At 55.3% G+C, this 121,896-nt stretch overlaps 7 protein-coding genes across 27 annotated transcripts; 3 read left to right on the top strand and 4 right to left on the bottom strand.

The window, feature by feature from the left end:
• The first annotated feature begins 1,918 nt into the window (after positions 1-1,918).
• INO80B (INO80 complex subunit B) lies at positions 1,919-6,724 on the top strand. 2 transcript variants are annotated; one of them, XM_084855181.1, is made up of 5 exons: positions 1,919-2,189; positions 3,293-3,479; positions 3,948-4,066; positions 4,493-4,668; positions 5,559-6,724. In XM_084855181.1, exons 2-5 carry the CDS (start codon positions 3,391-3,393, stop codon positions 6,021-6,023), a joined length of 849 nt encoding a protein of 282 aa, XP_084711307.1. In that variant the 5' UTR covers positions 1,919-2,189; positions 3,293-3,390; the 3' UTR covers positions 6,024-6,724. The 2 variants fall into 2 exon arrangements, with proteins under 2 accessions (XP_084711307.1, XP_084711306.1); XM_084855180.1 differs by lacking the exon at positions 1,919-2,189 and adding an exon at positions 2,208-2,337.
• A 5,306-nt stretch (positions 6,725-12,030) lies between these two features.
• Positions 12,031-14,889, top strand: WBP1 (WW domain binding protein 1). 2 transcript variants are annotated; one of them, XM_084855182.1, is made up of 4 exons: positions 12,031-12,262; positions 12,353-12,455; positions 12,640-12,801; positions 13,497-14,889. In XM_084855182.1, exons 1-4 carry the CDS (start codon positions 12,191-12,193, stop codon positions 14,141-14,143), a joined length of 984 nt encoding a protein of 327 aa, XP_084711308.1. In that variant the 5' UTR covers positions 12,031-12,190; the 3' UTR covers positions 14,144-14,889. The 2 variants fall into 2 exon arrangements, with proteins under 2 accessions (XP_084711308.1, XP_084711310.1); XM_084855184.1 differs by having other exon boundaries at positions 12,042-12,455.
• A 2,395-nt stretch (positions 14,890-17,284) lies between these two features.
• Positions 17,285-22,519, bottom strand: MOGS (mannosyl-oligosaccharide glucosidase). The gene is made up of 5 exons (XM_084855168.1): positions 22,457-22,519; positions 21,813-22,191; positions 20,061-20,281; positions 19,406-19,596; positions 17,285-19,262 (listed from the first exon to the last, which is right to left on the bottom strand). The coding sequence occupies exons 2-5, from the start codon at positions 22,174-22,176 to the stop codon at positions 17,543-17,545; spliced, it is 2,496 nt and encodes an 831-aa protein (XP_084711294.1). The 5' UTR covers positions 22,177-22,191; positions 22,457-22,519; the 3' UTR covers positions 17,285-17,542.
• Positions 22,520-23,766: 1,247 nt separating this feature from the next.
• LOC146343489 (programmed cell death protein 4-like) lies at positions 23,767-36,731 on the bottom strand. Of its 5 annotated transcripts, none has more exons than XR_014791917.1 (11): positions 36,499-36,731; positions 34,494-34,770; positions 34,277-34,374; positions 33,253-33,366; positions 27,294-27,515; positions 27,115-27,212; positions 26,792-26,906; positions 25,919-26,026; positions 25,477-25,664; positions 25,202-25,341; positions 23,767-24,756 (listed from the first exon to the last, which is right to left on the bottom strand). XR_014791917.1 is itself a non-coding variant. In XM_084855169.1 (11 exons), exons 1-11 carry the CDS (start codon positions 36,577-36,579, stop codon positions 24,705-24,707), a joined length of 1,416 nt encoding a protein of 471 aa, XP_084711295.1. In that variant the 5' UTR covers positions 36,580-36,731; the 3' UTR covers positions 23,767-24,704. The 5 variants fall into 5 exon arrangements, 4 of the variants coding, with proteins under 4 accessions (XP_084711295.1, XP_084711298.1, XP_084711296.1 ...); XM_084855169.1 differs by having other exon boundaries at positions 25,554-25,664; XM_084855172.1 differs by lacking the exon at positions 36,499-36,731 and adding an exon at positions 35,359-36,134 and having other exon boundaries at positions 25,554-25,664.
• Positions 36,732-39,333: 2,602 nt separating this feature from the next.
• CCDC142 (coiled-coil domain containing 142) lies at positions 39,334-55,661 on the bottom strand. Of its 6 annotated transcripts, none has more exons than XM_084855164.1 (11): positions 55,562-55,661; positions 53,606-53,766; positions 51,423-52,862; positions 46,097-46,183; positions 45,673-45,837; positions 45,415-45,551; positions 44,891-45,031; positions 42,936-43,050; positions 42,310-42,487; positions 41,989-42,197; positions 39,334-40,622 (listed from the first exon to the last, which is right to left on the bottom strand). In XM_084855164.1, exons 2-11 carry the CDS (start codon positions 53,718-53,720, stop codon positions 40,360-40,362), a joined length of 2,850 nt encoding a protein of 949 aa, XP_084711290.1. In that variant the 5' UTR covers positions 53,721-53,766; positions 55,562-55,661; the 3' UTR covers positions 39,334-40,359. The 6 variants fall into 6 exon arrangements, 5 of the variants coding, with proteins under 5 accessions (XP_084711290.1, XP_084711288.1, XP_084711292.1 ...); XM_084855162.1 differs by having other exon boundaries at positions 45,415-45,572; positions 55,562-55,647; XR_014791916.1 differs by lacking the exon at positions 42,936-43,050 and having other exon boundaries at positions 45,415-45,572; positions 55,562-55,647.
• A 3,441-nt stretch (positions 55,662-59,102) lies between these two features.
• Positions 59,103-75,583, top strand: TTC31 (tetratricopeptide repeat domain 31). Of its 10 annotated transcripts, none has more exons than XR_014791902.1 (16): positions 59,103-59,507; positions 62,602-62,843; positions 63,229-63,312; positions 63,457-63,519; positions 64,439-64,591; positions 65,053-65,184; positions 66,653-66,707; positions 67,005-67,095; positions 70,165-70,306; positions 70,444-70,548; positions 71,061-71,130; positions 71,314-71,428; positions 72,555-72,625; positions 72,856-72,958; positions 74,215-74,321; positions 74,688-75,583. XR_014791902.1 is itself a non-coding variant. In XM_084855132.1 (16 exons), the coding sequence occupies exons 1-16, from the start codon at positions 59,393-59,395 to the stop codon at positions 74,755-74,757; spliced, it is 1,722 nt and encodes a 573-aa protein (XP_084711258.1). In that variant the 5' UTR covers positions 59,103-59,392; the 3' UTR covers positions 74,758-75,583. The 10 variants fall into 10 exon arrangements, 2 of the variants coding, with proteins under 2 accessions (XP_084711258.1, XP_084711257.1); XR_014791907.1 differs by having other exon boundaries at positions 72,551-72,665; XR_014791901.1 differs by having other exon boundaries at positions 66,575-66,707.
• Positions 75,584-105,526: 29,943 nt separating this feature from the next.
• Positions 105,527-110,328, bottom strand: LBX2 (ladybird homeobox 2). Its single transcript, XM_084856853.1, has 2 exons — positions 110,007-110,328; positions 105,527-105,966 (listed from the first exon to the last, which is right to left on the bottom strand). The coding sequence occupies exons 1-2, from the start codon at positions 110,326-110,328 to the stop codon at positions 105,527-105,529; spliced, it is 762 nt and encodes a 253-aa protein (XP_084712979.1).
• Between the last annotated feature and the right edge of the window lie 11,568 nt (positions 110,329-121,896).

Here is a 121,896-nt window from a genome sequence, read left to right as displayed (position 1 = left end):
TGAGTAAGCATTCCTAGGATTGTGCTGACAGGGAAGTGGTTCTTTACATGGTGCATAATTAGTTTGTGAAATTTGCTGCCTTAAGATGTGGTAATGGGAGAGTAGACAAATTCATGGAGGATACAGCTCCTAGCCGTGATGGCTGTATGGATCTCCCAGTATGGCTGGAAACAAGGAGAGAAACAAAAACACTCTTATGTAGCCTAGTCCATTGGCTGGAAGATAGCTGAATGTCAGTTGCTGAGCAACAACCACAGGAGAGGGCAATTGCCTCCAAGCCCTGCACGTGTGGGCTTCCCAGAGGTATCTGGTGGGCTCCTATGGGAGGATGGATGCTGGACCCCTGGGACATTTGTCTGATCCATCAGTGTTCTCCTTGCATTCTTATGTCCTTGGCCTGGTTGTGTCTGCCTCGCTGATTAACAACACTCCACTCAGAGAGACTTCCTTTGCTTTATGATGTTTGACCTCCACAGAGGCTTCCTTCAATTTTTGTTGTCTTCCTTTACAAACAGGCTCTGTGGGTCTCCCTTGTGCCATTTGGCTCCTGGCTTTGAGCCATATGCCAAAAATCTGTGGTGGACATGTCCTACATACAGGTCTTACTATGTCTTTTCTTTTGCCATTATGTATTTCTTTGGACTCTCATGCAACAAAAAATTATTTCATACATCAATTAAACATCTTAGCTGAGTGAGCTTTGACTTCTAAGGGTCATCACTCATCAGGGTCCAACTGATACTTGGGAGAAATCCACATTGAATTTGGTGATGATGATGCTGGTGGCAGTAGTGACCTCCCTCTGTAACATGCAGCTTGGCTCAATTCCTTAAATCCTCAGGTGTCATCTGTCTGCTTTGCTGGCAAGCTGTGTCTGCCCTTTTTCCAGCCAATGAGCTGGTTGGGGTGTTTCTACCTGTCTTCTTATTTCTAAGCCTATGTCCCATTGTTCAGTCAAAAGTAAAAAAAACTAGCCAAGTGACAGCACTGTCCTTTCCCTCACTCTAGTCCTTCCTATATTTTGAATACCTCTCACAGAAAGAGCTTCTACAAATTTTGATATGATGAAATATGTTTCAATTGTTTGTAAAGATGTAACCAATCTTTTATGGCCTTTGTAAATGTCTCATTATACGGCACATCTGCTACATGCTGCCTCCTCCCGAAATAACAGCCTAAACCTGTGCACAGTTGGACACCCCAAAGTCTGTTGAAATAAATGGGCTAAGAAGGCATACTCACCTCTGCATTGGATCAGGCTGTAAGGCAGCCACATTACGGGAGGGAGATTCCCCAGGAATAGGGATGACACAGAAGGATTAAACAAAATCACAGAGGGGTTGGAAGGGCCTGTCTGTCCATGGCTCATGATGGTTAAATCGAATCTCCACATGGGACAATCTACCTCTAGATCCTGGATGCTGGGGCTTCCCATAGACATCCGGCTGTGCGAATTTCACAGTGTGATGCTGGACGGACGTCATGATGATCTGCCAGGGCTTGCCTGACGTTTTGGGACTGGCTCTGTTAGGGAAGGGAAGGGAGCACAAGGGGGCGACATGCCCTTCCAGCCCTGCACCGCTGTGTACAGTTCTGTTCGCCACACCTCGAAAAGGACATTGTACCGTTGCAAAAGGTGCAGAAACGGGCAACTAAAATGATCCAGGGGCTGGGAAAGCTCCCCTGTGGGGAAAGGTTACAACAACGGGGGCAGTTTAGCGTAGTGAAAAGGCGCGTGAGCGGGAGTTCAGGGCGGATGACAGCCGCCCCCCCGCACAGCGCGGCGCGAACTACGGAATCCGCTACCGCAAGGTGCAGCGGCGGCCGCCAACTCGGGCGGCTCTGAAGGGGCCAGGCGCTTTCCTGGGGGAGGCTCGGCGGCCGCTAGTCCGGGAGGCGCTGTGCTGCCTCCGGCGCCGGGCCCGCGGGCGCCAGGTGCGGGGAAGGGGGCGGGAGGCGGTGGCGCTCGCGCCCTGGGGCGGGTTTCCCGCTGGGGCCCTGCGGGCCGGGCCGGGCCGGGCCGCTCCTCGCGCCCTTGCGGCGTCCCGGCTCTGCCTCCACGCCGCAGCCCCAGCAGCCAAGGGCGACGGTCAGCCGGAGGAACCTGCCCGCGTCGCCGGAAGTCAGTGGCCCCGTGTGAATCTACCGAATAAGTCCCTGACGGGTGCGACGCCAGCTCCGGAGCGGAAGTGCGTCAGCGCGCCTGTGTCCGTCGCAATTGGGGTCCCCCGGGGAGGTTGCCGTGCAGCTCTTTCGCCGGCGCCAGATTGATGAGCAAGGCGTGGCGGAGGGCAGAGGGCGGCGGCGGCGGCGGCAGGATGGAGGGGGCCGGGCGGGGTGAGCGCGGGCCGGGCGGGCAGCTGCTCCGGGCGCCGGCGGGGCGCTGCGCTGCGCTTCCCAGCCGCGGCTCCCAGATGAGGAGGATCCCCCGCTTCCCCGCGCGATGATGGCCCGAGGGGAGCCCAGTAGCCCTCCCGCCAAGCCTCCCCGCGGGCGGGAAGCTCCGCTCGCTGCCGCTTCCCTGGGTGCAGTCGCAAAAGCGGCCCTCGCCGGCCCGGAGTGCTTTCTCTGGGGTTGGCCCTGCGAGGACCTCGTTCGTGGGCATTTGGTGCCTGGAATCATAGAATAGTAGGGTTGGAAGGGGCCTACAAGGCCATGGAGTCCAAGCCCCTGCTCAATGCAGGAGCATGGCAACCGGGCCTCTTCTCCACCCCCTAGCAAGGCCCGGTTGCCATGTAGTCTCACCCGCGCGCGCGCGCGTGTGTGTGAGGCAGGGAGAGGCGCCGCGGCGGCGGGGCGGCCCATTGAATTTTACAGCTTCTTCATTTAAAGTCGGGTCTGCCCAGCGACCTTGCTGAAGAAGTGCAGCTCTGTGCGAATGCGGAGAAACAGCTGAGTTGCTGGTGCCAATAAGGGCTATTTAAAAGTAAAATTAAAATGGGGTGATAATTTCTGTCAGTGTTCTGGAGTGCTTGGAAGCAAATGAGTTTGCAGCTACTGACGCTGTGTCTAAGGAATTTCAAGGGGTGAGCTATAGGACAGCATGTTTATGTGAGCGGGCCATCAGCCACCAAGAGATTTGCCCCTGGTGCAGTCACTGCCTCAGCTGTTGACCTGAATCCATCCTTTGGTTGTTTCTACCTGAAATGTGACCAGCTATGACTGCCAGCGACTCCTTCCCCATTCTTGTGAAGCAATAGCCTCTTTCACACATGTGTAGCTTCAGCCAAGAGGGCTTGCTAGATGCTGAGCTCTGTCATGGTAGCCTTCTTGCTCTCTTTGCCCACCTTAGGTGATGAGGATGAATCCAACAATTACGGGTCCCACAAGAAGAAGCACAAGAAGCATAAGAAAAAGCACAAGAAAAGGCATCACCGCGAGGATGCTGGCATGGCAGCTGTGGAGATGGGGGCTGCTCTCCCCAAGCCTCAGCTGAAACTCAAAATCAAGCTAGGGGGACAGATCTTAGGCACTAAGAGGTACACAGAGGGATCTCTGTTACTGGACAGGCAGGAGGCAATGGTGGGGAAAGGGAGGTAGAGATGCCAGGTGGGAGGTGGTGATGGTGATGGTGAACTGTCTGTCTTGTACTTAATTCTTGGAGTTGTCCAGACTCCAAAGGCTTCTGGTGAATTTAACATGTATGTAAAATCTAAGCAGCTAAAATGAGACCAATGAATCCAACAAAGGTTAAAACTCCACACCAGCCAGCCAGCCTAAGTTGCTTGTGTTGCTTCTGGAAACTGTTCAGACCTTCCAAATCTCCATGAGAAATACATTTCGTAGCTCAGGAAGATCCTCCAAGCCTTGCCGCTCCTTCACCTCTCCATTTGGACATTCCTACCCACCACTCAGCTCTAGACTTGACTAACTTGTTAGCCCCCGCTGTTGCCTTTGCCATCGCAGTTTTCACCTGACAGCTTATTGGCTTTCTCTTGTCTTCCCAGTGTGCCGACTTTTACCGTCATCCCTGAGAGGCCACGGTCCCCCTCCCCACTCATGGTTGTAGATGATGAGGATGAGCCCATGGAGGGGGTTCCCATTGAACAATATCGAGCATGGTTGGGTGAGTGGATGATTTCTTCTGTGAAATCCCCTTGGGAGATTAAAGGCTGCCTGAGAGTGGAGATAAGAGAAGGAGATGGTGGATCCCTCTGCTAGGAAGAACTGTGGATCCTTCTTCTCCATCAGTCAGTCCAGCTACAGGGCTGTTCAGCTGCTGAGGTGGGGAGGATGTGTGTGTCATTTGGTTCCAAGAAGAGGAGGAGGATTAGCTGCCTGATTAGGCAAGGCAGGGTTGAACCATAAAAACAGAGTGACATTGTAAAGCACTTCAAACATGAAAAGCAACCTTGCAGTTAGCTGCTCACTTATCGTGAGTAACAGTTGCTATGGCTCCATTGTCCCACCATGTTTTGAATTTGCCTGTAAGGCTGCAGGAAACATGCTGTCCTTGTTAACAACAGTAAAGATAAACTCTTCTCATACCCAGACGAGGACAGCAATTTGGAGCCATCTCCTCTGCCGGAGCTCGATGCAGAAATGGGCTTTCCGGCTCGTGAGGAAGAGGAAGAACAGCGCTGGCTGGATGCCCTGGAGCGTGGGGAGCTGGACGACAACGGGGAGCTCAAGAAGGAGGTGGATGAGTCCCTGCTCACAGCCAGGCAGGTGAGTAGGGGAGGCTGCTGTCATGGGAACTCTGCCCAGGGGCACGGGCAGGACACTGCTTTGGGGAACCAGAGGGAGGTTTTAGCGTCCTGTCCTTGGAGTGTGCCATGTGGTTGCTGGGAGGCCCTGAAGAACCAGATGGCTGCTTAATCCTCAATCTGGAAAGAATGCTTACCCAATGGGGCCAAATTGGCATCTAGTCAATGGACAGATCTAGAACAGGGGTCTCCAACCTTTTTAGGCCCATGGGTACATTTGGCATTTTGAAAAAGTTCCCTGGGCACTACCAAAAATTAGCTACTGTAGGGGGGTGGAGGGCCAACATTTTGAGGGCACTCCTGTTATCTCTGCGCACGTGCGCATGAATGTGCACCCTGTATATGTGCTACTCACTCTGGCTTTCTCTCTCTCTCTGGCTCTTCTCCTTCCTTCCTTCCTTCCTTCCTTCCTTCCTTCCTCCCTCTCTCTCTCCAGTCATTTGCATGGGGCAAGATTAAGCCCCCTTCCCAAAAATTGGCTAAAGAAGGGGCATAGGTCACCCCCCTTCAAGGTCGTGAGTCTGTCTACCCATTATGGGCAATTGTTGCTAGCCCTAAGAGAGAAAGGGTACCAAAATCTGTTTTGCACCCACAAAGCTGGGGATGCGGGATAGAGAGGCAAGTTGGGTAACTCCATTATCTCTATGTGTCCCTGTCTTTCTTCTCAAGACTACTTTGTCATCCACTAATACAACTTGATGAGTGTTCCTTTTCTTGCCTCCATATGACTTCACTGATCCCAACAAGCTCTTGCTGGCACCATTAAATCCTCACCCTCCTTCCTTCCCTGCCTCTGTGCCTGTGTGGATCCTATCAGACCCATCCATTCTTTCTCTCTCACTGTGCATGCAGAAAGCGCTCTTGCACAAGCAGCAGAGCCAGCCCCTGCTGGAGCTGCCAATGGGCTACAAGGCCAAGGAGCTGACAGAGGAGATGCTGGTGAAGCGGGAGGAGCGGGCTCGCAAGCGGCGCCTCCAGGCTGCCAAGAAGGCCGAGGAGAACAAGAACCAAACCATTGAGCGCCTCACCAAGACCAGCAAGGCCAAAGTGAAGACACTGCGGGAGCGCAAGGCCAAAGGGGCGGTGGTCCCTACAGTCTCTTACCGCAGTGCTGCCAATGGCATCACCGTGTCCTTCCCGCCGGGAGCCGCCCTACCCCTGCTGCCCTCCCTCCCGCCTTCTGCACCTCCTCCCACTCCTTGTGGAGTCAGTGGCTGCCCCAACCTCAAGCGGTACTCCTGTTCCCGCACTGGGGTGCCCCTCTGCAGCCTGGCCTGCTATAAGAAGAACTTGCTGCTCCAACAGGTGGCAGCCTAGCACCCCCACCCTCTGCACCCCTGAGGCCTTTGGCCAGATGAGGCTGCTCAGAAGACTCATGATGCCTGAAGCTCTGATCCTCGGAGGATGTGGTAGAGGGTGGCTGCGGCCTTCTCCCGCAGGTGGAGATGGGCTTGGGCAGGCCACTGTTCCAATCCGTGTGATGGCAAGGAACACATGTGTCCATCTGCAGTGATGCCAGGCAGGGCCATCATGAGCCTTGCTGATTGGATGGGTAATGGCCTCTCAAACTGGCTGTGTGCGAGACCTGGAGATAGCAGTGGACTTCATAAGGCAACTGGCACCAGGGTGCTAAGAGATGCATTCATCTCTTGGATCGGGCCAGATGGAACTTGCGCTCCTTGCAGCTCCCCTTTACATAGAAGCACGTGGTCCACGTCTGCGTAGCGGATGCAGCGGCTTTGTGGCAGCACTGGAGTTGATGGGGGCAGTAGCCATTGAGCCGTGCTATGATGGCATTGAAAACACAGGAGATGACTTCAGCAATCTTGCCAGGCCTCTTCCCAGTCGTAAGCAAGAGCCTTGCCTGTTCTTTTTCCAGCTGCAGGCTGTTGCGTGAGGGCAGGAAAGGATGGACGGTACTCTTGGGTTCCTTGCCCAATCAACTAGGCCCCGCAGAAAAACATAGCTTCATTGCTGATTTATTTATTTATTGTGACATTAAAGACACAGTGAAAGTATCCTGGAGAGCCTGAGTGGTCTGATGGCTAGTGCTTCCTGGCTATTCTAATCACTCCTTTTACCAACGGTGAGGTCCAGGGGACATGGTTCTTTTGTGGGGGTGGCACAGGCCAAGCTGGGGAGCTCCCAGAGATGTGGCTTCCACAAACAGTGTCACAAAGGTCTGCTGCCAGGTTACCATCTGCCCACTGCCCTGTTCCTCAGATTTTAGGTACAGTCACTGCCCAGTCTCTGTAGAGTGAGGCTTGTGGGATCAAGCGGAGAATCTGTGAGGAAGCAATTGCCTTATGGAAGGATGCCATGCTTTTCTCACCTTGCCCTCCTTAGGATGGTCCACATCTTCACTTGCCATGTGGATGTACCCTTGCCCTCTGGCAAGAGCGACAGGCCCCAGCCTTTGAACTGCAGTAGGGGTGGGAATTGTCCTCACGAGGTTGGCAGGGAGCCTGGGGTGGTGCTGTGTTGCTGAGCACCAAGCTGACATGCCTCTGTGGTCCTTTTGGAGCTCAGGAGATTGTCTCAGAGAGGCAGGCTTCTGGTGCCTGCAGTTGTGGAGTCAGAGTTGCCCTCGAGCCCAGGCCCCTGCTCAGTGCAGGAATCCAGTTCAAAGCACCCCTGGCACAGGGCTACCCAGTCTTTCCTTGGATGCCTCTTGCAATGGAGAGCTTATTACCACCTTATTAATGAGGCCAAAGTTTGGCTTGATTAGTAAGGCCAGCCAAGAACTCCAAAGACTCCTGCCCCCTTATTTTGTCTGATGTCTGAAAGGAAGATCTGATTAGTTTGGATGGACTGGGTCTGTGAAGTTGTTTCTGTCCATGTGCCCTGGGGTGTTGGGCCCTGGAGGTGAAGGTGGACCATTTGTGGAAAAGTGAAGATGCTTCAGCTGGTATTGCTGCTGCTGCTGCTGCTGCTAGCATGTGGACAGTGATCCAAGAACTTCCTTTGCTCTATGGATCTTTCCTATTATATCAATATGTGCTTAGTTGCATGCGACTCAGCAGGGCTGGTGTGTCTAGCCAGGTCAGGAGTAATTTGTCATTATGGTTACTGGCCCTCTGTGGTGAACATGAGGGAGGCCCTTGGTTTGGAAGGAGCTGTATCCCATATGCCTGGGTCTGCTCAGCTAGAGGCTTTTGTGCCTAGTCTTTTAAAACTCCACCCGACACTCTTTTTGGGCATCCTTAATTGGCCTTGCAAAGGTTGCCTGTTTTACTACGTGTTCTGCTGGATTTGCCAGCAACCCTGTCTAACAGCTAATATTTATTTATGACATTTCTATCCTGCCTTTTCTCCTCTTCAAGGAACCTAAGGCGGTGTACATAATCCGCCTCCTCCTCCTCCATTTTATCCTCACAGTAACCCTGTGAGGTAGGTTGGGCTGAGTCTGTGACTGGGCCAAAGTCACCCAGTGAGCTTCCATGGCCGTGTGGGGACTGGAACTGGATCTCCCGACTCCCGGCCCAACACTCTTGCCACTACACCACACCGGCTTTAATAGAGACTAATGTCTCCTAAGAAGGTGCGTGTTCTGATGAGTGCATTATCTTAGTGTTCTTTCAGAACCGTTTTATTCATATGCAAACGTGTAATTGAGTTTTAACGGATCCATTGACTAAGATTTCTTTAACCAGGGCAGCCTTATTTAGAATGTATGCAGTAGCTAGTGATTCCAGCCAGCCTGCTTTTTAACTATTATTTACCTCTTCCAAGTTTAGATGGCTGGTCCTCCTCTTTCCCCATCTGTTTTGTTTTCTGCTCCATGGATCTTTTTCCTCAGACAGGATGGTTCATCCCTTCCTATAGAATCATAGAATAGTAGGGTTGGAAGGGGCCTACAAGGCCATCGAGTCCAACCCCTTGCTCAATGCAAGAATCCAAGTCAGAGCATCCCTGACAGATGGCTGTCCAACCTCATCTTGAATGCCTCCAGTGTGGGAGAGCCCACCCCCTCCCTAGGGAATTGGTTCCATTGTCCTATTGCTCTAAGTCAGGAAGTTTTTCCTGATGTTCAGCCGGACTCTGGCTTCCTGTCACTTGAGCCCATGATTCCATGTCCTGCATTCTGGGATGATTGAGAAGAAATCCTGGCCTTCCTCTCTGTGACAACCTTTCAAGTACTTGAAGAGCGCTATCCTATCTCCCCTCAGCCTTCTCTTCTCAAGGCTAAACATGCCCAGTTCTTTCAGTCTCTCTTCATAGGGCTTTGTTTCCAGTCCCCTGATCATCTTTGTTGCCCTCCTCTGAACCCTCTCCAGCTTGTCTGTGTTGTTCTTAAAGTGTGGTGCCCAGAACTGGACACAGTACTCCAGATGAGGCCTAACCTGTGCTGAGTAGAGGGGAACTAGTACTTCCTGGGATTTGGAAGCGATGCTTCTATTAATGCAGCCCCAAATAGCATTTGTCTTTTTTGCAGCCACATCACCTTGTTGGCTTATATTCAGCTTGTGATCTACCACAATTCCAAGATCCTTCTCGCTTGTAGTGTTGTTGAGTCACGTACCCCCCCCCCCCATCTTCTAAGCGTGCATTTGGTTTCTTTTTCCTAGGTGCATAACTTGGCATTTATCCCTAGTAAATTTCATTCTGTTATTCTCTATAGATGAGGTTGTGAGAACATCCAACTGTCGTGGAATGTGAAGTAGCCACAAATGTTCATTCTGACATTTAATCATGCTGTCCCTCATCATAGCACATCCACTGTTTTCAAACATTATAAGGTTGTCAATATGTGTAGAAAGGTCTGCTTGGTGCTATGGTCTGTGGGGTCACAAAGAGTCGGACACGACTGAACAACAACAACTTTGCATTTAGGTGTAGTCCAACTTCATGTCATTATTTAAGCTGCTTTTCTCAGCTGTACATGCTGTTGTACCAAATGCCCTCATTAACACACATGTATGCCTGAATGTGCACTTTCAGATGTACAACCCTGACACTTAGATCTTTCAAAACCTAGAGTATTGAGTGTCCCAAAGCTTGGCACCTGAAAGGTTAAGGGGATTTGGAGATTAAAGACACAGTTGCTTAACCATGGAATCATTTATTGAAAGGAATTAAAACATTCAAAAAGTCTGAGTTTATGTATTCATACAGATGAATTCTTCTATTAAGGCAGACACATTAACAGCAATGGTATGATGTAAGTGAGCTGGTCGCAGCAGAGACGTCAAGGAAGAAGGGGCCAAGGTGAGCAAGTGAGGAAAAAGAGGCTGCAAGCAGCTGTACCTTGCTGGAGCTACACAGAAGTCTGGCAAAAAATAGGAGTGGGGAAAAGCTGGTTGGGCTCCCCAGAAAAGTAAGGTGCAAGAAAAGTAGGAAATGAGATGGTATCTGATGAGCAGATGGCCTTAACAGGGAGAGGTTAGTAAGGAGAGGAATGGTACTGCCTGTCTTGCTTTGTGCAGTCTTAACTGTGGTAAAGGTGGAGGTAGTGGGGTGCCTCTTTATTAACCCGAAGGGAGGGAGGTGTGTGTGGGTGAAATTCCACAAGGTTCTTCAGGGTTCTTTGGGTCAAAGGCATCCTAGGTATTTTGCTGACTGGATGCTACTTACATGTCCCAAACCCGAGTCTGATCATTAAGTTTCAAACAATGGCAGAAATCCCGTCTCTGGTTGCTCATCAGAACTAGGCTGAAAAGGTGAAGTGGTGCTCTGACCACTTCCGCTGAGGACTTAAGGGAGGCTGCTTCTGACAGGCTGCTGAGAGTGTTTGCTTGGTGACCCAAGTGTCGGGCTGGCGCCTGGATCATAAAGTCCTTTCTGCAAGCTAAATCCAAAGCGGGGAAGCGGCCATGGGGGGGGGATTACACCCCCCCCCCCAGCAATCCCGCTCAGCATCGATGTTTCTCCGTTGCTACGAGAGCGGAGGGAGCTTCGGCCTTCGGGCTCTGTGCTTCCCGGGGTTAGGTTGTCTTCTGTGGGGATTTCATGGCGGATCAAGGCTACAAAGGGCCCAGGGCCGCCACAGCCAATTCTTGCAGGCAGGCATAGATGCCTGTATCTCGGCTCTCCATCGCCCTTTGAGGGCGGCACTTCTAGGGCTCTCAGCATGGAGAACGGCCTTTCGCCGCCAAGCGCTGGAGCTCGTTCCGCACGACGCCGCGGGCCCGCCGGAGAGAAGCCCCGCGGCTTCCTCCCCGCCACCGGGTCGCCGCGAAGCCCACGCTGAGCGCCGCGCCGCCCAGGCCCATCTCGCGCCGCCCCCCCCTCTGGTGCACCCGCGCCGAGCCCCGTGATTCTTCGCCTCGGCCAGGGAGCGGCCTGGAGGGAGGCCGGCCACCGGAAGGGCGGGCGCCGCTTCAGGGCCCCGGGGCCTTTCCGGCACCGGCGGGCGGGAGTGGCGGTTGCCGCAGAAACCGGGGCGGGGAGTGGGGCGGGCGCTCAGGCCGGAGGCGGATCCCGAATTGACCCGCCGGGGCGCCGCCAGGGAGGCGAGCCGGGGCGTTCTCCCGGCCGGCGGTCGCTCTGCAGCCGCGCGGAGGCGCGCCTTCTGGCCTGGGGCGGCGGGCGTGGGGCCGTCCGGGCCCCGCTGCGCCGGGAGGAGGAGCAGGCCGGCCGGCGCGGGCGGCCTCTACCCTCCCTGCGGGGGGGCGACGCGGGTGCCTCGCGCGCGCAGTTCTCCATGTGGCCGCCGCCTTCAGGGGGCGCGGTGCCAGAGAGCGCGCTCGGCTCGGCCCGGCAGCGGCTCCGCGGGGCGGCGCTGCGGCCTGAAGAGCATAGTGCGGGGCAGGGGCCGGGGCAGGGGAGGGACTCCGCAGCGGCCTCAGCGCCACCGACCATATAGACCACGGACGATACTGCAGGGCTGTTGTTCCTTGACTTCGCTCGTAGCTCCCTCCCTCTCTGGGAAGCGCGCCCGTCACTCACTTCAGAGTCCTGTGATTCACTGTTTCCCATTGGTCCGTTTTTAAGGTGCCTGCCCTCTGAGCTCTCACGCACGTCTCATTGGCTGAAAGGCTCTTAGGGGAGAGTTTGACGCATGGAAACTCGTACGTCAAGTGATCAAAGTCCGCTACCGTTGGTTAGCCAGTCCGTCAATCAGTTTTGCATCGACCTCTCACACTGCCTTTGGCCAAGGTCACTGTCAGTCATTTATGCTGACGAAGGTGATGGATACTTATTGGCCGAAGGCTGCGCCCGTCCTCCTGAAGGGCGGGACCATACTTCTTTGTCTGCTGTTGTTATGGGAGAAGTCGACTGTCGATTGGTTCCCGCGGAGTGAAGATTCATGCGCTGATTGGCGCTGAACCTTGCAGAATAATCCGATTGGTGGGCTTGGCGCGCCGGGGCGGGAGCTGCGCCTGGAGTGATGGCGGCGGCGGGGCCGGGCCGGGCCGGGCCGGGCCGGCGGGCATGAGGGCAGCGGCCGAGGCCCGGGCGGGCCGGCGGCGCGCCGGGCCGGGCTCAGCGCCGGCGGCGGAGGCTGCGGTGGCGCTGCGCCCGCGTGGGCTGTAGGCGGCGCCATGGAGCGGCGGCCTCCGGCGGGCAGGGAGGCACGGGCCGGGTGGGCCGCCTTGCTCGGCCGGGAGCGGCAGGTACGCCTGGGCGGGCCCGGCCCCCACCCCGCGGCGGCCGCGACGCCCCCGCCCCGCCCGCGGCCAACGCGGCTCTCCCTCTCCCGCCAGGCTCGCGAGTACTGCCCCGGGGTGAGCAACCAGCCGTACGTGTGCGAGACGGGCCACTGCTGCGGGGAGACGGGCTGCTGCATCTACTACTACGAGCTCTGGTGTGAGTAGCCTGGCGGGGCTCCGGGCCCGCGGGGAGGGGGCGCGCCCGCCCGCCCCCCTCGGGCCGGGCCGGGCCGGCTCGGCTGTGCCCCGCTGGCGCCTGCCCCTCCGGCCGGGGCCCAGGCGCGCGGCCGGGCGGGACGCCCCTTTCAGGCCCGCCTCCCCACCCGTCCTCCTCTCTGCAGGGTTCTGGCTTCTCTGGACGGTCCTGATCTTGTTCAGCTGCTGCTGCGCCTACAGGCACCGCCGCGCCAAACTGCGCCTGCAGCAGCAACAGCGGCAGCGGGAGATCAACCTCATTGCCTACCACGGTGCCTGCAACTACCCTCCGTCCATGATGGATCTCAGTGAGTGGCTTCGGCAGCAGCAAGGCTCGGTTAGCGTGGGTCTCAGCCAGGTGCCTGGGTCGGCAAGGTGGGCCCCAGTGATAGTGGGGGCTATGCGGGGGGCGCGGCAGGCCCAGGCTAGGCCAAATCCAGAGTAGCCCAGTGTGGGTCTGGCGGCCAAAGCTTGGTGCTTGAGCAGAGGACGCTCCCTGCTGCAGGGATCGGCTGCCTGGTGCCCCTTAGATATTTCGGGCTACAACTCACGTCACCCCTGACCATCAGCCATGCTGGCCAGGGCTGATATGAGTTGCAGCATCCACGGGTGATGAATGAAAAGCTGCAAAGTCAGAGCCGCAGCCCGGTGGGATGCTGGCAGTGGCTGGGCTCCACAAGACAGAACTTGGCAAGCGTGACCGCAGATGTTTTGCCAAGATGTGCAGCAACATTTTCTGGCGATGGGTGGTGTGGGGGAAGACAAAAGCCAGAAGACCCAGGTAGGAGGAGGAGGAGGGATTTCAAAGCAGCTTTTGCTCTTCTTTGCTCTGAGCCCCAAGATTTCCTGCAGCCTCGGCTACTGCGGGTGTTCTGCTGCTCCCCAAGGCTCCAAGCGCCCAAGGGAACTGCTTGAGCGGGCAGCAACACGTGCGCCTTCAGCCTTCCCTGGGACCACCTTGCCTCATGCCCCTCTGATTGGCCTCCTCCTTCTCCTGCTGCAGGGATGCTGGCTTCCTTCAAGCTGCCTGCCTACGAGGAGGTGGCACACCGCCCAACCACCCCACCTCCCCCATACAGTGCCATCCTTGGCAGCTCCGTCAGCCGCGTGGGCTCCAGCACCTTGACGCTGACAGGCAGCTCTGAGAACTGTACCAGCTGCTCCTGCGAGTCCAGTTGCCTGACATCGCCCAGCAGCACGTCGCTCTCGGCTACTGAGGCCAGCACTCCCAGCGAGGGGGAGGCGGAAGCTGATGGTGGGGCGGGGGGCTGCAGTAGCAGCACAGGGGGCAGCTGGGAGCCCCGCCCCAACCCCAAGCACGCGCTTTTCTCCTCCAGCGTGGAGCTCTTTGACGGGGACCCACGGCGGCTCTCTGACAGCGATGAAGGGCCCGATGCCGGGGATGAAGGCGACCACTTCCGGCACCGCCGCCTCACGGGTGACTCTGGCATTGAGGTGGGGCATGGTCAGGAGGAGGAGGAGGCAGCGGCAGCAGCTGGTGATGATGACAGCAAGGAGGAGGCTGCCCACTTGCTTGGCAAGGGGCTCCCCTGCTCTCCCCTGAGCACTGAGCCCCGGAGCCTGTGTGGGGGACAGGCTGAAGGGAACACTGAAGAAATGGTTGCCTCCTCACCTACGTTGCCTGTCTGAAGGGGACCCATCCCGCTTGGCTGATGTCCCCTGTCCTGCTTTATGGGGACTGCCCTTCATGCCACCTCCAAGACTCAGTTGCAGCTGCCCTTGTGCTAGGCAGCAAAGTGTGGTGAAGTGAGCAAAGGCTTCCACCCCTGCAGTTCACTGTGGAGAATTGCCGCCTTAGCACCAACACTGCCCTCTGCCAGATCTCCTGCTCTGTCTCTCTTTCCTCTGCCCAGACAGTGTGTAGTGCTGCCCCCCCCCAGCTTTCTTCACCCCTCCAGCTTTGTGGCCAAAGGTTGCTTATCCCTCTCCCCTTGGGTGCTGGCTTGGGAGCCTGCTGTGGACTTGGGATCCCTGTGCCTCGTATGTCTGGGAAGGGGAGGGGCACCTGCTGGACTGCAGCTCTGGTCACAGCTGTGTGTCTGTGTGTCTCCTGCTGTGCTCCGTAACCTTTGGAAGAAGGTGTGGATCTTCCGGGGGTGGGGGGGCAGCTGACTCCCTGCTCCCTTTCCTCTTAACATTTGCACTGGGTTTGGGGTTTGCTGGCTGCATGAATGAGACGGTTCTTGCTGACACCTGCTCCCTGATCCAACCAGACTGGGCTGGGAGTGGGGAGCTGGCCTTCTCCAGGCTGCTAGAAGCAGCTTGTTTGGTCCATTCCATCCCAGTGCCTGGTAGCCTTTGGAGGGGAGGTGCTCTCCACGTGTGCTGTTGGGGGCAGCAGCGCAGGCTTATTATTAAAGAGATGTGGAAATTCCTGGCTCAGAGGCTCTTGAATTGCGTTGCAGCGAGCGGGGTGTCGCTTTCTTTTTGGCTGAGTGGAACACCTGCAGGGATGGGTGCAGTGTTGGAATTTGGGCTCCTCCTCTGGGGGTGAACTGAATATGTGGGCTGGGAGGAGGGACAGAATAATGGGGACTTGGAAAGACCCAGGGTGTGGGCCATTTTATCCTATCCTCCTACCAAGAGCAAAGTAACCTTAACCCAAGAGCCCCCATGTCACAGGAAAGTGACTACAGGCAGGCTGTACTTACAGGCACAAGTTCTTCAACCGTTCTCTCCAGTATTTAATATTAATTGCTGTTCTTGATCAGTACTGCAATAGTGCTCCCCCGTTTTACTTCTGCTCTCCTTAATTAGGTGGAAATGGTCAGCACAGCCACCAGTGTCTGCTCCCTGTTTTGGGGAGCAGAGTCTAGACTGAACATGCCCAGTTCATTAAGGTTTTTCTCCTTACAGTTTTGGCATCATTGCAGCAGCCCTCTGAACTTTGACTTGTCCACCTCCCACTGTAAGCAATAGTGCCCAGAACTAAACCTAGCAGTTGGGTGTGATCTTGTCCTTTTGAGTTGTTCCAGCATGCTGCTGCTCCTGTACATCCACCTTAGTGCTCCTCCATGGTACTAGTATCCTCTTCTTAAAAGTGCTGCTGTTTAGCCACGTACCTCAGTAACAATTGCTTTAGTATGTATAAAAGATGAGATTGTTCCCATAACCACCTTATAAGGGAAGTAAGCAGTATTATCTCAATATTGCAGACAGCACCCTTGGAGAGATTGGCTTGCTGAGGGTTGTCTAGCATGTAAATGCCCTGAGGTGGGACTTGATCTGGGGTCTTCCTGATTCATAAGTCAAGTGTTTTAGCCACTTGGCTATCCAAGATCATTAAATTATGCACCTACCTGTAGTGCTTCATATGTGTGCCATTCTCAAAAGCTGTGCTGCTACTGCTGCCCAGCTCTTCAGTCTCATTTTGAATTTCTAGCTTCCGTGTGTATTTTGTATAGCTTGGCCTCAACGTTTTGAACTAAGGAATTGGTGGAGATTGTGACAATGGTGCTGTAGGGAGCCCAGAGACACTGCAGCTTATTGCTGCAGCAAACCTCTTTTCAAGCTAAAGTAGATACCGTGTGTGTGAGAGAGAGACAGAGAGAGAGAGATCTTAAAGCTTAAGAGAAACTTCCAAGTTGCTAAGACAAGATTGTGCCCATTGCAGCAGCAGTGAATGGTTGAGGTATGTAGGGATAGGGGTTTGCTGCTGGACACATGGGAGGCACAAGAATCTTGGAACCATTAAAAAAACAAACTCACCGCCCTATGAAATGGTGGAAGACAGGTTTTAGCTGCATGATGGTATAAATAGGTGGTCTCAGGAAGGGATGGAAATCACAGGCAGGATATGTAGCATAGTAAGTAAGCCATACAATGTCCACCTTAGGTAGTCAAGTGAGCCATTCCACATCACAGAAAACTATGGAACACACAACAAATTTGGAAGAGCATTATTTGGTTGAGTGCATGTGCTGCTAATCACAGGGTCCAAAGCCCAGCCCCACCTAAAATGCTTTTAAGTAGTCTGGGCAGAGGAGAGATGGGACAAAACCCTTCTTAATAGCACTTGCTCCTCAGACAGATGTCTACAAAGGCGTAACTATGCAGTGTGTTCCTTTGGAGCTGCACAGGAAACTTCACATATGGTTTGTGAACCGCCCAGAGAGCTTCGGCTATTGGGTGGTAGAGAAATGAATAAAATATACATGGAGTACTAGAGATGAACTTCACGGGCAAGGCTGAGGAGGCTGCACAGAAATAGGCAAGGATGTGGATTAGCTGTTCTACTGACCTTTCAGGAACAGGATGGAATAAGAACCCAACGATCCTGCACAGGAAGCTGCCTTCTAGCAGCTTAAGGTGATTTACATGCACACCTTCAGATAAGCCAGCTGTGGACACTTTGCATCCATCTGTAGAAGCAGACTGTGGTTCACCATAGCGTATACTAGAGTAAATGTAAGGTGCTCCCTAAGGCACTCTTTGTTTTTTTCCTGCTCTGGAAGTTATTGTTACGTGTAGTTATTACATTCCTATTTTGGTAGTGGCAGGCATGCCCTATATGCCTTAAGCAGCAGAACCCAATTGTCGCCATCTTACTTTCCCTGTGCTCCATAAAATTCAAATTTGCACCAGCCTGGAGGCTCAGTCTGACTGTCCCCACCATTCTTGCCTTTCTGATGGTGCGCAGTAAATACGCAATCCCTGCCCCCGCCCTCCAGGAGCAGCCCAGTCAATTCAGAGGCAGGAGCGACTGGCAGTGGCTGAGCACCTCGGGTCCTTCCCGCTGCTAAGCTTCCACATGGAAGAAAGTACGCAGAGTTCCCGCTCCACAGCTTTATTTCACTAAAAAATTAAAAAGACAAATCCCAGAGTTCGTGGGAGAGAGAGAAGGCAGAGCCAAGGCCCATTCGTTGGGATTCTGAATCCAGATTGCTCCAGCCTAGATTCTGGAGGGGCGTGGGGCCCACCAAGAGCAGGCAGGGGCAGCTTGCCACTCTCAAAGCACCCTTGGCACAGAGCCCTGGCAAATGGGAGTGGGCCAGGAAGAGTGCAAGCTGCACCAGCCACCCCTGGCCACTAATATTCCTCAGCCATCATGAGCACCACCAGGGCTGACCAGCCTGTGAAGGGGTAGCAGCCTTGGCCCCTGCCCGTGCCATCGTGGTACTGCTCCCAGATGTAGCCACTCTCCAGGTACTGCCGGAAGACGTTGCCAATGACGTTTGCCCGCAGCTCCTGGTACAGGGCAGCAGCCTGCTCGCGGTAGGGCCCCTCCAGCTGGCTGTAGTGGTGCAGCGCCCGCACAGCCAGGTAGTTGATGTTGATCCAGATGGGCCCCCTCCAGTAGGGGGGGTCATGCTCAGTGTTGTGTTTGAGGTAGAACGGGCTGGTGCGGGAGAGGGAGCGCAAGCCAAAGGGCGTCCACAGCTGTTTCTCGTTGCGCATGTCCACCAGCAGGCTGCCCAGGCGCTGCGAGTCAGGGTGCAGGAGCTGCAGCAGCAGCGGGAAAAGGCTCACATAGCCAAGGGCCCCCCCCACAAACTGCAGCTTTGGCGGCTGGTGCACCACCCGCAGCAGGCGGGGGGTGGGGAGGGGCTGGCCGGGGGGAGGGGGCCGAGGCCTCTCACGCTCCAGGGCCACAGCCTGGGTGTGGTTCCCATAGTCTGCAAAGGTGCCCAAGGCCTCAGCCCAGTGGTGCTGATCCAGCAGCTGGTTGTCAGCCAGCACCTCAGCCATGTGCTGGTACTCTCCTGCTGGCTCTCCCACCTGCTTGGCCACCTCTACCATGGCAGCGGAGGCCACAGCCATCCAGCAGCGCAGGTCCAGGTGGCGCTCATCTGGTGAGGGGTGGGAGGCCCGTGGGTAGTCGTCCAGCCCGGAGGTCAGGGTCTTCGGGTTGAGGAACAGCTGGGTGTCCTGGTCTCGGCCGCGCCAGCGGAAAGTGTAGGGCAGTGGCCCAGCTTGCGTGTGGTTGTACCAACTGTACCAGCTCTGTAAGCGAGGGTAGAGGCGCCGCAGGTAGCCCACCTCCAGCACGCCCTGGGCCAGCAGCTGCCGTAGTGCCAAGAAGAGGGTCGGAGGGTTCCCTGCGCTGCTGTGCTGCACAACAAACTCTGCCGGGACCTTGGCGCGGGCCTCATCGCCCAGTATCTGCTCCCGCGGGATCCATCCCTCAGCATTCATGAGGTCAAGCCAATGGGCCAGTGCCTCGCGGCTGAGGGCGGGGTCCCAGCGGCCCAGCAACAGCTGGTGAAAGCCTTCATCCCACAGGAAGCCCCGGGGAAAGAAGGAGCGGGAGGGCACCGCCGTGAAGAGCGGGCCCTTGGGGTAGAGCTGCGGCAGCTCGGCCTGTGGAGACTGCACCAGCGAGTGCCCATGGAAGTAGCCCATCCCGCCCAGCAGGTTGCTGAGGGCGGCCCGGGCAAAGTACTGTTCCTGCAGAGAGTGGCCCTTGCCAGCGAGCCCAAAGGTCTCCTCAAAGCGGCGCTCAAAGGCAGCCACGTGCCTGCTCAGCTCTTGCGTCAGGGCCTCTCCCGCAAGCCGCTCTGGGCGCTCTGCCACGCTGCCTGACTCAAAGAGCACCTCCAGGCGGCAGGGCAAGGCTACCGTCACCTGGTGAACCAGGAGCTGGGTGCTGGCCTCGCTCTCCCCTGGCGGGCCGCGGTGGGTCTCCACTCCGAAGTAGCGGCGCTTGGGGGCCCCTGGTGGGGCATAGGAAAAGCGAGGGGTCAGACTGGCTTTCACCACATCGCTCAGGCGGTGCAGCCCTTCGGCCTTCGCGTGCAGGTAGTTGTAACTGGGGGGGGCGGTGGGGGAGGGAGGCAGGGGGGAGAGAGAGAGAGAGAGAGAGAATATCAGTCACTGTGGGAGATCCAGCCGGCCTTGCTTCCTTGTGCACTTGCAGTGGCTGAAGCGAAGGGCGCTCCTGCCCCGGAGTACCTGGCATATAGAGGTGTCGTGCCAGCCTCAGTGGTGGGCTGCTGGAAGGTGATGGTGAAGTGTCCCAGCTCCTCTGCCGTGCCAGTCAAAGACACCATCCGGCTCTTCTCCACCTGAGGCTGCAGGGCCCCTTGCCCATCAGTGGCCATGTAGAAGAGCAGGGAGATGAAGGGGGGCTGGGGCCCAGTCCTCTGAACACAAGAAAGAGATGACAAGAGTTCATCCCACCTGGCAGAACAAAGTCAAAACATCCCTCTCCCCACCCCCACCCCGCTCCAAGTCTGTGGGTCAGAAATCTAAGAGGCAGAATGAAATCCCGCCAGTGCTCTGGAGTCGGAAAGACAGGACAACTCTCCTCATGTCCTATGGGGCTGCGATGATTTGGAACTGGGAACTAAGAGAAGGGCATCCCTTAAACTCAATGACACGCTGACGCCCTTCCCGCTCTGGATGACTTGCAAATAGGCCCCTGGGCTACAGTCCAAAGGCCCACCTTGCAGCTTACTGAAGTCTGCAGCTGGGTAGGAGACCCCCTGGGAACAGCCCCCCACCCTCAAGTTCCATGGCAGGTAAGAAGGGGACAGGAGAAAAATACTTCAGAGCGGCCGGTCTCTCCTCTGCGTAAGTGAACTGGGGCCCTTCCCTCACCACTCACCTCGGGCCGAGCAGTGACCCTCCAGCTCCAGTCTCCACCGTGCCGCCCCCCAGGGCGCTTCACAAACTCTGTCTGCAGGCTGAGGCCCACGTCCTGAATCTCCTGCACCCCAAAATGGATGCCGTCATGAAGCAGCCAGCCATAGCGGGGGAGGCCATCGCTTTGCTCACAGGTGTGGCGCAGCTGAACACCCCCCTCCAACTGGTGCATCCACATCAAGCCTGTGGAGGGAGACAGAGCAGAAATGGGGGAGCAGCACTGGGAGGTCGCGCCAGTTGTTTATGCAGAGTGACACACTCAGGCTGCACCGCACCAACCAGGGAGCAAAGCAGCAGCTGAACAGGGGCAGGTAGGGAAGTCGCAAAAGGCAGAGGCCCATAGTCCCAAAGATCCCCATATCCACAAGTCTGCCCCTGCCTTTTGTTTCTTGGCTGCGCTGAAGAAAGACCAAGAGACAGGAAAGCAATGGCTCTTGGCCGTGTGCAGAGTGGGTCCACTCCCCCTGCAATGAAAGGCAGGTTGGAGGATAATCACAAGGGAAGAGGACCCTTTGCATACCCCTGACCACCCTGCAGCTGGGGAGGGGGCAATGGCAGGCTCAAGGGAGGTGGTGGGGGAAGCAGAGGAAAAACCCTTCCACCCCACTCTGGACTTTCTGTCCCATGGTAGTATATAAAAGCCCAAAGTGACCTTTGGTTGAGTTTGGTTATAGAAGACTCAGGATCAAGTCCCTGCAAGTCCAAGCTCCTTGTCTAACTTTTGTACAGGAGGACAGAACCTTCTCAGCTAACTGCCTTGCTCTCCTCCGTTCTTTTCTGCTGGGCTTTTTATAATGCCCAAGTATTTTTCATAGAATCATAGAATAGTAGGGTTGGAAGGGGCCTATGAGACCATCGAGTCCAACCCCCTGCTCAATGCAGGAATCCAAGTCAGAGCATCCTTGACAGGTGGCTGTCCAGACTCTTCTTGAATGCCTCCAGTGTGGGAGAGCCCACCACCTCCCCAATTTTCTCTCCCCTTAATTTCTGTTGCTTGTGATGGCTGCTTAAACCTACAGATTATTTTGTGGCTCTTTTCTAGTTTTTTATTTTAAAAAATCTGGATTCAGGACAGAATTGGATAAGTGTTATGAAGGGTCTCTTGAGATGCTTTAATTCATCATTTGTGTTGGCATCAGGAAGAGCCCATTTAATTTTGTAGTCTCGACTCCCCACCCGTTTCCTGCGGCATTAGGGTCTAATTATGAAAAGGCCTGGGGTGAGATCCTCCCCCTGCGCTACAGAGGTCTGTAGTGGGGATTTGATTACATAGCTACAGTTACAGCTAGGATCAGTTTTGCCCAAGCCCAAGCTAGCCAGCCACCCTGGGCTCTGCTCTCTTCCACATGTGGCAGGGCCTGGCTTGAGGTTGCTCTGTGAGCAACCTGCTCTTGCGTGCTGGACTGGGACATGTGGGTGGGGGGAAGAACCGGTCCAGCCTTTGAGCAAGGAGTCAGGCTGAGGGATGTTTGGCCCCTTCCCACACTATCACTCCTCAACAGCTATGTAGGGGGGGGAAGTACTCCCCTTCTCAGCACCTTGCCTATGGAGTGGCTTCTTGTCCCCCACAGGGTGGGGCGGGCTACTATGTTGTGGACACGGTTGCTCCCAAGGGCAACCTGGCTCCTGCTCCCGCTCGCACCGCGATGGCCGTTAGCAGGCCAAGCCAAAGACCCTGCAGAGGCCAGGGGCGAGAGCTCTGTGCTGCCATCACCTGTGACCGGCGACTGGGGGCTGCGGGTCTTCATGCCAAAGTAGACTTGGGGTCGATAGGAGCCCCAGAAGAGGTGGGGCGAGACGGCAGGGCTGCTGCTGTTGGGGTCCAGGGTGCGGGGTGCCGGGTGCAGCGTGATGACCCGGGTCGTCAGCCGCCACCCGGCGTAGAGGCTGTAGGCGAAGGCCGCGCAGGCCAGCGTGCCCGAGGCCAGGGCCAGCAGCGTGCAGAGGTGGCCCAGCCCCGGCCTCGCCCGCCTGCGGCTGCTGCTGGCGCCCTGGCGCTCCTTCCGCGCGGGAGCCCGGGGGCCCCTCTCCTGGGGCCGGCCCCCCTCGGGAGCCTTCCGCCTGCGCTCCCGGCCCATTCCGCCTGTCCACACCTGCGGGAGTACAAGCAGCAAGGGGTGAGGCCCCGCTCCGCTCCGCTCCAGCTGCTCGCCGAAGGGCCGCACGAGGCCGGCAGCCGCAGACAGCCGGGCGGGCGCCCCCGCCCCCCAGCCAGAGGGGGCGGGAGGCCTGGCTGCCCGCCCGAGCCGGGGACGCCCCCCTGCCGCCGGGGGGGCGCGGCGCGGCGGGGGCGGCCGGCGCGAGCAGCCGAGGGAGGCCTTCCCAGCTGGGGCTGCCGTGGCAACCGCCCCTCCTCACCCCGCCCGGACGTGTCCCTCCAGCGGCGGGCTCCACGCTGCTCAGAGGCCCCGCCCGAACCACATCTCCCGGCATGCCCCGCGCGCGCCGCTCAGCCGTCGCGGTTGCGTCGCGACGCACGCAGGGAGCCGCAGCCCTGCCCGCGCGCGAGGCCCGGAGCGCGGCTCGCGCGCCGACAGCGCCGTGGGGCGGAAGGCGCCCTCGCGCAGCCCGGGGAAGGCTGCGTTTGCCCGGGTCGCGCGGCTGGCGCGAGCGGGTCTCCAGAGCAGCGCCGGGAGCCCCGCCGGCCGCCGGCCAGGAGCAGCCCAGAGCAGCGGTCGCGAGCGGAGGCCTCGCCCCGGCGCGCCGCGCTGGCACGCGGCTCCCGCCGCCCCGCCTGCACCGTGCCACGGCGCGCCCGCGGCCCCCCTCGCGGGCACGTGTCGCTCTGCGTGCCGCAGGCCCCGGCTCGATCCCGGCGACGTCTCCGGGTAGGGCCGGAGAAACCTGCCGGAACCGCGGAGAGCTGCCGCTACGGGCCAGCGTCGCCAGGAGCGGCCCGGGCGCCTGGCTCGGGCGGGCAGCTTCCGAGGCCTCCGGTCGCCCGAGGCTGCCGAGACCGCCCTCTTCCGCCCGGGCGGAGCAGGCTTGGCCCGTGAGGATGCGCCCTCGGGACAGGAGCTTGCTGTCCGCATGCACCAAATCAGAGGCTTGGCTGGGAAGACCGGGGCCAGCCGAGCCTCCGCGGGGAGAGGCACATTCCGGGGGGCACGCCGCAGAGGCGGCCGGGCCCCGCCGCACGGCCTCCGATCGGGGTCTCCGGGCTTGGCACGTGTGCCGAGACGGCTGCCCTAGAAGCAGGCCAGCCCTGTTTCTTTGGGGGCTTTAAAAGGTTATCGGCACATTTGAGTTGGGCCCAGAAACAGTCTGGCAGCCAGCACAGCCTTCTCCAGGCGGCCGAGATGCCCTCCACGCTCCCGGTCAACTCGTGTGGCGGCCGAGCCCGGCACGCCCCTCCATCCACAGGCCTCTGGTCAAGGGCACTTTTCGGGGCGGGGGGGGCTCTATACGAAGCCAACGCTCCAGCCGGCAGGAACGCTGGCAGCCTCTTCCCTCCGAGCATCTCTTCTGCCCTCTGGCTGCTCTGAGGCAGATGCTACAGCTCAGTTCATAACGTATTGTTGGATGTGGGATGGCAAAGCAGCACATACATTGCGTAATCCAGGAAGTACAATCTCTATGCATCAACACATCCGTCACCACAATTCTGTGCTCTAAGCCTTTTGCACAGTTTATTTACAATGACGTTCTGGGAAGAGACGAGACCGGTGTCCTTTGGGTACAGCTTACTTTATTTTTTTCATCTCTCACCACCTTCGCGTTCAAGGACATAACATAGCTTGGCTGAATCTCTTCCCTCCCTCATCTCCCAGCCTTGCTTACAAGCTCCTGCTTTCCATTCCCCCTCCCTCCACCCGCCCCCCTCTGCCAGCCCTCGCTAATGGCTATTAGATTTGTCCAGAGAAATTATTTCCCAATACCCTGAGACACTCCCAGTCTCCCCCTAAAGGAGGAGGCACCTCCCTCTGCCCAGCAAGGCACCCCACCCCAGCGACTGCTTTCTGCTCAGCAAAGCTCCAGGGTTGCCCCAGCCAATGTCCTGCCACAGCCGGCTCTCAACAAGATGTGCTCTAAGCACCTGTGGCTCCCAAAGGCATGATTGTGGGAACGGCAGGTCTGGATACAGCAGAACCTATTCAAGCTGCCCCCCGCCCGCCCTTAGAACTATCAGCACATCAAATTAAGCACCTCAAATTCTGCTGGATACACTTTAGGGCTGAGACCAGAGAAAGGGGCGGGGGTGGGGGCAGGAGAGATGCAGGAAGGGGTTGGACATGTTGGGAAGAAGCCAGTGGCCATGGGAGCCCTGCAGGGCCAGGAGCAACTCCCAGCTGGAGCCCCTCACTGCTCCTATCCCAGCTGGTCCAGGACACAAGACTCTGCTCCCTGCTTGCTTCCTGAGATACATGTGGTGATTGATGCTGGTGAGGCTGGAGAAGGAGGGCAGGGCCCGGCCAGACCCCCCCCCCCCCACGTTCCATCTCCCTTTCCCAGTTCTGATGCAAGTGTGATTAACCCAGCAAGGACAGACCAGCACCACTTGCTAGGTGTGCTGGTTTAGGGACTCCTGGCCTCTCCATTGAGGTCGACAGGGCCGAATGGGCTGGAGGCATCACTGGTGGGGGAGGGGGGGGGTTGAAGCATCCAGTTACTGCTTAATTTGGCCGCCATCTCCCTCGCTGACAAAGCGCTTCCGGCCCCTGAGAAGAGAGGGGGGGTCAGGGTGTGACACAGTGTGGCAATACTCCCTCCTCTTGACACAGTCTTTGAATCTTCCCCAGTCCTGAGCTCCCCGCAACCCGAAACATTTCCCCCACACACACTCCAGGCATTCTCACCCTCACAAGTACGCTGAACAGCTAAGCAGTAACTCTCTAAATAAGGGAACAGAGAGACCAAATAAGTGATCTAAAAAGGGAGCTCCATCTTGAATTAAAATGTCTACAGAAAAATGCTATTCAAAATTGTTCTGGTAAACGTGTTAACCGTGGCTTCCTGGAGCGAATGCTACCAGTCCTAGGAGCAAGGGAGCATGCATACCCTTTGGCGGAATCCAGCGTCCCATCACCCCTTCTAAGGCTAACGACAGTGCCATTTGGTCTCCCTTTTAACTGCAGAGGCAAGAAAGGAGGCGCCTGGCTATACCTGGCAGGGCAAGTGTCACGCAGTTGCTTGGTGATAACTCCCTCCTCAAAGCAGAGGTCCACTAGGCGCTCCAGCGAGCTGTGGGCGAGTGGCACGTCCAGGCTGATGTCTCCGAGCTCATTGTAGACCCGCTGGAAGCCCTGGGTGAGGGGAAGGGGGGGCACAGGTCAACACAGGCTTTGGGGAGGGCCTGGCTGGGATTAGTCCCCCCAGGGATTGCAGGAGGGATACCGCAGAGCAGCACAGATGCCTCCCCTGGGGCTCTGCGGACATGCCTCGTGCTGCTATCTTTTGGTTGCAAGTATCCATGCCGTGTGCCTGGTCTCGCTGCGAGGAACAGCCAAGCCCTCACCCGGTTCATCTGGTCCAGGGTCACCAGCCCCGTCTCCCACAGCACCTTCAGCAGTTTCACCATCATGGTGACTGCCGTGTCCCCCGAGGACTCCAGCACCATCACCACGGCCTGGCACGAGGTGGGAGAGAAAAAGCACACCTTGAGTGTGCCACGAAAGCTGGGCAGCCTATTGGCTAAGAAGCCTTCAAGGCCCTGCCAGAGGGCACAAAGAGGGGAGCAGAACGAGAGGCTGGGAGGCCCCCAGTGAGGCACCAATCCGTGGGGGGTCATCCCTGGATCTCCAGTCAGTGCTGCCTTTCCACAGGCGAGAGCACAGCCCCCCACTCCACCGCCCCGGAGACCTGGCTGAGGCATCTCTCTACCTCATAGATGAGCTCGTGGTGGAAGTGGGGCACCTCGAGTTGGCGCAGGCAGCGCTCTGCCTCGGACACCTCACCTGAGAGCAGGTATTCCCGGAGCAAGAGGTTCATCTGCAGAGAGGGCAGCAGGAGAGAGACAGGTAGGATGCCCAGGTAGCGCCAGGCACACCGAGAGCGTCCTGCCCGTCTTCTCAAAGCCAAAGACGATCCTGAGGCATCGCTCAGAAAGCTCAATGCAATCAGGTCACCTTAAGGGCACTGCACCGCTTAGGCCTCATCCTTTCGAGATGGCCATGAATGCATTGGCCTGGGCACTGCATTTCACCTGGAGCATTCAAGGTAGTTCAGGCATCTCAACACCCACCCACTCCCAACCTTGCTGCTTAGACTGGTTTCTTCTTATGCATTGTTTCACACTGGTCCAGCGGAAGACAATCATCGAGACCTGCTCCGTGACTGCCACCAAGTGGGAGACCTTCAGCCAGACAGAACAGGAGTCAAGCCCCAGCCCCAGAGAGGGGAGAACTCCGGGCCCCTCCAGCTAGCACGCTGTTTAAGGGCCGAGCTCTTCTGGGACTTGTATTCCGTTGGGATGTCCATGGTGGCTCTTTGGGGCTCCCATGAAGTCCCCATGCCCACCGTGTAACAGAGTGGGGCTCAGCACATGCTCAGATGCACTCTTCTCGTTATTTTCCTTGGAAGGGCCCTGGCACTGAAAGCAGGTTTCAGAGTTAACCATTGATGGAACCTGGCTCAAATCAGGCTCTGAATGGCAGTGCTGTGTCACACCAACCCAACCCACCCACTTGTGACCAATGGCACAGAAGCACCCCCAGGACAGGCAGGAGGACAGCGCACGCCAGCCCCGCACTTCACCTCCTTGATCAGATGCTTGACAGGCCTCTGGCCGCCGCCCACTCCCCACACATTGTCCAGTCGGTTGACGTCTCGCTTGATACGCAGCAGGACAGCGGCACGATCCAGGGCAGCCCTGCAGGGATGGGCTGAGAGTCAGAGAGGCTTAGCAGAGGGCCGGGCCAGGCAGGGGAGCCAGGGCAACAGCATCGCACACAGAGACACTTCCCTCCTGCCCGGGGATGCCACCACCCCCCCCGGCAAGGCCTGGGCCGCCCTGGCAACGCAGCAAATCCATGGGACAGGCGGGAGTGAGTGCCGCTTGGGCGGAGATTGGCTCTCACCGCGCATGCTCACAGTCGACGCGCCCCTTGTAGCGCTCGAGGAAGTCAAGGGGCAGCGCATGGTCAGCCACAGCCCGGGCGATGAACTGGCCCAGCATCTGCACAGACAGACGGGATGGGTCAGGCTCCACAGGGCACACACCGCTCAATGCCCCCACCCCCAACTGGGCCTGCCCAACCTGCGGCGCCTCTGGTGTGTCCAGGATGAGATCTGGGAGGTCGCGCAGCATCCCATCGAAGGCTGAGGCGATGTCTTCGGAGCTCAGCACCTTCCCCACGAGGTCTGAGAGCAGGCGTGACGTCAGCTCCCGATGGCTGGCCTTGCCCTCCAGAGACAGGGCCACCGCCAAAGATGACACTGCAGCTTTGTGGCTGCCCAGGTTCAGATCGCGAAGCAGCTCCTGCCAGAGAGAAAGAGAGAGACCACCCGGGCTCAGAGGGGGCTGCTTCTGGTCCCAAGCAGGGACTCTCTTCTCTACTGACGCTCACTCCAGCATTCCCACCCACTTGTTCCTTGATGGGAGGCCCAGAGGGAGGCCTTCCTAGACATCATTGGGTCTGTGGGGCTGGACAGAAGGGTGTGTCAGATGTGCCTGCATGCCCCTGGGGCAGGTCTCCCTGTTTGCTGCCCTATTTTCTCCTAAGCAGTATAGACAGGAACTTGCTAAGGTGTTTTATCTAACTCCGAAATGTCCCAGTTCCTTTGTATTTCACTTGTGCCTCAGCTTCAGGATAATGCTGAAAAAAGAATTACGAACTGCTCACTAACAAACAATCTCTAATTACTAAAACAAACTTGTGGTGTGTTGACCTTTGACATCATCACTATATTATTATTATTATTCCTCCTGTTGGCCAATACAGCATCATCCACAGACATGATGCTTTACAGAGACCCATGAGCCAAAAAAGACCACGGGGCCTAGTCCCATGGAACTAATCATTGCAATTTCTACAATGGAGACAGGAAGGGAAGGGCCATCTGAGTGAGAAAAAAGGTGGGTGAGAAAGAAGGGAAATGAATTTACGGAGAGAGACATGTTTTTTCCTTGTATCTCTGAATGGCCCACAGAGGCATCACACCAAAGATCCGCAAACGAGTGCCCATTTGATTCTGGTGAAAGGCTACAAGGAATTACTAAAAAACTGTACTTAAAAAAATCAGCTCCAATGGGGCTAACCCCCCAAAACAATAAAAAAAATTTTGTGATGCTTTGGCTTTAGTTTCCTGAAATAAAGAATCATAGAATAGTAGGGTTGGAAGGGGCCTACAAGGCCATCGAGTCCAACCCCCTGCTCAGTGCAGGAATCCAAGTCAGAGCATCCCCGACAGATGGCTGTCCAGCCTCGCCTTGAAGGCCTCCAGTGTGGGAGAGCCCACCACCTCCCCAGGTCATTGGTTCCATTGTCGTATTGCTCTAACAGGAAGTTTTTCCTGATGTTCAGCCGGAATCTGGCTTCCTGTCACTTCATTCCATGTCCTGCACTCTGGGATGTTCAAGAAGAGATCCTGGCCTTCTTCCCTGTGACAACCTTTCAAGGACTTGAAGAGTGCTATCATATCTCCCCTCAGTCTCCTCTTCTCAAGGCTAAACATGCCCAGTTCTTTCAGTCTCTCTTCATAGGGCTTTGTTTCCAGTCCCCTGATCATCTTTGTTGCCCTCCTCTGAACCCTCTCCAGTTTGTCTGCATCCTTCTTAAAGTGTGGTGCCCAGAACTGGACACAGTACTCCAGATGAGGCCTAACCAGTGCTGAGTAGAGGGGAACTAGTACTTCCCGGGATTTGGGAGATATGCTTCTATGAATGCAGCCCAAAAGAGCATTTGCCTTTTTTGCAGCCACATCATATTGTTGGCTCATATTCAGCTTGTGATCGACAATTCCAAGATCCTTCTCGCTTGTAGTGTGGTTGAGCCACGTATCCCCCATCTTGTAACTGTGCATTTGGTTTCTTTTTCCTAGGTGCAGAACTTGGCATTTATCCCTATTCAATGTCATTCTGTTGTTTTCTGCCCAGCACTCCAGTCTATCCAGATTACTTTGAATTTTGTTTCTGTCTTCCAAAGTATTAGCTATCCCGCCCAATTTGGTGTCATCTGCAAATCTGATCAGCATTCCCTGCACCTCCTCCTCCAAGTCATTAATACAAATGTTGAAGAGCACTGGGCCCAGGACCGAGCCCTGCGGTACCCCACTCGTTACCTCTCCCCAGTTTGAGAAGGTCCCATTGATAAGCACTCTTTGAGTCCAATTCTGTAGCCAACTGTGGATCCACCGGATCCTTCTTTCATCTAGCCCACTTCGAGCTAGTTTGCTCATCAGGAGATCATGGGGCACTTGTCGAAAGCTTTGCTGAAGTCGAGGTATATGATGTCTAGAGCATTCCCACGGTCTACAAGGGAGGTTACTTGATCAAAAAATGAGATCAGATGTGTCTGGCAGGACTTGTTTTTGACAAATCCATGTTGGCTTTGAGTAATCACGGCATTGTTGTCAAGGTGCTTCCAGATGGATTCCTTTATCATCACTCCAGAATTTTCCCAGGGATTGATGTCAGACTGACTGGTCTATAGTTCCCAGGTTCCTCCTTTTTACCCTTTTTGAAGATAGGGACAACGTTAGCCCTCCTCCAGTCATCTGGCACTTCCCCCGTCCTCCATGATTTCTCAAAGAGAATAGACAGCGGTTCTGAGAGTTCTTCTGCCAGTTCCTTTCTTACTTCAGGATGCAGTTCATCTGGCCCTGGAGATTTTAACTCATTCAAAGTCATTAGGTGTTCCTTGACCATATGCCTGTCGATCTCAAGCTGCACTCCTGCCCCTTCAGCCTGTACTTCACCTTTGCCAAGGGGGTCATAGACCCTCTTTTGGGAGAAGACTGAGCCAAAGTAGGAATTGAGCACCTCTGCCTTTTCTTTGTCATCTGTTATCATTTTGCCATCCTTATTTAATAGCTGAACCACCACTTCTTTCCTCTGCCTTTTACTATGCACGTAGCTGAAGAAAGCCTTTTTGTTGTTTTTAACACCCCTTGCTAACCTCAGCTCATTCTCAGCTTTAGCCTTCCTGACGCCATCCCTGCAATTCTGTGCTACCTGCCTGTACTCTTCCTTTGTTACTTGGCCTTCTTTCCACTTCCTATATGTGTCCTTTTTTGTTTTCAGGTCATCCCTAAGCTTTTTGTGAAGCCACATTGGCTTCTTCTGTTGTCTTCCACCTTTTCTTCTTGTTGGAATTGCTTGTGATTGTGCCTTGAGAATTTCCTTTTTTAAAAGCTCCCACCCATCTTGGACTCCTTTTCTCGCTAGCATCGCTTGCCATGGGACCTTGCTGATCATTGTTCTGAGTTTATGAAAATCAGCTTTCCTAAAATCCAGGGTACGCGTTTGAGCACCTCTGGTAACTAGACTGAGTTCTAGTTACACCCACTTGAAGCAAAGCTCGAGAGCTGTACGGTAAGGAGTCCATAGAGCAGGAGCTAGGGGCAAACGGCATGCCACATTAAGCCTATGCTTAAAAAGTGCAAGATCCTGCTTCTTACAGAACTACAGGGCTGAATCACCCCTCCCACTGTTTCCCTGCTGCAGAAATGCACACTGCCTGAGGGTCGGCGAGCCCAGGACAGTGCAAGCAGGTACCAGTCTGGGTCACATTTCCCTGGCCGTGGGTCATGTCCTCGAGCAGGGGCCCCTCTTGCTTCCCTTGCAAGCAAGCCCAAGACTCCTAGGGAGGGCAAGGCATAGGCAGGGGTGGGGTGGGAGAAACACCAGGAGGCAGCAGCAGTTGGGAGACAACCTTGAAGGAGCCCCTGCCCACGCTGCTGCCCAGCCAGAGCCCCTGAAAAGAACTGCTGGCTCCAGCATTTGATTTCTCCCCAGAAGGAAGCTATCTGAACAAAGGTACCAAGTCCCTGGAGCCATTCACCTCTTAACCCCCACACCTGTACTGCATCAGCCTGCTTGCCTGAGGTTATTTACTCGCAAGACAAAAGAACCCCAGTGTTTGAGTGGCACTCAGAAACTTTCCATGGGCGTCAGCAGGAATTTTTCCGGGGGGGGGGGGGGGGAGGCACAGCAATCTGTGAGTGTAATTCGCACACATACCATGCGCCACTACAACACACCTGTGCACTTTCTTCTGTGTGCACTTTGTTGCTTAGTGTCACGTTCCATGACATTTAAAAGCCCACACAGAGTAGAAGAAGAACCTATAAATCGAACAGCACCAATGCAGAACAGTGTTATATTCAGGAAGCATCATGATCTCCAATAAAACTTTATTTGGAGTGAACGATTAAAAACGCACCTACGAATAAGAGGAAAACACCCAAATGCACAAACACAGTACAGCTGTCTTACGAATATCCTATCAGATATTTTATGGCATCGCTGTTCTTATCATCACATTGATAATTTCACATGACTTGCTTGGAATAATTTCCTTCATCTTGGAAACACTGGTGAACACTCTCTAGAGCAGCCTTCCCCACCCTGGTGCCCTCCAGGTGTTTTGAACTACAACTCCCAGTATCCCTGACCACTGGCCATGCTGGCTGGGGCTGATGGAAATTGAAGTCCAAGACATCTGGAGGGCACCAGTTTGGGGAAGGCAGCTCTATAGAGTCTGTGGGGAGTGTCTTTAGCAGCGGGAGGCGAAATGGGTGTGCTCGATCAGGGTTTAGGGTTCTAAGGCAGCCTTGACTCTCGCTCTACTTGTCACACTGTTATCAGCACTTTCTATACCAGCTAACAATACAACTTTTGAATTTTGAACTCCAGCAATGTTCTTTTGGAATTGCATTTTTCCCTGGAACTGCACAAGTTGAGTATGGTTGCACATTTTTAAAAAGCCCTGATAGCATTAGAGAACAGGGCTCCCATTTCTGGTAGATCTGGTGACTGAGCAGCGATAAGGCCTGGGCACCATGTCTACGAAGACAGGGAGACCTGGCCTCTGAGAAATAGGTATACCAGGTCTACCTCTCTGTTGTTTCTCAACCAGTAGACCTGGTGTCTGAACAACCTTTTTCCACCCACAGATGAAACCCTCAATTCTTTTCCTGACTCCTTTCAAAGGTGTGGTTAATACTGTGCAGCTTGCAGTCCACTCCTACACTCTGCTTTAAGGCAATGCTCAATAGATTCAGGTACCTTTGCAACAAGGTTATGTATTACTACAATACATGAGAAACACTAACTTCTGAGGAGTTGCATGGCACGTTGTCTCAGCTCCAAGGCCTGCACTAAAACAGATGTGGGGAGAAGCTCCACCCGGGCCTCCTGCAAGAGCTAAACGTAGTAGGTTCTCTTAAAGCTATAAACATCACAACCACCCCTCTGGCCCTTAAAAAAATTGCACTGCTGCTACAATCAACTTCACAGCCCCATCTGCATTTCCCTAAAACACCAACACACCAGAAGACTGGATAACAACACTGGATTACACTGCAGAGTTGTCTTACGCTACTCTAACAACTCCATCCCCACCCCACGGGAAAAATACTAGGCTACTTTGCAGGGTTGGTGTAATCCACACTTTCTCAGTCACAGCCCTACCTTCTGAAATATGGGTGTAATAACGATTACCTTTATCTGCACATATTGTCAAGGTATTTTTTATGTTTATAAACTCAGAAAAAATATATTAACAAGATGAATTAGAAAGAACATGAACTCCTGTCTCGCTGTTAGTTTTTATTTTTGGGTAGACACAGCACAAACTCAGCTGCACTAAACTCCCGATTTCAAAGTTGTTTTTCTGAGATTGCCACTACTTCCTAACAGGGAAGACCCCCAAAAGGCTTAACACACCCAGATAGTGGGTGTGTTGATCATTGCTCCAACTTCATTCATTGGCTAAAAACACTGAAAGGCAGGAGCAGGCTAGTTTCTCACAAGACAGACAGGCAGAAAAGTGACTGCACATTTTGCTTCCCATCCGGGCTCTACAAGGAGTGGAGACTTGCTTTTTGTCAAAAACGGAAAACTGGGAATCTGGAGATTAAGGCAGGGGGGCCGCACCCCCTTGCTCCTTCCTGCAGACCCCCTTGGGGCCCTCCTTTGCAGAGACTGGCAAAACCTGCTCCCGGGCTCCTCCCTTCCTTTGCCCCCCCCACGAGCCCCCTCCCCATGCACTCACCACAACCTCCAGGGTGTCTCCGTGCTCAAAGTACTCCAGCACCATGGGCTGCACAGTCTTCTCCAGCTCCGCTTCCTCCAGCTCGGGCACCACCGTGGCATAGACCGTGTCGCCCTAGAGAGAGTCCAGGGAGCTGGAGCAGAGGCGCACCAAGCCCCGCCAAGCCCCTCCCTCCCGTGCCCTGGCCGTGCCCGCCCTTCTTTCCCCAGAAACAGGCTCCGCCACCCAGGAGACCCTCCAGGGCCAACTGGGACCATAGCGCCCGCAAGGAGAAGGGCAGTGAGAAGCAGGGAGCGCGACTGGGCCAGGTCCTCCACCCTGGGCCAAACCCACACATGTTCCAAAGAATCATTTGCAAGAGCAGGGGTGGAGGGCTTGACAGGAAGCCCAGGGTTTGGGGCTCGGGGCCAGGGCTAGAGCAGGAGGGCAGCAGCCAGCTCTCTCTGGCACCCACTTGTTTCGTCCTTGCCAAGCTCAGCTTCAGGGTGCCCAACTCCACTCTGGGGGAACCCTCCATCTCCTGGCTGCCTCTAGCTCTGAAATGCTGCCTACCTACCAGGGCCCACTTCCTCCCCAGATGCCCCATGGCTGCCGTGCCTTGGGAGCCAAGGGAAGCTGGAGACATGGCGGGGGGGCAGTCCTCGGCTATCCCCTCCAGCAGGTGGGGACACCTGCCCCTTCCCATGGCGAGGGAGCAAGAACCCCCTGCCACGTTGCCTCTGCTGGCCTGGCTGTCCCCCGCTCAGTGCCGGAGCGGTAGCGGGAGGCCCACGAGGCCTTCCGCCGCAGCCCCAGCAGCCTCCCCAACGAAGCGACACCAAACGGCTCTGAAGGGCTTTGGCCCGCAGTTTTGCCTGCACGCCAACAAGGAGCACCGAACTCCACCTTTGGAGGTCCCCCCACTCTGCTTTGGCTAAAAGGGACTGCAGGAGAGCCACCACGGGGAGGGAGCAGTGAAATACGGGCGGGCGCCAGGGAACTGCTTGGGAGGGGCCAGCTCCAGCTCCCGCAGCCCCCAGGGTACCTGAGCGGCCTCGTCGTAGTTGGGATCCCGGGAGTCAGGCTCCTGGTAGCTATAGACGACACCGGGCGCTCCCCACACGCCTTTGCCCCCCGCACCACCTGCGGGGAGAGAGCACGTCAGCAGCCCGCCATCCCCACAGCATTGCTCTGGGCTGGGGGGGCAGTCCAGGTGGCAGGGGTGGAGGCTGGGGCTGGTGCAGCTGCCGCGGCAGAGGTACCTTTCTTGGGCAGGCCACGGCCCTTGCCCATGCGGGATCTGCGGTCGTGGCTCTTGCCCTTGGGGCTGCTGGGATCGGGGCTCAGCTCCCCCCCTTCTGAGAAGGACTCCCGGCTGGAGTCACGGGACGACGTGCGCCGCAGCCTCCGCTTGGCCTTGGCCTTCAGCCGTGCCTCATGCAGCGCCTTCTCCTGCGGCGTCCAGGCCCGGGGCCCGTCCCCTCCGTCCATCGGCTCCTCTGCCAGCTCTTCATCCTCGTAGCCTGCCTGGCCCACCGCCTGTGTGGCCGCGGGGGAGAAGATGCCAGGACAGGTGCGCGTCAGCGCCTACCAGGAAAGCTGCCTAGACGCCCCCCCTTTCCGCATGATCCCAGGTGCCACCGGCGTCAGCGCCTACCAGGAAAGCTGCCTAGACGCCCCCCCCCTCCCCATGATCCCAGGTGCCACCACGAGAATGTTCTGTGCTTCAAATCGGCTTAAAAATAATTTCAAATGAACACATTAATTAAAACGTGTGCAGGACCTACCAACAGCAGCCTCTTTGGCATAATGGGAAGGCCCTCTGCACATGTTTAAAGGCACCTCTACTTATTATCATTCAGCATGCATGAGGGGTGCTCCCTGGCACTAAACACAGGTTCTAAGACTGAGCCTGATTCCAGTGCATCCAGGGCAGAACTCAGGCCAGAAAGGCCCAGTTGTGGCCATCCATCACACAGAAGGCAGCCTGGGGCAGCATCTTGGCCTGCGAGCTCCTGAGCAGGAGACCACCTTGCCTTGTCCAGATCCTGCACCCGCCCTCTGAAGCTAGGAGTTGGCAACTGAAGAGGAGCCTGTTCACGGGATGCCCTCCCCAGGGAGGCCCACCTGGCACTGACTCCAGGGAGCTCTCGGCACCAGGCAGAGGCGTTTGTATTTGCCCAGGCTTGAAACCTCTCGTGTTGGCTGCAGCGGCACATTCTGAAGCACAGCGCTCATCATGGCGGTTTCTACAGCCCCCAGAGAGAGTCCAAAAAGGCAGGCAGCTGCACTGATCGTGTGCCTGAGCGTATCACATATATCTTTCGTACAGCTAGTGGGTCTTAATTACCCATCCAAGGCCCTGCCACCCCACATCCTTTGCACCACAACAGGGACAGCTCACCGCAACACACTGTTGCTAGGAAAGCTCCCCCCCTCCCGCAGCTAAGCCCAGAGGGAGGAAGGGCGCGGGTGGGAGATGGCATCAACATCCAGGCCGAATCAAGAGGTCGTGGCGCCTGGGCCCCGGGGGGGGCCGCATCTGCTGGGCCCCGGGGGGAACGCGCGAGAGCTGCTTCTGCTTTGCTGAGCTTCTGCGTTGTCGCCCAGCCCTCGTCCTGCGCTGCTGCTTGCCTGCGAGGCCCTTCACGCGGGTGCTTCACCGCGGGGCTGCATGCTGCCCAGCCCGCTCCGCTGAGGGGCGGCCCACGCCTCCTCTAAGCCCGCCCGCCCCCCGATGCCCAGGCGCAGCCCCTCCTCATCTCCCAAGGCCGGGCAGGTTGGCGCCCGAGGGCGCCCCGAGAGGCGAGCCCGAGGCGCTCGTGCGGGCCCGCCTCTTGCCTGGAGCGAGAGCTACGCCCCCGGGCGCGAGCAGGGAACCCTCGGGGCGGCGGGCCGCCTCCCGCCCTGCTCGCTCGGCCCGGGGGGCGGCGCAGCAGCCCCGCTCGGAGCTGGCCGCCGCGAGGCGCAAGGGCCGCCCCGCCGCGGGCCCGGCCCGCCCCCTCGGGGCAACGGCGCGGAGGCTCCTGCCAGGGCTTCGGACGCAGCCTGCAAGGGGAGGCCGGGCCGGCCGCGCCGCCAGGGGCTGTCGAGGCGCGGGGAGCCGCCGGGACGGGGGTCCCGGAAATCTGCGGGTCCCGCGCACGGAAGAGGCGCCCCGCGGCCACGGCACATCCTGCGCCCCGCTCCCCGGCGGAGCACGTGGCGCCCCGGGCACCAGGCCCGCCTCTGCGGAGGGAGCTGAGCTGGCGGGCGCGGGGTACTTGCCAGCTGGAAGGGGGCGCGGTCGCGGTCGCGGTCGCCCCGTAGCGGCTCGCCAGAGCATGCTGGGGCGGCCGAGGCGGACATGAGGCCGAGCGAGTGGCGCGCCGCCGGCCCTGACTCTGCCTTGCCTGCCCGCCCGCCGGCCGAGCCTCGCCGAAGCCAGGCCGGCCGAGCAGACCGAGCGCGCGGCGCGGGGCGGCGCTTGCTTCGCTGCTGCTGCTGGCGGCGCGGCGGAGGAAGTGAGCGCGGCGGCCAGGAGGGGCCCGCGAGAGCCCCGCCCAGACGCGGCCCGGCCTGACGGGGCGCTGCAGGGCGGGGCGGCGGCGCAGTCGCGGCGCTCCTCCGCCCCGCGTCGCGGGCCGAGTCGTCTCTGCCGGGCCCGAGCGAGGCGGCCAGGAGGCTGTCGCCTGCCTCGGTCGCCGCGCCCTTGCAAGAGGCGATGGCCGGCGGGCGGCTGACCGCGGGACGGCGCGGGTCGCCCGAGCCGCGAAGGGCGACCGAACTCGCCGGGGCCTTCCCACCAGGAGGGGCTGCTAACCCCTTGGGGCTTTTCCGCCGGGAAAAAAAGCCGACGGCAGGGGCCGAGGCTGCGTAGAGGGCAGCCCGTGCGCCATCGGCCCTGCCACCGGGGCACCCGCGCTGCGGGGACCGCCAGAAGCCACTCTTGGGGGCGGGAAGGGGGAGCCCCCGGCCAGGGAGAGGGGACGTGGGCAGGCCGAGCCCTGGCGCAGGAGCGCGTGAAGGCCGGTTCCTCGACCGAGCTTCGTTTCTCGCTGTCATCCAGCTGCGGAAGGGGGAACCGATGACCAACTTCAGCCTTGCGGAAACCTCCGCCTCGAGGGGGACGCGCCTCCGAGTAGCCGTGGGAGGAGGGGCTGCTGCGCTCGTGTCGAGCCTCGGCCTTCTGGAGGGATCCGGCTGGCCGCAGAAGGCTCGGGAGGCTGCGGTGACGGGGCCCCTTCGGCCTCGGCCAGCTCCAGCCTTCCGTTCTTGGCGCTTTTAAAATTGTATTTAAGTTGCCTTGAGAGCAGCTGTCGTAGACTAGTCAGCAGAAGAAACAATTTGAAATTCCACGGGTTCTCAGGGTTTCTGCAGGTTGCCGGTACGTTAAAACAGTAAGGGATTTTGTGGGTGCGCAAGATACTAGCAAATACATTATCGCAGTGACTGACCAAGAAAGATTTGGGGGCTGTGGTGGCCAGCTCAGTGAAGATGTCAACCCAGCGTGTGGCTACTGTGAAAAAGGCCAACTCCATGGTAGGCATAATTAGGAAAGGTATGGAGAATAAAACTGCCAATATAATTCTGCCCTTACATACATCTATGGTGCGACCGCAGTTGGAATACCATGTGCAGTTCTGGTCACCTCACCTAAAAGTGGACATTGTAGAGCTGGGAAAAGTATAGAAAAGGGCAACCAAAATGATCAAGGGGCTGGCACATCTCCCCTATGAGAAAAGATTACAATGGCTGGGATTGTTTAGCTTGGGGGAAAAAAGATGGCAAGGGGAAACATGATAGAGGTGTACAAAATGATTCATGGCATGGAGAATGTGGATAGGGAAATACTGTTCTCTCTCATAATACTAGAACCCAATGAGTCATTCCATTAAGCTGATTGGTAGGAGATTCAGGACAAACCAAAGGAAGGACTTCACGTGCTGCACAGTTAAAACTATGGAATTTGCTACCACATGACAGATAGGCACCAATTTGGATGGCTTTAAAAGGGGGTTAGACAAAGTTCTGGTGAAGGCTATCCATGGCTATGAGTCCTGATGTCTATATGCTACCTCCAATATCAGAGGCAGTCTGCCTATGTACACCAATTACTAGGGAACATGGGCAAGAGGGTGCTGTTGCAGTCACGTCCTGCTTGTGGTTTTCCCATGGATAGCTGGTGGGCCACTGTGAAGAGAATGCTGGACTAGATTGACCAGCATGACTCTTACGCTTTTATGGCCAGGAGCTTTCATGGACTACAGCTCACTTCATCAGATGCATGGGATGTCATCCCAAGTTGTCAGATACACGTACACATTAGTGTAAAAGAAAAAGGAGTGAGGTCTAAGGGGAATGAAATTCAAGAAATATATCCAAGACCTGTGTGTATAGAGCTACAAATGACATTTCATGCACCTGATGGAGTGGATTGTGGTCCACAAAAGCCTACACCTTGATTAATTCATTAGTCTTTAAGGTGGCACAAAGCTATTTGTTGTTTTTCCTGCAACCAACAAATACAGCTGGAAATTAAAATGCTGATTGTGGGGAAAGGAGGCAGCTGCACATGCACATCAGGCATGTTTCAAAGGCGGCCTTTTTCCCTTGGCCTATTCTCAGCATCACATTCTTCAGATTCTCTGCTTCTCAGCAGATGGTTGTCAAGCCCATACAGCTGTTCCCACACAATTCTCTACCTCAGTGGCTAGTACTGTTGACACCGACTGGCCGCAGCAGCCCTTCCAGGGTTTCAGGCAGGATTCTTTCCCAGCCTTACCTGGGGATGCCAGAGGCTGAACCTGGGACCTTCTGCACTCCAACCAGGGGCTCCACCACTGAGCCAAGGCCCCTCCTTCATGGTACCCGTCCATGCAATACTGCACCTACGTTATTGGCAGCTTAAGGGAACCTGGCAGCAGGGGCCAGTAGGTGGCCTCCACCACGAGCACAAGAAACGGGGGTAGAGCACCCCAACTTACACTGAGCAACTGGCCCAATTCTTTTTATGTCTTGGCTGTTTGCCTCTTGGCTCAGTGGGCAGGACAGGGGTTGTCACGGCATGCCTCCAACATGACACTTCAAGATTTGCTGCTATAATGTAGACCGAGAGAACATGGGGTTTGTACTTTGTTTTAATAAATGTTTTTTATACATGTTCAGAGAAATGTTTTCCCATTTATTATAATGTCTTTCAATCTTTCTTTATAAATTGCTTAAGAGATTTGTTTACATATCATAAGCATTATATACATTTATTAAATACATAAAACCAGAGAACTGGTTTCTGGGCTACTATTGACTTCACAGCCAGCTCGCTGCTTCCAAATTTCTCTCTTTGGCTTGTAAAGCACCTTAAGATTTTGCAAGGGTAGAGATTCAGAGGCCTTGTTTTATAAAAGGGCAGATACTGAATTATGACCTTGAAGGCAGTGAAAAGTAGATTATGTAAATTTTACTGTTTTAATCCTAAATCAAAATGAAGGGTCGCTGGCTGCAATGTTAGGAGAGTGTTTTGTTTTTTTAGTGCAGAACAGTAGAAGGTCATTGGCTAACCCCAAACCGAGTGGGGGGCTCTGCTCATAGACTGCGCCTTGAGCTCGACCACAACCTATCTGCCCCAGGGCATCAGGATACATCTTATTTCTTCAGCCATTGACTGCTACACAACAACCTGACGTCTGATTCATCCAGCAACAACTTCCCTCCTTACCCCTGGGATACTCCCACTGGATTCATTGTTGCTTCTGAAGGCTTCGCCGCTCCACGTGAAATGTCATCTCCTTAAGGACTTGGCAGAGAGGCACAGACAAGACAGAGCCATGCTTCTCCTTTAGCACAGTAGAAAGTGGCCACAAGGCTCCAATGCGGAAGTCAATGGGGCCCGTCAGGAGGAGCAAGATGCCCAGTGCTGCTCGCAGCCTTGAAGCACGGCGTCTCCCCTCCCCACCCCAAGGGCAGCTTCCACTGTGGGGCCAGGCTCGCCAAGCCACAGCTGTGGGGCCCACAGCGCACAAGGCATATGCCGGCAGAGGCACTGGGGAGGGGGAAGAACGGGAAGCCTCCCATGCCTGCTGGGGGCGGGGGGGTGCCAGCGCTCCGCTGGCAGAGGTGGAGCCACGGGGCCAGGGCGGGGGGCCACAGTCAGGGCTCGGAGGCCCTGTTCAGGCAGGGCAGAGCAGGCATGTTCCAGCGGCGGCCCCCGTGCAGCCGCAGTGCCAGCCACTCCTGCTGCCTCGGGCTGAGGTAGGTGTCAGGGCTGCAGCCACCTGCCTGCAGGCGGCTCAGCAAGTCACTGGCCTGGCTCTCCAGAGCAGCCGTTGCCTGGGCTGGCAGCCCTTCCAGGCTCTCCAGGCTGTTTAGGCTGCCTGGGCTGCCATCCTGTGTACGGATCCTGTCGTGAGAGCCTGCAGAGGAGGGGGGAGAATGGCTCTGCTCAGAGCATGCTGGGTGGCAGCACCGGCACACGAGGCCAGCTGGGGAGGGAGCTGGGGAGGGAGCTTGGGCTGGGTCCAGCACCCCTTGGCAGGAGGGCAGCTTTGGCCACAGGGCCCCCAGGACTGCTGGTCCCAGCTCAGACGCAGCATGGCTGGACATTTCCGGGGTGGGGCGGGAGGCTGGCCTCGAGCCTCCGTGGACGTCACCCCCTCCACTTCATCATCAGGCCGCTGGTCCGTCCAGCTCAGCATTGTCCCTACACTGACAGGCAGGGGCTGTCTTGGGGTCCAGGCAGGCATCTTTCTCAGCACTACCTGGCGGTGACAGGGGCTGAGCCTGGAGCCTCTTGCGTGCAAAGTAGGCTCTGCCCCTGAGCTCCGGCCCTTCCCTGTGGGAACACCCTGATCACACATGCCCAAATCCCAATCCAGTGGCAAGGAAAGAGCCCCCTTTGCGTGATCAGAGGCAGTCTTTCCTTACTACTTCCTCACATGTTCCAGGACTGAGTATTGGCCCTGGAAAACAGTCCCAGGGATGAGCTCTGCAGCCATTCTGGACACAAGAGGTAGAGGGCCGCTCCCCTTCTCCATCCTGAACTCCCATGCCAGGCAGGCTGAAGTGTCCCTGGAAGAGGGGACCTGACTGGAGACCTGCTATTCTACAAAGGCCAGGGCAGGGAACTGCCTGAGTGGACACTGAACCATCCTGATACTTGTGCAGAGGCCAGCTCGTCAGGCATCCAGATTCCAAGCCGAAGACTGGCTGGGGGGCAGGGCGGAAAGGCAGCCGGCAGCCCCCACCTTCGCTTTTCAACCTACACTTGTAGTACATTCGAAGCGCTTCACATACATGATCTAAGCAATCCCTATGAACAACCATATAAAGTCCATCGCTCTTATTGCCCTACACTGGAAAGTGGGGTGGGGTTGGGGGGCTGTGACTGAGTGGGAGTGACCCAGAGAGAATGGGCTACGGTGAGACTGGAAGCTGAGACATCCTGGTTTGCACACAGGTGCTGCACTTGCATCCACTCTTGAGGATTGCTCCCAGCACCTGATGTTTAGAGCTGGACTGTCTCTGAACAGGGAGGCTTCTTCCTGAGCTTTCATGGTCAGCCACTGCTGGTCGGCCTCTGTTCCACCCCTTGGCCTCTGTCTGCAGAAGGCCCCACTCCAGCGATGCTGTGCAGGCCTCTTGGGCAAGAGAGGGATGTGCCTTCCCTCTAGAGCCTCCCTTCCCACACCTGCCTAGTACCCACTGCTCACCCTTCCCTCCAGGAGGGGAAGGGGTGGGACAGCTATTCCCTCCCTGCAGAGAGCTCCCCGTGGCACTCACAGCACTTGTGGAAGGTGTCCCAGGTGTGCGAGGGCAAGGAGGACTTGCTGGGCTGCTGCAAGAGGCAGGCGATGGCGTTGTCCGTCTGCTGGAAGACGCGGAGTGAGAGCACCAGCTGCTGGATCTCCGGGGAGAGCCCAGAGTCCTCTGACTGCAACAGCTCCCGGACCAGGTCAAAGTCCTGCTTCAGCTGAAGGGCGCCCTGGAGGCTGAATGGGGCAGGAGGCAAAAAAGGCTGCCTGTCAGGCAGGGAAGCATCATCAGCCCCTCTCCTGCTTTGGCAGAAGGGCCTTCGTCCCACCTGCCCAGCTGATGGTTCACCTGAACTTGATTTTCTGGGCAAGGATGTGGTCCATCCAGGCTTCCAAGAAGGCAGTGGTGACCTGGCTGAGGACCAGCCCCTGGGCATCTTGGGGCAGCAGCTGGATGCCTTGCAGTACCTGGCCAAGGACAGACTGGGCAGCAGCAGCAGCATACTCGCTGGGCGAGGTGGGCAGCTCTGCAAGGCAAGGGCAACATCAGAAGAGCTCTGACACCAGAGCAGAGCAAAGGGGCCCATCTCGCCCAGCACCCTCTTTCCAGGTGCCCCAAAGGGAAGCCCATGGGCAGGCCATGAGGGCAATCCCTGCCCCCACCACTGGCATTCAGAGGCGTGATGCTTCCTCTGATCTCACAGGTACCAGTATGCAGTGACCTGTCACAACCAGCAAAATGCATCCTGCCTCCCCCATCCTCCCCAGGCAGCTTTTGGGGCAGGACTTCAGGGCCCATGCGCTCCTTGGTTTGGTCCACAGATGCAACAGGGAACGTTCTGGTGGCAAGTGGAAGCTGCTTTGCTGGCCTGCACCAGCCACAGGTGCCCTGCTATGGAAAACACAGCAGCTCACGGCCACATGCAAGGGCCTTTCCTTGGTCCATGGGCACTCCCACCCATTTTGCAGGGATACCTGTTCGGCGGGCGAGGCGCCAGTGTTTGCCAAGTGGCATGGTCTGGCCAAAGATCTCTGCCGACATGCGCTTGCAGTCCAAGGAGAAGAGCTTCAACACGTCCTCTGCAAACAGCTGCGGAGCAGAGGGGTGGGTATACGGAGGGGGTTGGCTCTGGGGTCCCCCCAACCATAAGCTTCCCCACGGCTGACCCAAGACATTTATAGTGTCTGAGGCAGGACCCACCAGTAAGTTCTGTGAAAGCCCCACTGAAATGAAGAGGAGATTGCAGGGAAGAACTTCCATGGACTCCAATCCACCAAGCTCAGAGAGTTTGCATGAAGCAGTCACCCACAGGGCTTCTGTCTTGACAGGATTCAGCTCCAGTTTAGTGGCCCTTATCCAGCCTAACACTGAGTCTAGGCCCTGATTCAGGACTTGCACAGCCTCTCATGATTCGGACGTCACAGGGAGACAAAGCTGTGTGTCATCAGCATAATGATGGCACTTGGCTCCAAAGCCCCCAATGACTGCTTCTGGTGGCTTCATTCATTAATTCATGCATTTCATTTCTATACCGCCCAATAGCCAAAGCTCTCTGGGCGGTTCACAAAAATTAAAACCAAAGAGCACACAATAAAACAATAAAAATTATATAAAACATTAAAACCACAGTAAGCAATATAGATGTTAAACAAGGTTGGTACCCTGTGGAACACCCTAGTTCAATTGCCAAGGGGCCGAGGAATGGTCACCCAATGTTAGTGTCTGAAATCAACCCCACAGGCAAGACTGGAACAACTAAAACACAGTGCCTCTGATGCCCAGCCCACAGAGTTGATCCAGGAGGATACCATGGTCGATGGCATCAAAAGCAAATGAGAGATCAAGCAAATTTAACAGGGTCACACTCCCCGTCCCTCTCCCAATAAAGGTCATCCATTAGAGTGACCAAGGATGATTACAGACTGGAGTGGGTCTAGATAATCAGTATCCTCCAAGAGCGCCTGAAGTCGCTCCACCACGACCCTTTCCAGTACCTTCCCTAGGAAAGGAGTATTTGCAACTGGGCAGTAATTATCAAATACCGCTGGGTCCAGAGTGGGCTTCTCCAGGAGCGGCCGCACTACTGCCTCTGTAAGGACAGCATGGACCACCCCTTCACGCAGAGATGCATTTAACACTCCCTGCACCCACCCAGTCATACTTCCTTGGCTAGTTCTTATTAACCACGAAGGGCATGGATCGAGAGGGCACATGGTCAGCCACACTGCTACATGTGCCTTGTCCACATGATCAGGCTGCAGCAACTGAAACTGATCCCACAGAATCAGGTAGACGGTGGAATCAGACCTCAACTGGAGAATCAGACCTCGACTCGACTCCACCTCGACTGGAGCTGCACTAACAGCAGCATCAGGTTGTAGGCCAAAACATCTGGAATGCCACTAGATGCTCACGCCTGCTGTAAAAAGCGGCCGTGAGAAGGGCCTCTCCACCGCCCAGGAAGACCGGGGAAGGCACAGCCCACTATGTTCCAGTCAGGGCCAGCTCTCTTGTGAGGCTGGGGCTCTGTGCATCGGCTGCAGCAGCTGCCCTTCGCCCACCCTCCCTTCCCATATTGCCTCAGGACCATCCACTGCTTCCACATTTGCCCACCTGCCCTGTCTGCCCATCACTTGGCTCTCCAGAGTGCCTACCCTGCCACACGCCTGACTGTGAGGAAGAGCTCCTTCCTCAGAGCAAGACATGGATGGGCGAGGTGGCCTGCACTGCCACTGCTAATGCAACAGCATGAGGCTTTGCTCTGGCCAGAACTGAGGACAAGGCGGGGAACCTTTGGCTCTCCAGATGTTGTTGGGCTGAAACCACCATCAGCCCCATTTGCATGGCCAGTGATACTGGCAGTTTAGTTCAACCACACCTGGAGGGCCACAGGCTCCCCACCCCTGCTCCCAAAGGCTTCAGCACTTACTTGGATGCTGGTAGCTGTGGAGTGGATTTGCAGGCTCAGCTCCTGCTCTTGATGAGAGACGAGGGTGCTCTGCTTTTTCCTGTCCTTGGAAAAGGCCGCGGTCACCAGAGCAGACATCTTGCTTGTCTCAGCTTTCAGCAGCTGTAGAAAGAAGCTTCTGTCCTTAAGGATTAGGCAACACAGCAGTGGGAACTCACCCTGGGGCAGCCCTCTCTTCTTGCCTAGCAGGACATCTCCTACCTTCCTTCTTTCTTTGGGACATCAGGAATGGCCACTGTTAGACTGGGGGGCCCATGAGCTGATGTCCCACACAGCAGTCTTTTGGGATGGCTCCTGAGCAGATTACTTTAGCCCCCACTCCGGGCCTGACTGAACTCAGAAGGAATACCATGCCCGCCTGCCTGCCCGCTGATCAGATTGGCTGTGACACGATGGGGGTGGTGGGGAAGTTGCCGCCTTCTCTGATCTGCACTGGGGCAGGGGACTGCAGCCAACGGCCAGTACTCCATGGTTCTATGACTTGCCTGCAAGTCTCCCTGGGTCACAAGCAGGAACTGGCTGAGTGACCAGGAAGCCAAGTATTGGTAGGCCCTGCTCATGACCCAGTAGCAGGAGGCATGACTGGTGGCCGCCAAGAGTGACAGCAGCTTCAGGTGGAGGCCTGTGGGGGTGAGATTGTCAGCTGCAAGAAAAAGAAGCTTATCAGTAGAGGGACCCCTCCCCCCATGTCAACAGCAGGCCACGCTCCTCTCTGAAGCCAGCATGTCCTGTCCCACACTCACCTGTACTCCCAGTAGGCTGGCTGTCCAGGCACCTCAGGCTGAAGGCCAAGGGCAGGTGGAGGCCCTGCAAGAGCTGAGCTGTCTGGCTGCAGGCAGCATCTGTGGTCTGGGAGGGTTTGGCCAAGCACTTGTCATTGAGGCTGCAGCCCAGCGCATGGCAGAAACCTGGTCCAGGAGGGAAGCAAGACCTCTTGGGGCAGAGGGTAGGGGGTGCCCCCAAATGCCTTCCCGCATCAGGAACACTGCTGGCACTAAGCAACTATTCAACAGGGGCAGGATTTAAGGCCTGCTTCCCCCCACCCCCGCAACGCCCCTTGGCCATCACAGCACCGTCCACTGCTGATCACACTGCTGCATCTTCCCTCATGACTCTCAGAACACCCACAACACTGCCCAAATTCCCCCACTGCTCCCGCCATGGTACCTTGGTCCCAGTGCCGGAGGACATCTCGCATGAGCAGGTGCAGTGCCAGACAGCTCAGCTCCTCTGTGCTCTCACGAGGCATGCAGGCTGAAAGCAGACAGGGACCTGCATGACCACCCAGCCTGGGCAGAGAGATTGCTCCCACCCAGGCAGGAAGGATGCCCCAGGGATGCACAGCCCAGGGCCCATCCTGGGACAGGACTGGAGTCACCCAGAGGCCACCCACAGCCTGAGCTGGACGATCTGAGGAGCCCCACCCCCTCCATGCCCCAGCCACGAACATGGAGCTCAACCTGCCAGAAGCTCTCATGAACACAGAAACAAGCTGGTGCTGCAAGGGGGCCTTCCCAGGGGCTGCATGGAACCACTTCCCACTCCGTCACTTGAGATGGCTGTAGGCACAGGCCAAGATCATCAGCATCACAGGGAGAGCGTGGCAGAAGCAGAGGTGGGGAAACGCTGCCTCCCCCCACCCCAATCTAAAAGACAACCCACACTGTGTGACAGGGAAGATTATGTGAACGAGTCGCATCACACACGGTAATACTCAGGCCAAGATGGACAACATTTTCTGCTTAGGGCCATTTGGAACATGATTCTACTGCTCTCTGAGAAAAAGGAAAATCCCATCGGCATGATGGCTACATAACATATTTCATTCACAAAAGCTGCTGCCCAGAAAACACAATTGAGTTTTGCAAATGCCTAATTATGCGCCAAGTTCCTCAGATTGTCTTTGGTGTTCTGAACTTCAGTCCTACGAACATAAGAAGAGCCCTGCTGGATCAGAACAAGCGTCCATCTAGTCCAGCATTCTGTTCACAGTGGCCCACCAGCTGCCCACGGGAAACCCACAAGCAACAGCACCCCCCAACCATGTTCCCCAGCAACTGGTGTACATAGGCATACTGTGTCTGGTGCTGGAGGTAGCACATAGTCATCAGGACTAGTAGCCACTGAGAGCTTTGTCCTCCACCAATTTGTCCAACCCCCTTTTAAAGCCATCCAAGTTGGTGGCCATCACTATGTCCTGTGGTAGCAAATTCCATAGTTAAACTCTGCACTGTGTGAAGAAGTCCTTTTATCTCTTCTGAATCTCCCACCAATCAGCTTCATGGGATGACCCCAGGTTCTAGTATTTTGGAAGAGGGAGAAAAATATCTCCCTATCCACAATTTCCATACCATGTGTAATTTTGTACATTTCTCTCATGTCTCCCCTTGCCCTCCTTCTCCCCAAGCTAAACAATCCCAGCTGTTGTAACCTTCCCTCATAGGGGAGATGCTCCACCCCCTTGATAATTTTAGTTGCCATTTTCTGCACTTTCTCCAGCTCTACAGTATCCTTTTTTTAAGTGCGTTGACCAGAACTGTACACAGTATTCCAAGTGTGGCTGCACAATAGATTTGTATAAAGGCCGTATGATATTGGAGATTGCAGAGATATTGGAGACTGCAGTTTTATTCTCAATTTGTTTTCTAATTATGCGTAACATGGAGTTTGCCTTTTTTTACAGCGGTTGCACTGCGGTTGACATTTTTATCAAGCTATCCACCACAACCCCAAGATCTCTTTCTTGGTCAGTCACCGCTAGCTCAGATCCCATCAGGTTATACTTGAAGTTGGGATTTTTTACCCCAGTGTGCATCACATTACATTTGCTTACAGTGAACCGCATTTACCATTTAGATGCCCATTCTCCCAGTTTGGAGAGATCTTGCTGGAGCTCCTCACAATCCCTTTTCGCTTTAACCACCCTAAATAATTTGGTGTCATCCACAAACTTGGCCACTTCACTTGTTGTTGTTGTTCAGTTGTTAAGTCGTGTCCGACTCTTCATGACCCCATGGACCATAGCATGCCAGGCCTTCCCGTCCTCCACTCTCTTCCGGAGTGTGCTCAAGTTCATATTAATTGCATCGGTGATGCTATCTAGCCATCTCATCCTCTGCCATCCCCTTCTCCTTTTGCCTTCAATCTTTCCCAGCATCAGGGTCTTTTCCAGGGAGTTTTCTCTTCGCATTAGGTGGCCAAAATATTTGAGCTTCAGCTTCAGTATCTGTCCTTCCAATGAGCAGTCAGGGTTGATTTCCTTTAGGATTGATGGCCACTTCACTGCTCACTCCTAATTCTAGATCATTTGTGAACCAGTTGAAAAGCACTGGTCCCAATACAGATCCCTGTGGGGACCACACTATTTACTTCCCTCCATTGGGAGAATGTACCATTTATTCCTTCTCTCTGCTTTCTGTTCTTTAACCAGTTACTGATCCATAACAGGACCTCTCCTCTTATTCCATGACTGCTAAATTTGCTCAGGAGTCTTTGGTGAGGGACTTTGTCAAAAGGCTTGTGGCTGCAAAAAAGGCAAATGCTATTTTGGGCTGCATTAATAGAAGCATCGCTTCCAAATCCCGGGAAGTACTAGTTCCCCTCTACTCAGCACTGGTTAGGCCTCATCTGGAGTACTGTGTCCAGTTCTGGGCACCACACTTTAAGAAGGATGCAGACAAGCTGGAGAGGGTTCAAAGGAGGGCAACAAAGATGATCAGGGGACTGGAAACAAAGCCCTATGAAGAGAGACTGAAAGAACTGGGCATGTTTAGCCTTGAGAAGAGAAGACTGAGGGGAGATATGATAGCACTCTTCAAGTACTTGAAAGGTTGTCACAGAGAAGAAGGCCAGGATCTCTTCTTGATCATCCCAGAGTGCAGGACACGGAATAATGGGCTCAAGTTACAGGAAGCCAGATTCCGGCTGAACATCAGGAAAAACTTCCTGAGTGTCAGAGCAATACGGCAATGGAACCAATTACCTGGGGAGGTGGTGGGCTCTCCCACACTGGAGGCCTTTAAGACGAGGCTGGACAGCCATTTGTCAGGGATGCTCTGACTTGGATTCCTGCATTGAGCAGGGGGTTGGACTCGATGGCCTTGTAGGCCCCTTCCAACCCTACTATTCTATGATTCTACGTCCAAGTGAACAATGTCTACCACATCACCCCTGTCCACATGTTTACTGACACTCTCGAAGAACTCTAAAAAGTTAGTGAGACAGGATGTACCTTTGCAGAAACCATGTTGATTCTTTTTCATCAGGGCTTGTCCTTCTACATGCTTACTAATTTTACCTTTAATAATGCCCTCAACCAATTTACCCAGAACTGATGTTAAGCTGACTGGCCTGTAATTTCCTAGATCTGCCCCCCCGCGCCCGAATTCCTTTTTGAAAACTGGTGTTACATTGGCCATCTTCCAGTCCTCTGGTGCAGAGGCTGATCTTAGGGAGCTGTTGCATATTTTGTTTAGAAGATCAGCAATTTCATATTTGAGTTCTTTGAGAACTCTAGGATGGATACCATCTGAGCCCGGTGATTTATTTGCTTTCAGTTTGTCAATAAGGTTGAGAACTTCATCTTTTGTCATCACTATTTTCCTCAGTTCCTTGGGCTCCCTTCCTGAAAACATCAGTTCAGGCACTGGTATCTGTCCTATGTCTCCTGCAGTGAAGACTGATGAGAAGAATTCACTCAGCTTCTCTGCAATCTCCTTGTCCTCCTTCAGTCCTCCTTTAATTCCACTGTCATCCAATGGTCCAACTGCCTCCCTAGCTGGTTTTCTGCTTCTGATATATTTTAAACATTCTTTATTGTTGGCCTTGATATTGTTAGCGATATGCTCTTCAAAATGCTTTTTTGCATCTCTTATTGTCTGCTTCCATTGCCTTTGTGCAAGCCTGTGCTCCCTTTTGTTTTCCTCACTTGGGCAAGACTTCCATTTTCTGAAGGAAGCCCTGTTTTCTCTAATAGCATCCTTGACACTGCTTGTTAACCATGCTGGTGACCTCTTGACCTTGGTGCTACCTTTCCTAACCTGTGGTATACATTTTAGCTGAGCTTCTGTTATAGTGGTTTTGAGTAACCTCCAAGCATTCTGAAGGGATATAACCCTCCTGATTCCCACTTTCAACTTCCTTTTCACCAGTTCCCTCCTTTTAGAGAATTTTCCTCTTTTGAAGTCAAATGTGACTGTGCTGGATTTCCTGGGCAATTATCCACTTAAATATATATTAAATCGGATAGCTGTTTCCAACTGGAAACAACAACATTTATATCTCGTACCAGGTCCTGGACTACACCACTTAGGATTAAATCCAGAGTCCAACTGTTCTAGGGCATGGTCATTTAGGGCATCAAGAAATTGGAACATGCATTTACCCAGTCAATATGGGGGTAACGGAAGTCACCCATTATTACAACATGTCCTCGTTTGGAGGCCTCCCTGATTTCATTTTCTATCTCAAGGTCACCCTAAGCCTTCTAGTCTGGGGGACGATAGCACGTTCCTAAATTAGTTCTCAAGCCTGGTATTGTCACCCACAGTACTTCTATAGAAGAGTCTACCCCCTTCAGGTGTTCCAGTCATGATTCTAACTAGCGAGGAGAGGTGCTGTGCTTGCAAGGAAAGCCTGGGTGATTGAGGGGCCATGGGTGGTACATGGGGAGAGCCCCCAAAGAAGAGACAGCAAGCCCGGCAGGGTGCAGGAGCTCCATCCCCTTTGGACACTAAATTTCCTCAGATCCACCACCAAAACCAAGAGGGCTGGAAACTTAAGAAGAGCCATGCTGGATCAGACCAAGGGTCCATCTACTCCAGCATTCTGTTCACACAGCAGCCAACCAGCTGTGGACCAGGAACGCACAAGCAGGACATGAGTGCAACAGCACTCTCCCACCCATGTACTCCAGCAACTGGTGTACACAGGCATACTGCCTCTGAGACTGGAGATAGCACATAGTCATCAGGGCTAGTAGCACTGAGAGCCTTCTCCTCCAGCAATTTGTCCAACCCCTTTTAAATCCACCCAAGTTGGTGGCCATCACTACATATTTTAACGAGTTCCATAGTTTAACTATGTGCTGTGTCAACAAGTACTTCCTTTTATCTGTCCTGCACCTCCCACCAATCAGCTTCATAGGATGACCCCCGGGTTCTAGCGTTATGAGGGAGAAAAATGTCCCCCTGTCCACATTCTCCACACCATCCATCATTTTGTACACCTCTATCATGTCTCCCCTTGCCCTCCTTTTCTCCAAGCTAAACAATCCCAGCCGTTGTAACCGCCCCTCATAGGGGAGATGCTCCAGCCCCTTGATCATTTTAGTTGCCCTTTTCTGCACTTGATGCTCTTTAGAAAGGAACGCCAATGTCCTAGAAGTTCCACACCTGCTGCTGGGTGCCGACATGCGCGCAGGAGGCCGAACCGCTAGCTGTGCCTAGAAGAGAAAGAGGCCCCCAGACCCCCCCCCCCGATTACCCTCACTTACGCTGTGCCAGGGCGCTGCTCAGCTGCTGGCCCAGAGCAGTGCCCATCCCCTCATGAAACAGTGCCAAAGATGAATGGAGCTCCAGCAGGTGAGCCAAGGAGGTGGCGGTGGCTCTCCAGAGCAGCGGGCGGTACTGCACATACAGCGCTCCAGCAGCCTCAGAGAAGGATGCGTCCAGCCAGTGCACAGACTTCCAGCTGAGCAGTGGTGCTGAGTCAGGCTCCCCGGGCAGCTCCGGGCGTTCTAGGGGCTTCTCCTGCTTGGGCCGGTGGAGGATGTGGTGCCACAGGCTGCTGGTGGAGGCCACCAGTTCCCGCAAGAGGAGGAGCATGACCTCTTCCTCCTCTTGGCAGAGGGACTGCAGTTCCGCAGAGAGGCTGGGGGGCCCCTTGCCTGCCTGAGGCATCTGGGGAGCCCCAGCTGGGAGCCAGGGCTCAGCAATGCTCCCACAAACTGCTGGGACCAGAACATCAGCCCCGACCCGCTGCTGTGGGAGGAGGAGCAGGAAAAGCCTTTGGGCAGCCAGCCAGCCTCTCTCTGCGGCCAGGATGCCCAACACCCGCTCCACGGAGAAGGCATGGGAGCTCCCCAGTGCTCTCTGTAGACCAGCCTTGGTCCCTGGAGGCACCTGGAGCTCTGCAAAGGCCTGCTGCAGGGCTGGGCTGTTCAGCACCTGGTTGTAGGTCTCCAGGCCCTGGCAGAAGTCGGAGAGCCGGGCAGGGTGTGTGGGAGGGGCCTGGGCCAAGCTGCGCAGCACGGCCTCCACACAGCGCTCCAGCAGGCAAGCTGCATGCAGGGCCAGCAAGGACAGAGACTGCTTCATGTGCTGCACCACTTCATGCCACCGCTGCCTCAGCATGGGCTGCAGCCAGGGGTCACTGCGGATGTGCTGCTGCAGCCCATCCCAATGGCAGGCATGGGTGCGCATCTCCTCACACAGTCCCTGCAGGACGCGGCCCCAGGTGGCGTCGTTCCTGCCCACGGGCAGCAGCAGGCAGCGCTCGGCAGTCACCAGGTGGTGCACGAAGTCCGAAGCGGCCTTGAGGCGGCAGCTGTAATGGCGGGAGAGGCGCAAGTGGTGGCGGCGCTGCAGCAGGGCGTGCAGCCTGGCACACTGACGGGCTGCGCTGCTGCGAGCAGCATGGTAGGAGAAGGCGCTCTGGGCGGAGTCAGGGGTGGCTGGGCGCACATGGCCCCAAAAGGTCTCCGCGCGTGGGTTTTCCTGCACACACAGGCGGCGGCTCAGCCCCAAGAAGCTGCGCTCCACCAAGGCCAGGCGGGTCAGGCCCCTGGGGGAGTCCTCCTCCTCCTCCTCCCTGTCATAGGCGCTTTCGCTGGTGCGGGGAGGAAGCTGGCACCACAGGCTGGGGTTGTTACCATGGCACAAGAGCGCTTCTGCTTTCTGGAAGGGCCTGGCCAGTGTCATCAGAGAGCTCGAGCCTGCAGAAGACAGACAGGCGGTTGCTGCCCACTGGCAAGAAAGCGGCAAAGGGCTGCTAGAAGACCAGTCACCTCTGCTGCTCCTGCTGGAACCTTGGCCACTCACAACCTGCTGCTAATGCCAGGAATTAGGTTGCCCTGCTGAGATGCAAATGCAATTAAGGGATCTCTAGGCTGCTCACAGAAGTGTCACACCAGCCCAGAAGGGGGAAGATGCCAGCCCAGCAGGAAGGCCACTGGTCCCTCATCTTTTCCTGAAGCGCCTACACGATAGAGATGCTCCATGGCAGAGCCGCCTGTCTGTTCCTTGCAGACAAGGGAGCAGAGCAGCATCCCGCTGGGATGAGAAACATGACTGAGAGGCTCCTGGCCCTGAGCATAAGAACCCTGAAGCTGGATCAGACCCCAGGCCTCTCCAATCCAGCATACTGCTACCAGATGCTTACGGGAAGCCCACACACAGGACATGAGTGCAAGCTCACCCTCCCGCTCGTGTTGCCCAGCAACGGGTCCTGCCTCAGACATTACTGGAGATCACAGACAGCTGTCAGGACTAGCAGCTGCTGAGAGCTGCGCCCTCCACGAATCACTGATCCTCTCTGCTCCGTCTCTGACACTGTTTGCGTGTTCGGGGTGGGGAAGCAGCAAGATGACACTGGAAGTTTCCACCAGGAGGATGCATAGCCCTCCTGCACAGCTTGTCCCTCCAGCACTTTTTGGCCCAAGTCCCCACCCTCGCCCACCTGTGTCAGCGGCCTCCATGTGTTCCCTTCCATCAACTGGTGACACCTTCCTGGGCCCCACCAGGGAACTGAGCGGTGGCAAGATGGCCCCCGAGACCTGGGATATGCAGGACATGAGGAGGATGAAGATGGCATTCGAGCTGATGGCCTCTCTCAATCACCTGCAAGACAGAAGGGTCAGAGACCAAACTCCCCCCACCCCCAACAGTCTACTCTGAGAGTAGAAGTCTCACTGGGCCAATCTGCCTGATGGATCTAAAAACCAGATATGCTTCCAGGGACCGTAATCCAAGGACAGCCACGTATGGTGCATCAGACCAGTAGTGACTAGAACCAGATATGCGGGGTCATTTTGGCAACTGAGGGACTTCACTGTCATTTCCTCTCCAGCTTTGGCTGTGAAAGGCATCAAACAGACCCTGAGGTCTGTACAAACCATTTTGCAACTTGATTTTGCATGCATGCAGAGTCCCCACAGAGCCAGAAAAGCAGCATGGGCTAGTGGCCTTGGATGTGGCAAACCCAAGTTCAAATTCCCACTTTGCCCTGAAGCTCACTGGTGTCCCTCTTCTAGTCCAGCCAGCCCACCTCCTGGGGTTGTTGTGTTTGGCTAAACTGTTGCTCTGGGGTTCAGGGAGGGAGGGAGATAAAGGAAACCAACAGCAGGCACAGCCTCCCCTCCTCCTCCAGCTCCTGGACCTCAGCTCTCCGCCCCTCTCCTCCTTTCTCCTTCTGGTGCACCTCACCAGGCTGAGCTGCTTAACTGAGAACAATGTTGTTGGCCCAACAGGAATGCCCTGTGTGGGGGGTCCCACTCCCAGTGCTGCAGCCAGTTTAAAAAGCTTCTGCCTGCCACTGCCAATGGCCTGGTCTGCACATGCAGCAGGACATTCTGTAGTGACCATAAGAACGATGCCACCCTTCCCCAGCTGGTGCCTTCCACAAGTGTTGTACTACAAATCCCAAGGAAGAGAAATGGGTTCTCAGGATGCAAGATAGAGTTTATTATAAGAAGCGCAATGCGTTTCAGCCTTTTCCTTTATTTTAGGCCTTCCTTGAAGGTAAAGAAAAAAGTCTGCAGAATTTTTTCAGCTAACGGTTGTCTTCTTTGTCAATCTACAGGCGACTCTGGGTGGAGTCCAGTCGCCAGTAGATTGACACAGAAGACAATCTTTTGCTGAAAAATTGTGCAGACTTTCTTTACCCCCTGAGGAAGGCTTAAAATAAAGGAAAAGGCTGCAACACATTGCGCTTCTTATAATAAACACTATCTTGCATCCTGAGAACCCATTTCTCTTCTTTGTGATCAACTTTGGATGCTCACGCCCTTCTGTTTTCTTGGACTACAAGTCCCAGCATTCCTGCCCATTGGCCATGCTGGCTGGGGCTGATGGGAGCTGAAGTCCAAAACATCAGGAGGGCACCATGCGGGGGCAGCGTGACTGATACGAAGCCAGACTGCAGCTGGGGTGGGCGTAACGCGTTTTAATCTTCCGCATGTGAAAATCGCCCTGCCAAGCAGAAAACCAGCACCATGGGAAGCAGGCTGGGCTGGATTCTGTTCCCTGAGGGGCTGGTGTTTTACTTGCAGGGAGCATCGTACGCCTTCCGAGTGCCACGCGCGGAGGAGTCCTGCGAAATACAGCACATCCCTCCCCCGACGCGCCGGAAAGACTCGCCCATCTGGTCCCGTTTCCCATCGCCGCGCGGGCGGCGAGGAGGCGCTGCCTTTCGGAGCGCCCCCCGCAAGACGGCACAGCCGCGAGGCGCCTCGCAACGGTGGAGGCCGGACCGAGCCTGGCACCTAGTGGGGCTGGCACGCGGGGCTGGCAGCGTTCACACGGGCGCGGTAGGGGCGGGGCCTGCCGCTTGCCGTCGCCCTGGTCGCCGGGCTGGCCGTCGCCATGGTAACGAGGCCGTGACGGCTACTACCGCCCTCCCGCCCACCGTTCGTACCGAGCAGCAGACCCGGCTGGCCTCCCGCTGCCCCCGGGCGCGGCCGGCGATATTCGGCGCGTCGAGCGCAGCAACGGAAGCCTGGAAGCCTAGGAGACTCAGCGGGCCAATGGGAGCACGGGCACAGGTCACGTGATCAGGTTTCAGGGATGCCCGCAAAGGGACAGAGCTCGAGCGGGAGCCCCGGTCTACTCACGCAGCGGGGAGAGGCGAGGCGGGCGGCGCAGCGGCACTCAAAAAGACTAAACGACGACAGACATCGCTTTCGTGTCCTGCACTCTGAGATGAGCGAGAAGAGACCCTGGCCTTCCTCCCTGTGACAAGCTTTCAAGTCCTTGAACAGCGCTATCCTATCTCCCCTCAGTCTTCTCTTCTCAAGGCTAAACTGGCCGAGTTCTTTCAGTCTCTCCTCGTAGGGCTTTGTTTCCAGTCCCCTGATCATCTTCATTGCCCTCCTCTGAACCCTCTCCAGGTCTGCATCCTTCTTAAAATGTGGTGCCCAGAACTGGACACAGTACCCAAGATGAGGGCTAACCAGTACTGAGTAGAGGGGAACTAGTACTTCCCAGGATTTGGAAGCTATGCTTCTATGAATGCAGCCCAAAAGAGCATTTGCCTTTTTTGCAGCCACATCACATTGTTGGCTCATATTCAGCTTGTGATAGACAATTCCAAGATCCTTCTCGCTTGTAGTGTGGTTGAGCCACGTATCCCCCATCTTGTAACTGTGCATTCGGTTTCTTTTTCCTAGGTGCAGAATTTGGCCTTTATCCCTATTCAATGTCATTCTGTTGTTTTCTGCCCAGCGCTCCAATCTATCAAGATCACTTTGAATTTTCTTTCTGTCTTCTAAGGTATTAGCTATCCTGCTCAATTTTGTGTCATCTGCAAATTTGGTGAGCATTCCCTGCATCTCCTCCTCCAAGTCATTAATATAAATATTGAAGAGCACTGGGCCCAGGACTGAGCCCTGCAGTACCCCGCTCGTTACCTCTCCCCAGTTGGAGAAGATTCCATTGATAAACATTCTTTGAGTCCAATTCTGTAGCCAACTGTGAATCCACCAGATCGTTGTTTCATCTAGCCCACTTTGAGCTAGTTTGCTCATCAGGATATCATGGGGCACTTGGTCGAAAGCTTTGCTAAAGTCAAGGTATATGATGTCCATAGCATTCCCACAGTCCACAAGGGAGGTTACTTGATCAAAGAATGAGATCAGATTCGTAAGGCAGGATTTGTTCTTGACAAATCCATGTTGGCTTCAAGTAATTACTGCATTGTTTTCAAGGTGCTTACATACTGATCACTTTATATGCTCCAGAATTTCCCCAGGGATTGATGTCAGAGTAACTGGTCTGTAGTTCCCAGGTTCCTCCTTTTTGAAGACAGGGACATTAGCCCTCCTCCAATCATCTGGCACTTCACCCGTCCTCCATGATTTCTCAAAAGTAATAGACAGTGGTTCTGAGAGTTCTTTGTTGTCAAGGTGCTTCCAGATGGATTCCTTTATCATCTGCTCCAGAATTTTCCCAGGGATTGATGTCAGACTGACTGGTCTGTAGTTCCCAGGTTCCTCCTTTTTACCCTTTTTGAAGATAGGGACAACATTAGCCCTCCTCCAGTCATCTGGCACTTCCCCCGTCCTCCATGATTTCTCAAAGAGAATAGACAGCGGTTCTGAGAGTTCTTCTGCCAGTTCCTTTCTTACTTCAGGATGCAGTTCATCTGGCCCTGGAGATTTGAACTCATTCAAAGTCATTAGGTGTTGCTTGACCATATGCCTATCGATCTCAAGCTGCACTCCTGCCCCTTCAGCCTGTACTTCGCCTTTGCCAGCGGGGTCATAGACCCACTTTGGGGAGAAGACTGAGCCAAAGTAGGAATTGAGCACCTCTGCCTTTTCTTTGTCATCTGTTATCGTTTTGCCATCCTTACTACTTGCCCTTTAGATCCTTGCCCATCCTGGTTTGTGAAATCTGCCAGAGCTGGGCTGGATATCTGGACCTCTGAGGTGGTGAATGCCTCCTTGAGGGGCAGCAAGGTCCTTACAGCTTTGAAAGAAGCTGTGGTGAGGCCCTTGCTGGAGAAACCAAATTTAGTTCCCATGGCAGTTTGGTGGGCCCCTTGGCTCCCTAAGCATGGGTGGCATGGAGGTGGGTGTCACCACAGCCCTTGCTTGGTGGTGTTTCCGTGGGTGCTGGGGATGGGTCTGCCATTTTTTCGCTGTTTGTGTATCTTTCTTCTCTAATCCTGAGCTGGGACAAGATATGGTGCCTTTGCAGTGTCATCATGGCAGCATCAGCCCCCCGCCCCCATAACTGGCAGATAGGTTTGCACAGGTCATGGGGGTCTGCTAAATTCCTCCTGGCTCCATCCTCCTTAAGACAGTTATTTGGGGCTCAGGTGCCACACCTAGCTTCCTATCCCCCCCCCCCTTTGGAGTATGTGTGGGTTAACAGCCACCCAACAGAAGAGTTCTGGAGAACTCGAAAGCTTGCTCACTATTTTGTGCTATTTGAGTTGGCCCTGGCCACAGCATATAACATTTAAAAAGATTTTATTGTAACAAAGACAACACAGTCATAACATTAGGCCTGCAGTTACACAGCTCTTGGTTCAATATACAAGCTAAGCACTGTTACAAAGATGTTATAGAGGTTGGGTCTTTTTCATTTATTTGAGTAGGCTTACTCAATGCCCACTTTGCTCATCTGAATTCATTGCAGGCAAAGATGATTGTGACATAGGATGCATCAGTCCACACCGTGATGGACTGCATAAGAGGGTGGGCCTCCACGTGCTCGATGGATTTATATATGCAATAAGCTGGAACCAATCCTCCTCAAGTGTACCTTTGTTTCTTTGCCTTCTGCAGGAGCTGACCTTCCCGGTCAATTTTTCTGCGGGGCAATTTTCCACACCCACTGATACCAATGGTTAATTGTTGGATTTTCTGGTTTCTTTCACTTTGGGGCAAGTACAAGCCTTGCAGCTACCAAACAATGAATAATTAGGACCCCGTTTCTCGCCAGAAAACGCGGCCTCCAGACGTTCCCACCACACGCGTCGGCCTGTGCCGACTGCTGCACATCCTCTCCAGCGTGGCAGGGAATGCGTGAGCCCCATGTGAAGCAACGGGGGGGGGGGGGGGCTGGGGGAGAAACGCAGTCGTGGCCCACGGGCGGGGCGGGGCGGGGCAGGCTGGCTCCGAGCGCGGAGGGGGCAGCACGACGCCCTCGGCCAAGACTCGGGTTTACCCGGGAGCAAGCCCCACCGTGCTCAAGGGGCCTCCTTCCAGGGCTGCAGCCTCAGAGAAGCGAGACGGCGGTCGCGGGAAAGCCGCTCGCCGAACCCAGGGAGGCTCGCCCGAAGCCAACATGGCGCACCGGGCGACTCCGTTGCCCGAGACCAAAATGGCGCCCGCGAAGGCGGGAGTGATGCTCCCTCCCCTTCCCCTCGGTCTTTCCGGGAAAAGGCCGCGGGTTCCGGTTCCGGTTCCGGGGAGGGCGGCGGCGGCCGGGCCCCGCCCTCCGCGCCTCTCACGCAGCGAAGGCGGCGGGGGCGCGCTGCGTGGCGGAGCCGGGAGAAACGGGGCGCTGAGTCCAAGGCCCGTCGGGGGAGGCCGAGGCAGCAGTAGGCCTCCCTCCCCCCCTCCCTCTGGGCCGAGGCTCGCGCTCCCTCCGCCTCTGCCCGGCCGGGCCTTCCCGCCCCTCCCGGGGCTCGCGGCGGCGAGTGCGCGCGCTGCCTCGGGCCCGGCTGGGTCAGCGCGGGCCGCCGGGCCTCGGCTCTCGCCGCCTCGCTCTCTGCGTCTTCTCGCCTCGGGACCTCGGCATGATCATGGAGCAGCTTGTGCCTGCGGAGGACGACGAGGAGGAGGAGGAGGAGGAGGAGGAGGCGCTCTACGCCCGCCATGAAGCCTGCGTGGAGATGGGACGGAAATGCCCGGGTGAGGGGCGGGTTGCGGAGAGCGCCTCGCGGTGGCTCGGCTTCGCTTGGAGGGCGCGGAGGGCTTTTCGCTTCCGCTCCTCGGCTCCAGGCTGGGCGAACCGGCCCACCCCCCATGGAGCGGCCCACGGGGCGACGGCGATGCTGAGGAGTGTGCCTGTCTGTCTGTCTGTCTTTCTCACGCGTTGGAGCTGTGAAGGTCTGCAACTCCCAGCATTCCCTAAATGCTGGGAGTTGTAGGCCTTTTCTCTGCCTAAGCATGCATAGGATTGCGCCCTGGGATACCTTTTCTTGCTGTAACCCTGTTAAGGGTTGTCCTTTGCTGAGGGTTTTCAAACTATAGTTCCACTGTTTAGGGAGCCTTTGGCTGCCACCTAACTACCCATCGCGGATGAAGACACTCCAAACAAAGCACACACCAAAAATGGTTCTAGGTGGATTCAATTTTGGTTTTGTACTAACAAGAATTAGTAAAAGGAAAGATCTTTTATTCCACTTCTTAAATTTTATTAGAAATATAGTTGTAACTTTACATCAAACATTACATGCATGACATTAAAACATTTTTGTTATACAGGGCTTTGCTAAAGATTCTTAGATCTTAATGGCTAAACAGGAAATAGAATTTCCTAAACACTTCTTGTTCTTAGACTTTTAGTCCTAATACCTTTAAAAAGGAGAGATCTCATTCTAAATCCCAAGTTCCCCATTCAATACTGAATTGGGTATTCAGCTGACTGGTACGCAGGCCTGGTGAGCTTCTAATAAGAAGCTCTTGCATTCTAAAATTAGCGCATATTTAAACCTTTTTGTATAGATATTATTTCATAGGTAATATCTATTGTCCTATAAATTAGGGCTCACAGTCTTAGGGCGCAATTGTATTGATTGTGCCCTCGATGATAGGAAGCCCCCAAACTTGGAAGCTTCCGATCATCCAATCCAGGGTGGGAGGAGTGGCAGAGGCGATCTTCGCCTCCCCATTGTCCTGCCCTGCATTTTTTGCTGGACAGGCTTTTTTACCTGTCTAGCAACAGTGCTTCCGAAGAGGAGGGAAGGAGGCTGGGAAAGGCTAGGGACAGCTTTTATTCTGGTCTCATCCGCTCCCCACCCACTGAAACCCCCCCTTTTCTCCTCTCCAGGTTCGATTTTCTGACCATGGAGGCCAGCTGACATGTTTTTTTCCACCTCAGTTGCAAGGGGTCAGGAGAGGTTGGAGCACTGTCTCCGATCTCAGAGGAGGGAATCCCTACTATTCTATGACCCCTCAGACAATATCTAGGAGCCATAGGATTGCTCCCTCAATTACCGTATTTTTAAACATTCCTGAAAAATTGGAACATACCAAAAAAAGCTTATACATACACCTTTCAGACTAGATAAGATCACTTTTGAATTATTTCTTTGAGAAGATAAAAACTTACTCAAAATTTGCCCAATTAAACCTATGTCTGTAAATTTCTTCAGGTATCAGTGTACTAAGCTTTTTGATGTATATTCCTTACACAATATTTTTGCTCATTAATTGATAAGAAAAAACTTAAATACACTTTTGACCTGGAATAATGTAGTCTTACATTTGTTCATTCCTCAGATAACTCTTTGGTCCAAGTGATAGGGCTTTAACTGAGCATTTTCCCTTTTGATAGCATCCAGATCATCTTGACAATTTTTTTTTATGCCAGTTACCCAGAATTCACTGTAAACATGCTTGTGTCTTTCTGTTATCTTCCCTTTAACACAGTTACTACTTTTTACTTATTTACATTTTTTATTCTTAATTAGCATTTAACTTTTGGTGTTTGCATTTTTTTAGTAAGACATCTTATATTATTTTTAAAAGAGGTGGATTAGCATTTTCTCAATAGTTATAGAATAGTAGGGGTGGAAGGGGCCTACAAGGCCATCAAGTCCAACCCCTTGCTCAATGCAGGAATCCAAGTCAGAGCATCCCTGACAGATGGCTGTCCAGCCTTGTCTTGAACGCCTCCAGTGTGGGAGAGCCCACCACCTCCCTAGGGAATTGGTTCCACTGTCGTATTGCTCTAACAGTCAGGAAGTTTTTCCTGATGTTCAGCTGGAATCTGGCTTCCTGTAACTTGAGCCCATTATTCCTTGTCCTGCGCTCTGGGATGATCGAGAAGAGATCCTGGCCTTCCTCTCTGTGACAACCTTTCAAGTACTTGAAGAGCGCTATCATATCTCCCCTCAGTCTTCTCTTCTCAAGGCTAAACATGCCCAGTTCCTTCAGTCTCTCTTCATAGGGCTTTGTTTCCAGTCCCCTGATCATCTTTGTTGCCCTCCTCTGAACCCTCTCCAGTTTGTCTGCATCCTTCTTAAAATGTGGCCAGAACTGTACACAGTACTCCAGATGAGTCTTCCAGCAAGTTCAATATAGCAAAATCAGCTATTTCCTAAAAATCCAGGACAATCCTCCCTGACCGACCTCACTCTCCCCATTCTGTTGCAGAGGGGGTGGGGGGCTGGCTTTGGGCCACTGGTGAGTTTATGGTAGAGGTGACATCCAGTCCTGCAGGGACTATCGGCTCCATCTTTTAGCCACAACAGCCAGCTCTCCAAGGTCTGAGGATATCCTGGGGCTGAGGAGAAAACGTCCATTTGTGAGCCTGAAGCCAATCAACAACCTTCTCTCAGTGTCTCCCTTTGTTTTTTCTTTAAAAGTTTGTAACCAGCTTTGAGAACCCTCTGCTCATAAGGCATTTTGTCGGTGCCCGGAGTCAGGCTGATGGGGCCTGCTGAGAGATGTGTGCAGCGGCTGCTCCACAGCTGTGGTGCACTTTGGTCTAGAAGCTCACCAGAGGCCAAGCCCAAGCACCTTCCCAAAGTTCTGGTTTCAGACCTTGCCATGAAACCTCAAGAATGTGAGGACAGCTGGAGCCTCCCTCAAAGGTTTGGCAGGGCACAAGCATACAAAGGCATCTCTCTGTGAGTCTGTCTGTGTCTGCCTTGCTTGTCTCCTACATAGGTCTGCCTTGCTGGGCCCTTTCCCCAGGCTAAGGTCAGGGTGGGTCAGCTGCCTTTCCAGCCTCCTGCTCCCCCCAGGAGCTCATGCTTCCCATGTGATCCCTTTTCAGACATAGATGGAGAGCCGTGCTGGTACTGTGAGGATGACTGCTATGGCTATGAGGACTGGGAGGGCTATAATGGGGAGCTGGAGGAGGAGAAGAGGGCCCACGATGCCAGCCCAGCCACGTTCTGTGGCTTTAAGAAGTCCTTTCTTTGCAAACCTTCTGCATCTGCCCCACCAACAAGCAACAATCAAGACTGTCCACTGCTGGGCATTGCTTTGCCCCAGAAGCAGCAGCTCACAGCTGAGGTGAGGCAAGGAGAGATGTGCAGCCCATCCCGATGCGAGCATCCCTTTGCCCTTCCCAGCTTTCTGGCAGCACAACCCCCTGTGCCTGTGGTTCTCTTGGCTCATTCTCTGTGTTCATTCCCCCCCCCCCCACTGCCTTCGTTTTCTGACCAGATACCTGGGGGTGTGGGGGAGCCGTCTCTGCCAGCCCGTGTGCATGAAACTCCTGGACCAGATGTACCATGCTTCCTGAAACTCTGGTTTCAACCCACGGTTGGCTCTTGCCTTCCCCATCTGCTTTTTTCTCAGCCCTCGCTGGGTGCTGGGATAGGCAGGGTGTGAGGGTAATGGGTGAATCTGTGCCTGCTTGGCATGAGGAGGGGCTCACAGGTGTGCACTCTCTCAGGAAGCGGAGAAGAATGCAGAAGAGTTGGTTGCAGAAGAGGAGCGCATCAAGAAGAAGGCTGAGAAGAAGAGGATGAAGAAGAGGGTAATGCTCTCTGTACAATGGGTTTGTGTGTGGTGTGGCAGAATCTCCTGGGAAAGGCTATAAAGAATTTTAAATTAATGAAATAAAAAGGCTGTTGTTGTGACTCAGTGGCTCTGGTGAGCTTGATGCTTTCTTATTCTCCAGAGGCAGAAGGACCGGAAGAGGCAGGAGAAACGTGACCAGGAGTTAAAGGCAAAGAGCGAGGCAGTGAGTGACCATGTGCACAGGTGGGGGTGGTCTGCCTTGGGTCATGGGTAGAGCCTCTTGCCAGGCTCTTCATGCCATTTCCAGACTGGCAAAATCTTCCATTGTCAGTGGAGTCTTTTTACGATAGTAACTTGTGTTGGGCAGGGTGCTCCAAAAGTTGGCCCTGGATGGCCAGAGGCATAGCATAGAATCATAGAATAGTAGGGTTGGAAGGGGCCTATAAGACTATCGAGTCCAACCCCCTACTCAATGCAGGAATCCAAGTCAAAGCATCCCTGACAGATGGCTGTCCAGCCTCGTCTTGAATGCCTCCAGTGTGGGAGAGCCCACCACCTCCCTAGGCAATTGGTTCCATTGTCGTATTGCTCTGACAGGAAGTTTTTCCTGATGTTCAGCTGGAATCTGGCTTCCTGTAACTTGAGCCCATTATTCCTTGTCCTGCACTCTGGGATGAGCGAGAAGAGATCCTGGCCTTCCGCTCTGTGACAACCTTTCAAGGACTTGAAGAGCGCTATCCTATCTCCCCTCAGTCTTCTCTTCTCAAGGCTAAACATGCCCAGTTCTTTCAGTCTCTCTTCATAGGGCTTTGTTCCCAGCCCCGATCATCTTTGCTGCCCTCCTCTGAACCCTCTCCAGCTTGTCTGCATTCTTCTTAAAGTACTGACACAGTACTCCAGATGAGGCGTAACCAGTGCTGAGTAGAGGGGAACTAGTACTTCCTGGGATTTGGAAGCTGTACTTCTGTTAATGCAGCCCAAAAGAGCATTGGCCTTTTTTGCAGCCACATCACATTGTTGGCACAGAGGAAGGTTGTGCTGTATTCCCAGTTTGGCCATGGACTGAGATCGTCCTCAGTTTTTCCCAAGAGGCAGCTGGCTTTGTGATCCCCTCGCAGGTCATGTCTCTCCTTACTTTGTAGGATAAATGTTCATACATCAGAGACGTGCAAGATCAGTACTCTTTGGCTGCCATTCCTAGTGCATTGGAGCCTGGCCCCACTGACTCGGAGGGGAGCTCCACCGAGGCCTCCCCAGGCAGGAGCCCCAGCAGGAATATGGAAGAGAAGACGGAGGTGAGCATGAGCTGTGCAGTGTGCAGGGCTCTGCCAAGTGTGGGCTGGGCCAAGCAGGCAGGAGGAAGTGGCCTAGGGAGGCTCAGCCAAGCAATATAAATGTGGGGGGGGGGGAGCCTGAGGACAGCTCAAGTTTCATGCAGACAGCTTGGTTCCATTCTTGCTGTTCCCTTCAACAAAACGTTGACTTGTCCATACCGGTTTGTTGTTTTTATCAGTGTTGAGGTTGAAGTAAATTATGATGGTGAATTTATTGAATGTATGAGTCACTTCCCACCACAAAAAGCTTTCTCAAAGTGTCTTATGAAACCTATTTTTCAGCCTGGTTTATGTTTGGTTCTCATGCAATGTTGCTAGCAGGCCTTTGTGCAATTGTTCTTTTGGTGCGAAAGCTTCCTAGGAAGGTGGCAAAGATGATCAGGTGCAGTGCAGAGTTGTTCTTTCACATCTCTTATCCACAGGAGGAGCTTGATCTGACCAGTACCTTTGTATCAAAAGCTCGCCTGAAGGTGGGCACGAAGCCGCTGCTAACAAAGAAGGAGAAAACGGCCAGGCCTGATGGGAAGGAGGCGGAAGTGAAAGTGAAGCAAGAGGTGGGGCTGCTGTGCTGTGGGTCATGTAGGGTGCACTCAGTCTTGCCTCATCTGTCCCTGTTGTACATAAGAGCATCAGAAGAGCCCTGCAGCTGGATCAGAGCAAAGAGGATCCACCTAGTTGAGCATCCTGTTTCCCACAGTGGCCAACCAGATATCCCAGTGGGAAGCCCACGAGCAGGACTGGGGTGCACCCTCCCGGTTAGGTTCCCCAGGGACTGGTATTTAGAGACATACTGCCTCTCATCCTGCAGAAAAAATATAACTACAGTGACTAGTAGCCATTGACAGCCTTCTCCATGAATTTGTCCAAACTCCTTTTAAAACCATCTAAATTAGTGCCTCTCACTGCATCTTGTAGTGAATTCTATAGTCAAACCATGTGTTATAAATCACCCCCCTGCCCCAGTTCAGTTTCATTTGGTGACCCTAGGTTCTAGCATTATGAGAGAGAAATTCACACTGGGGCAATGACACCCAGTTTCGCATATATACTGATGGAATCTGAGTAGTGGTGACTGCCCAAGAAAGAGATCTTGGGGCTATGTGGACAGCTCCATGAAAATGCTGACCCAGTGTGCAGCTGATGTGAAAAGAGCAAATTCCATGTTAGGCATAATTAGGAAAGGAATTGAAAACAAAACTGCCAATATCATACTGCCCTTATACAAATCTATGATAGAACCACATTTGGAATACTGTATACAGTTCTGGTCACTGCACCTAAAAAAGGACATTGTAGAGTTGGAAAAAGTGCAGCAAAGGGCAACTAAAATGATCAAGGGGCTGAAGCAACTCCCCCATGAGGAAAGGTTACGGCGTCTGGGACTGTTTAGCTTAGGAAAAAGGCAAGTGAGGGGAAACATTATGGAGGTATACAAAGTTCTGCATGGTGTGGAGAAAGTGGATAGGGAGACATTTTTCTCCCTGTCTCCATACTAGAACCCAAAGGAGTCATCCCATGAAGCTGTTTGCTGGCAGATTCAGGACAGATAAAAGGACTTTTTCACACAGCGCAGAGTTAAACTATGGAATTTCCTACCAAAAGATGTAGTGATAGCCACCAATTTAGATTTCTTTAAAAGGGGATTGGGCAGATTCAAGAAGGATAAGGCTCTCGGTGGCTACTAGTCCTGATGACTACATGCTGGATCAGTATCATAGGAGCATGCCTATGTTCACCAGTTGCTGGGGAACATGAGCAGGAGGGTGTTCTTGCACTCATGTCTTACTTGTGGACTTCCCACAGGCATCTGCATGGCCATGGTGTCAACAGAATGCTGGATTAGATGGGCCTTTGGTCTGATCCTGTATGACTGTACTTATGTTCTCAGCTTCTCTCTATCCACTTTTTCCACACCATGCTGGTGGTCTTGTTTGGTGGCCACAGACTGAGGCAATCCTTCCCAGGGTCCACCCTAGTAAAATTCTAGGAGCTCCTGATTCCATGCCCTGCTTCCTGTTCCAGGTACTGAGGCCTGGGCTCCAGATGACTCCTGTGGAGCAGAGTATGGTGCTGGCAGGTGGGCATGTGAGATGGGAGAGTGGTGACGCTCCCCACCCGTTCTCTTGGTTTGGGTTCCTCCCTTTCCACCAGACTAACTGCTCTCCTGGATCCTGTTTGCGGGAGGGATGAAGGGAGACTCATGTCCTGCAGTGTTGAACTGGGGATGTTGTAGGTCCCTCCCTCCCTGGAAGGTTTTGGAGGCAGAACTGCTTTGCCTTAAGAGTGCAAAGCATTGATCCAGGTTCTCAGAAAGTTTCATTCCATGCCTGTGATATGATTTTCTTTTTGTATAATCCTCTGCACGCCCCTCAAGATTGTGGAAATGAAACTGCAAAGCAGGGCCGGTATCAAGAGGCTGTGCTGCTGTTCACAGAGGCTATCAAGTTGAATCCCCGGGAATACAGGTCAGACTTGGCGAGGAGTGGGTGGTAGGGCCTGACCTCATCCTTTCTCCCTCCTGTCCTCTGCAGCATCCTTGGCTTTGAATGCCAGTGGCCCTGTATTCCTTACTTGGTGGCTGTGGCGTTCCTTCCTATTCCCAGTGAGAATTTCTTTTCACTAAGGCCTCCCCCCCACTCCCCCCGCCCCCAGTAATGCTGCCACTAGCACCTTAAGGCTTAGGTCCAACCCTTTGCTCAGTCCTTGAGCTGTGAGGACGCACTGGCTTTATTCTGTAACCTTTATTATTCCCTTTATTACTTTACCCTTACATAGCCAAGAGCAGAAGGCGTAGGATTTTATAAAATAAAGAAATCTTTATTAATTAAAGCATTAAGATGTTCAACAGTAAATCATTAACCTTTAAAGTTTCTGTCTGTGTATATCCTCTCAATCCTAGTCACTTTCTGTCTTCAGACTCCCTTCACAATTTATCTCTTCACAGACCCCACACAAATCCCATCTCTCACCAACCCTCTCTCTCTCTCTCTGATCTATTCCCTAACAAGCCCTATCTGACTCACACAAGCACAGCACACAGCTTATATATCGCACAGACTTCACCCCGCCTTCACTCACTCAGCCAGTCATCTCCAGTATGCAAATCCACCATTCCTCTTGCCACTCATCCCACTCTCACTCTAGGTATACTCACCATAAAATACAGAGAGATAACAGGAATACACATCTGTAACCCCAAACTCATAATGTATGTACACATAATGTCACAGTAGCCAGCTAAGCTGGAAATATCCCCCCCCCCCCCCATATGTGTACAGGGGTTACAACTGTTAATTTATTCTACTTGGTTAAATTTAATAGCATGGTGTCAGACCTCAGCAAGAACTGGGCACCTATTAGAATAGCTTGCTCCTACAAGTATACGGATCAGGGTGGTTTCCTGATGTCCCTTGCAGATTTTCTTACAGATATCTCTAGAGACTAATGCAGAGATGTTCCAGGTATTGATAAGATTGCTGTTAGACATCATCTCTTATCCCATAGAGTCAGGCCATCTCTATCGTTTTGGAGGAGATGGAGGCAATGAAATGAATAGGATGATGGCTGGAGTGCACATGGCAAAAGATTTGGGCTGAATTTGACTGGGCCTCAAGAAAAAACTCCTTTTGGAGTTTACTCTGTGGTGGCCAACACCCAAGAGTGTCATCCAGTAGAGCTGTTCAGAGTGGTGAGAGGCTACGTCTCCATTTGTGTGACCTGAGGATGTGGACAAGATGCTTGAAGAGATTAGGTGTGCCATGGTCCATCCTGGCTGATTGGAATGGCAGGTTAGGGCTTAACTCATTGGGCCATGGGGGTGGTAAATGCCTCCCTTGGAGAACAGGTGGTTCCAGTGGCTCTTAAGGAAACTGTTGTGAGTCCCTTCCTAAAAAGAAACCATTGCCTGATTCAGCTGATTAACTATTTCAGATTTACTGTATCTCAGCAAAGTGTTTTGAATGCATGGCTTTCTTGGGAGAATCTGATTATTTAGATACAACCTGATCTGGCTTCTAGTCCAGCTTTGAGACTGAAACTGCAGTGGTTGTTTTGATGGATGACCTACCCTGGGAGGAGGACATGGGGAGTGCAACCCTTTGGATTTTCCTGGATCCCTCAGTGGCCTTTGATGTCATCTGTCATGGTTTCCTTCTGGGTTGCCTGGCTGGAATTGGACTGTGTGAGGAACTGTGTTGGATGGTGGAATTGGTTCCAGGTGGTGGTGCTAGACTGCTCTTTGGCCTAGAGGGTGCCGCGAAGTCCCATGTGGCCTTCCATGCTATTTAAGGTCTGTGTGAAGCCACTGGGGGTGGGGGTGGTCTTCTGGAGATCGGGGCTAGGTTTCCATCAGTATGTGGATACCTGGCTCTGTCTGTTGTTTCCATCTTCGGATTCCAAGGAGGCAGTGAAAGTCTTAAGTCAGTATCTGGCAGTGGTTTTGGAATCATAGAATAGTAGGGTTGGAAGGGGCCTTCAAGACTATCAAGTCCAGCCCCCTGCTCAATGCAGGAATCCAAGTCAGAGCATCCCCAACAGATGGCTGTCCACCCTCATCTTGAATGCCTCCAGTGTGGGAGAGCCCACTACTGGATGAAGGTGAACAAACCAAAGCTTAATGTAGATAGGAGGTACTTCTGGTCCCATCCCTGCCCCTGCTCTCTCACCATGGCATTCAAGTGTCCAGCAGTCTACCCCAGGATCAGCTTTTTTGTCATTTTCTGGGCCCAGAGTCAGGTGCTGGTGCGGAGCCTTCTTGCGCTGTACTAACCCTGTTCTCCCTTTGATGAGGGTTTGGTTTACTGTCCAACCCTCCTTTCGCAGAGTAGCCTTTCAGTCTTGCAACAGTCTTGTGGGGTATGTTAGTTGGAGGGTGACTTGCCTAGGGATGCAGTGAATCTACCCCAGGTCTTCCACATCTGTGCCTCACGTCTCCCATCACGCTCGTGCTCTCTGAGGCTACAGGGTGGGACTTGTTCAGGGGTGGTCCAACACCTAAGCATCCCTCTGAGGAGCCCTCTTCTGAGCCTGCTCGTTCTGGCAAGCCTTGTCAAGCCATTCTCTTCATGTAGTCTTGCATTATTTGATGATCTCATGTTCTTGAAAGTTGGCTTTGTTGCTGTGTTGCTGTATTGTTGCCAGCAGGCTTGATTTTAAATGAAGCAGGGGAGAATAAAACAGGCGTTCTCTCACTAGAGCTTTTCTCCATTAGAAAGGCACCTATTTTCTGCTCACTTGGAGGTCATCTCCCATTTGTGTAGGCACAGCAGCTGTTGCCAAGGGTCTTTGCCCTTCTGTGCAGGGAGGGACTGCCCATGAGTAGCGCAGTAAGAGGCACATCCAGGTACAGAGTCTGGAGAGCCATTTTTCTTACCTGCACTACTAAACTGATCCTATAGAAAAGCTGCTTCTGCATCTTGACCCTGCTGTGGCTGCCCATTGCTTAGCTTCTGGTAAGGCCTGCTGCCGTAAGTGAACCTTAAAAGCAGGGCCTTGAAGAGGAGTGTTGATTCCTGGCCTCTCTTCTCCCCTCCCAGGTTCTTTGGGAATCGCTCCTTCTGCTATGAGAGGCTGCAGTGTTGCACGGAGGCCCTGTGTGATGCTCAGCTTGCCCTCAGCCTGCAACCTGGCTGGCCCAAAGGCCTCTTCCGCCAAGGCAAGGCCCTGATGGGCCTCAAGGTATGGGAAGGATGTGTGACGTGTAGGGGCTCCTCCCTCTTGAGCAGGAGGAGCCCGTGGATCAGTGGTGGTGGTGTTCCATATCCATGGAGGGGCAGAGCAGTGAGTGATGTCTTCGCCTCCTCCCCAACCCCCAGCGGTACGTGGAGGCTGCAAGAACCTTTGAGGAGCTCCTGCAACTAGATGATTTTCGTGGCGATGCTGCCGTCCAGCTGAAGAAGTGCCAAGTCCAGTGTCTGCTGGTGAGCAGGACAGAAGCTGGGCAGCTGTACCTTGAGAGGAGGTTGTCTGTTCTCTGGGTTGTGGCTCCTCAACAATCCTGGGTGGCATGGGGCAGGCACCTGGGCCCTGAGAGTGTGAGGCTGTTGGGCTCAGTGTAGGGAGAATGCCCGATCAGCTGAGAGAAATCACGTGAGGAAAGGAGGAAGCAGGGGAGAGGCAGATAGGCTGCCCCTCTCCTAACTGTCTCTGAGAATCGGAACCCCACTGGGAGTCCTGCTGTGGGCATGCTGGGGCTGTCGTGTCCTGCTGGGGTGTGGCTGCACCAAGCCCCCATTGCTCTGAGCACCAGCTCCATTTCGGCTGTGCCCACTTGCCCTGAGCTTGGGCGTGGCTCTGAAGATGCAGAGCCACTCTGTCCCCGGCCCACGTAGCTCCAGGTCCACCGACGCTTGTTCTGCAGCCCTTTCTGCTGGATCTCTGCCCCAAGGCAGTGCGTGGGCCCCTGATGGCAACTCTTCCCTTCGTGTGACAGGAGAATACCTTCAGCCGCTATCCTCCAGAGTGGAATGTCCTGACCAGAGAAGCCCAGCTACCTCTGCCTGGTAAGAGGGCTCTCTCCCTGTGGGAAGGGACAGTTCCTGGTTTGGTCTGCGCTTGCTGGGGCTGTGCTGGGGAGCCTGCAGCATGTCACTGAGCAGACAAGGGACTGGAGAGCAGAGACGTGAGTGGTGGGGCCAAAGGTCCCTTGCCCCTAATGCGCTGGTCTCTTCTTCCTTGCCGGCAAGGTGGGCGGCCTTTCACAAGCCGCAGTGCCCCAGAAGGAGGGCATCTAGCATCAGTTGCTGTCACCAGCTCGCAGGGCAAGGCGCTGGTGCCTTCTGCTGCACATGCCCCAGGCAGGTGAGTGGTGGGGAAGCGTGTGGGTCCGGGGAGCAGCTGAGTTCATAGGGGCACCCAGATCTCAGGCTGGCAGATGAGCAGTCTGGAAAGGCTGGGCTTGCAGCAAACACTTGAGGGCCACTTTCTCTAGAATATGAACCAGTACTTAAGTAGCATCTTCTTAAAAATACATGAGAGAAGCCCCAAACTACACTTCCTGGCCCCAAGCAGTGTCCACGACTCCCCTGTATCAGTCCACTAGTTCCTTCTCTACTTACTGTTGCCTTCTCTCTTCACCCCCCTCTCCATTCCTTTCTCTCCCCCATTAGCACAACTGGCATTAGCTCGAGCAGCCAGTGCCTTTGTTTAGACCTGGGATGGGCTGGATGCAGCCTGCCCGGTCTTTCCCTAACCCCCGAACCCCCGCCTCTCCCTCCACATCCCCCACTTTCCCCGCTTCTCAGTTGTTCGCCTAGGTCAGCTGAGGAGCAGGGGAGATGTGGTGAGGGAGATTAGGTTCCACCCTTGCCTACTCAGCTAATCCAAGGAAACTGCTAAAAAGTGGGGGAAGCAAGGCTATGGAGGGCTTGGGGTGATCACATCCTGCTTGCTGCATCCCCTGCTTGCCGCAGTGCCTCTTTGCTGGGTATGGGGCTCCTTTCACAGTGCACAGAGTGGGAACACAGCATGAGAAGCAGAGAGTGGACATATTGCTCTGGCTGGCTCGTTTTGGATTTTGGCCCCAGCCACTTCTGGCAATGTGGCCCCTGGAGGGTTCCCCCCAGGGAAATGTGGCCCTCAGGCTGAAAACTGTCCCCCACTGCTGGGTTGGGCCATGGCCCAGTTGCCCAAGCAGTCTTGCCCACACTGCTTTCTGTTGTGGGCTGCACTCTGTAGACTGCTGTGGGCTCCATCACAGCAGCTGAATGGCATAGCTCCGTCACCGTGGCTGCTGAATCACTTGCCCTGCAGGGACACATAGGCCGATTGGAAGGAGCCCTGGCAGTGTGAAGCAAGTCGTGCCTGGAAAATGTGGGCAGGGCAGAAGGAGGGTCACAAGGATGTGGGCCTGCAAAGGGCGATGCCTGGGTCCCTCTGGCTTCGCCCTTATTTCCTGTGGGTGACCAGTGTGCTCCACTGCAGGGAGCGTTTTGCTGTGTGGGTGGGGAACCTCACACCAAAGATCACCGAGGAGGTTCTGCTCCGGTACTTCCAGGCGTAAGTGTTCCCTGTTTCTGCTCTGGTGATGTGAAGAGTGGTAAGCCCCCTCTCCTCCCTTCCTCTCTCTGTTTTGCTCAGCTATCCAGATGCTCTCCAGGTACCAAAAATGGGAGGTGGGTGGGTCATCACAAGGGAGGGACCCGTTTCTCACGTGCCAAAAAGAGCTCTGGAGCTTGAGGTGTGGCAGATTTCATGGTCCTGTGATGCTGACTCTTCTCGGGGTACAGGTTTGGGCCCATCGATTCCATCCGCCGACTCCCTCGGAAGTTCTGTGCCTTTGTCAACTACTCACGCAAGGAAGCAGCTGAGGCAGCCTATGCAGCGTTGCAGGTGAGAAGCCCTTCCATCCATCTGCCCTTCTGTGCCGAGTCCGGTGTTGATGCTGGGAGACGCAGCAGGCTTCAAGCATAATGCAGATCAACCTCAATTAAGGGTCCTTGCCTGGATCCTATGTGATTGGGCTTCAGCTCATTTACAGGCTGCAGAGATGTAACATCATCCATATTTTGTGAGTGGTTCCGCATCCTCCTGTTACTTGACTAGAGTGCTGGACCCAAGGCTGCTGCTGTCAGATGAAATCTGTCTCCTGGTTATAAACAAGATGCTTGCAGAGGGGAAGCATGTGGACCTCCGTTATGATCTCCAGAGGCTTTGTACTTGGATTACCCCTAATACTTTACCTCAAGCAATGTTCAGAATAAATGCGGGGGCTTCCTCCTTGGGTGAGAAGCCTGACATGTTGAGTGAGGACATGTCTCTCTCAGTCTAGGAAAGACTTCTGAGAGGGGATGGCTGGGGCGTTGCTCCTTTTCCTAATTTGAACTACTACAGCTTCAGCATCTCCCTTACTGGAGAGTTTTAGAAAGTGTTAAGAGTGTTACAGGGACTGTGTGAAGGTCCTTTCCAGATGCAGAGTCCAAAGCGCTGGTTCTGGAATGGCTGGTTAGCCCAGAGTCCTGGACAGCTCTGCATCAGTTCCGTGAGCAGCAGCCTGAGAGGACTCTGAACTCCTCGGTGGGCTGAGGCGGCCATGCAATGGCCACATTTGCAGAGGACACCAGATGATAGCTTTCATTCAGACTGTATTCTGTTTGGGTTTTACTGTATGTTAGAGTTCCATGCCCTTGCGGGGGGTGTCTTGTTTTGTACAGTGCCCTGATGTCTTTCAATTATAATTACTGACATTATTTAAGGTTGTGCGCTTTGGCAAATCTCTCTGTGTGTTCTTGTGTGTGTGTCTATATAGAGTGATGCAGATTGGGGCTGGTGATGACTAACCAGGAAGAAGTTCTTGTCCAGGGCTACCAATAATGGTGGTTGTATGGCACCTCCGTGTTCAGGGGTCACTTTGACCTGCCTGAGCATGTGATACTCGAGACTGAGGCAAGGGCAGGGGCTGTTGCCTTCAAGCCAAGCCTGTGGGCTTCCCAGAGGGTCTCGTTGGCCACTGTGGCAAGTGGGAAGCTGGACTGGAGGGTCCCTGGAGCTTACGTTATTGGTTACACTCTGTTGGTGGTGGGAGATGAAGATGGCTGGGCCGTTGCCTTGTCGTGTACATAAGGGGTCTGTTTTGTGTTTCCTTCCAGGGTGTTGAAGTGGAAGGAAGCAAACTCCTGCTGCAGCTGAAGCACCCTGTGCACGCCACTCCGCCCCCCACCAAGGCCCCCCCTAGCACCCAGCCATCTCCAAAGTGGTAGGTGGGCAGGGGTACGCGTGTGCACGCGCGCTCATTGCAGAGCGTGAAGAATTCAAGGCTGTTTGGGGGTGGGAGAATTGAGGAGAGCGGATATTGTCTCTTCTCCAGTGGCTCTGACCTACATGGGCCTGGAATGGGTGATGGGCACCACCAGTGGCAGGACATCCTGCCATGACCACCACCTCCAGTCAGTGTGCTGTGGTGTAGGGGAGAGGGCTGTATTTTTCTAAAGGCAGGAGGGGCAGAACTGAGGAGGCTCATGAGGCTGGAGAGGGTTCATGGAGGAGGCTGAGCAGAAACTTGTCAGTGAGTCCCAGAAAGCCATGTTCTGTGTGTTTTTTCCTCCTCCTCCTCCTCTTCCAGGGAGCCCGTCCATGCACCCTCCACTTTCCTGGGTGGTTCCTGGCTCCACAGTCTTGGACAGCTCCCCTAATGGTGAACATCCTTGGATGAGAAGCAAGATGCAAGATTCAAGCTGAACTTTCTGTGGAGGGAGATGCTGGACTTCATGGGCAGGGCTGTCCAGTGTGTCCTGCGTGGGGGAGGGGGGGCTGCTGGGGGAGAGATGGGGCCCTTTGCAGGCTTGGGGGGCCATGGGAGCCACCAAGGCGGACCTCAACGCATGCTGGATTGTGGGAGTTGGGGCCATGGCCTCCATGGCTTTGCCAGCCACCCTCCAAGAGCTGTGTGAGGAGCGCTCTTGCCTTGGAGCAGGACTAGGCCGCGCAGCAGCTCTGCTGCTCTTCCGCTTACGTGCAGGCGCACAGCGAGATGTGGGTCTGGGACAGGAAATCAGAGAAACAAATGCCTCTGCTTGGCTGCCAGGCTCCTCCCCAGCAGGCAGAGGTCTCCCCCCACCCCCTCCCATGGGTGAAGCGATGCCCTTGCAGCATTTTACAGCAGAGCAGGCTGCTGTGCTGTAGGACAGGCTGCTCCTCCCCACTGCCTCTGGGGGCTCAGCAGGCCTCCCACCCCATTAAAAGGGGAGCTCCTGGCCGTTGCTTTGGAGCCGTGACCTCCACAAAGGCCCCCCGAGTTGGTCTTGTCCAGAACGGGGAAGGGGCGTGCGTGCGTGTGGTGTTGTGGCTGTGATCTTCGCTTGAGCGTTTCGAGGAAGTGCTTCTGACCTCTGGATGGCTGACTCGGAGCGTTCCTTGTACATAGGGCTGAGTAGGCAGTGGGGGGCCTGCTCAGTCAGTTCAGGGATTGGGGCTGTCGCCTCATTTTTCCACTGTTCACAATAAACTTTTGGAAAAGGCTGCTCTACTCATCTTCTCTCCCCCCCCCCCCCCAATCCCAGCCATCTGGAGATTCACCTCTGGGGCTGAGCGGTGCTAATCCTGCCATGACCAGAACGGAGCAAGCCTGAGGCAGGGTGTCAAGGTCTGTCGGCATTCCTCCAGCTCCAACAAGGCCTCCCTCCTTTGGTGACTCTTTGCCAGCGTTCCCCAGCTCATCTGAGGCCCCCTGGATGCGTTGGGCCACAACGCCAAGCATGGCCCAAGTTGGGGAAGGCTGCTTTTCATAGAATGACAGAGTTGGAGGGTGCCTCAGAGATTATCTAGTCCCACCCCTGCTCAGTGTGATGTCTTCCTCCCTTGCCTTGGGAGCCCATAACCCTGGAGGTGGTTTTACCTCCTTTGTGCCCACATTTTAGACATGCTCTGAATCTTTCACTTCTTCCTTTTTGACATCTCCCAAGTTCTGCTTTCTCTTTTCTGCACCTTCTGCTGAGCTCCTTCCCTGTGCTCTGATAATCTCGTCACTTCTTTTGCTATGATCACATCAGTCATCTGCCATCAGCTACAGGATTTCTGTCCTCATGTGTATGGCTCTTCATTATATTTTCTTCTTTGTGTCCTAAATTTGAATTTCCCTGCTTGGCTGCTCGCCACCTTCTGCTCCTGCTATGAAAGAGGCCTCTGTCTCTCTGACTAAGCTCTTTCTGTCTAGCAAAGTTGCCCCTGAGTCAGCTATTCTTATTCTCCACAGCCAACTCCGTCTCCTGACACTTAGCCTCTCTTTGCCTTGTGTCTATGGTAAGTTTTTCTGTACAGCACCTCGCACACCATTGGGCCTAAAAATACATTGCTGAGGGTAGTGCTGGTGCTTCCTCAGTGACCATCTTTCACAGCAAACACAGTGGGAACATTTGCTCAGGGCAAGTGCCCAAGCACAGCCATGGTGGCTGGAGGGGCTTAGGAATCTCTTCCCCCTGCCCCAGCACGCATACATTGCATGGGGTCCAACTGGCTCCTGGCTATACTTCCCCTGGCAGATGCCTGGGACATCCATAAACCCACACGTTGCCAGAGGTTTACTGACAGAGCAACGCACGCAACTGCCCTTCTAGGGAGTCATTTATACCCCAGCTGGGCTGTGAAGTAGAAATCCCACAGTTGTGAGTTCTCAGTCTGATGCTCCTGGCTGTGGGAGAGGGTGGGAAGCTGCCTGACCTGGCAGCTGCCGCTGCCGCCTCTACTGCATGTGTCCTGCTTTTCCCACCGCCAATTTCATGGGGCTCTGTTTCAGGTATCTATCGATTTCCGTTCCCAGGGCAAGAATTCCAGGCAGCTGGGGAAATGCAAACATCCCAGGGGCCTCTGAAGTTGCCAGGGCCCGTGTTTCCCCTGGGGGCAGAATTGCTTGCATTCCTTGGGGAGGCTGCCACAGCTGGTGGGGCAGGCCAGCAGCCCGGGTACCACAGGGCAGTGGAGCAGCAGCCTGGTTTCCAGGGCTTGCCCACAGTGGTGGCAGTGTGGGGACCTTTTTCTCCTGGGGGTGGGAGAAGGGTGCCGGTATATTTGGGTGTCCTTCCTGCTGCAGAGCAGGTCCTACAACTGTCACAGGCTGAGGAGCGGAGTCTTCCTCCTCTGGAAGCAGCCAGATTGAAAGGGCAGGAGCCCTGCACTGTTCGTGCTCAGGGACAATTGTGCCGGGGCGTCTCCCTAATATCTGGGCTTTCTGGCAGGGTGTTCGTGTGTGTGTTTGTGCGTGGCCAGTGTATTTTAGGACAGAGCCAACACTAGCTTCTAAACAGCTTGGAACCAGGCTCTGCAGCTACATCACCATAAGAACGTCAGAAGAGCCCTGATGCTGGATCAGACCAAGGGTCCATCTAGACTAGGAACCCATAAGTAGGACACAAGCGCAGCACCACCCTCCCACCCACATTCCCCAACAACTGGTGTACATAGGCTCACTGGCTCTGGTACTGAAGGTAGCACAGAGCCATCAGGACTAGTAGCCATTGGGAGCATTTTCCTCCAGGAATTTGTCCAACCCCCTTTTAAAGCCATCCAAACTGGTGGCCATCACTATGTCCTGTGGTAGCAAATTCCATAGTTAAACTCTGCACTGTATGAAGAACTTTTAATCTCTCCTGAATCCCCCACCAATCAGCTTCATGGGATGACCCCAGGTTGTAGTATTTTGGAAGAGGGAGAAAAATATCTCCCTATCCACAATTTCCATACTATGTGTAATTTTGTACATTTCTCTCATGTCTCCCCTTGCCCTCCTTTTCCCCAAGCTAAACAATCCCAGCTGTTGTAACCTCTCATGGGGAGATGCTCCAGCTCCTTGATCATTTTAGTTGCCCTTTTCTGCACCTTTTCCAGCTCTACAATATCCTTTTTTCAGTGTGGTGACCAGAACTGGACACAGTATTCCAGGTGTGGTCACGCTATAGATTTGTATAAAGGCAGTATGATATAGGCAGTTTTATTCTCAATTCATTTTCTAATTATGCCTAACACAGTTTGCCTTTTATGCCATAGCCACATGCTGGGTTGACATTTTCATCAAGCTGTCCACCACAACCACAGGATCTCTTTTTTGGTTGGTCACCACTAACTCGGATCCCATCAGGTTTTACTTGAAGTTGGGATTTTTTGCCCCAACGTGCCTAAAGCCTGTCTCCTACAACCAGCTGTCTGTCTGTTTTACTGAACCAGATTGCTTCCTGGAGAGAGTGACCAAATCAAACCCTCTTTATGCTATTCAGTGTTAACACTGCAGCCTTGTTTAACCAGGCCAGTAAGCCAAAACTTCAGGACCTTCAAGCAAAGACTCTTTAAGATGTTGCTGGGCTTCCTTTTACTTAAGGGTCTTAGGAATTATTTCCTCTTCCTTTATTTCTAACTAGAGCCCTTCCCTTGGAGAAAGCAGGTGGTTGCTTTTGGAAGTGGCAAATACAAGGAACGGCTGTACCTCCAAGAGGATACAGCAGAGCTTAATTTCTCTTTGAGATGCATGGGATGGTTGCTCATCTCATGACATTTAAAATATGAATAAATCAATTGAGGCCTAATCTCTTGGGCTTTAAAAAAACTGGGATTGTTTGCCTCCTGTACCATCAGCTTTTCACTAACCGTCTCTTTCCTGAAAGCCATTTTCTTCTTGAGCATGTGCCCTCCACAAGCCCCATTCCCAGCATCCTTCATGACACGTCTGTTGTTCTTTTGGTACTTCATCTGTTGGAGTGCATTCTTTGCTGATAGGACAAATATAAGAAACACCCTGAAGCTGGGTCAGACCATAGGCCTTTCTAGTCCAGCATTCTGTTCACACAGTGGCCAACCAGACTACCCAATGGGAAGCCCACAACCAGGACAGGAGCACAACAGCCCACTCCCACTTGTCCCCCCCAGAGATTGATGTACCAAGGCATCCTGCCTTCAGCACAGGAGGTACTATACTGCCCTCGTGACTAGTCTCTCCATTATTTTGTCTTATCCTCTTCTAAAGCCATCCAAATAGGTGGCCATCGCTACCTCTTGTGGTAGCAAGTTCCACAGCTTGACTTTGCACTGTGTAAAGAAGGACTTCCTTTTCTCTGTCCTAAATCGCTCACTGTATCACCCTGGGGACCAGTATTGTGAGAGTGGGAAACAATCTATCCATTTTCTTCACAGATTCAGAAAAGGGGTGAGGTGAGACTGCAAGATAAGCTAGATCAGGGATTGTGCAATTTGGTGAGGGACTTTTCCCAAAAGCCTTTTATACACAATGTCTATAGGATAAACCCACTCCATATGCTTGTTGACATTCAAATAACTCTAATAAAATGTTAGTGAGACAGGACTTATCTTTGCAGAAGCCATGTTAAGCCTCCTTCAGCAGGACATGTTTTTCTATATGCTTGATCATTAATAATGCTTTCCATCAGTTTACCCAGGATTGATGTTAAGCTAACTGGCCTGTAATTTCCTGGATCCTTTTTTCAAAATTGACATTACATTGGCTACTTTCCAGTCCTCATGGTACAGAGGCCAATTTTAGGGGCACGTCGCATAGTTTTGTTAGAAGATCAGCAATTTCACTTTTGAGTTGTGTAAGAACTCTCAGATGGATACCATCTGGACCCAGTGATTTTTTTTCATTTTATTAATAAATTCTAAAAATAGTGGTGAATCCTCTCTCACCACTATTTGCCTCACTTCCTTGGACTCCGAAAATATCAGTTCAGGCACAAGTTTCTATCCTATGTCTTCTGCAGTGAAGACAGACACAAAGAATGCATTCACCTTCTCTGCAGTCTCCTTATCTGCCTTTAGCGCTTTAACTCCCCATCATCCAATGCTCCGACCACCTCCCTAGCTGTTTTTGTGCTTCTACATAATTATTGTTGGTCTCCATGTTCTTAATGATATGCTCCTCAAAATACTTTTTTTTGTCCTTTGCTGGGGAACCTGGGTGGGAGGGTGCTGTCGCACTCGTGCCCTACTTGTAGGTCTCCCTGTCGACAGCTGGCTGGCCACTGTGTAAGCAGAATGCTGGACTGGATGGCCCCTGGGTCTGACCCAGCAGGGCTCTCGCGTTCTTAATGTCTGCTTGTATTTCCTTTGCGCAAGTTCGTGTTCATTTTTGTTCTCCTCGCCTGGGCAAGATGTCCAGTTTCTGAAGGATGCCTTCTTTTCTGTTAATAGCTTCCTTCACTTGTGGTATATGTTCTAGCTGAGCTTCTATTATTGTAGTTTTGAGTAACTCTCAATCATTCTGGAGATACTTTATTTTCTTGACTTGTCCTTTCAGCTTCCTTTTTACCAGTCCCTGCATTTTGGCAGAAAAATAATCCTCTTTTGAAGTCAAATGGACTGTGCCAGATAATTTATTTCTGCCAGAATTCACATTGCTGTGATTACTAGTCCAATTATTTCTGGTTGCTGAAGATGCCATTTTGTGCTACACATGTGGGGCTATTTGCTTTGGGTTTATTTACCTGACATTTTGGCCATTGTGTTCCACTTAATCTCTATTTAAGCTGGGTCCAGGAGTTGTGCAGTCCCTGTAGCAATTAGTGTTTAGGAGTTTGAGTCCTGATATGTCTTGCTGTCCTGTCTTAGAATCATAGAACCATAGAACAGTTGGGTCCGAAGGGGCCTACAGGACCATCGAGCCCAGCCCCCTGCTCAGTGCAGGAATCCCAAGTCAGAGCATCTCTGACAGGTGGCTGTCCAGCCTTGTCTTGAACGCCTTGAATGTCTTACAGAGCTTTCACTATTTTCACAGGGGAGGGGGAGCAACTGCAGACACAAGCTGAGGGCAGGGAGGGGAGTGGGCCGAGGCAGTGGTACAGTGTGGCCCGGGGGGGCGGGGAGGAACAGGGCCTTCAATCCATCAGGAGAAGATCCTGCACTTCGGAGCTCGTCATGAACAGCAGGATGAGGCCCTGCACCAAGGAGTTCCATCCTCGGGCTGCAGGGGGCGAGCTCACCTCGCAGAAGGCCTCGTCGTCTGCTCCCACTGCGGCTGCGATGCCCCAGCAGGCGGCCCGCGAATGCAGAGGCTGCATCAGGTGTCTTCTTCCTAACGGAAATGCACTCTACATGTGCTCAGAGGCCAATGGTTTGTTTAAAGGGGGGGCTTGCCTCCTGCTCGTGTGCCCCCGCCCCCCGGTCTTGGCAGCAGCTCCAGGCGTGATGGGAAACACGGGTGCGTGGAGCCTGCGCGCGGGCAGCCCCGGGCGGGCAGCAGGGGGCGAGCGAGAGCGACTCTGCAGCCGGGAGGCGGGCGCCGGAGGGCCTTGCGCGGCGCCGAAGGACTGCGCTCCCCAGCATGCTTTGCAGCCGACTCTCCGCCAAGCGCCCCGGGGCCCGTACTGCTGGCGGCAGGGGCCCGCTTGGGAGCGCCGGGCGCCCGCAGGCCTCAGCCGGGGAGGCAGACGGGGCGCGGCGCCGGCGGCAGCGAAAGCGGGGCGGGGCGGGGCCTGCCGCGGGCGGGGGAGCCTTTGGGCTGCTTGGCGCCTGCGACGGGCGGGCCCCTGCTGCCCCCGCGCCCGGCTCGAGGGGCCGCCGGAGGACGCCGCCCGCCGCGCGGCCCGCCAGGCGCTCGCCCGGCGAGGGCGGCAGCGGCCGGCCCCCTTTGGGGCGGGGCCCCGGCAGCGGCGACTCGCTCTCGGGCGCTCCGTCTCCCCGCCTGCTCGTGCTGCTCCGCCGCCTCTCACGGGCGTGCTCGCCCTGGCCCGGGCCCCCTCGGCCCCCGCCGCCTCGCGTCTGCGGCGCGCCTCGCTCGGGGCCTCGGCGGGCCTGCGGGCCGGGCGCCTCCTGCTCGAGGGCGTGAAGGCGGGCGGGACGCGCGCCGTCCCTCCCCGCCCCGGGGCGGCGGCGCTGGCGGCGACCGCCTCTGGCGCCGGCGGAGGGCGGCCCGGCCCGGCCCGGATCCCGGGGCGGGGCGCCCGGCTCGCGGGCGCCGACGGAGGGCCGCGGAGGCTGCCTCCCCGCCCGCCTCTTTCTGCCGCAGTTCCCCCAGGTGAGGGGCCGGGGCTGCCCGCCGCCCCTTGTCGTCTGTCAGGCCATCAAGCAGAATTTGATTAATATGCAAATAACTGGTGGTGGGAGGGGAGGAGACGGGGCGCAGGAGAGAAAGAGTAATTAATCACCACTTAAAGGAAATTAATGCCAACAGCGGAGAGTGTCAGGAAACAGCAACGGGGCTAATCAAGCGGAAAATTGGACGGGGGGGCAGCAGAGCCTTTTCCCCCGGGAGAGGAGTGACAAGAGGCAGGCGGCGGCTGCTTGGGGCGGGCCTGCGAAGCGGCTTCGTCCAGCTGGGGCAGATAAAGCCCGGCGCTTCTCCGCCTGCAGTCCCGAAAGCCGCGTCCAGTCAGAGACGACTTTGAGCTGGAGGGACCAGGGGGGTCTGACCGGCATAAGGCCGCTTCCCTGGGCGCAGCAGCGCAGTCTAGCCCAGCCCGGCCGGGCCACTGGCGGGGATGCTCATCTTCCCTGGGGAAGAGCTCTGCAGAACCCGGAATCTTTCGCGTCGCGCGGCTGCAGGGCGCTCTTGCGCTACTGGGGTAGCAGCATTTCTCTTTGGGCCATCTCACGGTGCCCTCCGCGTTTTTAACGGGAGCTCCTGGCTGCGAGGGCTGAACCCAGACGGTGCTGGCTCTCTGCACACGCTCAGGAGCACTGTCTTCTCTACTGGGACCCTCGTGGTTCTTGGTGGTTGAGTTCTAGGCCCGTGGCTGGCTGAAACGAGTCCCCTGGTTGATCAACTCCCGCCCACAATGAGCTCCTCTCCCTTGAGCGACTCCGGAGAGAGGAGTGCGAAGCCTCCCCCCGCCTCGCTGTCCTGTGCGCCTTGGGGGGGGGGGGGTGGAGGCGAGAAGAATGGTAGAGCCTCGACGAAATAAACCCCCTCCCACTCCGCCACTAGTCCCCGCCAAAGCGTAGCAGCAGCAGGCCCCTCCTCCGTCCAGAAAGCAGGAAGGGCGAGAGATGCGCGTTTTAGGAGCGAAACGGGACCGAGGCAACAGCAGGTTCCAAAGGGGGCAGGCGGTCCTCCTCGCTTGCCCCCCCACTCCAGGGCCAGCCAGATTCTAGGAAAAGAGGACTAGAATCATAGAAGAGTTGGAAGAGGCGTACAAGACCATCCAGCCCCCTGACAGCCTTTCCCCGCGTGGCTTGCTAACTAAACTTGCCTGGCCTAGGCCCTTGTAAGACCTTGCGACAAGAGGAATGGAGTTGAGGGCCGTTGTTGTTGTTGTTCTTGCTGTTGTTATTATTTTACTACTACTACGTTTATATCCCACTTTTTTCCTCTTGCAAGGAACACATGGCCCCCTCCCCTCTATTTTATCCGAACAAGAACCCTGTAAGGTAGGTTAGGTTGAAAGTCAGTGACTGGCCCAAAGTTACCCAGTGAGTTTCATGGCCGAGGGGACTCTGGAACACGTGTCTCGCGAGTCCCAGCCCAGCAGTCTAACCACTACACCCCCTTGGCTCTCCAGTAGCGCTGGGCGGGGCATTCATTCCCTTACGCTGCTCCTCGGCCGAGGCTTACTGGCCTCCACCCCAACCCGGGGTCGGCCCAGGTGCTGCGCCCAAGTAGCCCCCTCTTCCTGCGCCATCGGCTTCCTTCGGTCTTGTCTGCTCTCGAGACTTCGGAGCAGGCTCTCCACATCCCCTCGACGGCGGCTCCCCGGTCCGCCAAAGTCCGGGAGCGGTGGGCCGCTCTTGGGCTTGTGAGTTACTGGCTTCCGTTGTTCGGTCGGGTGTTGTGCACTAGCCGTGCTTAGCCTTTCTCTCCGTGTTTCATGTGTTCCCTGCCGAACTGCGAACGTTGCCATCGCCGCTGGGCCTCCGCGATCGGGCGGGACAGAGATGCTTTCCATAAGCCCGTGGAAGGCGGTGTGGAACGACGAGAGACTCGAGTGGCGGCGTCCGGCGGGCTGTGGCTTCCAGCCGAGGCCCAGCTGGAGGCGAGGCGAGGCGAGAGAAGAGAAGCCGAGGGGCCACGCGGGAGGGCGCGATGTCAGGCCATACGCGGCAGTCCTTGCGCCGAGCAGCGGCCCCCGCCCCGCGAGACGGCTTGTGTGGCTGCCTGGGGCCGTGGCCTTGGCGCGTAAGGCGGGGCGGGGAGCTCGGGGAACGGGGGGTGAATTGGCGGTGGCCCGCGGCGGGGAGGGGCTGCAATCTCACACGCGCAGCTGCCCCGCCCCTCGCCGCGAGGCGCCCGCCGGGCCTGGCACTGGGTCTGAGAATGTGCCGCGCGGGGAGCCCCTGCCCGTCAGCTGGAGGCTGCGCAGGCTCGTGCCCGCTTCCGACGGCCGGTTAGTGGCTCCCTGGGGCACCGGGAGGCAGGACCGCAGGAAAACGGGGGCGAGCTACATCAAAGGGCGAGCCTCTCGGGGACTCCTTGACAGCGGGGGGGGGGGAATCCGTGCGGGAACGTTGCAGCCGGGGGCGGGGGCGGGGCGTGCCTGCCTGCCTGCCTGCCTGCTGGTCCGTGCGCCCGTCCAGCTGTTGGCTGGCATTAGCCTGATGGAAGCAAGAGCCCCGACGCCGGCAGCCGTGAGGGCGCGTGGGCGGCTGCTGCCTTGCTCCGATTGGGGAGGGGGAACAGGGCAGTTGCTTCACCAGGAGAGATGCGAGGGGCTGGGGGCGGATCGTTCATTTCCGTGCTGGAGGGAAACGGCAGGAGGGGGGCGCGTATCCATCCGCCTGCGGGGCAAGGAATCCAGGGATTCCGGCGATCGCCCTGCCGGCTCCTGGCTGATTCCACAGGGGCCTTCAGCCCTTCTTCCTCACCCCCCCAGCGGCCTCCGGCGATGGGTGGGCTGTCCCCCAAGAGAAGCAGAACCGGCAGGGGGCCCGGCAAGGCCCCCCGCCAGGCGGCGAGGAGGCGTAGAGCGGGTCTCAGTCCAGCGGAGCTTCTGCGGAGGCGGGGCCCGGGCCCGACAGGAGGCTGTGGCCGGGCGAAGAGGCAGCGGTGGGGCGCACGGGGACCAAGGGCCGGGCGCTGCCCGAACCTTGCCGGCCTTGAGGCTCGTCGGCAGGCTGCAGCCCCGTCGCCTCCAGGGCCTTTCGCTTGCGACCGACCTTTGCCCGGAGCTGCCGGCCAGGCCTTGCTCTGCGGTGGACCGCCCTCCCTTCGCAGGACGCGGGGCAGGGGCTGCTGCGTCCCCAGACACCCCAGCTCCCGCCTCCCTCTCGCGAGGAAACGCTCCTCAGCTGGGAGGGCCACGGACAGTCTTTCGCGCCGCGCCCCCTGTGCTCTCCCCGAGGGGCCTGCCGTTCGCATTCCGGAGAGCGGGGCCTTCCACCACCGGCCTCGGCTACCCGCCTCGGTCCAGGAGACAGCGGCTACGCCAGGCGAGCCGCTAGGCTCTGGGTCAGAGCCACACGAAGCAAAAAAGAAACAGGGGCCAAGGGGACCCCAACCGCGGATGCTGGCGTGTTCCTCAATGTCGGGGCGAGGCCACCCCCAGCAACTGCCAAGGCTTCGAGGCCCGGCTCCTTTTCGCTGATGGGGGCCGTTGCGCACGATCGGGTAAAAGCGGCACGGTCGCCTAGTGGGCGCATTCGCCGGCGTGCGGGGCGCCAAGAGCCGGGTCGGAACTCAGCCCGGCCGCACTTCCTGGAGCCAAGGACGCCGCGAGGCGCCTGCAAGCTTCTGGGGCGTCCCGTCCGCGGTCGGGCAAGGCCTTGGGGCAGCGTGGGATGCGATGCTCATGCCCTTGCGCAAGCCCAGGGTGAGGGCGGGGGGGCTCCGCCAGGAGTCCATCAGCCACTGGGGGGAGGCGAGAGGGCTCCACCCGGAATCAGCGGGGCCCAGCGGTCGGAATGGGGGCGGGGAGAGGCGGGCAATCACAGCCGGAGCAGCCCGAAGCCTCTCCCGCTCGAGGGGTGGGGCCGCGTTCAAGAGAACTGCAGCAAAGGAGGAGTTGGGCGCAGTGGAGGCCGGTGGCTCCGAGGCCAGCGCGGCGGTGGTTCCGCCCTGGGTGTCAGTCAGAACTCTAAAGGAGCTCTCCAAGGTGCTGAGCCATTGGGGGCTAGGGGTCAGCCCTTCGGAGAGCTGCTTTGGAGTTCTGGCTCTCTCGGACTGAAACCAAGGGTGGAACCACCGCCCCGCTGACCTCGGAGGCACCGGCCTCCCCTGGCGAAGAGCTCAAAGCCCGCCTGCCTCTCCGCTGCCGGGAAGCCCCCGCCCCGCCCCGCGTGCGGGCTCAAAGGGGGACGCGCGGGCAGAGAGAACGAGGCGCGCGGCGCCCGGGAGCTCCGCTCTGGGCGGAAAGGATCGTTCCCCGCGTGCAGTGAAGCCAGGCGCCGCCAGGGAGCGGGCGATGCCAGTGCGGGCGCGCGGTCCCGCTGCCAGCAATTCCGAGGCGAGACCCGAGACGCGGCCCCCCGCGCCACCGCCTCATTGGGTCAGGGGCCGCAGGGGGCTCAGTTGCCCGCCCGCCCCCGTCCGGGCGCCCAGGCCTGCGGCCTTTGTGGGAGACGGTGCTTAGCCGAGGCCTCGGGAAGAGCCTCTCCACGCCCCCGGGGCGCTGCTGGCGAAAGGGCCGCCCCCCTCTCTCCTTGGCCTCTTGTTTGTCTGCGGCTTTATGGGGGCGCCGCCCCCGAAGTCGCCTGGCACGCTTGGCCTAGCCAAGAGCTGCATCCCCTTGTGGGCGGCTGTCTGGGGGAGGGGGCAAGGCTCGCCCGACGCTGCCGGGGCTCGGCCTCCGAAGGGATCCGCTGGCGCCTGCTAGCGGACGGGCCCCGGGGGAATCTTGCCCCCCGCCGTGAGCGCCTGCGTCAGGCTGACCTGCGGGGGAGACAGCCCGGCCCCGGGCTCCTGGTCCTTCCGCAGCCAACTAAAGCCGCCTCGTCGCCGCTGACCCGGCCCAGCCAGCGGCTCCCCGTTAGTCCATTCCAGCCGCCGCGCCCCATCTCCCGCTCCGCCTGAGGGCAAGGCTCCGGCCACCCGCCCCCACCTCAGGGACGCCTGCAGTCGGCGGGGGCGGCTGGCGATCCGGCTGGGCCTGTCGAATCCCGAGCACGAGGCCGGGAACGCGATGCCGGGCCGGCCGGGTTAGCCGGAGCCTCTTCCAGGAGCGTGGGACGACCTCGCCCCGCTGCGGGCTGCAGGAAGCGCCGCCTCCCTCGCGAGCCTTGCCGCCTCTTTCCGCCGACGGCCGGCGAGCGGGAAGAGGCCAGGCGGCGAGGCCGACGGGCCTCCCGGGCGGACAGGCCAGGGCAGCCGCTCTTGGCGCCCCCGGAAGCGTCTCCTCCCGCTCGACCGTCTCTGACCCAAGGCAACAGGGCCGGGCGGCAGCCGAAACGGGCCCGAGTCCCCTGGCTTAAAAACCGCGGCAGCGTAAGGCTGAACTCGCCGCCCCTTGAAATCTGATCGTTCTAAACGAAACACAAAGGAGACGTCGCATAAGTCAAGGTGGGTTTCAGTAATTATAACAAGGTGTCACAGTTGTTCAGATGTTCTAATAAATAAAGTGGAATTTGTCGCACCTGATGAAGTGGGTTGTAGTCCACGAAAGCTCATGGAAATGTCATAAAACATCTGAACACCAAAACGTTCGTCTATAGATGTGCTACATTTGATGCGTAAATCTGTAAAGGCTAGCACCGTTAGACTACAACATACGATGTCACTTCACTTTTGGAGCCTGGGCTTCTGTGGCCAGCTGCCCAGTCTCATGTAAGGCCAAGGTGCTGACTCTCCATTTGTTCTATGTGCTCAAAACGATGGAGCAGCCATGCTCTGGAACAGCCAGTTGAATCAAATGGCAACAGTGTAGCAAGGATAAAGATTGGAAATAAGCCATTAGCAACCGTCCGCAGTCTTAGACATCACTTGTGGTAAATTTAGATCTCTGCTTGTCAAATATCTACTAGTTCGTCTGACACAAAGAAAATCTGGGTACTTGAGTCAGTGCTTGGAAACTGCTGTCGGATGGATGATGCTTGAGAAGTGGAAGCTGCATTCAGTTAAGGTGGAAGCGAGTGACACTGCTTGAGGGGGATGGAGGCTTCGGGAGTCTGAGGCCTTCCTCTCACTGATGGGGTGCATAGAACAGGTGCTCAGTGTGGACACTGGAAAGTGGCCCATGCAGCACCCTTTTATAAAAAGGGATCCAGGAAAATTGCAACTAGCTCCACGTCTAGTCCAGGTAGATGGGTGGGAAGCGTGATTAAAGATAAAGTTATTAAGCATACAGAAGAAGAAATCTCTCTGAAGAAGAATCAGCAGAAGTAAGTCCTGTCCCACCAGCCTTCCAGCCTCCTCTGAGACTGTCAGCAAGCATGTGGATCGGGGTGCGCAGGAAGCGCTTGACCTGACTTGACCTTAGGGTTAAGATCGTTTCACAATCAGCCAGAAGGTGCCGGTCGCGCCTTTGCGGGTTCGGAGAGAGAGACGAGGCTTCTCCTGTGTGGCACGCGGCCCCGCCTGATGCGGTTGGGAGGTGGGGCGGAGCTGAGGATCCATAAGCCTGCTCAGCACGCTCGCCCTCCCCCGCTCCCTGTTCAGCCCCTTGGCTCAGCCCACCCACCCTCTTACAGTACAGGACTCGCTGGTGGTCGCTCTTTCCAGGGGCTTAGGATTTTTTTCACCAACAGATTGGCGCTGTTGGTGTATTTTTGGCCTGCTCTATACTGAGGCACGGGGGTGGGTGGGTAGGTTTAATTTAGTCAAGATGAGGCAGGTTAATCTGGTCACAGTTGGTTGGTGTTTTGGTTGGCGGGGATCTGCGGGAAGTGACAGGTAGGATGAGGGATTCTGAGGAAGAGGGAAATGATCCCTTAGAAGGGACCCTCGGAAGATGAACACATATCCTCTCATGAGGAGGATGGGCCTCTGGAAGGAGGGGGGCTAATGGTAGTGGGAGATTTGATCGTTGGACACATAGACAGCTGGGTTTGTGATGGGCGTGTAGACCCCAGGGTGAATTGACTGCCTGGTGCGAAGGCTGCAGATATCGCGCCATCTAGATGGCCTGGTAGATAGTGCTGGGCTGGAGTCAGTGGTCGTGGTCTATGTTGGCATCAACATTATGGGAAAATGTAGTCATGAGGTCCTGGAAGCCACATTTAGATGGCTAGGTAGGAGGTTGAAGTCCAGGTCCACCAAGGTGGCTTTCTTGGAAATGCTACCTGTTCTATGCGCAGGGCCAAATAGACAGGTGAAGCTGAGGAGCCTCAATGTGTGGATGAGATGGTGGTGCAGGGAGGACGGGTTCAAATTTGTTAGGCGCTGGGGAACATTTTGGGACAAGCCAGGCCCGTACAAGAGGGATGGGCTGCACTTGAACCAAGGTGGAACCAGACAGCTGGTGCTAAACATAAAAAGGGTGGCAGAGCAGCTTTTAAACTAAACCCTGGGGGAAAGCTGAGAGGTGCTGGGAAGCATCTGGTTCGAGTTAAATCATCCCAAAGGGATGAAGATGAAAATGTTCCTGATTGCCCAAATGTAGAAGGGGGGGGGGGAGGAATAGACCAGGAGCACATGGTAGAACATAATAGCCAATCAAAGGGGCCAATGTTCCATGGCAAAAGATGCACATGCCAGAGGCATCTGGGGAAGGATACTTTGTATAGGTGTTTTTATGCAAATGCTAGAAGTTTCTGCACCAAAATGGGAGATTTGGAGTGCTTGATTTTAAAGGAAAACCTGGATATAGTGGGCATGACAGAAACCTGGTGGAGCGGAGAGAACCAGTGGGATACGGTCATTTCCAGATATAAACTCTATAGGAAGGACAGAGGGAGGTGTTGCCCTGTACGTCAAAGAGGGCATAGTGTCTGGCGGACTAGAACACCTAAAAGAGGTAGGCTGTTCCACAGAAGCACTGTGGGCGACAATACCAGGCTCCAAAACTAATCTAGTGCTAGGAACATGCTATCATCCCCCCGACCAGAATGCCCAGAGTGACCTTGAGATGGAAAATGAAATCAGGGAGCCTCCAAACAAGAAAGAGCTTAAATTTCTCAATGCCCTAAACGATTGCGCCCTAAAACAGTTAGTCATGGAACTGACCAGAGGGGAGGTGACCTTGGATTTAATCCTAAGTGGTGTTGCCCAGAACCTAGTATGAGATGTAAATGTTGTTGAACCAAGTGGAAACAGTGATCACAGTGGTATCAGATTTAATAAATATTTAAGTGGAAAATTGCCCAGGAAGTCCAAGACAGTCACATTTGACTTCAAAAGAGGAAACTTCTCTAAAATGAGGGAACTGGTGAAAAGGATCATTGATGCAATGAATATGAACTTGAGCACACTCCGGGAGAGAGCGGAGGACAGGAAGGTCTGGCATGCTATGGTCCATGGGGTCACAAAGAGTCGGACACGACTTAACGACTGAACAACAACAAAAAAGAGGATTAAATCCCTTCACAGTGCTTGGAGATTACTCAAAACCACAATAATAGAAGCCCAGCTAAAATGTATACCACAGGTTAGGAAAGGTAGCACCAAGTCCAAGAAGTTGCTGGCATGGTTAACGAGCAGTGTCAAGGATGCTATTAGAGAAAAGAGGGCTTCCTTCAGAAAATGGAAGTCTTGCCCAAGGGAGGAAAACAAAAGGGAGCACAAGCTTGCACAAAGATGATGCAAGCAGACAATAAGAGATGCAAAAAGCATTTTGCTAATAATATCAAGGCCAACAATAAAGAATTCTTTAAATATATCAGATGTAGGAAACCATCTAGGGAGGCAGTAGGACCTTTGGATGACAGTGGCATTAAAGGAGTACTGAAGGAGGGCAAGGAGAGTGCAGAGAAGCTGAGTGAATTCTTCTCATCCATCTTCACTGCAGAAGATATAGGACAGATACCTGTGCCTGAACGGATGTTTTCAGGAAGGGAGCCCAAGGAACTAAGGAAAATAGTGGTGACAAAAGATGAAGTTCTCAACCGTATTGACAAACTGAAAGCAAATAAACCACTGGACCCAGATATTATCCATCCTAGAGTTCTCAAAGAATTCAAATATGAAATTGCTGATCTTCTAACCAAAATATGCAATATATTCCTATGATCAGCCTCTGCACCAGAGGACTGAAAGATGGTCAACGTAACACCAATTATCAAAAAGGGATCCAGGGGGGATCCAGGAAATTACAGGCTGGTTAGCTTACCATCTGTTCCAGGAAAATTGGTTGAAGGCATTATTAAAGATAAAATTAGTAAGCATATACAAGGGCAAGCCCCGATGAAAAAGAATCAACATGGCTTCCAAAAAGGCAAGTCCTTTCTCACTAACCTTTTAGAGTTCTTTGAGAGTGTCAATAAACATGTGGGCAGGGGTGATCCAGTAGAGATTGTTTACTTGGACTTCCAAAAGGCTTTTGACAAAGTCCCTCACCAAAGACTCCTGAAACAACTTAGCAGTCATGGAATAGGAGGAGAGGTCCTCTTGTGGATCAGTAACTGGTCAAAGAACAGAAAGCAGGGAGTGGGAATAAATGGTACATTCTCTCAATGGAGGAAAGTAAATAGTGAGGTCCCACAGGGATCTGTATTAGGACCAGTTCTTTTCAACCTGTTCATAAATCATCTGGAATTAGGAGTGAGCTGCGAAGTTTGCAGATGACACCAAATTATTTAGGGTGGTCAAAACAAAAAGGCATTGTGAAGAGCTCCAAAAGGATGTCTCCAAACTGGGAGAATGGGCAACTATATGGTAAATGTGGTTCAAGGTAAGGAAGTGTAAAGTGTTGCATGTTGGGGCAAAAAAATCCCAAATTCAAGTATGGCCTGATAGGATCTGAGCTAGTGGTGACTGACTAGGAAAGAGATCTTGGGGCCATGGTGGACAGCTCAATGAAGATGTCAACCCAGTGTGCAGCTGCTGTGAAAAAAAAGGCAAACTCCATGTTAGGCATAAGTAGAAAACGAATTGAGAATAAAGCTGCCAATATCATATTGCCCCTATACAAACCAATGGTGTGGCCACACTTGGAATACTGTGTCCAGTTCTGGTCATCACACCTCAAAAAAGATATTGTAAAGCTGGAAAAAGTGCAGAAAGAGGCAACTAAAATGATGAAGGGGCTGGAGCACCTCCTCTATGAGGGAAGGTTCCAACAGCTGGGATTGCTTAGCTTGGAAAAAAGGCAGGTAAGAGGAGACATGATAGAGGTGTACAAAATTATGCATGGTGTGGAGAATGTGGAGAGGGAGATATTTTCCTCCCTCTCTCAAAATATTAGAACCAGGGGTCATCCAGTGAAGATGATTGGTGGAAGGTGCAGGACAGATAAAAGGAAGGAATAACATATAGTGGAGTTGCACTATATGTTAAAAACACATATCTCTGCACAGAAATACAGGAGGATGAGCTTGGTAGCCCCATCAAGACCATCTGGGTTAAAATAAATGGAGCAAAGAATACAAGAAACATGGTGCTTGGAGTCTACTACTGGCCACCCAATGAAGGAGAAGATGGATGAAACTTTTGAAAAGCAAATTGCCAATGTTTCAAGGAAGTATGATTTAGTAGCAACGGGGGACTTCAGTTTCCCCAATATTTGTTGGGAGACAAATTCTGCAAAACATGGCCCCTCCAGGAAATTCCTGACATGTGGCAGATAACTTCCTCCTACAGAAAGTAGAGGAAGGAACTAGAGGATCGGCTATCCTTGACTTGATCCTAACCAACACAGATGATTTAGTGGATAAAGTAGCAATTACGGGAACTCTGGAGGAAAGTGACCATGTTATACTTGAGTTCTTGGTTCTGAAGGAAGCAAAAGCAAAAGCCAAGTGTAGCCTAATGTGTACCCTGGATGTTGGGAAAGCCAATTTTAATAAACTCAGAGCAATGATCAGTAAGGTCCCATGGCAAGCGACTCTAATGAGAAAAGGAATCCAAGATGGGTGGGAGTTTTTGAAAAAGGAAATTCTAAAGGCACAATTACAAACAATTCCAATGAGAAGAAAAAGTGGAATACCACAGATTCGAAAGCAATCAATCTGTAAGCACCTTGAAAACAATGCAGTGATTACTCGAAACCAACATGGATTTCTCAAGGACAAATCCTGCCAGACGAATCTGATCTCATTTTTTGATCAGGTCACCTCCCTTGTGGACTGTGGGAATGCGGTGGAAAGAATAAACCTCAACGTTAGCAAAGCTTTCGACAAAGTGCCTCATGATCTCCTGATGAGCAAACTAGCTCAAAGTGAGCTAGAGGAAACAACGATCCGGTGGATCCACAGTTGGCTACAGAATCGGACTCAAAGAGTGCTTCTCAATGGGATCTTCCCAAACTGGGGAGAGGTAACGAGTGGGGTACTGCAGGGCTCAGTCCTGGGCCCAGTGCTCTTCAACATTTGTATTAATGACTTGGAGGAGGAGGTGCAGGGAATGCTGATCAAATCTGCAGATGACACAGAATTGGGCGGGATAGTTAATACCCTGGAAAGCAGAAACAAAATTCAAAGTGATCTGGATAGACTGGAGCGCTGGGCAGAAAACAATAGAATGACATTTAATAGGGATAAAGGCCAAGTTCTACACCTAGGAAAAAGAAACCAAATGCACAGCTACAAGATGGGGAATACGTGGCTCAACAATACTACACGCAAGAAGGATCTTGGAATTCTGGTAGATCACAAGCTGAATATGAACCAACCATGTGATGTGGCTGCAAAAATGGCAAATGCTCTTTTGGGCTGCATTAATAGAAGCATACCTTCCAAATCCCGGGAAGTACTAGTTCCCCTCTACTCAGCACTGGTTACGCCTCATCTGGAGTACTGTGTCCAGTTCTGGGCACCACACTTTAAGAAGGATGCAGACAAGCTGGAGAGGGTTCAGAGGAGGGCAACAAGGATGATCAGGGGACTGGAAACAAAGCCCTATGAAGAGAGACTGAAAGAACTGAAAGGCATGTTTAGCCTTGAGAAGACTGAGGGAAGATAGGATAGCGCTCTTCAAGGACTTGACAGATTGTAACCGAGAGGAAGGCCAGGATCTCTTCTCGCTCATCACACAGTGCAGGACATGGAATCATGGGCTCAAGTTACAGGAAGCTAGATTCTGGCTGAACATCAGGAAAAACTTCCTGACTGCTAGAACACTACGACAATGGAACCAATGACCTAGGGAGGTGGTGGGCTTTCCCACCTGGGAGGCCTTTAAGATGAGGCTGGGCAGCCATCTGTCAGGGATGCTTTGACTTAGATTCCTGCACTGAGCAGAGGGTTGGACTCTGTGGCCTTATAGGCCCCTTCCAACCCTACTGTTCTATGATTCTATGAGTTCTTCACACAGAGCATAGTTAAACTATGGAATTTGCTACCACAGGATGTAGTGATGGGTCAGCAATTTGGATGTCTTTAAAAGGGAGTTGGACAAATTCCTGGAGAAAAATCTGTCAATGGCATCCTGATGGCTCTGTGCTACCTGCAGTACCAGAGGCAGTGAGCCTATGTACAACAGTTGCTGGGGTACATGGGCGGGAGTGTGCTGTTGTGCTCATGCCCTGTTTGTGGGTTCCTGGTCAACAGCTGTTTGGTCACTGTGTGAACAGATGCTGGGCTGGATGGACCCTTGGTTTGATCCAGTGGCTCTTCTTATGTTCTTTTGTTCTTGGGGATTGGTGCGCATCCTGAGGCACCTTTATGGTGATTAGGTATTCCTGAGTCTTGTTCACTTAGGGCTGTGCAGCCTAGTGGCAGGGTAAGGATGGCTGCTGGAGTGAACTTGGATCATCCACTCAGAGCTGTGTTGCACTAGGAAGCCTGCCCTTTACAATGGAAGGTGTGGCTTAAGGGAGGAGCGGGAATACCTGAGCCACCCCTGTCTTGAGGTAGGGTGCATCTCCCAAATCGCCCATAGGCTGATGCCTGACCTGAACGGAGTGAGTGAGCCTCCCACACAATCAGTTTGCCCTCTTCTTGTTTGGTTAACAATTTAAATAAATGTGGCCCATTTCCCATCCAACACAATTGTCTCATCTCTTTATTTCCACTACCACCGCAAATACTTCCACCAAAGGAAAACCCACAGCCTCCCTAGGCAGGCTACAGTTGCTCAACCAGCTGTTCTGGAAACTAGAATAGATATGTTTTGGGTAACTTTACCTTCAATTCAGAAAGCAAGAGATGCACCAATAGCAATATCAATTTATGCAGACCATATTCCCATGGAGGTTAAAATGATTTTATAACTTCACAGTCCAGAAGTACTAAGTAGTTGCTTGGATAAACTTACTGCTTTTAAAAAATAAACAATAATACTTCAGAAGTGTCAGCAGCAACAGTTTGGGATACTAGCAAAGCTGTGATAAAGGGCCAGATAATTGCCATAAGCTCCCATTTTAAGAAAGTTTGAAACCTCCCCCCCTCCACACACACAAAGGCATGACTTAATTCAACAAGTTGAATTAGCAGTGAAGCAGTGGAGCTGTGGAACTGATTCCAGGTACTTGCGGATGAGACTGGAGGACAGCCTGCAGAGGAAGAATTAGAGGGGACCCCGCAGGAGACTGAGCAAGAGGCTGAAGGTCAAACAGAGGCGATGAAACCCAGGCCTACAACAAGAAGAAGAGTAGTAGTAGCAGGAGACTCCTTGCTGCGTGGGATCGAGACCCAAGTATGTTGCGAAGACCCGTGGACTCACTAGGTATGTTGTCTCCTGGGAGGGCAGATTAGAGACGTGACTGAAAGGTTGCCTGCACTCATAAAGCCCACTGACAGGTATCCCTTTCTTCTCATCCATGTGGGAACAAATGATACCACCAAGCGGAGCTACGAAGAGATCACGTCAGACTTTGAAGCTTTGGGAAGGAAACTCAAGAACTTTGGGGCCCAGATAGTTTTCTCATCCATCCATCCAGTAGTTAGAAGAGGGATGGAAAGGGAAAGAAAAATACTCTGGGTGAATGACTGGCTACGAAGGTGGTGCCGACGAGAGAGATTTGGATTCTGGGACCACAGACTATACTTCCTGGAAGATGGGCTGTTGGCAAGGGATGGGTTGCACCTCACAAAGGCTGGGAAGAATGTGTTTGGCTACAGGATGAAAAACTTCATCAGGAGGGCTTTAAACTGAATCTTACGGGGAAGGGAGATGTAAACTTGGGGGTAACAATGGACATAGGCGGATGCACTGCAACGGAGAGAACAGCTCTGATAGCGCCCAATAATAGTCTTCAGACACATGTAGGAAGAAAGCCAGACTATGAAGCACGTGGTCTTCGATGTCTATATACTAATGCCCAGAGTGTGGGAAACAAACAGAACAAACTTGAACTCTTAATACAAGAGGGAAATTATGACCTGATAGGTATAGCTGAGACTTGGTGGGATGACTCTCATGACTGGAATACAGCAATGGAAGGATATAACTTGTTCCAAAAGAACAGGAGGAACAGAAAGGGAGGTGGGGTTGCACTGTATGTGAAAAGTACATATCCCTGCACAGAAATACAGGAGGAGGAGCTTGGTAGCCCCATCAAAAGCGTCTGGGTTGAAATAAACGGAGCAAAGAATAAAAGGAACCTGGTTGTCGGAGTCTACTACCGGCCACCCAATCAAGGAGAGGACGAGGATGAAACTTTTGAAAAGCAAATAGCCAATGTTTTAAGGAAGCATGATGTAGTAGTAATGGGGGACTTCAGTTTCCCCGATATTTGTTGGGAGACAAATTCTGCAACATGGCCCCTCCAGGAAATTCCTGACTTGTGTGGCAGATAACTTCCTCCTACAGAAAGTAGAGGAAGGAACTAGAGGATCGGCTATCCTTGACTTGATCCTAACCAACAGAGATGACTTAGTGGATAAAGTAGCAGTTACAGGAACTCTGGGGGAAAGCGACCATGTTGTACTTGAGTTCTTGGTTCTAAGGGAAGCAAAAGCTGAGTGTAGTCAAACGCGTACCCTGGATTTTAGGAAAGCTGATTTTCATAAACTCAGAACAATGATCAGTAAGGTCCCATGGCAAGCGATGCTAGAGAGAAAAGGAGTCCAAGATGGGTGGGAGCTTTTAAAAAAGGAAATTCTCAAGGCACAATCACAAACAATTCCAACAAGAAGAAAAGGTGGAAGACAACAGAAGAAGCCAATGTGGCTTCACAAAAAGCTTAGGGCTGACCTGAAAACAAAAAAGGACACATATAGGAAGTGGAAAGAAGGCCAAGGAACAAAGGAAGAGTACAGGCAGATAGCACAGAATTGCAGGGATGGCGTCAGGAAGGCTAAAGCTGAGAATGAGCTGAGGTTAGCAAGGGATGCTAAAAACAACAAAAAGGCTTTCTTCAGCTACATTCATAGTAAAAGGCAGAGGAAAGAAACGGTTGTTCAGCTATTAAATAAGGATGGCAAAATGATAACAGATGACAAAGAAAAGGCAGAGGTGCTCAATTCCTACTTTGGCTCAGTCTTCTCCCAAAAGATGGTCTATGACCCCCCTGGCAAAGGCGAAGTACAGGCTGAAGGGGCAGAATTGCAGCTTGAGATCGATAGGCATATGGTCAAGGAACACCTAATTACTTTGAAGGAGTTCAAATCTCCAGGGCCAGATGAATTGCATCCTAGAGTCATAAAGGAAATGGAAGAAGAACTCTCAGAACCGCTGTCTATTCTCTTTGAGAAATCATGGAGGACGGGGGAAGTGCCAGATGACTGGAGGAGGGCTAATGTTGTCCCTATCTTCAAAAAGGGTAAAAAGGAGGAACCTGGGACTACAGACCAGTCAGTCTGACATCAATCCCTGGGAAAATTCTGGAGTGATGATAAAGCAATCCATCTGGAAGCACCTTGACAACAATGCCGTGATTACTCAAAGCCAACATGGATTTGTCAAAAACAAGTCCTGCCAGACACATCTGATCTCATTTTTTGATCAAGTAACCTCCCTTGTAGACCGTGGGAATGCTCTAGACATCATATACCTCGACTTCAGCAAAGCTTTTGACAAGTGCCCCATGATATCCTGATGAGCAAACTAGCTCGAAGTGGGCTAGATGAAACAAGGATCCGGTGGATCCACAGTTGGCTACAGAATCGGACTCAAAGAGTGCTTATCAATGGGACCTTCTCAAACTGGGGAGAGGTAATGAGTGGGGTACCGCAGGGCTCAGTCCTGGGCCCAGTGCTCTTCAACATTTGTATTAATGACTTGGAGGAGGAGGTGCAGGGAATGCTGATCAGATTTGCAGATGACACCAAATTGGGAGGGATAGCTAATACTTTGGAAGACAGAAACAAAATTCAAAGTAATCTGGATAGACTGGAGTGCTGGGCAGAAAACAACAGAATGACATTGAATAGGGATAAATGCCAAGTTCTGCACCTAGGAAAAAGAAACCAAATGCACAGTTACAAGATGGGGGATACGTGGCTCAACCACACTACAAGCGAGAAGGATCTTGGAATTGTTGTCGATCACAAGCTGAACATGAGCCAACAATGTGATGTGGCTGCAAAAAAGGCAAATGCTCTTTTGGGCTGCATTCATAGAAGCATAGCTCCCAAATCCCGGGAAGTACTAGTTCCCCTCTACTCAGCACTGGTTAGGCCTCATCTGGACTACTGTGTCCAGTTCTGGGCACCACACTTTAAGAAGGATGCAGACAAACTGGAGAGGGTTCTGAGGAGGGCAACCAAGATGATCAGGGGACTGGAAACAAAGCCCTATGAAGAGAGACTGAAAGAACTGGGCATGTTTAGCCTTGAGAAGAGAAGGCTGAGGGGAGATATGATAGCAGTCTTCAAGTCCTTGAAAGCTTGTCACAGAGAAGAAGGCCAGGATCTCTTCTTGATCATCCCAGGGTGCAGGACACGGAATAATTAGGTAGGTGCCAGGCCAGGTTCGCGTGGCACCTACACTGTATTCATTTCAGTGCCAGGTGAAGACCTTTTTATTTTCCCAGGCATTTTAGCATTTTAGCTTTCTAAACCTTTAGCTTTGCTGTTTTGCTGTTTTAAATCTGTATTTTAAACTCCTGCTCTGCTGCTAGGTTTTATTGTGGTTATATTGTTATATTGTGGTTTTAATGTTGTATATATTTTAAATTGTTTTATTGTGTTCTGTTTGGTTTTAATTTTTATGAACCGCCCAGAGAGCTTCGGCTATTGGGTGGTATAGAAATGAAATTAAATAAATAAATAATGGGCTCAAGTTACAGGAAGCCAGATTCCGGCTGAACATCAGGATAAACATCATGAATGTTAGAGCGATTCGACAATGGAACCAATTCCCTAGGGAGGTGGTGGGCTCTCCCACACTGGAGGCATTCAAGATGAGGCTGGACAGCCATCTGTCAGGGATGCTCTGACTTGGATTCCTGCATTGAGCAGGGGGTTGGACTCGATGGTCTTATAGGCCCCTTCCGACCCTACTATTCTATGATTCTATGAAAGGTTGTCACAGAGAGGAAGGCCAGGACCTCTTCTCATTCATCCCAGAGTGCAGGATCCAGAATAATGGTCTCAAGTTACAGGAAGCCAGATTCCAGCTAAACATCAGGAAAAACTTCCTGTTAGAGCAATACGACAATGGAACCAATTACCTAGGGAGGTGGTGGGCTCTCCTACACTAGAGGTGTTCAAGACGAGGCTGGACAGGATGCTCTGACTTGGATTCCTGCACTGAGCAGGGGGTTGGACTCGATGGTCTTATAGGCCCCTTCCAACCCTACTATTCTATGATTCTATGATTCAATGTGCCACTTCTTCCTTGGAAAGTACTTCAGAGCTTGGGACCTACAAAGCTTCGCCAGTGCCTCTCCTCAGAAGGGCCAGCTTGCTTGTCTTTTAGGGACCTCTTTGAGAATCATGCTCCAAGCCCCTTCCAATAGGAACTGCGGCTGCTAACAAGGAACAGGGCCTTCTTCCCCCAGTTCTGCCGAATGAGCGTCAGCAAATGGTTTGTTTGTGTTCCTCTGGCTCAGCTTTTAGGCACAGTGGCTAAGAAAGGGCTTTGGGTGGATGGAGGGAGTGAAGCTGCCTTGCAGAAAGGCGGGCTAAAAGCATTTGAGACGGATAATACCTCACGGGCGTGTATACCTAGTTTGACAGCTTGTGCAAGAGCTCGCGCGCTTCCTGCCTGTCTCTTAGCACAGTCAGTATACAGGAAGCTTCACAGGACAGAGTGAGATAACAAGGGTCCTGCCTCAAGGGTCTTACAATCCAGGTTTGACAGTGAGGAAGGCAAAGAAGGAGGCACAGGGGTCCAGGGATGCACATGAGCAAGCGCCCTCAGCTTCGCCTTCAGACATCAGGGCTTCTTTCTGGCAAGGGAGTTGTGGGGATGCCCAGGGAGAAAACCAGGTGAAACACCCGAGTCACGTTGGAGCTGCGTGCAAAGGGCGTGGCCTATTCCTGGTGGCAGAATCCAGCGATTCTGCCACTGGGTGCCCCAGCAGATTCTGGTCAGCTTAGAACCGACAGGAAGCTGCCAAGCTGCTGCCCTTGGCTGCCCCTGGCCTGGGGGTGGGCTGTTCCTTTGCCAGCAGCAAGGCCAAGCAGGAGCCCCCGCAGGCCCCGCTCCCGCTCCTGGTTCCGGAAGGAGGGGCTGGCCGGCTGGAGGGGGCGGGATACTTCGCCAGGCCTTCTTGCTGCAGGTAGGGCGGCGGGGGTGGGGTTGCTCAGGAGGAAGACTGTCTCTGCCAGCCCCCCCCCCCCGCCTCTTCCATTTACTCCGGGCTTCCTGTGCTCTCTGCCCCAAGTGAATCTGTCTGGCAGGAGCCCCCCCGCCTGCTGTCTTCTAGGGCGGGCGGAGGGTGGGGGGAGTGCAGACTGCCTGCGCGCGCTCCTGTGTGTGTCTCATAACTGTCAAATTAAAAGCTATTCCCCGCAGGGAGACTCAAAGGCACTTTCAGGGGTAAATTTCATTTCTGCTGATGTCTTCGCTGTCGTGGAACAAAGAAGAAAGGGGGGCATTTGCTGATGTCTCTCAACCCGCGCCCTCCGCCATCTTAGGCCTGACTCCCCGCACCCTCCCGACAGGACTCGCCCGCCCCCTGCTCTGGCCTCCCCTTCTCCTGCCCACCCCAGCCTGCTAGCCTCCCCGGCCCGGCTCTTTGGTGCCCTTCCGTTGGCCTGCCCCCGCGAATGCGGGTGCAGCTGGCCAGCCCCACCGCCCTCCGCCGTTCTGGCAGCCCCCTCTCTCGTGGTGGGTCTCGCGCTACTCCCGGAGGGCCCCGCTCAGGCCAGCCTCTCCCAAGGGCGACGGCGTGAGGGACGGCCCGGGCAGGTCTGCCAAGGGCCCAGCTTGGGAGGGGTCGAATTCGAGAGCTCCCTCCGTCCCTGTGCCCGTGGCCGCCCCGCTGCTCCCAGCGACCAGGCCCTGCTCCCGCCAGCCCGCGCGAGGGCCGGGCGTGCGGCGCACCGCTGGGGCAGCGGCCCCGAGAGCCCGCCCCGCTCGGCCGCCCTTCGCAGCACGCGCGCCTTGGCGCCGGGCGCGGCTGGCCTCGCTCAGACGCGGCCCCGAGAGGTGAGGATGTGGCCTCGGCTCTGCTCAGGTCGCGCGCGCCCCCCCGCTGCCCCATCACCGCGGGCCCTCCCGGCGGCCTGCGCAACGCGCGGTGACCCCGGCCCACCGGAGAGCGGGGCCCGCTTGGGACGTCAGCGGGCAAAGGGGCGTGGGGGCTCTTCCCTGCCTCTGGAGAAGGGCGGCACGCGGACGCGGCGGGGAAGTCGGCTTCAGTGACGCTGCAGAAAGCCCTCCGGCGCCGGAGCCACGGCTCGGGTCGCCTCAGGTCAGCCCTGGCCCCGGCCGGGGGACGGTGGGGAGTTCTGCGCCTGCCTGGGAGGTTTGCAAGCCGGGCTCGGCAGGCTTTGCGGCTCGGCTGCTGCGCTGGCTGTGGACGCGGCTGCCCTCCTCCTCCGGCACCGAGGCAGCCAGGCGAAGCTCGCGGGGGCCCAGGTGGACCTGGGCAGGCGGGCTGGCGTCGAGGTCGCCCGGCCAGCCTCCCTTCGGCGGCGCTGTTTCCGGCTCAAGCCGCTCTCAGGCCGCAGCCCCGTCCTCGTCGCCTCCGCCGCCCCAAGGCTAGAGCACACGGACCACCGAGCCCCCGCCCCCAGGACTGGCGCAAGACCCCGGCCTGCTCTCCAGCAGCTCGGGGGTCAGCAGCTCTGCGGGCCCGGCAGAGGGATCGCGGCTGCCGTCTTTGCTGTGGCGCCAGGAATAACGGGGTGCCAAGGAGTGGGGCGGGCGCCTGCCCGCTGCTGTACTCTCGCCTCAGGGGCGCCTGAGGCGCCTGGGAACGTCTCGCCCTTCCCCGAGGGGCGGGCTGGAGGGACGCGCGCCTGAGGGGAGTGGGCAGCAGATCTTCATCTGCGCCCCAAGGTCCGTCTTCACCGCTAGGGCGCAGCCCGAAGCATCTCCCGTGCCTTTGAGCAAGTGCAGAGGGCTCGTTCTTGGGCACCTCCCTTAAGAAACGGAGTCAGCCCCGGCAGAGCAGGAGCCCTGCGGCCGGGCCTCTTAGCCCGCAGGCGAAGGGCCGTGAAAAGCGGGCGAGCAGAAGGCAGGCGAGGGCGAGCGGGGAACGGGAGGAAAGAGCCAGTCGTCGAATCTGGGCCTGGGGCGACTTTGCGGAAAGAGCTCGCCCCAACTCACGTCTCCAAGGAGAAGCGAGGACTGACCCCGGGGTCTGCGCGGGCCGCCGAAGGAGCCCCAGGACGCCGGGCCGCGGAGGAGCGGCTGGCGCGAACCATCGGCTGGAGGAGGGCTCTGGTGGAGCTGCCCCCAGAGCCCCCTGGGCTGGCAAGGCCGCCGCTTCGCCTGCAGCGTGGGAGTAACACGGGCGCCCACTCAAGGGAGGCGGCGCCCTCGCCTTCTCTGGTCGCCCGCCGACAGCGACAAGGCAGGCGACCGCCCAATCGGACGCCGCCCAGTTCGCCCCCCCCCCCGCGCGCAATGGAGCTGCCCTACTGGCAGGGATTTTGCAAAACGAGGGATGTACCCCCCCATTTAAGGGCTCACCGGTTAGTTTAACCACGCCCTGTGCGAGCAGAATTGGGGGGGGGGGGCGCTGGCGCTTCCCTTCAGGGTCTCCTGTTCCAGGTCCAGCAGAGAACTCTGCGGGATTTCGCGAGTGGCCTCTCCAGGAAGCGGAGCGGGGGAGATCCGCAGCGAAGCACTTTGCCGCGCGCCGAGGACGCTGCGGGGAGGGGCCATTTCAGCAGGGTGGGCTGATGCCTCTCTGGACTTCGAAGTAAGAAGGAACATGGGGGAGCCCCGCCTTTCCCCTCCCGACAGTCCTAGGCGCATCTCCCCTCCGGCTAACTCCTCCTCAGATCGCCTCCCCACACCCCCTTTGGTGGCCGACGCAAGGCCCGCCCATAAAAGGCCTTCTGGGCGTTGGGAGGGGGCGAGCCTGGGATGCGCCGCCCCTCCCCGCCTCGAAGTGCGCCCAGCTACAAATGGCCGGGGCCGGGCGGGGGACTCACGAGGGACCCCCGGCTAATCAGTGGCTTGCTTGCCGCCCGTCCCCGATGGCCCGGGACCCCAATCAATCACTCGCGGCGGGGCGGATTCACAAACCAGATGGCAGAGCCGGCTCCCAGCGCCTAATTGAATCGTTCGGGGCGCGGACACGGCGTGGAGAGGCGGCGGCAGGAAGGGGACCCCCGCCTCCTCTCTCTAGCGCGGCTGCAGCTGTTGCTCTGAGAGGCCTGGAAAAGCCCCCCACCCCGTCCCCCGCTCTCCCCCAGTGCTGATGTTTTGAAATGAGCGATGGAGATGAGGCCCCAGATGTCTCTGGAAGCGAGTGCAGGGGAGAATACATTCTGCACACGGGCAGAGGCACTTTCCTGTTCTTGATTTATTTATTTATTTATTTATTCATTCATTCGCTCAGTTCAGTTCAGCGCAGCCCGATCCTATTCGTATTTAGCAAGAAGTAAATCTCACTAAGGTCAGTGAGGTTTACCCACATGCTTTAGTTTTAGTGAACTTTAGCTTGCATTTTAAATTACACCTCGCCTTTTGCCTCAGGTACATTATTCTCAGGTGAACATATCCAATGAATTACAAACAAGGACAAGCAATGCCACCCCCCAGCAACGCCCCCAGTTTGTCCCGGAGCCTGGCCTGGCAAGCCGGCCCCCGGTGGTGGGCGCTGGCTCCCGTTTACAACCAACCTCCCCCCCCCCCACCGCCTTCGTTCGGCAGTAAGTCCCAGCTCGGCTGCAGCGCAGCCTGAAGGTCGCTTTGCCCCCCCCCCCGCCTTCTTGTGTCTGAGGTGGACTTGAATAGATCTATGGAGCCCCTTCATTCCGGGCGGGGGCGGGAGGCATTGCCCTGGTTTTCTCCACGGAGGCTCCTTTGCTGGAGGAGGAGTAGGCGCCAGTCTCCTCAATGGCTCCCAGTCCATATTCCAGCCTCGGCCGCCTCCCCTCTCTGTTGCGCCCAGCTTCAACAGTGACACCCTCATTTCTCCTACAGTTTTATGTCTCCGATTATCGCCTCCCACTTCTCCCCCCCCCCCACACACACATTTTGGGCATCGAGAGAGCTGGTAGAGGCAGCAGGTGTGTCCTTTTATTAAAAATATATACACGCACACACGACCGAGAAGGGGGGGCTTCACACGGGGGCGGACTGGCGGGAGGGAAACTGGGCGAGCAGCGCCTACCTCCACCGGGTAGAAAATCAGCGCTTGCACCCGCTGAGGAGGTGGCGGCGGGGAGCCCGCCGCGGAGTCACGAGCTGAGGGCTCGGCGGAAGCGGGGAGCGGCGGGACCCCTCGCAGGCCGCAGAGCGCCCAGCTCCAGCTTCTCTAGCGCCGGATGGACCCCAACAGCTGGCGCTCCGCTTTTGGAATGTGCTAATCTGAATATGCGCGCCACGGACCACCGCGGGCCCCGCCGGCTCTCTGCCCCAGCGCAACAGCCCAGCCCCAGCCTGCTCCTCATCCGCAACTATCCGGTGGCGGCAGCAGCTCCCGGTTCCGTTCTCGCTGGCCCTGGCACGGGAGGGAAAGCCGAACACAAACGCGAAGACAAACATCCAAGACCACGCGGACGAAACGACCACAGGAAAACAACAACAATAATAAAATTAGTTTTTTAAAAATTGCACCAAATCTTCCCCTCCAGTAACGGAGAGAGGGAGGAAACGTTGGGGGGGGGGGGGACTCGGCCAAGGGATGGCGAGGAGGGGCCAAAGCAATGGGGAGAGGCGGGGGGGGGAGGCTGCAGACAGGAATGTGTGGGGCAAAGACTGGAGAAAATGCGCGGCTGCAACGGGAAGCGCTGAACGGGAGAAAGTGAGAAGGCGGTGGCCTAGTTGCGGAGGGGGAAACGGAGGCCGGGTCAAGGGGAGCCAGGAAATCAGGATGCTGTCCCGAGGGAGGCTGGGCTGCGCGAGGCCCCGGCGGAGACCTCTTTGCTCCTATCCTCGGGCTGGGGCCTGCTCGAGCTCCCTGGCGGCGGCGGCGGAGAGGGAGAGGCGGGCCGTCCGAGGGGCCGCGTCCCTCCGCCCTGCCTCGGTTCGACGGGGGCGGGAGCGCCCGGCCCTCAGTCCCCCACGTCTATCTCCTCCTCGTCGTCCTCGCCGGCGGAGGAAGCGTCCGCGGCGCGCGGCGAAGCTCCGGGTAGGCTCCCCGCGCGGGCCCGAGCGGGCTGCGGCTGCGGCTGCGGCTGGGGCTCCAGCTCAGGCATGCTGGTCAGCTTCTCCAGGGCGGCGGGGGGCAGCTTCTTGAGCGACTCCACGTCGGCCTTCATCTCCTCCAGGTCGCGCTTCAGCTTGGCGCGGCGGTTCTGGAACCAGGTGATCACCTGCGCGTTGCTCAGGCCCAGCTGCGCCGCGATGTGGTCCCGGTCGGCGGGCGACAGGTACTTCTGGTAGAGGAAGCGCTTCTCCAGCTCATAGATCTGGTGGTTGGTGAAGGCGGTCCGCGACTTCCTGCGCTTCTTCGAGGGCTGCCGGGGCCCGAAGGCGCCCAGCGGGTCCCGGCCTGTAGGGCGAGACGGAGGTCAGCGGTGCCTCGCTGGGGAGGCTGGAAGCCCGCGCCCCCACTGCCTGCGCCGCCCCCGCCCGGCCCCGGCCCCGGCCCCTGTCCCAGCCCGGTGCGGATCCGCCCATGCGACCTCGCCAGCCCCGGAGCGCTGGGGGAAAGCAACCCCCAGCCAGCACGCCAGGGGCGGAGGATCCACGGAGGGCGGCGGGCCTGGTTCGGGGTAGTGCGCCTTGGCCCCGTTCGCTGGCTCCGGTGCGGCCCTGAGCGCCGAGAGCCCTGGGCCGCGCGCGGTCTGGCCCACGTAGGCGCGGAGAGGGGAGGTCGGCCCTGAGGGGCAGCAGAAACGAGGTGAGGCTCCACTTGCCAAAATCCCCATTTGGGGCTGGTGGTTGATTCTCAGACAGTTCCGCTGTGGGGCAACAGCTTGGGGAAGAGAAATGGGGCTGTGGGGAAGAGAAGCAAGGAGGAGGCTCCCGAAGAATTGAGACGATTCCCGCTCCTCAACCGCATTTCCTTTAAACGTATAAAATGGAACATTGGGAGAAAGTAAGGGTCCCATTTCTCCCGCAGTCCAAATTAAACCAGACGAACCCGGTTCTGGTGCAGGCAGCGGGGGCTGGAAGGAAGAAGTTACAAGCCCAAGAACTAGATGGTGTTGTACAGCTGTCATCAAACTCCTCCGTAACAATTTATGTAAAAATGAAATCAGTGAAATATACCGCCCCCCCCCCCCAACACTATCGGCGCAGCGAAGCAAGGGGCTACTGCGCGGACTTTTCTCCCGAGAATTTGCAGGGCAGTTGCTGCCGTTGCAGTGTGGGTGGGGAGAAGAATGCTCTGTACCGAACAAAATTCGGAACAAAATTCCCGATCAAGGAATGAAGAATAATGAGTACCTTTTGGCTCTGGGATAAGGATTGGGATAAATTTTGTAAAACTGGTCTTTTCTAAAAGTACATTTATTATTATTATTAATTATTATTTTACCATCACATCTTATTGAAAGCTTCTGTCATTCCCCTGTCTGTGTTGAAAAGGATGGTGAAAGGATGTTCATTTCATTTATTTATTCATCGTTTCCACTACTAACAAAGAGATCAAAACAAATCCAACAAAAATCTGACGAGCTAAGGAACCCTCCATGTCAAGTGAGGGAGGGGTGAGCCTTTGGTTGGACAACACGAAATCGATTCTAATAGCCTCTTCATCCTGCAGAGAAATAGCTTTATCCGTCTACACGGCCCTGGTTGTGAGCCCAAGTTCACAATATGTTAAGGTTAAAGGCAACACGATTCTGCCCTGAATGCTCTGAGTAAACATTGGGGTGATTTATTCTAGATTAATAACAATTTGATCCAGAAGGAAAATTGGGATATAAACCGACTTGGTTTCATTACTGGTAATGGAATCTTACAATTTACTTGCTGTGCATTGGTTAGTTTCTGGGTCGGCCTGAACTGTATTTGGCCTCCAATCCACACGATCAGGCCATCAAATCCCGGCTTTATTCTTCCAAACTGACTGCCACTTCGCACCCATCAAATCCTGCCTTCCTTTCAACATCTTTTCTCTACCCACGCTCAACTGCCCGCTCCTCGGATCTGAAATCCTTGTTTTCACACGTGAGCCCATTGAGCGGGCCTTCCTCCATTTATGTAGGGACGTGAATGCTGCCCAGAAAGGTGGAAAGTAAAACAAGCGCCTTTAAAAAACAAGATTTCTAGCCAATCGTTTTGCATTTCAGTTAGGAAAAATGTAAAACCTCATTTAAACTTTACCAGTGAAAGCGGCCTAATAAAAAGAACGACTATTTTATTTTTAAAACAATGTACAATGGATTGGAAATTGGTTTTATTTTTCTTTCTGTCTCATATTACCACCATTCACAAGTGACACAGGTCACTATAAAGGGCACTGCTAGTTTTTGAGGTCCCACCAGACGGTTTGTTGTTTCATGAACAGAAAGAGCACAGGCGCCGTCTCCCTGTTTTCGATCATCAACACCGTGTGTATGAAAGAGCGGTTAAAAGGGATTAAATTGGGGGACACCGTACAGTGAACAGCGCTTGCGCCTCTTTGGGAGAATATCCCGAGTCTGAAACTGCCAAAGCATATCCCGAATTTGGGGTGGGTGCGCGAAAATATGTGCTCTCACTTATTGCGAGTGGCGATATGGATGTGGAGAACTGCGGGGAATTTAAGCTGAAAGAGACGCGTGGAAGATCTGCCTAATATAGATGGGAATCTGATATTTAATAAATGTATAATGTATAAATAATGTATAATATAAAATATATAAGATATACAATAAATGTACAACAACAATGATTTTTAATGATAGGTCCGATGGTCCATTTCCACGGGCTCCTGACGCTTCTCGAGTGCACCCGAAGAGGCAGGTGGAAATGGGCCATCGGACCTAACTTTAAGACCATGTTATTCTCGCAGTTAACCTATATTATATTATATATGTTAATAGATAGCACATACCTATATTATATTATAGTGTATAAAGCAGTTCCTCGTTCTCCGGGAAGATGTTGACGGGTGACCACGCCGGGAATGTGCGAGGGGCTTCAGAAATGTGCCCTTCTAGATCCGGGGCTCCCTTGGAAATGGCTCGACGTGCCTGCGATGCTATGAGCGGCGGCGGCCGGTAGGCCAAACTTCCCCTGGTGTGGAAGAGAAGTGCCGGCTCCCAGTCGGGTTTTGGGCCTGGGTGGGAATCTCTCGGGGGTCGCAGCTCAGGTGGCGCTTCAGGGCCAGCCGGGCCGCGCACCGCCTGTCCTGTACCTGGAGCAAACCTCCTGTAATCCTCCCGCACCTTGACTGTCGCGGTTTAACGCAGTTCGAGCCATTTTACCGCCGCTCACCAGAGAAAACATTTATTCTGGGACAGCATAAGTGGCGGCGTGACTCTGTGTGTGTGTGTTAGGGGTTCACCTCACAGAAGCGGATGACCACGTGAAATCGGCGGTTCGAAGCACTTTGACGCGCCCAAGGGGCGCCAGGCCCGATCCTCGGTTGAGTGGGTCCAGCCGCAGCGGCGGACTTCGCGACTAGCCCCAAACAGGTCTGTCTACTTTGCACCGGCGCGATTTCTTCCGGGCCTGCGGGAGCGAAGGAAGCAGGACGGCGTGTCTTCGGGAGACAAAAGCGGCGGGAAGCGTTGGCCTCGCTCAGACCTCCGGCGGGACCGGCGTGCGCGGGGACGGGTCCGGCCTGGCTCTCTCCCCTTCCCCGGCTCGCCGAGTGAGCGAGGGGCGACCTGGCGGGCCAGGCCAATAAAGCCGGCTCGCCGCCATGATGCCTACTTCGCAGGGCGCGGGGTGCTCCGGGCATCGGCAGCAGCATCACAACAACAACAGCGATACATGAAAATGAAAATCAGTGAAAATCAATCCTTTAAAAGGCCAAAGGGGAGGAAGGGGTAGCCGCCCTTTGGGGGAGGGGGCGCCGGGCCCAGGTCTCTCCGGGGAACGGTTTGCTTGCTTGACTGCTCTGAAGGGATGAAGCGAAGAGGGGAGAAGCCTGGGGAAGAGCTTCGAGGCGGAGACCTGGGGCGGAGGAGATCTTGCGAGGCCCGCGAGGCTCCTTCTCCGCCGTCGCCCAAGGGCGTCGCCGCCTCTCGGCTCGAGGTCTCTCCCGGGAAGGCGGCTTCTTGGGAGGGCGCCGACGGGGCTCCCAGCCACCCTTGGCCTTTGCTTTCCTGCACTGCTCCCACCCTGGCCGGAGGGGAGCCCTTCCCGCCCCACCAGCTCCCTTCTCCCGCCGCCGGGTCTGTTTTCCCTGACGGCGGCTCCAGCTCGGGGCCATCCCAGGCCAGGCTGCCAACCGTCCCTCCCGGCCCTGTTTTGCAGCGAGGCAGCCCCAGAAGCGCTGAGATGGGGAGCGACTCTCCAGCTCGTCTTTTCTTGCTTCAGAGCTGGAAGCTCCCCCAGTAGCCCGGCTGGGAGAGGCAGCAGGCCGAGGACGAGGCCAGACCCCTCTCTCCGGCGCTGGCCGGGCAGGCTCTGCCCCGCGCTCGCAATCCTTACCTTCGGCCGCCTGGAGCACGTTCACCTCCAGCCCTCTGAAGGTCTTGCTGGCCAGCTCCTCGAGGGCGCAGAGCGGCGAGGCCGGGGCGGGCGCGCCATTTCGGGGGGCCGCCGCCGCGCCGGCTACCTTGTCCAGCAGCCGGGCCGAGGCTTGGGCTTTGCGCCCGGACGGCTTGCTCAGTATGTCCTCGATGCTGAACGGGGTCAGCGGCTTGTTGGAGTTGGCGGGCGGCGGTAGCTGGTCCAGCGGGCTCCGGCGCCTGTCCTCCGCGCCCGGCTGCGGCAGCAGGGGCGCCGCCTTCGCTTCCTTAGCCGAGGTCATGGCCGGGGGGATGGGGGAGGGGGAGCCCCCCGCAGCTTGCCAGGATCAGGGGCACGGGCTCAGCACCCCCGCGGTGTCATGCTGCGGAGCCCACCGTGGGGATCTCGGCCCGCCTGGCAGCGTTCAGCGCTCCATCTCTTCCCGCGTCCTGCTGCCCGCAGGACCCGGCCTAGGAGCGGGGCGCAGAACCGGGAGCGCCCTCGCCCGCCCCCGCTAGTTGGTTTCTCCTGGCGTGGCTTGGGAGGGGGCGCCCCGTCGGGTCTTCTTCGCCTCCGGCCGCTGGCGACCGAGTTCAGTCCCAGCCAAGCTTGCCCGGGCGCTCCAGCCTTAAAGGCACACAGGCAGGGCCATCAATTGGGCACCCGGGTAGGAGGAGCCAGCGCGGAAGTGTTAGCAAAGTTTCAGAGCCGGGGGGGGGGAAGAGAGGGAGGGGGTCCCCGCTTCTCAGGCCGCGCTGCAGAAGGAGCCTCCGCCCAGCGGCTCTCCCTTTTGTCCCAGGCCGGCCTGGGGCTCCTCTGTTCGGTGCTGGCGGCCCTGAACCTGGCAGCAGAGGCCACTTGGCGCTGAAGGCGCGAGGCCTGCACTGCCCCGACCTCCCCGCAACCCTCTGATCTCCGGCGGCTTCTCCGGCTCCCCAACCTAGACAGATTCGGGCGTCCAGAAGCGCCTTCCGGGCTGGGCCCCTTCTTCAGTTGTTGCTCTGGCGCCCAGGCCTCGCCCCTGCCTGTAGAGACGCGGCTCCGGTAGGTGTGATCCGTGGCCGGTCCCTGCTCTTTCCAGAGCCCCCCTCCGCGGGGAGCCTCCTTCACCTACCAGAGGAGAGAGACAGTGACACCCCCCCCCCGCGGGCGCTTTTCGGGGCTAATCCCTCGCAGCTCGTCCCTTGCAGGCAGCGGTGTCACCTTCCCGTGAGGAGACCCTGAGGAGCCGTGACATCGCTCCCTCCCCTCCTCTTGATTGCGTGGCCTCCTTCGGGGCTGGGTTGGGGCACCAGCAAGTTCTTGAGGTGTCACTGAGGCGTTCCTGGGGGTGAATGGTGGGCATAGAGGTCCAAGTGTGGGATTCCGGAACGAGAGATGTCGCCTAGCGCTTCGTTTGCCTCCCTATCTAGGATTGCTAGTGTTGGGTTTCTCAGTCGCCCCGCTTCTCAGCGTGTGTCTACTGCGTACTGGGGGGGGGGGTCCCTGGAGCGTATTGGGGGGGGTCCCTGGAGCGTATTGGGGGGGGGTCCCTGGAGCGTAGAGCCGGTGAGATCTTGCGGCCCGGGTTTCTCTTTCGGGCGGCGATGGCTCTGCTGAATTCCCCTCTCTGCTTGCGCGGTGCCTGCGCTGAGTGCGGGCGCCGCCTGGCTGACGTTCTCCTGCCGGTGGTTTGATATCCCCGTGCAATTGCGCACAATTTGGATCCCGGCGATTCCTCCCTCCACCCAAAAGGGACTAGCTAGAGCCAGGCGGGAGCCTCGGCTTCCTTCGAGGCGGGTTGGGATTCTCTTCCTCCGCTCAGTCAGACGGTAGCGCCCCCGCCCCCAGCGCTCCCGGGGGCTCCTTCGCAAAAGAGACCGCGGACCAAAACGATATTGCCCCCGTCGCTCATACAGTGTCCCCATTCGTATGTTCCCATTTGGTGGTGGTGGCTGTTGCCATCTTTATTATTATTGCCTTTATTGTTTATTTACTCATTTATCATCATCACCATCATTTTACCACCATCACTTCGTCACTTGGGCTCCTTCCCTGGCGCTCGTGGCCCTGGCTCCCCGCAGGCTTTCCAGCCGGGCGCCCTTGACGTTGCGGGGACCGGCCCGCCTGTTCGCACCTCCCTCGGAGACCCCGCTGACAGAAGCCGCCGCCTCAGCTGCAGGTTTGACCCTGGGGCGTCCGGGATTTGCCGGCCAGCCGCCCGCGGCGGCTCCTCCTTTGTCGCCGCCGCCGCCGCCGCCTTCCTTCGCCTTTCGAGGGCGTTAGCAAGGGCCAGTCCAGCGCTGTTCTGGCTTCTGACCGTCCGTTGTTCTTGCCATTTTACGCAAAAAGAGAAGATTGGCTTGGCTTGTTCAATCTGTTAGTTCTGTGCAGAGTTTAGCGATACCTGCCGCCGCTGCCGCCGCGCATGTCCCCCCCCCCCCGCATCTCTCCCTCTCTTTCGCTCTTTTCTCGGCTCCGCCACCCTCTGAAGACCTAAGAGAGGCGGCGGCGGCGGCGGCGGCGGCTCAGAGCCTCTGGCGGATCGGGCCCGTGTCTTGTCCTGCTCGCCGTCTGGCCGCCTGCGGCCCAGCTGGTCGTTCTGCGCGGCCCCCTCGCTGCCCCCCGCTGCTAATGCAAGGCAGACGTGCAACATCCCCGTAAAAGGGGCCATAAAAAGCGACTTTTCCCCAGCGCTGTAAAGAGCTTTTCAAAGTCCCTCGCGGGCCGCCTGCAGGGTGGGGGGCTGCGGAGCAGCTGGGGGGCCCCTGCGCCCTTCGATGGTGCGGCCGGCTTCTTCAGAGAGGGAGCCTCGGCCCCCCTCCAGGATGCGCCCCGGCTCCTCTCGCCCCTCCTCGCGGGGTCTTTGCTTGCCTGGAGTTTTACGGCCTCCCCAGCTCTAAATGGCCCATAAAAGCGCCGCGTCTGGGAGTGATTAAGGCCCGCAGCGCAGGCCTTTGGGCAGGTTTTGGATTTCACTGCCCGGACCAGCCGTAAAAGCCTCATACAAATAGCTCCATGATCCCGCACGCTTGTAAACCTCCCTCTCCTTTTCTCCCGCCCCTGCCCAGCGCCCCCCGCCCGTCCACAGCCAGCTGCTGAGAGGCCTGAGCCGGGCCTGTCTGCCTGGCCTTCTAGCCGGGGTGCCGAGGAGGCATCCCGCTTGACACGCACCAGAGCCTCCCGAATTGGGCAGCGGAGGCGACATACGACAGGTAGACAGGAGACCCAAGGCCTCCACACAGCACGCCCGCCCCCCCCCCCTCGCAGCCAGGCGAAACCGGCGCTCAGGGCTGACAGGCAGCAGAAATCGGGCAAATCCCTCCTCCATTTTCTTTAAACAGAAATGTATCACTTTGGGCTTTTCTAAAGAAACACCGTAGAGCTGGGGCGCGCACGGGGGTGGAATCTGTCCCAAATATAGAAGTACATACGTGAAGAGAGGGAGATACAGGAGTGCCCACAGTAAATAATTGTTACATCCAAAGACTTTAGTAAGGAATCTCCGTATTTCCCACCCAGGCCAAGGCGGGTATCCATAGGTGGAGGTGGCAAAAACACGCCCCACCCCCAAAGAGGCCTCGCCTGCATCTCGTTGTCTCTCTTCAGCCCCAGCCCCCACGCGTGAATCTAGAAGTCTGGAGAGGGCGGCCAAGTAACCGCCTTGAGCTGCCACCGCGATGCCCTTAAAAAAACCGCCACTCGTTTGCTCTTGAATCCAGCATCTACCCGAGGTCCCTGCAGAGCCTCTCCTCCCCCTGCTCTGAAATGCCGCCCCGAGGAGGACGACAAAACGGCCCCGGGCAGTTGACTTCCCGTTTGGCCTTTGCGCCACCCACGGGCGCCCGCCCTTCTCCCCAGCAGTCTGCTTCCACGACGCCGACCAATATCTGGCATATTCCCCCTCGAACAGTGGTGGGGTCTCGCTTGACCGCCCACCTTTAAGCAACGTTTTGCGGAAGATGAACTGGAAAAGGCCTCAAATTCCCCTCACCCTAGAAATGTAATAATAGACTCTGCCCAAGCGGTAGGCCGCCAGGGAAAGAAGGAAAGAAGGTGGAAGAAAGGGAAGAAGAAAACGCGTTCACACGTGTCACTAAAAAGTAGGTCAGGTCCCCTCTGGCTGTGTGGTTGTGGCAGAGAGCCCTGGGGCTTTCTGAGCAAGGGACCTTTGGTAACGACATCCCAAACCGGCTTCCAGCGTCTCCTAAGGCTTAAACTGGTTTCTGCTGACACTAGACTGTAACGCCACCCTAAGACCAGGAAATGCACGGATTTACAGGCCGCCTTTTCTGTCCTACTTTCCGGGGCTGCGCTGAAAAGAGTTCCAAAAGACAGGCAGCTTCAAGCGGCTTTGGCTTCAGGAACGTACGTTAACCAGAGCGCTCATTTGCACTACAAACGCCCGCCTCTGCTCGCCTCGCCTTCGTGTCCGCCAAGAACAAAGGCTGACGCGCTCCGCGGGAAGAGGAACTCAGGGCCTCAGGCACGGAGGTCAAAGCCTCTTCTGGCCGAAGAAGGTCTCAGAGGCGAGAAGAGCGAACACGGGCGCGGGCTGGCCTCACTGGGGGAAAGGCGTTACAAGGACTCAGGCCTACCCGCGTGTCCCAGCCACGCGATCCCTCTCGAGCCCTGGTTCGTCCGACCCCCGTGGGACGCATGTGGGAGCCCTCCCCGATCGAAGAGGGGGCGCTCCCAGTCGGTCTAAGGCCTAGACCGGGGGGTGGTGTGGAAACAGGATCCGGTGTGCGGACCCTACTTGAACTGCCGGCGGATCTCTCCGGAGGGCCACGCGTGCAGCCCCCTTCTCTCTGGAGCACCCGGCGGCTTGCTCCGAGCAAAGGCACGGAGGCGCCCGCGCCAAAGGGCTGCGGAGGCTGCGCGGCCAGGACGCCACCGCGGAATTCACGAGGCTGGCGCGGGCGGGCGAGGTCTCTGGGGCCAGCTGCAGCTCGGATAAGGAAGGCTTCGCTCTCCCACTTGACTTCGCTTGCCTCCGTCCGTTTGCCTTCTCTTTTCCTCGCCCCCCCCCCCCCCCGTCTCCAAAAGGCCCGGGGAGAGCGGCGCCTCCGCTGCCAAAGAAGGGAGACGCTCTGCTCTGGCAACGTGGAGCTTTAACCGGGGAGGTGTGCGTGTGCAGCGAGAGAGAGAGAGAGAGAGAGGTTGGTTTGATTCATAGCCCGCCTTTCCACCGAAAACATGGCGCTCGAGGCGGACCGCAACCGGCCTCCCGCCAGCACTCCACCCTTCTTTGCACAATAGTCTAGAACGAGTCGCCGGCGCGAAGCACCGCCTGCAGCGGGCGTGGAAGCTGCAGAGTCCGGTCCGAGACTGCCAGAGCAGCGGCCACGATCCTCCCGAGCTGCGGCGACTTTTGCCAGGGATCCGGCTTGAGTTGCAGGGGTGCTGCGGGAGGCCCGGGCTCACTCGTCTGGAGGTCTCGCCAGCCTGGCGGGCGGCTCCGAGTCAGTCTCCTCGCTCTCCAAGAAAGGCAGAGACAGCTGCGGGCCTGGCCCGATCGTCTCCCTGGCACCCCCCAAACACAAGAGCGCTTTTCCAACAAGAGGTTTGAGAAGGAAGGTTCTCCGCGGAAACAATCCAGGTTAGGTTGCGATTTAAGCGCCTCCCCCCCCCCCCCCCGGATTCTGCTCTCCAGCGGATTGGTTGCCTTCTGGCTGTTCAAGAAAGCTTGGAAGTCTGAAGAGTGAACACAAGGGGCAACAAGCAGGATGAAGTGGGGCGGAGGGGGCTGCTCCCCCCAGCGCCTCTGTCCAAAGATCCCCGCACGACTCAAATGGCCAGGATCAGACCTCACATTTATGCCAAGGAGGAGACGCTTCTTCCGCCGTTGCCCTCTTTTCATTTTCTCTCCCACCCGCACCCCCAAGGGCTCTTTCTGGCTAAATCCGCTGGCTTCGTCAGGGCCCTCCTTCTCTACTCCCCACCGCTAAAAGTTTGTCCCATTCCGGCGGTGAAAAAAAGGTTAAACGCAGCTGTCACTCAGCGCCTGGCCGGCCAGACGTCCCTCGGCTCCGGGGCCTTTAATTCCCGCTCGCAGTGATAAATGGGCCGTTCACACGAGCGATTAGGAGCGGAAGGAGCCGCCGCTAGCCCGGCCGCAGCCGCAGCCGCACTTGCTAGGGGCGGCCGCGTGGGAGGGGACGAGCACCATCTGGCGGCCTTCCCGCAGGGATGAGTCCCGTTGCGCCGCCTCCGCTGCTTCCCCTGTGGGGCGGAGGGGGCCCTGTGGGTGCCCGTGTGCGTGCCGGGGGGTGCTGGGGAGTCCGCTCTTTCAGAACGGGACGCGGGGGGCGGAGGAAGAAGTTCCGCTGACTTGGACGAGTGGAGTCTGAAGCCGGGCCTCGTGCGGACGCGGGCGGGGGGCAGACTACGGCGCAGGAATGAGAGGCCGGAGGGCGAAGCCGCCGCCCGCCAGGCCGATATCCGGACTCTTGTTCTCACCCGAGCAGCCCGACGGTGCGCGCGTGTGCAAGTCGGACGACGCTCAAGGGGAGAGCGAAGGAGAAAGCCGGCGGCGGCCCTGCCTCTCGTCTGCCTCCCTTTCTCCCCCCGCGCCCAACCAAGTTCTACCCTCGATAGGACTGGGCAGCGGGAGCGAGGGACGCCCTGTGCCTTAAATGGGTGGGGTCGGGGGTCTTCTTCCCGCAGACTCCCGCTGCAGGACGCTCCATCTCCTGGGCGCTCCTGGCCCCACGGCCGACTGTGTTTCCGACGCCCACGCACGCTCGGGGAAGCTCGGCGCGGGGCCGGGGGCGGGCGCCTCTTGCCCCACTTGTCGCCAGTGCCATATTTATTGCGACACTTCACCTTAGTAAGACAGGCACAAAAGCGGGTCTCCACCCCGCGGAGCTTGCAGTCTAAAGGTGCAATCCGGTCGCTGAACTGTGGCCTAAATGTCGACGCTGGGGCGGGGGGGGGGGGGAGAGCGAGGGACGGGTGACCATTAATATTCATCTGAAATTAAACAAAAAAATACTGCTCAGCCGGCCAATTTTATATGCCCTTTGCTGCCACGCTACCACACACGCCGGCGTTAAACTTAAAATCGCGGGCCAGAGAGCGCGGCCAAGGGAAGCGGAGGCCGAGGGGAGGCCGCGGCCAGAGACGTGCGGCGACCGAGGTAGATGAAAGGCAAGCGTCGCTTCTTCTGCGTTAGTTTAACGCGGCGCGGCGCGGCGCGGCGGGGCGGCGGGTGGGCGCGAGTGGCCCTGGGCTGCGGGAAGCCGCGCGACAAGCGCGGGCTTCCAGAGGGTTCTTCCGAAATGCCGGAGCGGAAGAGGAAGGGGGAGAAAGGGGGCGGCGGCGGAGGCCTGCAGGGAGAAAAGAGCGGGAGGCGTCCGGAGGCGGCGACTCACCCGGGGAGCCCCCGAGCAGCCGCTTGGAGGGAAGCCGGGAAAGGCGCGAGAAGCTCTCGGGCGTCCGGCGCGGCGGCGGGGGCGCTTCAGTCGGCTCCCAGGAGGCTGCTGAACGAGAACGTGGCCCCGAAGTGGCCGTAAAGGCGCACCCGAAGGACCCCGCGCATCTAGAGCCGCACCTCGGCGAGGCGCGCTTCGCGACCTGCGGGACTGGTGAGCCATTCGCCGGGCTTTTCTGGGTCTTGGCAGCAGCGCTCGGCTGCGGAGCTGGCCGGCCTTTCAGGCTCTCTTGGGGGGGAGGCGCTGCGCAGAGCGGGGCCTGCTCGGTGGTTGCGCCTCCCGCCCGCCTTGTGCAACCTCGTCGTCGGTTTCTGAGGGGCGCGCATTTCGGGCCGCTGGCCCAGTGGTGCCTGTCTCGGAGCTGCCTGTCTCGGGTCTCGCATGCGCAGCTGCCCTGCTTCGACTGCACTGGGGGATTAAACCCCCTTTGGGCACAACGCCACGCGCGCACACGTGAAAGTGTGCTCCAGCGAGCCCAGTGGGGCTTTCCGGCAAGAAAATGTGCCCCGGATTGTTCTAAACGGCCCAGAGGCTGCTGGGCTGGTGCGTCTTTCATTCCTCGAGGCCGCCTCGTCTGTAGCGACCTGCAGGGTCCCGGGGCCCCAAGGACTGCTGCTCCAGTGAGAGGGGGCCCAGCGGACCGCCTAAGGTTGTAGTATTTTTAAAAATTCTCAGATGCCTTTCTCAGAAAAAGACTCAAGGCGTCCTACAACATGGATTAAAACATACAAAACATTAAAGCAATTTAAAACAGCTAAAAACAAAATATCAAGACCAAATAAAACAACTAGGTTAAGAAGCCACCACCCCATATGCCTTAACCTGGCACCTAAAAGATGACAAAGTGCCAGGCAGGCCTCAAGGAGGTGAGCATTCCACAATGATTGTGGGGGCAGGGGACACCACTGAAAAGGCCCTGTCCCTGGCTGCTGTCCTCAGGCACTGGAAGGAGGCCATCAGATATTGACAGAGGTGCTCAATCAGGTACTGTGATCCTGAGCGAAGTGCGGATCTACAGGTTAAAACCAGTTCCTTTCCCAACCTGGCGACCCCATCCCTTCTCCTGGAAGTGGCAGAGCCCCCCACCCCACCCTTGCCCATTTCCAGCTGGGCAAGGGATCTTTCTACTTGATATTGGAAGTTGCCCCGCTCCCCAGGCAGGCTGTTGAGCCTTTGGTCCTCCTTCCGCCTCACAAACACCTCTCCCCATCTTTGGCAGTAAAAATGCAATAAATAAATGAACAAACGAATGAACGAATGAGAATGTGCTGCCTTTTCATGACACCGCGAAGCAGCTGCCTCAGGGGAGGCCCCATCTGCAGGGGCTGTAGGGCCATGGCTTGCCAAAGCAAGGATCAGTCTCAGTCTCTTAAGGCCAGGAGATGTAAGAAGCACCTGAAGCTGCATCAGACCACAGGCCTCTCCAGTCCAGAGTCCTGTTTCCTGCAGGAACCCAGCAGATGTCCCAAAGGGGAGCACACAGGCAGGATATGAGCGAAGTGCACTCCTCCCACTCCTGTCCCTCAGCAACTGGTGCACATAGGCATCCTGCCCCTGATGCTGGATCATAGGTATGCATGTCTGCACGATACTGATATGTCACCTGTGACAAACCGGGATGTCTGCACCTCCACCCTGTGAGGGAGGGCAGGTAGCAGGACACCTTTGTCTGTTTTCCTCAGATGTAGGCTGCAACTGCCCACATATTAATACCTCTTGTTGAATATTAGTTAGTAACACATCTCTTATTTAGTATCACAAGGCAATAACTCATAGCCTGGAACTGCTGGAATCCAGGCTTATGGCCTTTAGATATGGCAAAGGATGCGGCCCTTTGCCAGTGCTTTAGTCTCAACAGATGAGCTTGTTTGCCAAGCAATCCAGCACTTGGGGAAGGTGAAGTCCAGGCTAGGCAAGAGAAACAAATCAACTCCAGCTTCCAATTCAATGTTTTTTTTTATTAAAGAACCAACCAGAGAGAAGTTGAGAAATACATTTAAAAATAAAATGACAAGACAAACTAGCTCACTAAACCTTATTTATCAGGATTCAAAGACAAACTCACTGAATCACAGTGATGGCTGGTGCCCCTATGGCTGGTAGGGCGGAATCACGGGGTCACCAGAGGCAGAGCAACTACATCTAGTTCGCTGCCCAGCCTCCTCCCTTGCAAGGTCTGTGTACACATCAGCAAGGTCTACAGAAGTGTGCAGTGTATGGAAGAACACCATCTTACTTTGATGATGACGATGATCTGGGAGCAACACAGAAACCATTCCTAAGCCCCAGCAGCCAGCCAGCCACACATACCACAGAAGCAGGAAAATGGGACACATGAAATTCTAGATCATGAATCCACAGCACAGCACAGATGCTAATAATAAAAGTAAGATGATGATAATAAATTTCTCAGAGGTAAAAATAAAAACGAACATTGCCGGGCAGAGCCCTGCGCAAGCAGACAAACGAACACCAACTAATTGCCTCGCACAGCCTCCATACCCCCCCCCTTTCAAGGAACTTGTCAGGCACAGTGAACTTTACAAAAAACATTACTGGTGTTGCAACCCCCCCAAACTGAAAGTATGAAGAAAATAATGGATTACATTAGGGCCACGGGCAGCCCCCCGAACTTTGGCTGCTGGCTCCCAGACGAGCAGGATCCGCTGCCACGAAAGAAAAGGGAAGTGCACTCTCGCTCCCTGTTGCCGTGGGCGAGTGCAAGCACGGACATCTAGTGAGGCGTTGCTCTGGTGTGCTCACAGGCACACTTCAGCCTTCCTGAGAGGGTCATGCATTCCCGCCTTTTGTGGTTCTTCCCGTTCTGTGCCTTGCACACTGCGCGTGCACACACAGCCCATCCTGCACACCATCTTACATAATGCCCTATGACATGCAAAAGGAAGTGGCTGCTAAGGGGAACCCCAGCAAACCTCAAGCTCACTCTGAATAGGTCTTCCATCTCCCACCTGTTTTCTTGGAGCATCTTCCTCCCCACAACCCACAAGTTTATCTAGGCCTTTGCCAGTAAAATGGAGTTTGGTGATGGTAATGGGGAAAGAATAATATGGTGATGGGGGTGGGGAAGTGGGACCCCAGTGCCATGCCCTTTGACATGTGTGTATGTGTGGGGGGGCTCCTAATCCTGGTTGTCAAGGAGCAGGGTCTGGTGTTGCTTTCCTGCCACTTTCCTGAGTGAATGTGAGCCTCCTGTGAGCAGAAAGCCACTGCAGAAACGTCAGGAACTCCCTGGACAGGGAGGGGGCTTTCATGGTGATCATGCCTTTGTTCTATGCTCTCTGGTTTGTATGGCATTAGTTGTATAATTTGTACATTTTAATTGCAGGCAAATAAACAAAGGCAAATAAACAAAGAAAGAAAGAAACTTGTTCCAGGGATCATGGGGTGTGGCTGGGGGTGGTCAGGTGGCTGGAGAAACTGTTTTTCAGTGTCAGGACTGAACTCTAGACCACATATAAAGGAAAAGTGCTTCTGGACGGTGAACAGTGTGCTGAGCTGGGAGTGGCAAAACCCCTGGTTCAAATCCTACCCCTGCTCTGCACTTCTTGCATGAGGGTCACGACATAAAAAAATTACTGAACACTTTGTACATCAAGAGGGCTGCAGAAATGCAAATGCTAAAAGCCTCAAAGCCAAAATGGGAGAGTTGGAGTACTTGGTTTTAAAGGAAAACCTGGATATAGTGAGCATTACAGAAACCTGGGGGAGCGGAAAGAACCAGTGGGATATGATCATCTCTGGATTTAAATTCTATAGGAAGGACAGGGAAGGGTGTACTGGGGGAGGTGTTGCCCTGTACGTCAAAGAGGGCATAGTGTTGAGTGGACTAGGATACCTAAAAGGGCAGGCTCTTCCACAGAAGCGCTGTGGGTGACAATACCAGGCCCCAAAACAAATTTAGTGCTAGGAATGTGCTATTGGCCCCGACCAGAATTCTCAGACTGACCTTGAGATGGAAAACAAAATCAGGGAGGCCTCCAAACAAGGAAGTCTTGTAATAATGGGCGATTTCAATTACCCCCACATTGACTGGATAAATGCATGTTCCAGCCATGACAAAGAGCTTACATTTCTTGATGCCCTAAACGATTGTGCTTTAGGACAGTTGGTCATGGAACCAAACAGAGGGGAGGTGACCTTGAATTTAATCCTAAGCGGTGTCACCCAGGACCTAGTACAAGATGTAAATGTTGTTGAACCAATTGGAAACAGTAAGAACATAAGAAGAGCCATGCTGAATCATACCAAGGGTCCATCTAGTCCAGCATTCTGTTCACACAGTGGCTAAGCAGCTGTTGACCAGGAACCTACAAGCAGAGAATGAGTAAAACAGCACCCTCCTACCCATGTGCCCCGGCAACTGGTGTACAAAGTCTCACTGCCTCTGGTACTGGAGGTAGCACAGAGCCATCAAGACTAGTAGCCATTGATAG

The sequence above is a fragment of the Heloderma suspectum genome, chromosome 5 (assembly GCF_057233095.1).
Source record: "Heloderma suspectum isolate Gila_16-S chromosome 5, 16-S_ref, whole genome shotgun sequence".
Taxonomy (NCBI): domain Eukaryota; kingdom Metazoa; phylum Chordata; class Lepidosauria; order Squamata; family Helodermatidae; genus Heloderma; species Heloderma suspectum.
This window is presented reverse-complemented; position numbering and strand designations above follow the sequence as displayed.

What these genes read in the sequence shown, in the direction of transcription:
- INO80B (XM_084855180.1), top strand. Translation starts at nt 2,271, where the DNA reads ATGAGCAAGGCGTGGCGGAGGGCAGAGGGCGGCGGCGGCGGCGGCAGG. An exon ending in CAGATCTTAGGCACTAAGAG is followed by an intron (nt 3,480 to 3,947) that starts GTACACAGAGGG and finishes TTGTCTTCCCAG; the next exon opens with TGTGCCGACTTTTACCGTCA. An exon ending in ACAATATCGAGCATGGTTGG is followed by an intron (nt 4,067 to 4,492) that starts GTGAGTGGATGA and finishes TCTCATACCCAG; the next exon opens with ACGAGGACAGCAATTTGGAG.
- WBP1 (XM_084855184.1), top strand. Translation starts at nt 12,191, where the DNA reads ATGGAGCGGCGGCCTCCGGCGGGCAGGGAGGCACGGGCCGGGTGGGCC. An exon ending in CTACTACTACGAGCTCTGGT is followed by an intron (nt 12,456 to 12,639) that starts GTGAGTAGCCTG and finishes TCCTCTCTGCAG; the next exon opens with GGTTCTGGCTTCTCTGGACG. An exon ending in TCCGTCCATGATGGATCTCA is followed by an intron (nt 12,802 to 13,496) that starts GTGAGTGGCTTC and finishes CTCCTGCTGCAG; the next exon opens with GGATGCTGGCTTCCTTCAAG.
- MOGS (XM_084855168.1), bottom strand. Translation starts at nt 22,176, where the DNA reads ATGGGCCGGGAGCGCAGGCGGAAGGCTCCCGAGGGGGGCCGGCCCCAG. An exon ending in GGGTCACTGCTCGGCCCGAG is followed by an intron (nt 19,597 to 20,060) that starts GTGAGTGGTGAG and finishes TCTTGTGTTCAG; the next exon opens with AGGACTGGGCCCCAGCCCCC. An exon ending in ACGACACCTCTATATGCCAG is followed by an intron (nt 19,263 to 19,405) that starts GTACTCCGGGGC and finishes CGCCCCCCCCAG; the next exon opens with TTACAACTACCTGCACGCGA.
- LOC146343489 (XM_084855172.1), bottom strand. Translation starts at nt 35,472, where the DNA reads ATGATGAGCGCTGTGCTTCAGAATGTGCCGCTGCAGCCAACACGAGAG. An exon ending in CTCCCTGGAGTCAGTGCCAG is followed by an intron (nt 34,771 to 35,358) that starts GTGGGCCTCCCT and finishes GCGGCCACACAG; the next exon opens with GCGGTGGGCCAGGCAGGCTA. An exon ending in ACTACGACGAGGCCGCTCAG is followed by an intron (nt 33,367 to 34,276) that starts GTACCCTGGGGG and finishes GACTCTCTCTAG; the next exon opens with GGCGACACGGTCTATGCCAC.
- CCDC142 (XM_084855162.1), bottom strand. Translation starts at nt 53,720, where the DNA reads ATGTCCTGCATATCCCAGGTCTCGGGGGCCATCTTGCCACCGCTCAGT. An exon ending in CCTCCGGCACTGGGACCAAG is followed by an intron (nt 45,838 to 46,096) that starts GTACCATGGCGG and finishes CTCCTGGACCAG; the next exon opens with GTTTCTGCCATGCGCTGGGC. An exon ending in GCCCAGAAAATCAAGTTCAG is followed by an intron (nt 42,198 to 42,309) that starts GTGAACCATCAG and finishes TGCCCCATTCAG; the next exon opens with CCTCCAGGGCGCCCTTCAGC.
- TTC31 (XM_084855131.1), top strand. Translation starts at nt 59,393, where the DNA reads ATGATCATGGAGCAGCTTGTGCCTGCGGAGGACGACGAGGAGGAGGAG. An exon ending in AGCAGCAGCTCACAGCTGAG is followed by an intron (nt 62,844 to 63,228) that starts GTGAGGCAAGGA and finishes GCACTCTCTCAG; the next exon opens with GAAGCGGAGAAGAATGCAGA. An exon ending in AAGTGAAAGTGAAGCAAGAG is followed by an intron (nt 65,185 to 66,574) that starts GTGGGGCTGCTG and finishes TGGTGGCCACAG; the next exon opens with ACTGAGGCAATCCTTCCCAG.
- LBX2 (XM_084856853.1), bottom strand. Translation starts at nt 110,328, where the DNA reads ATGACCTCGGCTAAGGAAGCGAAGGCGGCGCCCCTGCTGCCGCAGCCG. An exon ending in CGTGCTCCAGGCGGCCGAAG is followed by an intron (nt 105,967 to 110,006) that starts GTAAGGATTGCG and finishes CTCGCCCTACAG; the next exon opens with GCCGGGACCCGCTGGGCGCC.